The sequence below is a fragment of the Canis lupus genome, chromosome 14 (genome assembly GCF_003254725.2).
Source record: "Canis lupus dingo isolate Sandy chromosome 14, ASM325472v2, whole genome shotgun sequence".
Taxonomy (NCBI): Eukaryota; Metazoa; Chordata; class Mammalia; order Carnivora; family Canidae; genus Canis; species Canis lupus.
In genome coordinates, this window is record NC_064256.1 from 49,918,734 (window position 1) to 50,062,912 (window position 144,179).

The window sequence follows — 144,179 nt, forward strand, 5'->3', positions numbered from 1 at the left end:
CTACTATAGTATTTGATCTAATGATATCCAAGATCAAGTTCATATTGGAAATCCATTGTGTAACTATATCCTTCCTAGCATAGGGAGATATTAAACTTGTCATCTACTTCATTTTTAATTTAAAAATAATTTGAAAGGAAAGTCTTAAGGAAACATGTAAGAATAAGAATATTTCACTTAATAGTAACTTTCAGCATAGAATGTATAATTCCTCTTTACTAAATGCTTGTAGCCTAGTTGAGAAATAATATACATACATTATATCACATGTACACATAACACAAATAAAGGCAAAAGCAGTATTATATATCAGCATGCCAATACTGCATTTTAAAAAAGATTTTATTTATTGATTTGAGAAAGAGTGTGAGCAAGAGAGAGAGAGTATGAGTGGGGAACAGAGGGAGAGGGAGAAGCAGACTGCCCAGTGAGCAGGGAGCCCAATGTGGGGCTTGATCCTAGGACCCTGAGATCATGACCCTAGCCAAAGGCAGATGCTTAATCGACTGAGAAACCCAGCCACCTGGGCAATACTGCATTTTAGGTGTATAACATGTATATATATATATATATATATATATATATATATATATATATATTTTTTTTTTTTTTTTTTTTTTTTTTAAGCATGCTTATTTAGAAAAAGCATAGATTTGGTATGCCTGGGTGGCTCAGCAGTTGAGCATCTGCCTTAGGCTCAGGGTGTGATCCCGGAGTCCCCAGATGGAGTCCCACATCGGGCTTCCTGCATGGAGCCTGCTTCTCCCTCTGCCTGTGTCTCTGCCTCTCTCTCTCTGTGTCACTCATGAATAAATAAATAAAATCTTTTTTTTTTAAAACATAGATTTTATAATATAGATTCAAATTCCAGTTCACTTCTTGCTAATGGTGTGACTTAGGGCAATTCATTCAGTTTCTTTGAGTGTTAATTTTCTTATCTATAAAATAATGGTAATTCTTACTTACAAGAGTTCAAAGATCAGAGGCAAAATATGTTTGATGTGTAGGAAACTCTGAAAGAATTTTAGCTGCTATTTTTATTATATAACCCAAAAATATGATGTTTCCCACTCTTAGCAGTGTAGAAAGTATCCATTTATAGTTGTTATTACAATTTGCTTGCTTTTTAATTAGCTATCTCTAGTTCATCTCCAAAAGGAGCTGTGAAGAAATTGTAAAAGTTCCTATTAATATGGCCACATATATCATTTAGTGCATTCTTTCCATTTTCATTACTGGGGAGCCCCCTCTGTAAGGCCCCTTATACTCCTACTTCAATCTAGACTTGTTCTAAAAAGTCTCTTTTTTTTTTTTTTTTTTGTCACCTTGGAATCTCCTTCACATCTCTTTTCTGGGATTGAGACTCTTGTGTTTTCTTGATCCCATGTTGTTGTGATTTCTCAGTTTATCTTCTTATTTTGGTGGAATATAATTACTAATAGCTTTCTGAAAAAAATAAGTACAAGAGAAATATACTTTTAAAGAAATTGCATATCTGAAAATGCTTTAAAAATTCACAATTGATTAATGCACACAGAGAATATGGAGTTTTGAGTTCAAGATTGGAAAATATTTTCTTTCAGAATTTTTAGGGCATTATCCAATGCCTTTTAAAGGCTCCCACTGTTTGTCTAATGATGGATGTCTGATGCTCTTAAGCTCTTATTTCTCTATATATGATTTTTTTCTCTCTTAAAGCTGTTAGAATTCTTTTTATATCAGATACCTAAATTCACATGATAATGTGTTGCTGTATAGCTTTTTATTATTGATATTTTTTCTTTGATAATTTTTCTCTCTTTCAAATTCTGTTTTCTTGGAAATTCCATTAAGGTAGTGAGCTCCTGGATTTATCCTCTGATATTCCTAACTTTTCTCTCCTTTTTTCCATTTCTTTATCTGTTTAAGCTTATTTTCTGGATCATATCAACAAGTGTCTCTTCTGAACATTTATCTTTTTTTAATCAAGCAATTTTATATTTTACTAAGACCTTATTTTTCTGATTCTATTTTTTTAAACTTATGTGCATAGTATCTTCTCTCATCTCTTTGGTAATATCAATTATAATTTGTTCTTGGTTTTGCTTTTTTTCTTTTTAAGGATCAGGGTGTGACCCTGGAGTCCCCAGATGGAGTCCCACATCGGGCTTCCTGCATGGAGCCTGCTTCTCCCTCTGCCTGTGTCTCTGCCTCTCTCTCTCTGTGTCTCTCATGAATAAATAAATAAAATCTTTTTTTTTTTTTTTAAAGCATAGATTTTATAATATAGATTCAAATTCCAGTTCACTTCTTGCTAATGGTGTGACTTAGGGCAATTCATTCAGTTTCTTTGAGTGTTAATTTTCTTATCTATAAAATAATGGTAATTCTTACTTACAAGAGTTCAAAGATCAGAGGCAAAATATGTTTGATGTGTAGGAAACTCTGAAAGAATTTTAGCTGCTATTTTTATTATATAACCCAAAAATATGATGTTTCCCACTCTTAGCAGTGTAGAAAGTATCCATTTATAGTTGTTATTACAATTTGCTTGCTTTTTAATTAGCTATCTCTAGTTCATCTCCAAAAGGAGCTGTGAAGAAATTGTAAAAGTTCCTATTAATATGGCCACATATATCATTTAGTGCATTCTTTCCATTTTCATTACTGGGGAGCCCCCTCTGTAAGGCCCCTTATACTCCTACTTCAATCTAGACTTGTTCTAAAAAGTCTCTTTTTTTTTTTTTTTTTTGTCACCTTGGAATCTCCTTCACATCTCTTTCCTGGGACTGAGACTCTTGTGTTTTCTTGATCCCATGTTGTTGTGATTTCTCAGTTTATCTTCTTATTTTGGTGGAATATAATTACTAATAGCTTTCTGAAAAAAATAAGTACAAGAGAAATATACTTTTAAAGAAATTGCATATCTGAAAATGCTTTAAAAATTCACAATTGATTAATGCACACAGAGAATATGGAGTTTTGAGTTCAAGATTGGAAAATATTTTCTTTCAGAATTTTTAGGGCATTATCCAATGCCTTTTAAAGGCTCCCACTGTTTGTCTAATGATGGATGTCTGATGCTCTTAAGCTCTTATTTCTCTGTATATGATTTTTTTCTCTCTTAAAGCTGTTAGAATTCTCTTTATATCAGATACCTAAATTCACATGATAATGTGTTGCTGTATAGCTTTTTATTATTGATATTTTTTCTTTGATAATTTTTCTCTCTTTCAAATTCTGTTTTCTTGGAAATTCCATTAAGGTAGTGAGCTCCTGGATTTATCCTCTGATATTCCTAACTTTTCTCTCCTTTTTTCCATTTCTTTATCTGTTTAAGCTTATTTTCTGGATCATATCAACAAGTGTCTCTTCTGAACATTTATCTTTTTTTTTAATCAAGCAATTTTATATTTTACTAGACCTTATTTTTCTGATTCTATTTTTTTAAACTTATGTGCATAGTATCTTCTCTTATCTCTTTGGTAATATCAATTATAATTTGTTCTTGGTTTTGCTTTTTTTCTTTTTAAGGATCAGGGTGTGATCCTGGAGTCCCCAGATGGAGTCCCACATCGGGCTTCCTGCATGGAGCCTGCTTCTCCCTCTGCCTGTGTCTCTGCCTCTCTCTCTATGTGTCTCTCATGAATAAATAAATAAAATCTTTTTTTTAAAGTATAGATTTTAAATATAGTAATATCTCTTTGGTAATATCAATTATAATTTGTTCTTGGTTTTGCTATTTTTTCTTTTTAAGGTTGATTTTCTCTCTGACTGCTTCCCTTGAGTTCATTTTCTTTTCCAATATCATTTCTATTGGAGCTTCCATCAAAGGTTTAGTGACCCTCAGCTGTCTTTATATTTAAGAATGAAGTATTAAAGGCAATCAACGTGAGATGACTTTGCCAACTTGGTTGGCTTCACTGTTCATTGTTTCAGTCTTTTCACAATCCAGGTACCATCATTTTCTTGGACATATCATATGTCAGCATCTGAATATCTTTTTTCTTGGGTCAGTGTCTTCTGAAAGGATCCTCTCATTTCCCATTGGGAATTATAAACTTGGCTACTAGCATCCTGATAACTAGTAGGGTAAAATCATCTCCCCATTCAGACTGTCACTTAATTACTGTTTTTAAAATGGAGCTCACCAGCTATGACAATGAGAGTCTGTAGTTTAGTTTCTTCAAAAAATAAGCCTATTGGTGGAGGGTGGAGGTAATATGGTGGGGAGATTAAAGACTAAGGATGTTCAATAGATGACTTGGTGGATTTTGTTGCTTTCCTAAGCCACTGTATTTAAAAAATAAAACCTGAAGACATACTTTCTAGAGAAACATTAAATACAGAGGAGAAAAGAACTATTTAGATAATACTTCTAAGGTAATGGGGCATGAAAGATTCTGGCTGGAGGCCTAAGACTGAAGGCTGAACTGAAGACTTCCCTAATCATTAATGCTACATGACTATGGCATCAGGACGCAATGATCTATGGACCATTGATTAAATTTTCCCCTTGGTTGGATTGAACTGAAAATAGAGATAATACAATAGCAACTCAGTGATGTTATGAAATAAATAAATGATCCTGTGCCAATGGGGAAAACAAGCATAACCTCTGAGTAGTGAGCAAACCAGGGAAAAAAGCTCCCAAAATAAATAATTTCAATGTATATTTTAAGAAAGCATTTCTGTCACCTAACCAATTATATAATCAATCACTGAGCTAAAGCTTTTTTAGAAGACTGAGATCTTGACTGTATTAAAAGACTTGATTTCTTTCTCTTGTGAGGGAAAGGAACACTGAAGGGCCTCAGGAAATCTGCATGGCCTCTTCCCACTGGAGCTCAGAAAATAGCCAAAATCAAGTCTCACATTACAAAAAAGAAAAAGATATTTTCATTATGATTGTCATGCATTTGCAAATTTGTCTTCTTTTGCACTTAAAATTGTCAACATAGCTGTTTTGGGGATCTTTGTTTTGTTTTCTTTTGGTTTGTTTTCAATGAGAATATGAATTTAACACTCCAACTGTCTCATTCAAGTTAATTAATATTTGTCCCTTAGTAAGTCTTTAAAATGGATTTAGTACAATTGTGATATTTTTATTACAGAGGAGGCGACTAAGATTGTGTAAGTAGCTTACTCAAGGTAGAGCTAGAAAGAAGCCTGGACGTGTGTAGCATAGTTGAAAAGTAGTTTATATAGCTTGATTTTGTAATAATTTTGGGCATCAAAGTAATGGAATTTGCAATGAAAATTCAAAGTAAGTTTCTCTCCTTCTTTTTCCCGTCCAGGTTCTTCTGTATGCCCAAGAGGTACAAAAACCTTATTGATAGGATATTAGAAGAATTGTATTTAAGAGATTAAATTGGTGGGTTGAGCACTGGGTTTTATTCTATATGTTGGCAAATTGAACTCCAATAAAAAATTTAAAAAAATAAAAATAAAAGAAAGATTAGAGGTGAAAACAGTGGATCATAAAAGACCCTGAGATAAAATACTTAGATGTTCCAGCATAAGTAATTATTCAGAAGATTAGAATTATGATTAGTCTGTATTTATACCTGACATAATTTATGCCTGATCCAATAAAATAATGAGACCTATGCCTGAGAAGAAGCTATGAATAGGAGAATATTCATATGTAACAAAACTAAAGTGGAGAGAAACTCTAGTGGTATAGAGGCCATATAAACAATGTGGATAACTCGGGAAGACATATCTGTGGTCTTTAGATATTTTAACATTATCACTGGTATTGTCCCATTTTCCTGAAGTATTTTCTCTGTATTTGATTTAAAATGCAATTAATGTTCTTCTATTCCTATTTCTATTTTGATTAGTTTGTTAAATAAAGCCTAGTTCTGATAATCCCTATAGTGTTTATGTGACCAACAATCGAAAAATAATGTGGGATTTTTTGCTCTTCATCCTTTTTCAGTTCATTTCTTGCTCCTCTCATCTTCTTAATTTGACATCTCATAAAGAAATGAATGAAATTCTTTATTCAGTTTCATTTATATTGCATATAAATAGAACTATCCTCATCTCCCATATTATTTATCCTATTAAATCAATGATGAGGAAAGGAATTTATTTGTCTAGTAATTTAGTTTAGCTACACTATTGTTTGGGATTTTTATATGTGATAAGCAATAATTGTTATCAAAACTATAGTTCTCTATGGTTGGAGGATGCTACAGTTCTACAGCATTCTACAGATCTGCAGAATTGTTCTTCCATTATTTACTTCATTTTTTAAGATTTTCAACAAGGCTATTGACTATCGGGGGTGGGGTTGTGTCCCAGGTTAGATCTCTCAGTAAATAGACTCTGAGGCAGAGATTTGCAGGAAGTTTGTTGTACAGAATAGGGGATTAAAAGAAGCACAATTGAGCAGGGGTTGAGTGTGCCTCACTACTCAGTTAATAGCATAAGGGGCTCCTTTTCTGGGATGTCCCTTCTGGGTTATCTGAAATCAAGGAAAGGAGACAAGTTTTTATGCCCTACAATAGTGAGTCATTAGGTGTAGGATTCCCCCAGTGAAAGAATTTGGCCCTGGGTAAAGTGTTCTCTGCCACTGAGGCTGAACTCAGGAGATTGCTGTCAGCTTACAATACTCCCAGTTGGGAGAATTTTGTTTTAGTCCTGCGGGTGGGGTGAGTAATCTACATAGTTTACAGAAGCATCCAACACCATCCATTCCTTGTATTTTCCAGGTTCCTGAGTGTCATGTAAGTTCTTGGAGAGTTCCTTCATTTTGACATTTTGGCTACTATTTTTCCTGGAGAAGCACACAAAAGGAAAGGTTGGCGGGATAAACTACAGACCCTCTATCCCATTGCAGCTTGGTCTGAGGTTGCAAATGATACTCATTTTCTCTTCCCTGTCACCCATTATAGATTCTCTTCACCTTTTCTGTTAATCCTGTCATTTGCCTTACATAGTGGAACAACCTCAAATTTTATGTCTATGGGGACTGAGCCACTAGTCTCCACTGACCTGCTTAGGCCGTAGCTTTTGTATTGATCTATTTACTGTCAAAATTGGACAAGCATCACCACAGGGGATCACTTAGACGCCAAACATATGTTTCTTTGCCCCCACTTCTTCGACCTGCTTCCCCCTGATGACCCGGGTCAATTATCCCTTCCAAAATGGCAACCCTTTTTCCTTGCATGGTGATCTATTGGCATGGAAATCTTAAGAACAACAGACTGAATCTATGGCTTGTAATATAATGGGAAACTCATGGTGTCTTCTCATGAAATTCTTCAACCTCTGGGAACCTGGACTCCTAAACAATCCACAGAACTCAGTTTCAGGAATGATCAACAAAAATAACTCAGGTGGATCACTGGAAGTATTGATGCATGGATCCATATATATATTTTACCCCTTTGTTTCTGAACCTGTGTATTCTCTCTTATGGGGGCACAACATCATTTTGTAGGTCAAATGGAATAGCAAGAATGGGAGGACACAGAGATAAATACACTAATGTATTTACTACATTGTAGAACAATATACTCTGTCCTTTGAAGAAATTCTCTCAAAATGGTGCTTTTGCTGTACCTTCCACAGAATGTTTCATTGATCTCTCTGGCCAGCATCTTCCAGTTGGTACAGTATGTAATGGAACCAGTGGACTCTGTCATCATTGGACGCCACCACATATCCTTTGCTATACTGTGCTTTTTATGCAATATTACATAGGATCTTGTGTCATTGGATCAAATGCTTGGTAAATCCTTTCATAGTGATTGTGGTAAGACCCTCTGAGCATAAGATGCAAACTCTTACCTTGAATATGTGTGTATAAATTCTAGTTAAGATGAATCACTTCCCTTTACAGGTTGAAGGTGTCCAGTGGAATCAAACTCCCACCAAAGTGCTGATTAGCTTCCTTAAAAGGTGTTGCCATATACAGAGTTGACTTTAAGTCTCTTTCATTTGAAAGTTGAACATTCCGTAGCATCAGTAGCTTGAATAAACTTGTGTGGGTCCCAGGCTGTTGGTCCTCTGCATAGTCTTTATCCCTGTCCCCTTGCTGTTCTCTTTATCTTTTGGTCCATTCTTGGCCAAGGACAGAAACTGGGTGGCATCAACTAGGGCATGACTGCTCCAAAGATGTTCACACCCATTCCTATAGACTTGTTCATATGCTTCTTTCTCAGATCTTATTATCCCTGATCTACCAATATTTCTCCTTCTAAGCATTTGACTAAATAATCAGGTCCTTATCTACTCCTTTTGGATACTTAAAAATCCTACCACAGGCTCCAGATTTTTCCACAAAAAGTGGATCATTAAGAGCACCACTCAAAGTTCTTCCCATTGTGAAAATTTATCTGGCTACTTTATCTATCTAATTTATCCCTTAACTAAATTTTTACTTTTTTCCCTTTTGTATCAGCTGATTATAAAGGATCCCCCATAAGGCCATAAGTGTGAAGGATAGAAAGGTACTGGTTCAAGAAGGGCAGCTATCTGAGGGATCTGGACCACTTGGTTATCTAACTTACTGTGCCTGCCCCTCTTGGTGACCCTGTTCATGATTGATCTATCATTTTCATTGAACTTATAACTTGGTGTGACAGAAAACAGCTCTTGATGGGTAATTTTGGCTACACAATCACTTGATGTCTCATGATTAGGTGCTTTATTTTTTTTCCAGGCCCAATAGCTCACAAGGAACTGTTTTTCAAATGGTTTATCATTCTCCCTATGAGGGACCCTATATCCTGAACCATATGATTCTTCTGTGGGAGCTTGTCATAAACTGAAAACTAGTTCCACACACTAGACCTGCTGCAGAGCCTCTCCTACGCTAGGCCCTTTTCAAAGCTGGAAGCCTTTCATAGTGTTTGTAGTATGGGTTGGAAAGGCATTCTCAAATCAGAGACATGCTGCTTCTATATCTCAAGATATTTAGCAAGTTTTGTCCTTCTTTCATCATGGTAAGAACTATCATTGTCATGCCACTTCTAATTATTTAATACTCCAAACTAAAAAAAATAATTAGCATAAATTTTGTTATTTATCTTTTATTGTACAATGTCAGTTTTAAAAACAAGTAGAACATCTTGATTATTTGCAGAATCGTCAGATCGACATAGTATTTTGTATCTCATACATATATGCATTTTAGTCTTACTAGAACAATGGAAATACTCCATAAAACTAATTCAACTTCAACTGTTTTTATTTTATTTCTTTATATGCATACATTCTACCAACATTATCTATTATTGATGAGCAAGGAAGAACTGAAGGAGAAGGAACTTAAGTTGCCTGTCATTCTCTCTCCCTGTTATTTTCAGCATAAGTTGTTAGCTAATATAGGCAAGTAACAAGAGTAAGAAAGGCTGTGATAGGGTTCCTTGATCATTTATGTTTCTTAGAATGTGAATGCCTTTTTTTTTTTCAGTTCAAACAAGTTCTAATTCAATTGGAATATGTAGTTCTTTAGGGATTCTGTTTACCTAGTCTTAAGTGTAATACACTTGTACTCTGGGTCTTGCCGAATTCCCATGCTTCAGGAATCTACCAGAATTCTGTGTTCATGAAACAACCTTTCTTATATGTCCATTTTTCCTGCTCTTAGGAGCTCCATAGCTTTCTGCAGGTCAGGATCCCCTGGCTGCCATGCTGACTCTCCTATTTATCATAATAATTGTGCATCCTTCCTTCTAATAGTTAACTACTGACACCTAACCTCTATTATTTTGAGAGCCTATAATCCCCATTTCTATCAGTGAACCCAGTTCTATAAGAGCATTTCAACCAGATATCCAGGCTTATAGAAGATAGCTACCACTGAGCTTCTTACTGATGTTGATGCCCCTCTCATCAGTGTATACCTTATCACCAGTAAATTGAGTAACATAGTAGCTCACATGTAACATAGTTACCTGGTGCCTTACATGTGTAACCCTCTACTATCCTCTGCTTTTTAAACCTTTTATTTCCCTATTTAACTAACTTTAGCAAGGGTTCTGGTACTTTTGTTTCATGTAGCGTGAGCCATTACTTTCTTAAGCTTCTAAGAGCCATCTTAGTAATATGGCATCGTTGTTTTCTGGATCCTTGCTAGGATATGAAATTTCATATAATGGAAGCATGTTCCAATCTTGGTAAACTCAAAATTTAATGTTTCACCTCTCCTTGATTCAGCACTCTCTGGATCTAGTCCCATGCATTTTCTAACTAATGTATATGTTAGTTAACTTATGTAGTTTCTCTGCAACTAGTCTCTTTCTGTTTTAACAAACCCAGTACTTTCCTGGAAAGGTTATATTGGTGGCCAGAAGAGCAGATGGCAATGTATTCTGATGGAGTATGTACTTTCTTGCAAAGAAAATTTGTCTGCATCATCTTTGGGAATTGAGGTATTTCTGAAGGTCAAAACATGCATTTGAATTTAAGTTTTCAAATGTATCAACACAGATATCCTGATTCCAAGGTTCCAGGGTCTCACTTTGTCATAGAAGATCTTTCAGAATTGAGAATCCAGTCTGCTCTTCAGCTTTGCTAACTAGAAAGGTTAAGATATGGACTTCATCCTTAGCTTTGTCAACCCTTCATTCTTAGCTTTGTGGGAGATGAAAATTTCTTTCTATACTGCCAAGGTTTTCACATTTAATATTTAATTGGTGATTAATCAACCTCAGTCTGCACTGCACATTGAATAACCCATTCAATTCTATAATCCCTCAAATTACTACCTCACCCTAAAATACCGCATCTTCTAGTGAATTTTCTTCTACTTGTGAAAGTTACACCACAGAAAAGCATACCAGGGACTGTTAGTGCTCCATGTATCATTGCTGATGGATTCCTCACTGCCAGCCAGTTAGTTCCAATATCTCCTTTTAGAGTCTGTTTTCCTTCTAATAGTTTACTACTGACACCTCTCTGGCACCAAGTTTATAGGTCAAGTTCCCAGGGAAACAGACTCTGATGTAGAGATTTCCATGCAATAAATGTATTAGTGACTACTCTCAAGATCAACATCTGGGGACACTGAAAGAAACAGAAAGAGGTAAAAGAAAAAAGTTCAACTCTGATGCATTTGCAACAGAAGCCTCAGCTGATACTATGCCAAGGTCTAAATCTCAGAGAGCCTTTCCCATTTGTTCCATTATGATCAAGGGAGCTAAACATTTATACTTCTTTATTGACCATTCACTGGATGTGGTCTGCCCTTGAGGGGTGGTTATGATCTTAGTCAAGGCAACTCTCTGGAATGAAGGGAAATTCCCAACCAAGAAGGTTCTTAGATTTCTCACAGCTGGGGAATTAGTGCTATAATTCAGGGAGATTGGAGGTAGTGTCAACATGAGTTGCATAACATGGCATTCACTATCTAAAGTTCCAGAACTTTTCTAGGAAATGTTGTCAAGAAATGATCCTAACTGATTCTAGTGTTCTTTATTTATTTGGTCATTTGTAAGAGTGAAAGGTATAAAGTGAAATTAAGATCTGATATTATTTTTCAGAAAACCTAATTGAGAGAGACCAAATTACTTACATTTTCACATATCAGTACTTTTCACATAGTAAAACTATGTCCAAAAGCACTGATGCAAAGTCAACAATGGTTCAAAGACAGTGTCTTCTCACTCGCTGAAATAACAAGATTTGCCTTGTTGTTTAATTTGTCTTAATGACCTCACTGTATCAACCAGTAAATTAGGGTTTCTAGCTTGCCAGGCAAATCAACTTAACCCCAGTCAATATACTTTGGCATTTAGAGATAGTGTTTGAACATTTTAGCTTATCTTTTTTGTTTTATTTTTTTATTAACACAACGTACTAGTTTTAACCTATATGCAGCCATCGTAAAATTTATTTTTATTTACATTTATATTTCTTTTTATTTGCATTTATTTTATTTACATGAAATTCACTCTTCTGGTATATATTTCAACTAATTTTCACAAATTAATGGTTATGTAATCTAAACCACAAACAAGAAAGAACAATTAGTTCACCTCCAAAAACTTATCTCATGCTCAAGGAGATAATATTACCTCCTCTTTTTTTGTGATCAAATCTTGTTTCCTCTAGACGCCTAGAGAGAAGGACTAGAAAGGGGTGATGAGCCTTTGAAAAGGCCAGATTTAGCACAGGCTTTGTCTGTGTGTGTGATCAAGGCTGAACCAGCAACCTCAACCAGTCTTTCCCATGAGGAGAGAGTGTGACGACAACCTGGGCAGAGGTGAATCTTCCAGTGTAAGCTGGCTCTGGGTGCTCTGGACCAAGTAAAAAAGGCCAGAGGGCCCACAACACCCTTGTCCAAGAGTACCGTAACAAGCTGGTCCCAAGCCTGGGACCCTCTGGAGGGAAAACCGTGGTGCCCTCTGGTCACCAGGAAGGCTACAAGGCTTTAGAAACAATCTTCAGTGGGGCCCTGTAGCCAGCAAGCACCCACTCCCCCAGTCCCAGCCATCTCTGCAGAGCCTTTAAGGAGAGAGCATCCAAGGAAGCCAGACTTCTTGGGACCCCTCTGTTCCCCTTACCTTTAAAGCTTGGTAAATATTATTCTCCATTTCTGCAGGTTTTATTTCAAAAATATGTAGAAACATACATGTAATGTGTAGAATTTTGAGTCTAACTTCTTTTACATTACATGAAACATTTGAGACTCATTTGTTTATGTATAGTTCACTCCTTTTCATTGCTAAGTAATATTCCATTGTATGGATATATCAGAATTTGTTTCTCCATTCCCTACTTGAGGAACGTTTGGCTTGTTTTAAGTTTTTGGTGATTTTGAATAAAGCTCCTGAAACATTAACATGCATGATTCATGCATGAAGATTTGTAGCTCAGTTCTCAAAACCTTTGTTATACCTCTTGGTTGCATTATAGATGTATGCAGGCAAGGGGTGGGCCTGAGATTTATAAAGGTTCATACACAGAATTACAGGACCCCCTTCTCTATATCTTTCTTCTCTAGCATTTCCTTCATACTTGCAGGCTCCCAGGGGTCCTTTTTCCTAGTTTTGCTGACAAGTAGATATTTTTCTTCCAGCATTTTAGTCTCCCACACTGTTGCATAGTTACACCTAATGAACTCATCCTTGGTTAAGTGTTGAAAGAAAAGAGACCCAAAACAACAACAACTCCAATGGTTTTTGCACCACAGATCTAATTTTCATATTTCCTCTTTGCAAAGAAATTATTTTCTCTTGAGTTTTAGGTGCCAAAGCCACCACCACCAAAACTGTGCAGATTCATAGCCTGGGGCAGAACCAGAAGAGAAAGAGAAGAGAGACTGAGGAGACACAGAAAAACAAAGAAACAACAGGGACTTTTAGCACACTTTCTGGCTCACAGCAGCTTCTTTTCCCAATTATTCAGTCAGGAGGATGTGTTTCTCCTGGATTCAATGTATTTTCAGAGTTGCTTTGTGTATTTTATCCCAAGTGGGCTATATAGTAGGCTTCCTCCATCGTGCCACTACTGTAAATTCTAGATCCTCTGTCCAATCAGGTTCACAGTAGGACCACTTTGCAGCTAAAGTCTGTGCAACTACTTACTATGGAACACCATGGCATCTATAAGTATGGAGATATACAGATAGTGCCCCAGGAAATGTGTGAGTATCTCAGCTGTTGATAGGTAAAACAGTTATTTTTCTATCTTATCTAATCCACTTAGGCTCTCAGATTCAGTTCCTGTGCCCTCATTCAGGTTTTTTTTTTTTTTTTTTTTTTAGATTTATTTATTTATTCGAAAGAGAGAAATAGAAGGAAAGGAAGAGTGCATACATATGCAGGCAGGGGGTAGAAGGAGAGGGAGAGAAAGAATCTCAAGCAGACTCCACACTGAGCATGAAGCCTGATGGGTGGGGCTTGATCCCACAACCCTGAGATTATGACCTGAGCCAAAATCAAGGGTCAGACACTTAACTGACTAGCCACCCAGGTGCCCCTCATTCAGCCATTTTTAAGACATGTTTAACTATTAGTTTTTTTTCTTTAATTTCAAAAGTAACTTTTAAATGCTGACCTGATATCTACCATAATTATATATATATATTTTTAAAGCTAAATTAAAGGTGACTGAAATTAATGACCAATATGATTTTATAGTTATTTAGAAAGTATAAACTGAGTATCATTCCTAAATAAAGAATATGCAATTAAGTTAGTGTGCAAATGTCACCATTACTGGGAATGTGTCATGAGCTAAAGGTGAATGCATGATAAATGAGCTTAGATGAAACATTTAATTTCCTGCCAGACTTTCCTAAGAAGTTCTCATAAGTGTCTTCTATCACATCGTTTCTTTTTATCATATGAGGTCTCATGCTTTATTCTAAATGAAACTATTCCTTTTTCCTTATAACCTGAAGTCTTTAATCTAAAAATAAACAGACCTCACTCTTTAAGAAGATAGTCTTTAAATATTGGATCAAGAGTGTTTAGAAAAAAAAGCTTCATTTATATCAAAGAGAGAATAGCTTAGCTGCGCTTATTTCTTGTTGCAAATAAAAGCACATAATTCATTTATATACATACAATTAGAGGTATACCCTGGAATTTTCACCATAATACCTGATATAACCAATAACATGCAGAAGAAACATGTTAACAGTAGGATAATCTCAAAGAAACTAAGACATAAAACAAAGTCCTGCCTAAGTTTAGCTACCAACCAATACATCAGGTAAGGTTGCCCCTGCTCAAAGTGTTGGGATGGCTGACTTTGCATTAGGATCTCTTTGATTGTCAATACTTCAAGGTATCCATTGCCCTCATATTTCTAGGAAGATTTACTGTGATGTGCTCCATCTGCCATAGCATCCTAAGCTATCAAATTGCTTTAAATCTCTGTTTACTATTTATTTGGTGAAGAAGCTAAAAGACACATGGAGGAGAGACAGAAAAGGAAAACCTCTATTGGTGGAATTTATTGATTTCCTATTATGGAGAATGAAAATTTGATGCAGGTTACCAGAGTCGCGTGTGGTTAAGTAGGGGATTTCAAGTTTGGTCATGAAAGAGATAGAACCATGAGAGGTGATAACACACAAGCTTTATTGGGCAATATTTGGACAAGATTGCAAGATTGGAAGTACTTCCTACCAAGAGAGGTTTTAGAAGCAATAAGGCAGGGCTACCACCCAGAAAGGGAATAGGTCATGGAATGTCCAGTGGAGAAGGGGAATTTGGAAGGGATCTTATATGTCTACCAACAGAAATGTCTAGGTGATAAGATGTCTGGGTTACGTCACTCAGCAGTAAGGTGGGGAGCCTCTGGTCAGAGATCTCCCAGGGCAATAGTAGTTCAGGATCTTTTATAAGTATAGTATTTATTTTATTAGCAGATATTGGGTGCAGTTTCACAGGATATTTAAAGTAGGTAGGCTTTAAATGGCTCAATTTATTTACCTGAACTATATTTGAAACAATTGATTGGTAATTAATTGGCACCAGTGGACTTTGGGTTAATATCCTAGCCTGCTGTAAAGAACTAGGCAACATAGTGACCATTTTGGATCATTACATGGGGACCATGTTTAGCCTATTTACATAATATTATTCTTCTAAGAATTCAGTCAAGAGCATGCTCCTTGAAGGAGGGCCTCTACCCCACCGCCCCACCCAAAGACCCAGACAATTTTTTAAATGGTACAGGGAAAACTTGACAGCTACATGTAAAAGAATGAAACTAGACTACTTTCGAACACCGTACACAAAAACATCAATATCGCTCATCATCAGGGAAATGCAAATCAAAACCACAATGATATGTCACCCGATACCTGTTAGAATGGCCCAAATCAAGAAAACAAGAAACAAGTACTGGTGAGGATATGGAGAATAAGGAACCCTCATGCACTGTTGGTGAGAACATTAATTGGTGCAGCCACTCTAGAAAACAGTATGGAGGTTTGTCAAAAAATCAAAATTAGAAATACCATATTATCCAATAATTCCACCATTGGGTATTTACCCAAGGAAAACAAACACATAACTCATAAAGATTTATGCACCCCTATATTTATTGCAGCATTATTTATAACAGCCAAGACATGGGGCAACCTAAGTGTCTATCAGTACACACATGGATAAGGAGAATGCAGTTTCTATACACAGTGGAACATTACACCACCATAAAAAGATGATCGTTCCATTTGAGACAACATGGATGGACCTAGAGAATGTTACACTAAGTGAAATGAGTCAGAGTGAAAAAGACAAATACCCTAAGATACCACTCATGAATGAAATCTAAAAATAAATAAATAAATAAATAAATAAATAAATAAATAAATAAAAAATAAAAAAAGAAAAGAAAAGAAAAAAAACGAACAAAAAACAGAATCAGAATTATAAACCAATAGAACAAACTGACGGTAGCCAGAGGAAAGTGGGGAGTTGGGCAAAATGGCTGAAGGGGAGAGGGAGATACAGGCCTCCAGTTATGGAGTAAGTCACGGAAATAAAATAAAAAGCAGAGCCTAAGGCCACCGTCAGTGATATCGGAATAGTGATGTAATGGAACAGATGGTAGCTATACATGTGGTGAACATAGCATAGTGTATAAACTTATCAAATCACTAAGTTGTACACCTGAAACTAATGTAACATTGTGTGTCACCTATGTTCAAAAAAAAAGAAAAAGTGTCCCTTCCAACAAACACATTCAGTATTGTTTTGTAAAGAGTTCTGATAAATGTGTTTTTGTAATAGTGATGTTTTGAAATTGCTTAGAGGGTTACATCTGGGGCAGTCTTTTCTCTCTCTTACTACTTGCCCCAGCCTCAGTCCTTTTCCTTCACCAGCATTATCATCTCCCCAAGGTCTTCCTGGTTGACTGCTATTACAGTATATTAGGAATCCTTGCTTAGATAAGGGAGATGAGGTTTTTTAGGAGTCTAGCATTCGTAAGCAGAACAACTTTAGAAAGGAGTTAATAAAAACAAAAAAACAAGAAGAGTTCATGGATGGACCTATTTAATAAATGAAGATCAGAACTTCCACATAGAGCCAAGATTGGGTTGGAACATCACTAAAGAAGATATATTCATATTTTGCTTGGAAAAGAGTGGCAACAGTGGGCAGGAAAACCTTATATTCTGTATTTTCTGTAAAAAAAATATAGAAATATTCTGAAGGGCAATTTTGTAGCCTATGCAATTCAAAGGCTTAGAAAATAGATTTTTGAACATGAAGATTATGGTATATCTTGTCAGAGATTAGTATGTTAAACTATTATTGGGGATCTTTTTCTACTCTAATGAAAAATTATTAATATTGATATTAAAGAAGGAAGTACAATTTATTTTCATAGCTCCCTACTGCTCCTAAGAGATCAACAACCAAAAAAAAAAAAAAAGAGTTAGTAACCTTTGGTGCCAGTATCCTGATGTCTGAACTCCAGCTAAATGGCCTCTTGGAAATCATCCTTAAGTGATTTTTGGACAAGTCAGTGTCTCTAAGGCTCAGCTTATTCAGCTAAAAAGAAGATGATATTGATTATCATAGTAGCTATCCTCAAAGTGTTACTAGGATTAAGTGAGTTAATGCATGAAAAAGATTTAGCATATTTCCTGGCACAGAGTAAACATTGTAAACATTATTATATTTGAGTAAACAAGAAGACTCAGTTATGCTGCTGTCTCAAAGCCACCCAGAGTTCTAGCACAGTGATGTATATAAAAGCAGCAAGTAGGCAATCCTGTGAAGACACAATTTCCGGATGGCCCATGACCACCACGCTCATATCATTAGTAAGGAACTATGTATTTCTCTGTCTCTTTGATGATGGAGATTTGTAATCAAAGAAACCCAGAACACAGCACCAAAGTTACTCTTCTAAAAATCAGAGACCCACACCACATCTGACTAGTTGGTAAAAAAGCCACAGTAGCCTAATAAACTTAGGCTGTTTCATCTGGTTATTATCTAATCATTTGCTATGAACACAGCTTCCAGAAAAAATATATATATTTTTAGTGTTCTGAATACCAACCTTTGTTTCGGTTTTTTAATTTATAGTCAAATTTTCTAAGTAAAACAGGCAGTAATTTCATTTTTGCATTTCATTCAGTAAAGAACTTGCTTATTATTTTCTAGAGTAGACAACTAAGTTGGACTGAATTTTTCAGTATAAGTGCTAAAAAAGAAAGACTCAGTTTTATTGTTTGCCACTAAAAAACATTTAAACATAATTATTCTTTTGTTTTAAATAAACAGATTTATGTATGTGTATACAACTTTGTAATTATTTTAATGTAGTTTAGTATGATTTGTAACTTGTGTCAGAACTAAGAGAATTAAACAGTCAGTGGTCTATCTTAATTCTTTATGAAATGCAACACCGTGGTCCACTGAACAACTATTAATTAAGACAATTACTCAATTGGCATGTTTCAGCTACTAGTAAGATATGCAAATTTAGCAGAATGTGCTATCTCATTAATTAATATTGTAAGCAAGAAACTTTTTCTCTCAATTAATTCACTTCATAATGGGTAGTTTAATATAGCAATATTTTCAAAGAGATTACGGAAGATTCTGCTTATACTTGCAGGCATCTGTGTATTTTTATAGTATATAATACTGTACATAATATTATGAAGTGTTGAATGCACAATTACATGGAAGAGGAACATTTGGTAGGAACAAGAGCAAAAGAGCTGACAGAAAAAAAAAAAAAAAAGCTGACAGGGCTTGTGACAATCAGGCAAACAAAAGGTATCACCCCAGAAAAATAAAGACATTCAGCGGTGCAGAACTAAGAAACACACAAAAGAATAAATATGGTACAATTCCACTTATATAAAATATCTAAAATGAGCAAATTCACAGAGACAGAAAGGTTTAAGGTAACCCGAGGCTGGGGAAAGGTTCTGAGCAGTTCTTTGCTTAATGGTTACAGACTTTTTTTGGGAGTTGTGAAAAACCTGTGGAAATAGGTAATGGTAGTGCTTGCACAACATCGCAGATATCATTATTGCCACTGAAGTATATGCTGAAAAATGGTTGAAATGGCAAACTCTATTACAGAGATACACACACAGTTAAAAAACACCTACTATGGCACCTAGAGTTCCTAAGATTTGCAAGTCCTATTAGGTGTATTTTTTTTAAGATTTTATTTATTTATTCATGAGAGAGAGAGAGAGAGTGAGTGAGAGAGAGAAAGAGAAAGAGAGGCAGAGACACAGGCAGAGGCAGAAGCAGGCTCCATGCAGGGAGCCCAATGTGGGACTCAATCCTGGGACTTCAGGATCACGCACACCCTGGGCCGAAGGCAGGGGCAAAACCTCTGAGCCACCCAGGCATTCCAGGTGTTTTTGTGTTATATTAATTATTACAACAATCTTGAGAGTGAGAGTAGCTAAAGGAGACACATGGGAAACAGTAGAAATCATGAAAAGTATGCATTCCCTACTTGCTTTCTACCCTTGAGAAAGGGAAGTAGCAGGGGGTCTACTCTGAATCTAAGTACTTCCACTTTTTCAAAGTTTTGAAAAACTGATGAGACCAAGCCCCCTCTTCCATAAACAGAATGTTTATTGTAGCAATAAATATTCACTAGTTTTTCAGCCAAAAAAAAAAACAAAAATTTTGCCTTGAAAGCCAAATACTATGGTGAGAGGGGATTTGCTAAATTATTCTATCTCTTTAAAATGTCAAACCTGAAGGATTCTGCTTATAGAGTTACTCCATAGTGTAGATTCTGATAAAATCCTAGCCCACCAATATGGCCTAGGTGAAATTGGGAAGAAAAAGGTTAGATAAAAGAAAAGTAGAATATATGCACACTAAAGATTTCACAAGATTTGATTTGAGTATATACTAAATCCTGTATTTAAATTTAATATTTATCTAAGAATATTTCAGATAATATGCTTTACTAATATTTGACTTAACAGATTTTCCAAGGTGCCCTAACTCTGTCCCTATGTCAGAGGGCCACATTTCACCTATGTTTTATGAGCTACTCAAAGAAACTTATAGGGGCTCTATAGTAATAAGCAATGAAGTCCTTACCAGTTGGCTTATTTTCAGCATACTGTGACATATTGCAATAATATGTGCTTGATAAGTGGATTTACAGGCACACCCTCTTACTTCAACCACGTATAATCCTTACAAAATAGATAAACAGCTTTAACAATTAATGCAGTAAAGCCATGCATTAAAGGTAATAGCCACAATGCAAGTATGTGTTGACCACAAAACAAATAGACAAGAAATTGGCAGCATAAATACTCCTATTTTTTGTATGAAAACACACTTGACCATATTCTGAAATAAAGAAATGGCAGTCTATTGACCTCTGACAAGAAGTTAAAAAAAATGAAGACTATCTTAAAAATGGATATTATTTTTAGTCTCTAACAACTAACCTTTAGGTTTCCTGTGTCTGGAAATAATAGACATTAATATCATGATGCTGTCATGATCATTATTGGCAAGATATTTTTAAAAAGTCAGTCATTTTATATTTATCCGATTTATGATTTATGTTTGAATCATTTTATATAAAAACATGTATAAAACATATCTATACATATAAATAAATAAAATGTATTCTTTATTACTGTACTAATATAATTTCTAATAAGTAGATAGACACTTTCGTGGAGTGGGAGGGGCCATTTCACACTGGTAAGTAGTTGGTAAGCATACAGCTACATTATGATGGTACTCATGTAGACGCTCCATTTTACAATGAATATTAAGAAGGCTCTAAACTGGGGACCCCCGCTGACCCAGCGCTTTAGCGCCGCCTTCAACCCAGGGCGTGATCCTGGGGACCCGAGATGGAGTCCCATGTCAGGCTCCCTGCATGGAGCCTGCTTCTCCCTCTGCCTGTGTCTCTGCCTCTCTCTCTCTGTGTCTCTCATGAATAAATAAATAAAATCTTAAAAAAAAAAAAAAGAACAAGGCTCTAAATTAAGCCTATGAGACATAACTATGTCACAGAGAGTAGCCAAGTATTAGGTTTTTATGAACTCATATTCTATGATTTGCTGGAATATTATATCTATCACTTGTATATCAATCTGGCTTTCAAAAAAAAATCTTTTCTGACTGCTCATTTGTCATATCAAGTTTTTTGCTTTTTGTTGTTGTTAGCTCATTGTCTTGAAGTTTCTGAAAAAGAAAAAAAGAAATTCTTTTGGACTGATTTCTATGCATTCCAGATGACTGAGAACTTCCTTCTTCTTTTTTTTTTTTTACCTCTCCTTTCACCCACAAAGCAGTTTTTTGATGTTCCATGAATTTCCTGTCAGTAATAAACCTCAAAACTTTTGTGTGTGAAGTGTAGTCCAAATCCATGTCTTTTTATGTGTTTCCATGTGTTCCCACCATAACATACACACATTGTGGGATATAGTGGGTATGTTGGTACCAATGAAATCCCCTTGGCTCCCTTTTATTATTTTAGATTCCCCAATTTCTGTCTGTTTTCTTTCAAAATTACACACCTGTAGCTCTCTTCAGATGGCAGCTGTTCCTGGAGTTTCTTTGCCTGCTGGCATACAAAGCTAGAAGTTTGGGGAATTTATCTTCCCTTGCCCCACTCCCCAAGAAGCCCTTAGACATTGATGAAACAGGGTGAGATTATAAAAACACAGATCTGCTGCCTCAAGCCAGGACAAACTCTTGAGTCATAATTTGCACTCCAGGGTTTCTCTGCAGGATGAGAGACTAGAGTTATGCCACCAAGACTACCTGAAATTGCACTTTTGCTTGGCCTCTTTTTTTCTTCTCTGTGTCCTCCCCCAATCCATAATCATTTTTATCTTGGGTGCATTTCCTTAGTAAATACATTGCACATACACTTTCAACATGATTTTGTTTTGTTTTGTTTTGTTTTGTTTTGTTTGAGGAATGTTAGATCAAAAATGTTTAGAGACTATTGGTGGAGAGAAACCAGTTTACTATTAAAGCTTAGATAGGATAGGAACAACAGAACAAGATAAAGCAAAAACCAATGACAATAGAAATTGCCCAGCATCAATCAACAGCACCACCATGACCATAACTACACGTATTTATAGCTTATGAGAAGAGCAGACATGTGTCCCAATTTTCCGTTTCAGCTCTTTTTGTTTTCTTAAAGATTTTATTTATTTATTCATGAGAGACACGGAGAGAGAGGCAGAGACATAGGCAGAGGGAGAAGCAGGCTCCTCACAGGGAGCCCGATGTGGAACTCAATCCCAGGACCCCGGGATCATGACCTGAGCCAAAGGCAGACCCTCAACCACTGAGCCAGCCAGGTACCCCTCCTCTTTGGCTTTTAAGAAAGAGAAACTTTCCTATTTTTCTGTTGCTGCAGAACATATTCTCTGAAAGCCTACTGGCTTACAGCAGTGAGTTACTGTTATCTCATTTGGTTTGTAGGATGATGAGCTCAGCTTGATGGTTCTCCCTTGAGGTTGCAATCAAATGAAGGTTGGGAGTCGAGTATTTGAAAGACCCCTTTCACGACATGCCTGATGCCTCCTCTAGAATGGCTGGCACAGCTGAAGCTGGTGTGGCCATTAGACATGGCTAGTTTGAGCTTTCTCACAGGGCAGGTTTAGGGTATTCACATTTCTCATACAATGCCTTGCTTTCTCCTGAGAAAGCATTCCAAAAGACTAGGACGGAAGCTGCTGTGCTTCATCTGGCCTAGAGTCAGAAGTTTTGAATGATCACTTCTGCCACTAATAAGTGAGTCCTATAGTCAGCCCAAATTGAATATGCTGAGAGTTAGTTCACTTGGGGCCATTTTTAGATATGTGTTTAGTAAAATGAAGGGAGTGCAGAAAGCATAAAGCATTCACCTTGTTCCAGAGTGGTTTAGGACACCAGGAGGAGACCCTGAGCAGAAGCACCATTACAAAATGGGATAATGCATACTAGATGAGAGAATAGAGCACAATGGTCAGGCTCTAGTTGGCACACCCAAATCCTCTTCAGTTCCTTTGAGATGTGGTTTCTGAATTGAGAGCCTATGGGTCTATCAGAAGCCCTGTTCGGGTGGAGCTAAGTGACTCTGCAGCAGAGGTGCAAGGTGGATAATTTTAGCAGAGCTAAATGGAAGATATAACAACCCTCAGATGTCTGCAAATGAGTAGGAGTCAAGGAGAAACAAAGCGGGGTGACCAGAGCTCCTCAAGAGCATAGCACAAGGCAAATGAACAGACCAGCACAAAAGGCAAGTAATGAGTACAAGGACCCAGCAACTAAGAGACATCACCTTGGATAAAAGGGAATAGCAAGTGAGTACACACACAAAGACAACTTAGTGGCCCAGGGACCTCATTTTTCTTTGTAATCAGATCTGCAAGCCAAACATCCCCCTCCTCTGTACCCACTTTATCCCCCCAAGCATTTGGGAATTTAACATCCTAATTTCCATCCTCAAACAACTATTTTTCCTCTTATTGAGCTGAAAATGGGGTTTCTTATTGCTCTAGATAGCCTGGGTTTGGTGAGAAAGGGATTATATTTCACAAATAGAAAATCTGAGGCTTGGAAAGGTTAACAATTTTATCAAGTTCACATAACTAGTAATGGGAAGGATCTGCTATTCAAATTCAAATCTGCTGCCTCACCCAGTGTTCTTTCCACTTTACTATACTATCTCCAATATTTACTTCACTGAAAGGTGCAATTGAAACACAATTTTCAGAAATTCATCATTTTTTAATCTTCACTTTTCACCAACAAATACATTTTCTGGTTGTGATAACTGTAATCTGAAAACTGCTACATATTAATAAAAACTGACACTGATTTGTTTTTAGGTGTTCATTTATGCAGTGTGAATGAAGTCAGCTGTGTAAAAATGACAGGAGAGAGAATTTCTTATGGCTCATTAGTAGAACATACAGCAGCAATCAATTGTTGTATTTAATAGTCACCACACATGCAAGATAAAGATTTATTTCAGCAATGGAATTAAACTTGAAAAAGGCAAGAAACAAAGGATTGGAGGTGCTCATAGAAGGGATTGCAGAAAGAATCAAGTTTCAACCAAGTCACATGGATTCTTTCACTTTTAAAATTATATACATGTCTAAGTTAAACCAGAGTATTTCCAGTCATCTTCCTGATTGTGTCCTTCACTTACAAAATCCTCCTGTTTTACTATTATTTTAGTAATATGAGATGTCAAAGATATTAGTGACAAGATTGATTTTAGGGATATCCTTGCAATGCAACAACAAAAAACTGATAATAGCTAGCACTTTTTAAGTATTTTCTATGTCCTATACATCATATAGATCTCTTTACCCTAATTAACTCATTTAATTTTAACAATACTTTTATGAAGTTAGTTACTAATATTTCTATGATGAGAAAATGAAGCACAGAAAAATTAAATAATTGTATTAGATGACACATATCTCCTACGTGGTAGAGTTGGGATACGAACTCTAGTAGTCTGGCCTCACAGTTCATTCTATTAATCCACTGAGATATACTAGACTACTTTCTATCTAGACTACTATTATTTTTCTGAGCAATATTTTAGTGTGTCTTTTTTCCTAAATCTGATCAACACATTCACACACGCAAATAGTAAATATTTCTTTTTTTTTTTTTGCTATTTAAAACAATTATTTTAAATTTAAAAATAAAGTCTTAGATGATAGGTAGAAGAACAAGGTAGCTTGGTTCAGAAAGTAGACAGGGTGAGCATACAGATTTGCCAATGAAGACTATACATCTTCTGTAAGATTTGCAAACCCAGAAAAGTAAGTAGTGTTATTGTCTTTGGATAGAAATACAAAGGGAATGGCCTTAGAATGTACAGTATCAATTTTAACAGGTTTCAAGCCAGGTATTCTTCTCTTACCAGATATGCTCTTCATAGAAACCATCCCACCTACCTTGAAAGAGGTAAAGAAAATGTATATACATACAACGGAATACTATGTAGCCTTAAAAAAGAAATTCTTGCCAACATGGATAAACTTGAAGGTATTATGCTAAGTGTAATATGCCAGGTACAGAAGGAAAATGCATGATACTACTTATGTGGGATCCAAAAGACACTAATAGAAGCAGAGAATAGAATGGAGGTTGCCAGGGGTGGGGAAGAGGGGGAAATAGGAAAGTATGAGTGAAAGGGTACGAAGTTTCAGTTATATAAGATAAATAGGTCCTAGAGATCTACGTACAGCATTGTGCCTGTAGTTAATAATACTATATTGTATACTTAAGATTTGCTAAGGTTAGATCTTATGCTAAGTATTCTTATCATAAAAATAATAATAAAGAGAGCAGGAATAAACATATGGAAGTGATGGATATAGGCATGTTTATGGCATAGATCGTGGTGATGGCCCCATGGATGTATACTTACTTATCTCCAAACTCATCAAGTTGTATACATCAAATATATGCAGCATTTTGCATGTCGCTCCTGCATCAATAGAATAGTTTTAAAAAAGAGAACACTGTCTTGCATACATTTTAAAAATATGGTTCTGTCCTCTGTTTTAAGAATAAACCAAAAGTCCCAAGAGTGAAAACAAAACATTACAAAGGTTATTTTAATAATCAAGGATGAAGGTGATGTTACTGGTTTAGGTGATAGGAGTAAAAGAGTTCCGTACGTATTCTGAAAGTGGAATCTTAGAATTTTCAAAAGTATTCAGTTGGAGTTTATGACAAAGTGAAGAGTCAAAACTGACTCTAGTTCATTCTTGCCTCATATAGTAATAATACTTTGGTTGTTAAAACCGTTCTTCAGAACATAACTCTAGCTTCTTATCTGGCATTTGACTAGGATGTGTAAAGGTCACCTCAGATTTAACACAGCTAAAATAGACATCAAATTCACATATAGATGTGCCAGGTATATATTTCTGTTGCCCCCCTAGATATAATTCTCACTGCTGTTCTTCCTGAGACAGTCCCCTAACTCACAGACTACATCATACTTTGCTATTCCCTCCACCTGGAATGCTTTTGTTCAATATATCTCTACATGGCTGATTGCCTCTCACATCCAGGCCCTTGCTCAAACGTAATCTCTTCAGAGCATCCCTCCATCTCTGGGCACTCTCTCATTGCTCTTTTTAACGTCTCTTCTTTTCTTTTTTCCAAGCGCTTTATTCTATCTGTGTTTATATTGGTTATTGTGGGGGATAGTTGTTATTCTTCTACTTGAACGTACATTTTATTTTTCTAGTGTACCTCTGTTTCCCCTGTACCCAGTACAGTGTCTGGGACATCGCAGATCATGACTAAAAAATGAATGAGTGAATGAAAACATGTTATTAAACAAGACTGTTAACTCACTCTGTATCTAATATGTACTATGCCTTTTATTATCCTCTAAAATTATAATATAGTATCTTCAGAATGGTGCAGAGATATAATCATTTTTTAAATAAAACTCATCAAGTTTCATTATGCTTATGTCATACAGACATGGTCAGAATTAAGTCACCCTCACATTATGTTCAACTAATATTTTGGTTTTGATATATACATGCTGTCAGAAAATGTGGACTCATTTAAAATATAATTATGTGTATATACTAACTTTATTTAACATTGAGTTGGAACTACCATAAAGTGGTTGTAGGACTTTACCATTTCAAACATTAAAATACTTAATGTTTTAATCTAGATGTGATTTAAGTCAAATTTGCTGCAACAAACAACTTCTGGATGAACATTTGTATGTCCGTACAAATAATGAATATTTATTATATGCCAGGTAGTATATAAAACAAGTTAGAATTATCTCAGCTAATCCTCACAAAGATCCACTAGGGTAGCTATTGTCATCCTCCAGTTGCATGTGAGGAAACAGAGACTAAGTTAAGTGATCTGCTCAAAGTTACAGAACTATTAGGTGGTAGATTTAGAATTTGACGTCAGATTTCTCTGTCTTTAGACTTATACAATATCCCTTCTTTAATAAGATCATTAGTCAAAAATGGCCCTGTCCTTCATCCTCTTTTACATTATATAAAAAAATGCTTTGTTTTTTTTTCCCCAAAGATTTTATTTATTCATGAGAGACATACACACACACATACACACACACACACACACACACACACACACAAACACAGAGGCAGAGACCCAGGCAGAGGGAGGAGCAGGCTCCATGCAGGGAGCCCGACGACGTGGGCCTTGATTCTGGGACTCTAGGATCAGGCACTGGCCTGAAGGCAGGCGCTAAACTGCTGAGCCACCAGGGCTGCCCTGTTGTTTTTAATACAACTTTAAGCACTTTACTAGTCAGTTCCTCTTCCCATCTATCTGATATTTTCCTCTCATACTCTGACATAAATAATTTTTTTAACTACTTAGGATTTAAAATCCATTTATCATACTGACTTTTCCTGTTCTTTAGTAATCTCATATTCATTTTCCCACCATTACCCAGCATATATTTCATGATCTATTACTAATATCACTCCCTTGAATATATCCTCAACTCCTTTGCTTACCTCCCTCCTTCCCTTAGTCTCTTAGTCTCTCTCTCTCTTTCTCTTTCTTTCAGTGCTCACCTAATAAAGCACAGTGCTAATTAAATACAACTCCTGGGCTGGACTGTACCTGAAACCATACAGCTACACTGGTACTAGAGAAAAGCACACACCATTTTGACTACTATTGTCTATTCACTATCACTAACATCAAGCTGCCTCTTAGTAGAGTCAAGCAATCATAATACATTTTTCTATTCCTTTCATTCTCCCACTCTTCTATAGAAGTCCATGGTATACTTTCTTCTCTCTCCCCAAATTTCTAATTCTTCTACCATCCTCACTCTAAGAAGTAAACTTTAATTCTTATTTCACTCAGGAAGTAAGATCATCCAAGAGATTTTCCATGAATACATCTATCAAAATTATCAAAGGTCATGTACTCTACCTTCTATAATGTTACTCTTGGTAAACTATGCTTTCTCTTTGTTTTTTGTTTTTTTTTTTTTTTATTGGTACACTGGATCTCATTTCCTCCTGCCCTGTTTCTCTATAAAAATATCATTTTTTTCTTAAAATAAGTAATAGATACTTTCTGCCTCCACATAGTCTCCAGTGGCTACTTGTCCCTATCACTCCATGAAAAATACTCACCAATGATTCCCATACTGTTAAATTTAATTTGTCCTCATGTTGCTCAACAATGATTAAAATGTGAGACACAGTTAAGCACTCTTTTATTGGCTTCTGAGACAACTATTCTATTTTGCTTCTCTTCGCACTTTACTCACCACTTACACTTTCTTGGTTTCCTCCCAAGCTCTAAATGTTGGAATGTTACAAGACTTAGTCTTTGGATCTCCCCTTCCTTTGTCTGTACACATTCTTTTGATGACCTAATCTAGACCCAAGATTTTCAATATCATCTATATCCTGATGCAACCATACTTATTCTCTCAGCCTGGACTCTCTCTTGAACTACAAGCACACGCAATGTTCTACTTAACATAGCTACATGGATATCATATATACATCTCAAATTTAACAAATACATAAATAAGCTCATGCTTATCCCTACTCCAAAGCTGCTTTCTTGAAAATTTATTTATTTATTTATTTATTTATTTATTTATTTATTTATCTATTTAAATTTTATTTATTTATTCCTGGGAGACAGAGAGACAGAGAGAGGCAGAGACATGGGCAGAGGGAGAAGCAGGCTCCATGCAGGGAGCCCAATGCAGGACTCAATCCCAGGACTCCAGTTTCACACCCTGGGCCGAAGGCAGGCGCTAAACCGCTGAGTCACCCGGGGATCCCCAAAGATGCTTTTAAATATTTCCTATCTCAGTAAGAGAACTCCATCCTTTGAGTTCATCAATCTAAACATTTTAGAGTCATTTGTCTTCTTTCTTTTATAATACATCAGCAAATTCTGATGGCTCTTTTTGTTGTTATTGTTGTTGCTTTTTCAGAATGTATCTACTTCTTACATCTCATGTTATGATTTCCAATCACCATCATCTTTTACTGAATTACCCTATGATATCCCACATGATTTCCTGCCTCTACTCTCTTCTATTTTGTTAGTCAAGGTCTTGAAAGGAAATTAATGCCCATTCAAATATGGAATTTTAGGAGAGTTTAGCAAAAGAACTCTTTACCAAGTCACTGACATAGTTTGAGAAAAGCAATAGAAAAAGTTGCAGTAGTTGGGCTAGTAATAGAGGGGGAGCTGTTACCATATCTAGGCTAAGAGGGTCTAGGAGAAGGAGCAATTACCAGAACCATGAGAGCACTATAACAAGGTTTATAGTTTTGGGGAATATTAGGGAAATATAATAAAATAAAATCTCCTGGGACACCTGGGTGGCTTGGTGGCTTAAGCATCTGACTTGGTTTCAGCTCAGGTCATGATCTCAGGATTGTGAGATCAAGGCCCACTGGACCTGGAGCCTGGTTGGTATTCTCTCTCCCTCTCCCCACTGCAGGAAAAAATAAATCTCCAGACAACTTAGAAAATCTCTTAACAAAAGTAGAAAAGAAATAAAACTGTTTTACCATTAAATAAGCATTAAACTACAATTTGATGTGGATCACAGGCAATCTGCTAAATGATTGTGAAGACAAATATAAATCTCACCCTTTTATAGCCAAACAGACACAATCCACTAAATACATGTTCTCAAGAAAGACAATAACTACTCCTCAAGTAAGAGGACTTGATAGCATCATTTGTCCCAGATAGTTCATCATTTCACCTGATATTTGTAATGACCATCTGTGTTAATTAATTGGCTTTACACAAAGGAAAGATAAACTTCTCATACCTGTATAAAAGGAGATAGTTTTGCAACTTGAAGCAAAGTGTCCACTGAAGTTAGGCTTCTATTCTCCCACATTTCAAATAAATGGCTCAAAAGTCCTTGAGAAAGACATGCCTGGGTTATAAAGCTGGCAAGAGCCTTATTTAGCTCTTAAAACGATTTACATACATTTCAGAGATAGAAAAATAACTTACACGTTTCTAAAGTAAATACTTTAAGAAAGGGAGGGAAAAGAAATGTCTTCTCTTATTTTCAACAGGGAAAATTAAGCCTCTTATTTTTATCTTGTATTTGCCCTTACAGTAGCAGGTTGGAGTAAACACACAGTGACTTGGTGAAGAAGCCAGAAAAATCAGTATCTTGACCTCATTCTTCTTATAATTTTTAGATCTTCTATCAGTGCCTCCCTACCGGTGCCTTAGCCTGGGTTTTCTAAAAGCAAAGACTGAAACAATTACTCATCTGCAGGTATTTTTAGTAGGTGACAATGAGTGTGAAGGAGGAATAGGAAAGAATGAAATAAGACAGGATGTAAAGTCAGAACAAGTGCTGTATTACCGAGTTTGATTCCCCCAGAGACAGCTGAAGGCTGATCCTTCTTAAAACTTCTCAGGAACATAAAGAATGACTTTAGATATGTCAACCAAAGATTATCAGGGAAAAACATTCATCCATCTTGTCCAATTCCCTATTGTTTAAGGTTAGTCCAGCGGCATTAAAAATAAGTGAATCAAAGCCTATAGGTTAAGTGTTCTGGTGAAGCTGAATAGAAGAATGTGAAGCTGAACTCAAAGAGTAATTGATGGTCTTATATTGGACATATCCAACTAGAAACTGGAGAAAGGAAGTCAGTTGATGCCGTTCATATTGGGTGACCTCTTGGGTCATGAAGTAGGGTGGACAAGGATAGAGAATCAATCTGGAGGTGCAAGTGGAAAATATTCAGTACACCTCCTTTTTTTAAAGATATTTTATTTATTTATTCATGAGAGATACAAAGAAAGGCAGAGACATAGGCAGATGGAGAAGTAAGCTCCCTGTGGGGATCCTGATGTGGGACTTAATCCCAGAACCCTGGGATCATGATCTGAACTGAAGGCAGATGCTCAACCACTGAACCACCCAGGCACCCCAATACACTTTGAAGTCTTCTCTTTAAAGGCTACTCTCAAAATGGTAGCCAGAATTATCTTTTTAAAAACCTAATGGAGTCTGCTAGTCATTTCTCTGGTCACAACCCTTTCTATTTGCCATACCCCACTTCATGTTTTTTTCCACAGCACAAATTGAAAATCAAGTTTGTTAAGGAAGCAGATAGGTTGTCAGTTGGTAATATACAGAGAATAATTGCACTGTGCTAAACTAAAATACTGTATAAATATTTGAAGCATGAATATTGCACTGAAAAGCATATTTGAACATAGAATTAAGTTGCTGTTACTATGTAGTTTTGTATCTTGGAAAGTATGAAAAGTATTATTAATCAGCTCTGGAATGCTAGATTAAGCAGATATTAAATAGTAAAAAAAAAGGAGTACAATCTTAGCTTAAAACTAAGAGAATCTGTGATGTCTTCTTATTAATATTTACCTTGACTGTGAGTGACATTAAAAAAAATTATTCACTTACTGAAAGACTCTATATAATTCTTTAACTTTGAATCTTTGTTTAATACTATGTTCTCACCATGAATGGTTAAATTATTTTCAAATTCTTCTAGGAATATCTACTGTGTAAAAACAATTTCCTTATTCATTCTATAGATATTTGTTCATCACTGTGGTAGATAAAGGGATTTCAAAAATACAAAGATGGAATGTAATTCCATCTCTCAGTGAACTCTCAGAACAGGATAAGCTATATAGTCTGTAAAATGTTAAAATGCAGGTATAAACTAGTGTGATATAAATACACGGGGCAGAAAATCTAATTCATTCTTCTGGAATGAATTCTAGAACTCATATATTGCTTCCAAGAAGAGATAATTTATTCACATGGATCTTGAAAGTCTAGCAGGATATAGCAGAAGGAAAGGTGAATACACAAGCACAGAGATTTGAGAGATAATGGTTTATTCTGGAAGCTACTGTTAGTGCAGCAGAATATTGAAAATGAAGAAAGGCTTATGATGGATATGAGACCAAACAGTAGGAGTCATAGTACACAAGCTTTAGCTGTTTCTTTAGAGTTACTCTTCATCCTGAAGATGACGATTAGCTACTGAAACCTCTTTAACAAGCAGCTATTATTGCCAGATTTATCCTTTAAAGAAAAAAAAAAGTATTCCTAACATGAAGTACTAGTCTGACTGCAAAGCAACTGGTGCTAGGAAGATCAATTGGAAAGCTATTGCCATCTTTCTTATTTTTTTAATTGCCATCTTTAGAAGGAGAAATTTAAGTGCCTGAATTAAATGTCTGGTGATGAAAAGGGAAAAGAGTGAAGGACTTCTTGAGTTACCTAATAGGTAAGATCTATTAAACTCGGTAAATCCAGGAAACTGGCATGAGGGAGTAGGAACAATCTAGGAAGCTCCTTGTCTCCCAACTTATGTGAGTGGATGCATTGGCCTCCTTACATGTAAGGATGCATTCCTCAATGTAAGAACTTGGATTGGGTAGGAAAGCTGAGAGACAAGCTAGGGCTTCAATTATCTAACATCACTGTAGAATAAGCCTCTTGGTGGCACAAAACAATCAACATTCTTTTATGGCCATGGACTCTGTGGATAAGGAATTCAGAAAGGGCATAGCAGGAATGGCTTGTATCTGTTCTATGATGTCTGTGGCCTCAGGTGGGAAGACTTGAAAGGCTGGGATGACTGGAACACCTAGTGTCTGGAATCATCTGGAGCAATTTTTTTTTTTTTTTTTTTGGTCTCAGTACTCTTTGACATGTTTATAAAATTTATTGAGGATCAAAAAGCAGTGTTCATGTAGATTATAACATTGATATTCACCATATTAAAAATGAAAACAAATTTTAAAACTATCTTTAATTTATATAAAATAGCTATAATAAGCTCTTTGATATCATATATAACTTTATAAATAAAATAGTTATAAAAAATAAAAATTATAAAAAAATAAAAAATAATAACTATTTTATCCAAAATAGATAAAATGTGAAAAGAGTTGGGCAGCCCAGGTGGCCCAGTGGTTTAGCACCACCTTCAGCCCAGGGCCTGATCCTGGAGATCCAGAATCAAGTCCCACATCGGCTCCCTACATGGAGCCTGCTTCTCCCTCTACCCGCGTTTCTGCCTCTCTCTCTCTTTCTGTGTCTCTCATGAATAAATAAATAAAATATTTTTTTAATGTGAAAAGAGTGGCTTACTTTTATATTTTTTCAAAACCTTTTAATTTCGGACTTAATCAAAAACATCATTTCTCATATCTTGCGATGTCCAGTACTACAATATGTTGTTTTAATTGAAGTATACAAAGAAAATCTGACCTTACACAGATGTAAAGTTTGAAAAAGGAGGAATATTTTAAGAGCTTTTTCAGATAATTGAGGATATTTTCCTTCAATACTACACCAAATCTACTTTTTAAGAAAAGTATTTTCTTAAAGTTCAATTGCAGCATGGAATCTGAAACTGTATCTGTGAACTTTTTGCATGTGTTATGTTAAAATCCATTGATATATCTTGTACTTTGAATAGGTCATTTACCTTTGAATGATTTTTATAGTGTGCACAGGTCTTTAGGAAAATATAGTTTCTCTGAGCTATGCAGATCTTGCAAATATGGATACATTTCATTATAAAAATAAAAAATATTTATTAACATCATCACCTTTGTCATTAGAAAAGTCTCAGGAAGCCATTAAGTGGATAGGGGCAGATAAAAACTCAAAATTTATCATTGACAACCAATATTGTCAATGTATTTCTTGGAAATGATTCTTCTTTTTTTGAGAAAATATTTTTCAGAAACCTAATGATGAGTACCCATAGTTTTTTCAGTCATTTAGTCATTCTTTCAAAGAAGAACCTAGTTCAGCCCACAGTTCAGTCGTACCAGTGCTTTTCCTTGAGACAAGCGTCATAGTTTTTAGTATGAAGCAATGTAGTTTAGGCATATTTCCCATCCTGTCATATAGAATATTAAAAAGATGAGTACTAAATGATTTTGATGATAAAATTAATATTTTTTTCTGCATAGCCACAGATATTCTTAAGTGAAAAAGACTTTTTTTTTTCCTGTAAGTGTATGATGGTGAAGAATTTAGAGTTGGTATGGTGCTTCTGCCTTGATTCATGCTAAGACATCAGAGAGTTTTTGTGCCACTTCAAATATCAACACCATATAAAAGGCAGCCAGGTGTTAGTATTATTAAGAAAATTGTTTTGAACTCACAGAGCCCTTGAAAGAATCTTAGGGGCTCTTAAGAGGTCCATGGGCTAAACTTTGTGAACCACTGATTTTCATTTATATAATTGAGCTGCAATGATTGAGCTGAATGATTTGAAAACTTGCTCAGCTGAGAAATGATTCAAGTTGGCTTCTCTGTCTGTGTACCTGGGTTTCTTTGTAGCATGATAGCTTCAGAGTAGTTGGACACCTTAAATAGAATCAGTGAATGTTACAACAAGCAAGGCAGAAGCTAAATGGCCCTCTATGATTTAACTTCTGAAGTGAAGTAGCATAATTTTTATCATTCTCTATTGTTTAAGTAGTCACACACTTGAGGGCAAGAGGCATATACCTCCACTTCTCAATGGGAAGAGAACTAAAGAATTATCAGCCATGTTTTAAAATTTCCATAGACTGAGTTTGGCCATAAATTATTTACGTTCCTTCAAAGACTTCTATCAAAATCTTATCCCATCAGAAAATCAAGTCCAAGATGCAGAATCTTATCTTATCTAAATCAGGTGTAGGTGTGAATGAGCATCCATGAGTATGGTTCCTTAGTATGATTCCTCTTGATTTGAAGACTTATGCCCTAAAGAGACCTGTTCCATGATGACCCAGCATGCAATAATTATCAGACATATGACATCATTAAAAAACAAACAAAATTTAAGTAAATTTGAAGGTCAATTTTCCTTTATTAAATGATTTATGAATCAGGCAGCATTACATTTAGTAAGTAGAGAGGAGCTCCAGAGGAGTTGTACAAAATGAAAGATTTTTATAGAAATAAAGGTGGGACAACTAAGTTATTAGCTAAAGAAAAGGATTGTTTCAGGCAAGGTTTCTTTTCCTTAGGGGGGAGAAAAGAGAATCTCATCATGCAGATTATCTCCTCTGCCTTTGGGGGAATGGAGAGGGCCCAGTGGTAGACTCACTCATCAGAAAATCGCTGACCAACTGGTGAAAACTACATTTTATGGGGGTTAGAGATTGAAACTGCAATTCCCTTATGTATTAAGCCCAAGTTTGGGGACTAGGGCCTCAGTGATGCCACTCTGGGCTTGTACTTTTCTATTTAACACCAGCGTAGTTGATATTTCCATTTAAAAAGAGGGGAAATGGGAGGCATACAACAGTCACTCATCATGAGTAATGCTGAAACTTAAAGAGGTGACACTTAAAATCATCTCTGAAAGATGAGTAAAAATTAACTTTAAAATGTGCGCTAATACACAAAAAAATGAACAACATCATTACTTGTCAAGAAGATGCAAATTAAATCAGTGAGTGAGGTGCTTGGATGTCTCAGTGAGTTAAGTGGCTGACTCTAGGTTTCAGCTCAGGTCATGATCTCAGGGCCGTAAGATGGAGCCTGCTTAAAATTCTCTCCATCTTCCTCTGGCTGTCCCCTTGGCTCTCCACTCCCTCTCTCAAGACCAAACAAAAAACCCTATACACAATGCCAAGCATTGGTGAGGATAGAGAGCCACTGTACTTCCATTCACTGTTGTGAGTGTAAACTGTTAAAACCACTTTCAAAAACTGGTAGTATCTTCTTAAGATGGACTTACATACCCCTGATGACCCAAAAATTCCTCTTTTAGGTAAGAACCCAATAGAAATGCCTACATATATTCACCATGCAAAAGAATGTTCAGAGCAGCATTACTTGGTAATTTTCTAGACTTGAAACTACCCAAATGTGTATCAGTAATAGAAAGGATAAGGAAAATGGGTTACATTTTTTATAGTGTTATGCTATAAAGAAATAAAAATGAACTACAACCACATTTGAAAATATGCTTGAAATTTACAAACATAATGAAAGAAGCCCAACATTAAATAGTACATTCTGTATGATTCCATTTGAATAAAGTTCAAAAACAAGCAAAAAAAAAATATGTGAACTGTTCCCATATTGGTGCTATACACTCAAGCATTAAACTGATGCCTTCTGATGGCTCAACATGGCATTTTTATTTTTTAATATAAATCTAAAACAACCCAGAAGTATATGCCTTTATCGTAATCTTACACATCAAGCAAATGTAGAGGGGAAAGATTTTCTTCCTTTTCCATTGCAAAAGTAGCCATTACTGTAATTTCATCCTTATACAACTAAATCTGTATGCAGCAGTATTGCCATGATGGTATTGGTAAGCACACATATGCTCACATGAGTGATTATTCCTCATCATTTGATCTCTTCCATAAAAAGAATAAAAGTTACTGTTGAAATAAATAAGAATAAGGAACACGGCTTATGGTTATGGGCCTAGTGCCTATGATTAAATATTTAACAAGGTTCCATTGGAAGCCTGCATTTTCAGGGATTTATTGTTCTGATATAAAATTCACTGGGATTAAACTAGGCAGACAGCAACTTTTTATTTTCTAAATCTAGTTTAAATTGGTTTGCCTGTTTTATGTTATGAGAGTTTAAAGGGAAAAAAAAAAAACATGGTATTCCTTTCTTCCATTATATCTGAGCTTCTTTTACTCAGTGCTTGTCTGAATTTAAAAAGTAATAATAATAAAAAAAAATAAAAAGATAGTTTTATAGACATGCATTTCATGATGGAAAAGAAGAGTGTGAGATAAGTTTCTGGTAATTGGATGGGTTTTCAACTAACCATATTTGCGTCTTTTTTTGCCAAGAATTGTGTGCCATGTGTAAACTGGGGCTTATTGTGTGGGATAAAGTATTTAGTACTGTTTCTGCTCTCCATCAATTGATTTTATCTCCACGAGTAAGTTGATTGATCTTTCCTTTTTTGGGTATTTGTAACTCCTGGCTTTTAATTTAACTTAGCAATAGAAAAGATATTTGTAATAGTATGGATTTTTTTTTGTTTTACTCAGAAATTTAACACTTTTATGCAGTGTCCTTCTTAAATGACTAATTCCAATTGCTCTAAAAAAAAAAAACGATTTTCCCCTTTCATTTTAAATAAAAACTGTAAACTAAACAGGACAATGAAAGAGCATCTTGACAGTTATTATTTATAAAACATGGGAGCAAATAGAGGAAAATGAAGAATATGATTAGAGTGTATATAGACGTCACTAATGCTCACTGACTAGAGGTGAGTGCTCACTCTGTTTGGAAGTATAAATTTAATATATAATAATAATTTCATGCACAATTATGAAGCTCAATACACTAGAAATTTTATCAGAAAAGGAAATTAGAAAGCTGAAATAGATTAAATATAAAGGTAGATCACTTGAGAAGATAAGGAAAAAGAGTGAAGGAATCAAGTTCATTCTAAAAATTTGGGCTCGGATACCCATTAAGATAGTAGTGAAAAAGGATACAGGAAAAGAAAATAAAGAGACAGCTAAATGAGGAAGGAGGTGGTGGATGGAATTTGTTTGCCAGAAAGACTATCGTGTGCAGCCAATCTGTAACAGGAAAACTGGAAATGAAACTTGGGAGAGGTCAAGACTGAAGACGTTGAGTTGGAAGTCACCTGTGCAGAGGTGACATAATATTAATTATAGAGCAGAGCATGAAATGAATTTGTTCACTCTAGAATGCCTGTATTAAGGTTGGGAGGAGAAAGAGGAACTGGAAAAACTACAAAATAAGTTCATTGAAGAACAAGGAGAGTTGAGAAAATAAAAAATGTGTTCAAGGATATGCTACCATAAATCTGTAAGGTAGGTTGGCGTAGATGTGTGGAACATATTCTGTAGACAACAGACTCTGCTGGGTGATGCCAAATATAGAATGATGAAAACAATTTAGTCCCTTATTTAAAGAACCTTATAATGACAATTAGAATCACAAAATAAAGATCTTCTAGACACAGTTACTTTATAGAAATCATTTGATGAAGACAACATTAGAAGACATAGCAGGAGAAATATTAGATTTGAAAATGAGTTAGGGTTTACTCTTTTTAAATGCATAGTTTGTAAACCTATTCTCCTTATAGCAGATGTGAATTTCATATACAATTTCCTGAGTCAAAGCATTTTTCCACTTGGCTTTAGGGGAGATAATTGAATGCAAAGATCAGCTGAACTCTGGAGGCAATTAACATCTGATTTAAATTTAGTCTTCCATGGAGTTTGGGTGATTAGACTACCACTTAAGCAGGAATATGTCCATCGGATATCCAGGGGACAAGCACACCTGTTATCACTACAGCCGGTTTGCAAATGCCACTGCTGCTTCATATAAATAAAGAATGAAATGGATAAAAAGCATTTCAAAAGTTTATGATGATGTCACTGTAGGATGTTTTAATGATTTGCACATTTCTTCAGAAATTAATACAGTGTATTTGTTAAAATGACACAGTAACATTTAAAGAAAACATGCTCAGTGAGTAATTGAGTCATTATGGAATGTAACATTCATGTACAAATTAGAGTGTTTTTCCTTATTATGGCTATAAAACCTTTGTCTTACAGAAAATGAGTGAGCAGGCTGGAAAATGAACACTACAAATGAACAGTTGGATATTACTTATAAAAATGATGCCAAAAATATAGAAAATGGATTTCTTTTAAAAAGAGTTAATAATAGGAGCACCTGGGTGGCTCAATCAGTTCAGATAAGTGTCTGCTTTAGCTCAGATCATGATCCTGGGGTTCTAGGATGGAGTCCTGCATCCAGATCTCTACTCAGCAGGGAGTCTGCTTCTCCCTTTCCCTCTCCCTCTGCTCCTCCCCCTCCACTCATGCTCTCTCTCTCAAATAATTAAATAAAAATCTATTTTAAAAAAACATGGGGATCTATGGGTGGCTCAGTGGTCTGGCGCCTGCCTTCGGCCCAGGGTGTGATCCTGGAATCCTGGGATCAATTTCCCACATAGGGCTCCCTGCCCGATGAGCCTGAGGGAGCCTGCTTCTCCCTCTGCCTATGTCTCTGCCTCTCCCTCTGTGTCTCTCATGAATAAATAAAATCTTAAAAAAAAAATAGACCTCAATCTGAATTCAATTCCGCTAAAACCAAAGTCTGTAGGGTTTTTAAGAACCTCAATGAGAGGAAGATCGTAGGTCATTTGTTCGCCAATTGAGTTTATTCAGGGGAAAGTAAACTTTCTCATATCTTTATGACAGGAGATAATTTAATAACTTGAAGCAAGAAGCTCTGTAGAAGTTAGTTCCTACCCTCCCACAAACTGAGAAATAGAGGTGCTATCTTCCTTAATGATTACATTGCAAATAGATAGTTCCCAGATCCTTAAGAAAGACATCCCTGGGCTATAAAACTGGTAAGAGGTGTTAAGATTTACATCTTAAATAGGTAGAGGAGATTTATAACTACAAGTTTTCTTTTTTTAAAAAAATATTGATTTATTCATGAGAGACACAGAGAGAAGCAGAGACATAGGCAGAGGGAGAAGCAGGCTCCCTGCAGGGAGCCCGATGCAGGACTCCATCCCAGGACCCCAGGATCATGCCCTGAGCCGAAGGCAGACATTCAACGGCTGAGCCACCCACGCATCCCAACTACAAGTTTTCTAAAGTAAAAGCTCTAGGGAAAGGGAAGTCAGTAAATGCTTCTAGAGTCTGGAAGAAGCCAGTCTAAATGTTAATGAAGCTAAGGGAAACATTTTAAGGCCTTCTTTGTCATCAGGAACCACACATTCATAAGGATGCAGCACCTCAAATGTTCCTAAAGGGTATATTTCTTTAATGAAGGAATGAATCAAAAATCAGGATATTGATCGAATATTGCTGCTATTACATAAAGCAATGTTTCTCACTCTTTTCCCAAATTATGACACATAGATATTTGAATGACTCTATGGATTAAATCAGCTCACAGTTAAATTAGACCTACTGAGCGTCCATAGGCCCTACCCAACTACCCTGAGGTGGAACATCTTAGCACCCCTACGGTTTCTATCAAAAGTATAGGGTAGTGATAACTTTTTTTTTTTTTCATTTAAAAAGGTCATGGTTGGAATGCTTAAACTTGATATCCATGGGTATTAGTCCAACTTCTAAGAGGCAGTGAACTCCTTAAGCAGCCAGAGCACCAGGGTTAGTAAGGTTGCCTCACCATACAGAATTTATAACTAGATCCTATACTTAACAGAAGGGGATACAATTTATGTAGTACAAAAAGAGAAAACTGTTCCCAAGTAACACTCCTGGATATATTCTTAAGTTTTTTACTTGACCTGATATTTAGATTTTCTTTCCTACTGGACTTCCAGATGCAGGACTATTGTTCCTTTTCCCTTTACCATAGTCATTGGAAAATGTCTTTGACTATAGAATGATACTGGGATGAGACAATTGATACCTGAATTCACTAGTTCACATGTGATTGAACCTTCCATGAGATTTCCCAATAGCTATTCCTCAGTATTCCTTACTTAGAAGAATATTTTTTTTTTTTTTTTTTTTTTTTTTTTTTATTTATTTATGATAGTCACAGAGAGAGAAAGAGAGGCAGAGACACAGGCAGAGAGAAGCAGGCTCCATGCACCGGGAGCCCGACGTGGGAATCGATCCTGGGTCTCCAGGATCGCGCCCTAGGCCAAAGGCAGGCGCCAAACCGCTGCGCCACCCAGGGATCCCCTTAGAAGAATAAGTAGCAGAAATGAACTTGCAAGTTAATGGAAATAACAATTATTTTCCTCATCACTATTACTCCTTTGTAAGTAGAATGATGCCTCAACTATTCATCTTATTATTAGACCTCACTTTTCCTCCTCCAGTCTGGCTTCTTCATATCCACCCAAACACCTCTTCTGGTCCACACACTATCTGCTCGAGCTACGCATAGATCCTCATGTGTACTTACACAGTCTTAAACCGAAGGCTTTGTTTTTCCTGAAACATTTTGCCCTTTCCGGCAGCCTATCCAAATGCCAACCATAACTCAACACCTAGATTCACCTCCTTCATTAAGCTTTCTTTTATCGCTCCATCTTTCACTTATCTCTTCTTCAAATGTTCATTGGCTGTGACTGCCTATAGAATTTGTTTTAACATTTCATTCAGCATTGACAGAAGGCAGATTATGATGTTCCATAGGTTTATGTTATGTCTTCAGAACGAGTTTTTTTTTTCTAGAAGACTTTAGCATTTCTTTGTCTTCTCATCACAGTAGGATTTTGATGCATACCTCTTAGAAGAAAACAGATAAGTCAATGACATCACAATAGACTTACTTTAGAATTTAGCAATAACAGTACTGTGATGAATAGTCTTAAATTTTAAAAAAATAAAATGGTCTTTCTATTCAGCATAGGGCAACATTAATACTGAGCTATGTTCAAACAAAATTGATCTGTTTAAGTACCCTGATTATTAAAAAAAAATCTATATGGCTAAATCAAATGTGATTACAAAACAGAATTCAATACGCCTAATAATGTTCTGTGAAGATGTAAACACAATTTCTTCTTCTTCACTATTTATCCATTTGTTATGTGAAATTATTATTCTCTTCCTATTAATATGAAGTATGTCCTTTTCTTTGTTGGCGAGGATGTCAGATGTCTGGCTATAAATTTTGGGATGGGAACTCTGACTACTGTCTATCCAAGATGTTCAAACAAGTAAGATAAGGAATAGACCAGTCTGCCTATTTCCTCACCTCTTTCAATGACTGAGTAAAGCTAAGTTTTGCTCCCTGATATCAATGACCTATAAATATGCTTTAAAGATTGCAAATTAATCCATATCTCGTATCTTACTATCATTTTTTATCCATATCAAATCCACCATGAATTGGTATATCTGTTATGCTCCTTTTAAAATTAATTTCAAATTACATGCTATCTATCCACACTGTAGCTTTTAAAGAAAATCATTTTTTAATTATGCTAGATTAATGATTGCAATATTTCCTAGTTAAGAATTTCATTTGCTCAGAATGGAAATTAAATTATAAGTTAAAACGAACATCTTGTGTTTTATAGAGAAAAGGAGTCTTAGTTTGGTAACATTAGTCTTTGGGATATATTGAAAGGCCTTATAACAGACACTGAATATTAAAATGTGCTCTTATTAATATCACTATTATTACTGTTTTTACCATCAATATGGCATTTAAGAACCTTCTTTTTTTTTTTTTTTTAATTTTATTTATTTATGATAGTCACAGAGAGAGAGAGAGAGAGAGGCAGAGACACAGGCAGAGGGAGAAGCAGGCTCCATGCACCGGGAGCCTGACGTGGGATTCGATCCCGGGTCTCCAGGATCGCGCCCTGGGCCAAAGGCAGGCGCCAAACCGCTGCGCCACCCAGGGATCCCGGCATTTAAGAACCTTCTTAATAAATTTGTAAATGTTTTGATCTATCAAAATTGTTACTTTCCATAATAGTATTGATTGTGCTCTTAAACATTCCCGAATTTTGATAGTTTTCAATTAGAATAGAAATACTATAAAAGAAATATTCCCTTGATTACTCTTGCTCCAACTGAGACTTTTTCTGAATATACTGGGATCATACTCGAGGATAAGTTGACAATTTCTTTTGGTAGAAAACAAAGATATCATAGCCAAGTTTTCTTAAACTTGTACGAAAACTTTTCTAAAATTAAATCTTTCTGTGCATACAACAATAATATCTAACCAGTTTATTTCCAACTTCTCTTTATCAAGCTTATTTATGATTGATCTATATGAAAATATGATCCAAATATCCACATTAATAGATAGTAAATGTAGGTGGTGTATGTTATTGAGATTTTTAAAATGTTAATTTGGAAATTGGTAATATTTACTTTGACTTTTTAGGCAAAGAGAATTGAGATTGGTCTATAGGCAGGTAATTTGGACATTTTATCTGTGTGTTAGACTTGACTATTTTCTGAAGAAAACCTCAATTTATGCCTGAGACTTAGTACAGAAATGATGTAGACTATCTCGTCAGATATCAGGTCATAATATATTTATATGAGCATGTCACTGTTTTCTTCACTCACAGTATGGTCTTGCCTTCAGTTGGCAGCAAAGGTAAGCTGCACTCCAGGCTTTAGCACAAAATAGAACCTCTGACTCTGAATGTCTGAAGTGATTATCAGTGAGGATGCCCACTCAGTTCACTGGATCATCTTATGATTATTTACTTATTTAATTCATTGTTCCAGTTTTCCTAAACCATCAGAAAGGCTTGTGGAAAATTTGTCTGAAGTGTTGACTATGTATCACCTTGCCTTGAAAAGAATGCTGTGTGTTTAATGCAGGATTGTCTTTATTTTGGACACATGGAAGATATTTTTGGGTCTCAGTTCAAAAAAAAATCAGGATATTTTTTAAAATGTGGGAAATAGTAAAAGCTTATTATAACTGACCTTGTTCACCTTTTAACTTTGCTTTTAGGAAGCTAAGAGAAAATTGCCTATTTCTAGCAACTTGTGGGATAGATTACTATATATCCTCCTAACATTTCCTGAGAGAGTTTTGTTTCTACATCCTCAGTTTTACTTTGACTTGATTTCCACATCTATTTGCTTTCTCTAAATTCTTTGGAAACAAGACATCATTCAACAAAATAATTATTTAAAATACTTCGGAAACTCCAAAGTGAATCAAAACTTAGCTTAGAAAAGAAGGAAGCATCAATGCTAATTAAGAGGAAGAAAGAAGGATCAATGACATCTGTGGAGTTCAAATCATGACAGGCATTCTTCTAAACATGTATAGTTTCAGTTATCACCACAACCATGTAAACTATTATAATATCACCTGTTACTACTGAAAACTTATTCTTCTGAGTATTCATTTAATTTCTTTATATATATTTTAAAATTTAACCTAATAGTCTTCTGAGGTAGGCAGTAGGATTATCCTACTAAGGTTCAAATAGGGTAAATAACCTTGACTGAGATGGTACAGCTAGTATCTAGAGAAACAAGGATCCATACCCAGATGTTCCAGCTCCAGAACCTTTAATCTTAGCATGCCATGCTTTTCCTTATTATCTCCCATTTAATCAGTAAGGAAACTGGTCCTCTAAATATGTAACTAATTTTATATAGCCCACGTGTGTTGGAGCTTAGCTTCAGAGCCAATCTATTGGCAATGGAATCTGTGCTGTTATCCTCTATATCACTCTGCCTTCCAAACACATGTTATATTCCTGGAATTACTCTATGCCAATGTTTCAAAAATACCTTTCCATGAAACTTTAGCTAATGTAGTTATTTGAGTAAAGGCTTCCCAAGGTAAAAGAAATTTGGGAAATATTGAGTTAAACAGTTATCTGCACCTAGGAATAACTCAGAACCCTTAGTGTACTAATGCATTTTCCAAATACACTTGACAATGAGTCGTTTTTATTTAACTGTCTTCCAAGATGAGTAACCTATTTTGAAACCACTATTTTTTTTTTTGCTACATTTCAGATTATTTTATGTTTCTTACGACCTAGTGAGTTCTCAGGGGTTTCATGAGGATCATACATAGAGTATCAAACCTATCTTTGGTTTGGAGTAATCAAACCTAGCACAAAAGGCAATAATTTGAAATATGTGAAGATTAGTCAGATGTCGTGATTAAGCTAATTGAATGATCTGTTAATAGATCATTTTCTGATATTTATTTAGTCATTAAAATAACAAGAGTGTAATAAATTTTAAAGATTAAATTATTTTGCTTGTATGTTGAAAGGACAAAAAAACATTTACTAATGAAGCAATTCTCAAAGGGTGTAATAAAGGCTTTCTACAGAAATAAACTGTCGTAGTACATGAAAAACAGAGAAATAATCTTCATTATGTAAGCCAAATTGTATTTCACCTATACAAATGGGTATTTCCCTTGAATCATCTAAATTTTCTTTTATTTCTTCTTTAAATTTAAGCCAGTGTCCTTTGGTCAGGCTTCTTATGAAGCTAAACTGATTATCTCAACAGTTTAAAAATATTCTTTGATAAGAACTCATTTATTTAGAAATACCAAATACACAAAAAAGAGCTTACTTAAATTTCACATAATAATACTTGATTGTAAAGAGAGAGCAAAAGAAAGAGGAAAAGGCAGAATGCTGATTGAATTTAAACTGGGAGATATTTTCTTAAAAAGTTTATGATTTCCTGGCTTACTACTTTTAACAACTACAGACTAAAATATAAGTTGGTATTAGTAAAATCAACTGAGTTATTAAAAAAATAAGATGTATAAGTAACTAATATTGTAGAATTGTATTTCATAATATTAAATTTCCAGGTTAAAAAAATTCCAGGTTATTTCATTAATTTTAAACTTCCTGTACAATGAGAAACATGCAAACAACACTTAATTCATCACATACCCTGAATCAATAGGGTTCAAATTAATTTTCTCTAGAAATGTTTTAGCTCTCATATTCTCTGGACAAAATCTTTTGGTAGTAAATTAAATGGATGTTTCATCTGACCCACTGATGTCTTAGATTAATGGAACCATACTAATTCTATTTAATTTGTATATGAATTTAATTGTATCTTCCCTGGGCCTCAGTTTTCTCTATTATGAAATGGCAATAGTTTTATGAGAATTGTCTTAGAATTATATTGCCACGTAACAAATTACCACAAACTTAGTCACCATTTGTTCTATAGGTGAGACATCTGGGCACAGCGTGGCTCAGCTGGTTAGGGCCTTACAAAGCCAAAATCAGGATGTTAGCTAGCCTGGGCTACTGCTAGAGATCTGGCTAAGAACCTCCTTCTAGGCTCATTCAGGCTGTTGACAAAACTCAGTTCTTCTCAGCTATAGGGTTTCACAACTTTCAGTGCCTGGACCCCTTAATCTTCAAAACCAGCAGCAGTGCTTTAGGCCTTCCCCTATGCTTTAAATCTCTCTGACTTTCTCTCTCTTTCCTCTTCTGTTTTTTTTTTTCTTTTTCAATTAATAGAATAATACTTGTTAGAGCAATTTTAGACTTATAGAAAAATTAGGAGGTAGTGCAGAGAATCTCCATATGTTTTCCTTCCTCCCAGTTTCCCCATTTATTAACATCTTGTATTAGTGTGATACATTTGTTACAATTAATGGACCAATATTATTGCTATTTATTATATAGTTATTTTTATTAACTGGCCTATGGATTACATTAAGGTTTAGTATTTGTATTGTAGTATTCTTTTGTTTTGTAGTATTCTATGGGGTTTTACAAATTCATGTCACGTATCTATCATTACCATATCATGTAGAATAGTTTCACCTCTAAAAAGAAAAAAAAAAATCCAGGGCTTCACCTATTCATCCCTCTCCTCTTTTATCCAAACCCCTGGTAACCAATGATCTTTTTACTGCCCCCATAGTTTTGCCTTTTCCAGAATGTCAGAATGTTGAAATCATAGTTTGTAGCTTTTTTGGATTGGCTACTTTCACTTAGTAATATGCATTTAAGGTTCTTCTCTGACTTTTCATGGCTTGACAGCATGTTTCTTTATAAATAATATTCTGTTGTCCAGATGTACCAAAGGTTGTTTAACCATTCACTTACTGAAGGACATTTTGGTTGCTTCCTGATTTGGGCAATTATAAAAATAATCTCCAATTATTTAGATGGTCTAAATGTCTGTGTACGAGTTTTTGTATAGATAGAAATTTCCAATTCATGTGGGTAAACATTGGGTAGAATGACTGGTGGATTATATGGTAAAAATATGTTGCATTCAGTAAAAAAAAAACCCACCAAACTGTCTTCCAAAGTTGCTGCATCATTTTGCATTCTCACCAACAGTGAATGAGAGTTTCTATCCCTCCACATACCACCAGCATTTGATATTGTCAGTGTTCTGGATTTTGGCCATTCTAAAAGCTTGTAGTGATATTTCATTTTTGTTTAATTTATATCTCTGTAACAACATATAAAGGGGGAACATTTTCCATAAGCCTATTTTCCATCTGTATATCTTCTTTGACAAGGTGTCTGTTAAGACCTTTAACTCGTTTTTAATAAGTTTTTTTATTACTGTTTTAAGAGTTACTTGTATATTGTGAATAATAGTCCTTTGTCAGATATGTCTTTTGCAAAGATTTCTTTCCAGTCTTTGGTTTCTCTATTTTCTTGAGCCTTTCACAAAGCAGATATTTTTAATTTTAATGAAGTCTAGTTTATCAATTATTTCTCCAATGGAGCATGCCTTTGGTGTTGTACTTAAAAGTTATAAATAAATAAATAAATAAATAAATAAATAAATAAATAAACAGATAAATGTTATCACCATACAGAGGCACCTGGGTGGCTCAGTTGGTTAAATGTCTGACTTGACTTCGGCTCAGGTCATGATCTCAGACTTGTGAGAATGAGCCCCATGTTGGGGTCCGCACTGGATATGGAGCCTGCTCAAGATTCTTTCTCTCCCTCTGCTCCTCTGCCTCTTAAAAAAAAAAAAAAAATTAACATCATACTCAACGTCATCTAGGTTTCCTCCTATGTTGTCTTCTAGGAGTTTTACAGTTTTGTGTTTTCCATTTAGGTCTGTGATTCACATTGAGTTAATTTTTGTGAAGAGTGTAAAATTGTGTCTAGACCCATTTTATTGCATGTTGATATCCAATTGTTCTGGCACCATTTGTTGAAAATATTCTCTTTGATCCATTGCATTGCATTTGCTCTTTTGTCAAAGACCAGTTGACTCTATTTATGTGAATCTCTTCTGGGCTCTCTATTCTGTTCCTTTGATCTATTTGCCCATTCCATTGACACTACCACACTGTCTTGAGTACTGTAGCTTTAGAGTGAGTCTTGAAGTTGGGTAGTATCAGCCTTCCAACTTGTTCTTCTCCTTCAATACAATGTTGGTTTTCTGACTCTTTTGCCTCCCTCTATAAACTTTAGAACCTGTTTCTCAATATTCACAAAATAACTAGCTGAGATATATATATTTTTTTATGATAGTCACAGAGAGAGAGAGAGGCAGAGACACAGGCAGAGGGAGAAGCAGGCTCCATGCACCGGGAGCCCGACGTGGGATTCGATCCCGGGTCTCCAGGATCGCGCCCTGGGCCAAAGGCAGGCGCCAAACCGCTGCACCACCCAGGGATCCCTAGCTGGGATTTTTATTGGGTTTGTATTGAATCTATAAATCAAGTTGAGAAAAACTGACCTCAAGACAATATTGAGTCTTCCTACCCTTGAACATGGAATATTTCTCCATTTACTTAATTTTTCTTTTATTTTGTTCATCAAAGTTTTGTAGTTTTCCTCATAGAAAGTTTTGTATATTTTTTTAGATTTATACTTCAGTATTTCAGGTTGGGGGATGCTAATGTAAGTAATATTGTGGTTTTAAATTCAAATTCTATCCATTGCTGTATATGGGAAAATAATTGAATTTCGTACATTAATCTTGTATCCTGGAATCTTGCTTTAATCACCTATTAGTCCCAGGATGTATTTTGTCATTTCTTTCAGACTTTCTGTATAACCAATTATGTCATCTGTGAACAAAGATAGTTTTCTTTCTTTTCAATCTATATGCCTTTTATTTCCTTTTCGTGTCCTACTGTATTAGCTAGAACTCCCAGTACAACATTGAAAAGGAATGGTGAGATTAGACATCCTTGCCTTGTACCTGATCTTCATGGGAAAGCTTCAAGTTTCTTGCTGTTATATAAGACATTTCTATAGGTATGTTTTAGATTTCCTTTATCAAGGTGAGAAAGTATCCCTATATTCCTAATTTACTCTAAGTTTTTATCATGAATAGATACTAGATTTTGTCAAATGCTTTTTTCTGCATATATTGATAAGATGATCTGATTGTCTTTCTTTTTTAGCCCCTATTATCGTGATGGATTTAATTAATTGCTTTTTGAATGTTGAACCAGCCTTTCATATTGAGAAAAATCCCAATTGGCCATGGTGTACAATTATTTTTATACATTATTAGATTCTGTTTGCTAATATTTTTGCATCTGTATTCATGAGAGATATTGGTCTGTAGTTTTCTTTTATTGTAATAATCTTTGTCTGGTTTTGATATTCGGGCAATGCTGACCTCATAGAATGTGTTAGGAAGTATTTGCTCTGTTTGTATTCTATGAAAGAGATGGTATAGCATCATTATGATTTCTTTCTTAAATGTTCATTAAAATTCACTAGTGAACTCATTTGGGCCATGTGCTTTCTGTTTTAGAATGTTATTAATTATTAATTCACCTTTTTAATAGCTGTAGGTTTATTCAGATTATCTATATCCCTTGCATGAGTTTTTGCAAATTGTGCTTTCAAGATACTGCTCCATTAGTATTTTGTTGTTCTTATCCTTTTAATGTCCATTAGATCTATAGTGGTGTCCCTTCTTTCAATTCTGATATTAATGATTTGTGTCCTCTCTTTTTTTCTTAGGTAGCTTGGCCAAAGGCTTATTGATTTTATTGATCTTTTCCTAGAACTAATGTTTTTTTTCAATGATTTTTCTTTGTTGATTTCTTATTTTCAATTTCTTTGATTTCTGCTCTAATTCTTTTTTTTTTTTTTCTGCTTGCCTTGGATTTTATATGCTCTAGTTTTTCTAGTTTCCTAAAATGGAAACTTAGATTATTGATTTTGTATCTTTCTTCTTTTTTAATATATGTGTTCAAGTCTATAAATATGCCTCTGAACACTGCTTTCATTGTCTCCCACAAGTTTTTATAATTTTTGTTTTCATTTTCATTTGGTCCTCAGTATCTTTTATTTATTTTGATATTTCTTCTTTGACTAATGCATTACTTAAAAGTGTGTTGTTTAATCTCCACATATTTGGGGATTTTCCAGTTATTTTTCTATTAACTTTTAGTTTTATTCCATTATAATTTGTGAGCAGACATTGTATGATTCCTCTTTAAATTTGTTACTGTGTGTCTAGTAGCCCAGAATGTGTCCATTTTGGTGAATGTTTCACATAAGCTTGAAAAAAAATGCATATTATGCTGCTCTTGGATAGAATGTTCTATAAATGTCAGTATATCCAGTTAATTGGTAAGATCATTAAGTTCAGCTCTCTGATGGTTCTCTTTTTATTATTTTATCTACAAATAATTAGTTTGCTCAATTTCTCACTCTCTCTTTCTTCTGAAACCCTATTTACTCATTATCTATTTGATATTGTCCCACAGACATCCGCTACTTTTTCTAATTCTTCAGTCTTCTATCCTTTAATATTTAGATTGGCCAATTTCTGTTTCTCTTTAAATTCACAGAACTGTTGCTCCACCCAGTATTCTGGAAGACCATACCAATAATTTATGATATATTTTTCATTTTAATCATTATACTATTTCTTTCTATCTCTATGCATCCTTTTCTGTTAGATCCTTAACTTATCAATCACAGTTACTTTGAATGCCTTGCTTAATAATATTAACTTCTGGGCTATACATCTCCTGACTGATATTCACATTTTCCTGCATTTTTACATATGCTGTAATTTTTGGTTGCAAATCAGATGTGGTTGTAAATGAATAATAGAGAGGAAATAAAATAATATTTACCAGTAAATATTTACCCACTTTTCTGTTAGACTTTTAATGTATGAAGTTGAGTAAATCTAACCTGACATTGATTGGGTCTAGATATCTCTGCAGCTTTACTTGCATTCACTTTACCATGGCAGGCAAGAATTTTATGGGTGTAGCCATACAGTCATACTTTCCCTGCAACAGGGTTTGGATCTGAATATCAGCCAGAATTTGCATGTCTCTGTATAGCTCAGCTGCCAGCTTTCCAAACCATGGAAGAGTTCTACCTGCTTTATCGTTTGGTTGCCAATTTTGGGGACAATCTGTTTGCCACCCAATTCTGCTCTCCAGTTTTCTGGCCTTCAGGTGATTTCTATTCTCCTGCTACCTAGACATCACTCTTTGGAAAACATTTGTTGTGCATTTAGAGATGGTGTAAGGACTCTTAAAAGGATTACTCTCAGTTCTCAGCTCTTCCCCAGACTTTGAAAGAATGCCTGGAGACCAAAAAGGGATTTCTCAGCTCTCCTAAGCAGTTCTTGCCTTGCTCTTGATGGTGGCATAGAGTTACACGGAGTAATTTTTCTCTGTTCTCCTATTAGCCCTGACCTTTAGCAGATTGTTGCCTTGCACTTGGTGAAGGCCCTATCTATCTTAGGGAGCTCCTTCATCCCTTCTGACCTATTCTCAGCCTTCAGTTAGAACTGTGATGCAAACCTTGAGGTTTCCTAGAAAGGTATTGTTGGATGGGTGCAGACTCATTCTGAGTTTGAGGGTTCACTGGGATTCAAATCCATCATATTGGCAACACCATGTATTCTCCAAAATCACAATGATCACACACTTGAGATTTTAAGAATGGTTTGTAACCACCTCATGTGGCTACTTAAATTTTTTTTTTTTAATTTATGATAGGCACACAGTGAGAGAGAGAGAGGCAGAGACACAGGCAGAGGGAGAAGCAGGCTCCATGCACCGGGAGCCCGACGTGGGATTCGATCCCGGGTCTCCAGGATCGCGCCCTGGGCCAAAGGCAGGCGCCAAACCGCTGCGCGACCCAGGGATCCCTCATGTGGCTACTTAACTGAGAAAGTTTGCATATCTCTAGGGACTCAAAGCAAGAAAATGGAATTCTGTGGAAAACAAACTCCAACAAAAAAAAAATAAGAGTTAAAAGAAAATAGTTGCTTGAATAAGTCAAAGAAAGAGCATTTGCTTTGATTCCTGTATGTCCATAATTGCATGATCTGTGAAGAATGTTTGTTCAGAGCTTATCTATAGGGAGTAGGTTTTGATTGTTTCTTGGCCATTTTAAAGTAAAATTACTATTAAATATACCATTTTTAAATATCTATATTAATAAAAATATTTTCAAGTTAAAGGATTCCTCTTAAAGAAAAATTAGCTGAAAATAAGTCATTTTTAAAACATTGATATGTTTTCTTAATATTCTTATAAGCCCGTGGTAAAGTTTGGCAATTCTGAGAGACTGGGAAAATTCACCTTTCATGGTAGTTACCAAGCTTAACTGTTTATTGGCATGACCTGGTAAGGCTTTCAAAAAGCGCAAATTTGTTTAACTACTCCACTCCCCAGGCTCAGCATTTTTTATTATAAGGTTTTATTTACATATTTGAGAGAGACAGAGATACACAAGCAGGGAGGAGAGAGAAAAGTAGGCTCCCTGAGTTCCAAACTCCAGACATTTGGTTATCTAACTAATGTATATCACATCTGACAAAATGTTCTGCATGAGAAATGGTAGATATGTACCTACATCACAATCATATAATAAAATGTGTAACTTACTAGCTTATCATGGACTGTTTATGTAAAATATAGTGTAAAACAAGTAAATGTTAGCTTTTTATTATTATTTTACTATTATTTGCATTGTTTATATATTATTTATATATATAAATGACAAGTATTCTTGTAAGATAGAGGTAGACGGAGCATTCACAGGAACAGAGGAGGAGGCAAAGTACTCATGGAGACAGAGGTTGGAGTCAAGTGGTCATAAGTCAAATAATGTCAATAGTCACCAAAACCCAAAAGAGGCAAGGAATAGATTTTCCTTTGCAGCCTCTGAAGGGAACGTGGCCCTGCTGACAACCTGATTTCAGACTTCTGGCGTGGATCATTATGAGACATTAATTTCTGCATTTTAAGCCACTCAGTTTTTGATATTTTTCTACAATAGCTAAAAGAAATAGATACAACCCCTTTGTATATCCTGGTAATAGTCTGAAATAAAAGAATTTGTTCTGTTTGCTACACATACAAAAATGCAAGAGACCCATGAGAATTGTCTTCCAACAACAACCATAACGCATTTTACACTATCTTGGTTTCTGGAGAATTCTTTTGTAAGTATGACAGTCTGTCTGCCACCGGATTATATGACCAATAGAGGCTAGACCAAACCCATTCATTTGCCTCATATGGCATTTCATTAAGGTTATTATCAGCAGGACTCCAAGCAGCAAAATGAAGCCAGTCTCTAGTACTGACATTAAACATGGCCACCTAGGTACCAGACAAAACAGCTGAACAAAATCCATACATTATTAGTATCTACTTTGGAAAGACAGGTGGCTTTCTACTTATGTTTCTGCATTGACATTTCAATATAAATAAATGTTGAATAAATAAGGAGTCGATGATCTTTCCACAAATCTACCTTGAGTAAACAAGGATAGCTTTATTTTGGAGAGATCTCATCAGTCTTCTGAGGCCTCATAGTCTACTCTTGGCATTTCTTTAATAACTTCAAGGTCTCTTATGACTGCCTTTAAGATGTAAATTGCAGTGTGTGATATGTGTGTGTGTGATCACACATTATATATATATATATATTATATTTATATATATTTTATATTTTATATATAAAATATATAACATAACAATTACATTACAATATATCACATATTATATATTTATATTATATATATTTTATATATTTATTTTATGAATGTAAAAATATATAAAATATACAACATAATTACATTAAAATGTATATTATAAAATGTATAATAGTTTTTGTATATGGTGTGAGGTAGGAGTCCAACTTCACTCTTTCGCAGGTGGAAATCCAGTTGCCCTAAAATTCTGTACAGTATTAGTACATGCACAATTTCATGTAAGCACTGTCATGAGAAGTTTAACTTGTTAACTAATCTTAATGTAAATGGCCACACATGACTGTTGGCTCCTGTATTGGACAGCACTGAACTAGATAAATATCACCTGATTAAATTACATTTTTAAAAAGTGCAAGAAAGAAAAAAGAAAAGAAAACAATAATGTGTTCTGTAAAAAAATATTCTTGAAGGACAAGAGGAATATATCACTGTACTAAAGATTGGAAGAAATTATTTTTAAAAATATTTTATTTATTTATTCATGACAGAGACAGAGAGAGAGAGAGAGAGGGAGGCAGAGACACAGGCAGAGGGAGAAGCAGGCTCCATGCGGGGTGCCGGTAGTATGACTCGATCCCAGGTCCCCAGGATCATACCCCAGGCAGAAGGCGGTGCCAAGCCTCTGGGCCATTGGGGCTGCCCAGAAGAAATTAATTGTAGCTTTCTGAAAATTGTTTACTATCTGGACCAGAAGAAAATTTAAACAAACAACAAAACCTTGTTACCCACAAAGGGATAAGAATGACAGAGAACAGAAGTCAAACTATGGATTAAAGATGTTACTGCTATGAAAGAGCAAACACTGGAATAGAATTAATAATGAAAGATAAAATAATGTAAAAGAATCTCTCCTGAGGCTTAAAAAATCATGAATATGCAGATCAAAAGAGCTTATTAAAGTTAGATCAAATTAATGAAAAGAGACACCAAGGAAAATCCTCTTACTCTTTCTATAAAAGGTTAATGAAAATAATTCTACAGTCACTCAAATTGCCTACAAAAGAACAAAATCAAACTGTTGGTTTTCTATTTGCCATAAAATATGAATGGGCTAACAATGTTTATAGAATTTTGAGAGATGAGAGTTTGGTGACCCCAAAATTCTCTAATAACATAATAGGTTTCGATACTTCTAGAAAAAGGTAAAATATTCTCAAAAATATCAAGGGCTAAAACAATACTGGCCATGAATATTCCTCAAAAACAATTACTAGAAAATCAGACTTTAGTCAAAATAGGAACACAAAAATACAAAATTATTAGTGAATCTGAATAGGAACTAAACCTTTAAAATAGTTCAATAAGGGCAGCCTGGGTGGCTCAGCGGTTTAAGTGCGGCCGTCAGCCCAGGGTATGATCCTGGAGGCCCAGGATCGAGTCCTATGTCAGGCTCCCTGCATGGAGCCTGCTTCTCCCTCTGCCTGTGTCTCTGCCTCTCTCTCTCTCTCCTCTCTGTATCTCTCTTGAATAAATAAATACAATCGTTAAAAAAAATAGTTCAATAAAATTACATCTAAAAATACATTTATTTGGAGACATCAATTTTATGGAAATATATTTAAATATAAATCATTTAGGGTAAGCTGGATGTTCAGATATATCTTAATGTGTGTAAAAACAAGAGTAGTTGGAAAACAAAATGCAGCAAATATTTCATTTTCTATTCTATGGTTAAATAGAATAATAAATGTTAAAAATATTTTTGAAAAATGTAATGTATTCTACAGTTAAATAGAATAATAAATGTTAAACATATTTTTGAAAAATTTAATGAGAATTATTTGTAAACAGTAACTCTAGTAACACTGATAACATAAAAATCACTGAAGAAGCATAAGACAAAAAAGTCAACACAGTAAAAGTTTAAAAATATTGAAAAAGTACAAGTAAATGTGGAAATTAGAAAGGACTAGATCCAAGGGAAGTACAGGCAAGCATATCTATTATGGTAATAATATAACTTTTTTCTCCCTTGTTATAAAATAGTCTTAACTATAAATCTAATCTACACTGCTTATCTGAGCCGAAACTAAAATAAAATTTCTAAGAAATGTCAAAAACAAAAAGAATTGTATAGTTTTACCAGATCAAATCAAATGGAAATAAGTGTGATTATTTAGGGTTAGGGTTTTATGCAAAATAAAATACATATCCAAAACACTGAATGAGGGACGCCTGGGTGGCTGAGCAGTTAAGCGTTTGCCTTTGGCTCAGGGTGTGATCCTGGGGTCCCAGGATCGAGTCCCACATCTGGGTCCCTGCATGGAAGCTGCTTCTCCCTCTGCCTATGTCTCTGCCTGTGTCTCTCATGAATAAATAAATAAAATCTTAAAAAAAAAAAAACAGAAACAAAACAACAACAACAAAAGACACTGAGAGAGAAGGTAATTATATATTCACAAAAGATGCAATGTACAAAGAAAATTCAATATTGATGAAGCATTGAGGTTTAAATAGCAAGAGCATTAAATGAAATAAGTCAGTCAGAGAATGACAAATACCATATAATTTCACACATATGTGGAATTTAAGGAACAAACGAGCAAAGCAGGGAAAAAGAGAAAGAGAAAGAGACAGCAAATCAAGAAACAGACTCTTAACTGTAGACAACAAACTGAAGATGGAGAAAAAGGCTCCAACGAAAAATGTGGGTGGCCTCTAAAAGCTAAGAGCCAACAGCCACCAAGTTTTCCAGGACTTCAGTACTGCAACTACACGGAACTGAATTTTTCCAGTAACCTGAGTGAGCTTAGAAATGGAATTCATCTCCAGAGCCACCAGAAAGAAACAGACCCTTTTTAACGCCTTGATTACAGCCTTGTGAAACCAGGAACAGAGAACCAGTTGGGTCACTGCCTAGACTTCTGCCCCACAGGGACTCTAAGATAATAAATAGGCATTTTTGGTAATTTGTATAGCAGCCGTAATGAACTAAACGATAAGAAAAAAATTTTTTCCTAATGATATGTCAGAGATTAAACAAACAAACCAAAAATCATTGCTGGAAGACAGGCAGCTATATTTAATACTGACAAAATATAAATTATTTCAGATTTTCCAAAAAAACAACATGTTCATATGTATACCGAGCTGTAAAGATGTCCATACTCTGTAATGTGCTATTTCTGTCTTTAACAATCTTTAACTGTAAGGAACTAATTAGAGCTGAGGACCAATATTCAAATAGAAGGGTATTATTCAGGGACCCTTGGGTGGCTCAGCGGTTTAGCGCCTGCCTTCGGCCCAGAGTGTGATCCTGGAGTCCCAGGATCGAGTCCCACATCAGGGTCCCTGCGTGGAGCCTGCTTCTCCCTCTGCCTGTGTCTCTGCCTCTCTCTTTCTCTCTCTCCCTGTGTCTCTCATGAATAAATAAATAAAATATTTTAAAAAGAAGGGTATTATTCATAATAGCAAAACATTTGGAAGTCACCTTTACTCCCAAATTAATAAATTATCATAATTTATATGTTGGAATGTTATTAAGTCAATAATTTCATACTACCAAAAATGATTTAAATGTATTGATGCACCCAAATATACCCAAAAACAGTGCTAAATGAAAACATGTGCTTCAAAAATAAACAAAAATCTCTCTCTCCCTTTCTCTCTCTTTCTCTCTCTCTCGGCCTTTCCAGCTAGACACACACATGCACCACAGTCATGAAATCATACCATATATCAAATACTTATGTAAATTAAAAAATTTTTTTTTTACTTTAACTCCATTATAGTTAACATACAGTGTGATACGAGTTTCAGTTATACAATATAGTGGTTCAACAGTTTCATCTATTACTCAGTGCTCATGAAGATTAAAATCGTGTACTTTTAATCCCCTTTACGTGTTTTGCCCACCCCCCACCCATCTTCCCTCTGGTAACCATGTGTTTATTCTCTATAGTTAGGAGTCTGTTTTTCGGTTTCTCTTTTCTTTCCTCCTTTGTTCATTTGCTTCATTTCTTAAATTCCACAAATGAGTGAAATCATACGTTATTTATCTTTTTCAGACTGCCTTATTTTGCTTAGTATTATACTCTTTTAGCTCCATCCATGTTGTTTCAAACAGCAAGATTTCATCCATGCTTATAGCTGAATATAATAATAATTCTATTATATATGTTCCTATCGATAAATAGATATCTATCGATCTCTCTGATCTGACACATCTAGACATACCTAGATGTTGTTCTAACCAATATCATAAAAATGACTGCCTGTGCTGTTTTCTAGAATTTTTTATGGTTTCAGGTCTCACAGTTAGGTCCTTAATCCATTTTGAGTTTATTTTTTATGTGTGGGATAAGAAAGCGACCCAGTTTCATTCTTTTGCATGGTTATCCAGTTTTCCAACACCATTTGTTGAAGAGACTGTCTTTTTCACACTGCATATTCTTTCATGCTTTATTAAAGATTAATTGATCATATAATTGTGAGTTTATTTCTGGGCTATTTTGTTCTGTTGATCAATGTGTCTATTTTTTGTAGTAGTACTATATTGCTTTGACTACTACAGATTTGTAATATAACTTGAAGTTTGGAATTGTGATTCCTCCAGCTTTGTTTTTCAAGATTGCTTTGGTTCTTTGGAATCTTTTGTGGTTCCATACAAATTTTAGGATTTTTCTAGTTCTGTGGAAAATGCTGTTGGTATTTTGATAGGGATTGCATTAAATGTAAATCGTTTTGGATAGTATAGACATTTTAACAATATTTGTTCTTCCAATCCACGAACATGGAATGTATTTCTATTTATTTGTGTTGTCTTCGAGTTCCTTCATCAGTGTTTTATAGTTTTCAGAGTATAGGTCTTTTACCTCCTTGGTTAAGTTAATTTCTAGGTATTTTATTTTTGGTGCAATTGTAAGTAGGATTGTTTCCTTAATTTCTCTTTCTGCTACTTCCCTATTAAAGTATAGAAATGCAATGGTTGGGTGCCTAGGTGGCTCAATTGGTTAAGCGTCTGGCTCTTGGTTTCAGCGCAGATCATGATCTCATGGATCATGAGATAGAGCTCTACACTTAGTGGGGAATCTGCTTGAGCTTCTCTCCCTCTGGCCCTACCCCCCTATTCAAATAAATAAATATATCTTTAAAAAAAAAAGAAGAAGAATGGATTTCTGTACATTGATTTTGTATCTGTGACTTTACTGAATTCGTTTATCAGTTCTAGTAGTTTTTTGGTGGAGTCTTTTGTTTTTTGTTTGTTTTTAAAGATTTTATTTATTTATTCATGAGAGAAACAGAAAGAATGGCAGACACAGGCAAAGGGAGAAGTTGGCTTCCTGTGGGGAGCTCGATGCAGGACTCAATCCCAGGACCCTAGGATTACGATTTTAGCCAAAGGCAGATGCTCAACTACTGAGCCACCCAGCTGTCCTTTGGTGGAGTCTTTTGAGTTTTCTGTATATAGTATATCATCTGCAAATAGTGAAAGTTTTACCTCTTCCTTACAAATTTGGATGCTTTTTTTTGCTTTTTGTTGTCTGGTTGCTGTGGTTAGGACTTCCATACTATGTTGAATTAAAGTGTTGAGAGTAGACATCCTTATCTTGTTCCTGACCATAGAGGAAGAACTCTCAGTTTTTCCCCATTGAGGATGATGTTATCTGTGGGTTTTTCAAAGATGGCCTTTATTATGTTGAGCTTTGGTCCCTCTAAACCTGCTTTGCAGAAGGTTTTTATCATGATTGGATGTTGTACTTTGTCAAATGTTTTTTTCTGCATTTATTGAGATAATGCAATATGGCTTTCATCCTTTCTCTTATTGATGTGATGTATCATGTTGATTGATTTGTGAGTTTGAACCACCGTTGGATCCCAGAAATAATACCCACTTGATCGAGGTGAGTGATTTTTTAATGTATTATTGGATTTGGTTTGTTAATATTTTGTTGAGGATTTTTGCATCTATATTCATCAGAGATACTGGCCTGGAGTTCTCTTTTTTGTGAGGTCTTTATCTGGTTTTGGTATCAGAGTAATGCTGGCCTTATAGAAAGAATTTGCAAGTTTTCTTCTATTTTTTTGGAAAAGTTTAAGAAAAATAGATAACTCTTCTTTAAATATTTTGTAAAATTCATCTCTGATGCATCTACTCCTGGACTTTTGTTTATTGGAATTTTTTTACTACTGATTCAGTTTCTTTGCTGGTAATTGATCTGTTCAAATTTTCTACTTCTTGCTTCAGTGTTTATAGGTTATACATTTCTAGGAATTTTTCCATTTCTTCTAGGTTGTCCAATTTGTTGGCATATAATTTTTCATAATATTCTCTTACTATCATTTGTATTTTGGTGTAAGTTTTTATTTCTCCTTTATTATTTGTGATTTGTCTGTGTGTGTGTGTGTGTATGAATGTGAGTCTAGCTAGACATTTATCAGTTTTGTTGATCTTTTTAATGATCTAGCTCCTGGTTTCATTCATTTGTTCATTGGAAATTTTAGTTTTTGTGTAATTTATTTCTGCTCTAATATTTAGTATTTCCTTTCTTCTGCTGCTTTTTGGTTTTCTTTTTCTCGCTCTTTTAGGTATAAGGTTAGGTTGTTTATCTGAGATTTTTCTTGCTTCTTAAGATGGGCCAATATTCCTATAAACTTCCCTTTATAGACTGATTTGCTGCATCCCAAAGATTTTGGGCTGTTGTGTTTTCATTTCCACTTCTTTCCATGTAATTTTTGATGTCTTTGAATGATTGGTTGAGCCATTCATTGTTTACTGGCATGTTATTTAACTTCCATATATAAGTACTCTTTCCCAATTTTCTCTTGTGGTTGATTTCTACTTTGATACCATTGTGATCAGAAAAGACACATGGTATGACCTTGAACTTTTTGAATCTGTTGAGACTTGTTTTGTGGCCTAATATGTGATCTATTCTGGAGAATGTTCCACATGCACTTGAAAAAAACGTGTATACTGTTTTAGGATGGGATGTTCTGAATATATCTGTTAAATCTGTCTGGTCTAGTGGGTCACTTAAACCCACTCTTTCCTTGTTGATTTTCTCTTTGGATGACCTGTTCATTGATATAACTGAGATGTTAAAGTCCTCTATTATTGCATTATTATTGTTTGGTTCCTTTATGTTTGTTATTAACTGTTTTATGTGTCCTGATGCTACCATGTTGGTGCATAAATATTTAAATTGTTATATTTTCCTGTTGGATTGTCCCCTTTATCATTTTTTAAAATTGTTTTCCTTTATCATTTTATAGTGTCGTTCTTTGTCTCTTGTAACAGTCTTTAAGTCTATATTGTCTGATATAAACATTGCTACCTTGGTGTTCTTTTGACATCCATTTGCATGATAAATGTTTCTCTGTGCCTCACTTTCCATCTGCATGTGTCTTTAGATCTGAAATGGGTCTCATGTAGGCAGCATATAGATGGATCTTCTTTTTAATCCATCTGTCACCCTATATCTTTTGATTAGAGCATTTAGTCCACTTACATTCAAATTATCAATAGATATGTATTTGTTGCCTTTATGTTACTGGTTTTGTGGTTGTTTGTATAATTCCACCCTGATTCTTTCTTCTCTTGCTCTCTTTCATGACTTGCTGATTTTCTTGGTTGCAGGTGTTTTGTTTTGTTTTTTCTTTCAGCATTTTGAATATTTCATTCCATTCTCTTCTAGCCTGAAGTTTCTGCTGAAAAATTCACTGATAGTCTTATGGGGCTTCCCTTGTACATAACTGCCTTTTCTCTTGTGCTTTTAATTTTTTTCTTTATCACTACGTTTTGGCAACTTAGTTAATACATGTCTTGCTGCGGACCACTTTGGTTGATTTTTTTGGAGGGATCTCTGTGCCTCCTGGCTCAGGATATCTGATTCCTTCCCCAGATTAAGGAAGTTTAGCTGTTATTTCTTAAAAGAAATTTCTGCCTACTTTTCTCTCTTCTTCTTCTAGGATCCCTATAAAGTAAATGTTATTACACGTGATGGAGTCGTGGAGTTCCCCAAGTCTATTCTCATTTTGCATCATTTTTTTCCTCTCACCTGCTCAGCCTGATTACTTACCATTACTCTGTCTTCCAAATTGCTCATCTATGTCTCTGCTTCCTCAGTCTGCTATTTATTCCATCTTGTGAATTTTTAATTTCATTTATTGTGTTCTTCATCTCTGATTGGTTCTTTTTTTTTTTTCTGACTGATGTCCTCCACTCATTTCTTAAGTCTAGTGAGTATCTTTGTGACCATTACTTTAGATTCTTTGTCAGGCACATTACTTATATTTGTTTCACATAGGTCTCTTACTATAGTTTTGTCTTGTTCTTTCATTTGGGACATATTCCTCTGTCTCCTCGTTTTGTGTTAGTCTCTGTTTCTCCGTGTTAGGAAAGTCAGCTACATCTCATGCTCTTGAAAGTAATGGCCTTGTGAAGAATAGGTCATGTAAGGGCATGTGATGTAAAGAGCACTGGGTGTTATATACAACTGATGAATCATTGAACTCTACCTCTGAAACTAATAATGTGCTATATGTTAATTAATGGAATTTAAATTTTAAAAAGGAAAAGAAAAAAATAAAATGAAACTTCATTTAAAAAAAAAAAAAAAGAAGACGAAGTGGTACTGTAGTCCCCTGCAGCACAGTATTCCCTGTTCACCAGAATCTGGTGCTTCAGGGGGTCTCCTGTGTGTGTGGTGTGTTCCTTGCTATTGTATCCTGGCTGCCTTTTCCTTCAGGTCTGTTGTCTCTCTTTGCCTGTTGTGGGCAGTGTTTGGTCCCCAGCTGGGATAGGCATGCAGCTTAAACAGGTGTGCAGATTTGCTTATGAAATGAGACCTGCAGGTACTGCCTCTGGGACTTGTCCAGCCCGTGTGGATCCGTAAAGCACACATGGGTGATGAGTACAATTTTAACAAGGTGCACTTCATGCTTTCACAGGGCCCAATTTCACTGCCACCGCTAGAATCAAGGCCCTGAAAAATGCAATGGTTGGGTGACATGGTGTTGGCATGGTTTGTGCTAGTCTTTTGGGGGAGGGGCTCTGCAGCACCAGGACTGAGGCAAATGTGACTGGGAAAGGTGGATCCACTAAAGTGTGGGTTGGTCAGACTTGGCCTAAGTAAGTTAGGTAGAGAATATTGGCCCACACTGGTTTCAGAAGGTGGCCATGTGTTTGTACTTGGGGATGGGAGAGGGAGATGGCACATGCCAGCTTCTTTGTTCTAGAGAAATCCCTCCAGTGAAACCTGCCCCTTTGGAATATGCTCTGAGATTAGTAAATAACTCTCCCTCCCACATGCCCCAGAATTCTTCAAACTGCTACTTGTGTACTGTAATCCTCAGGGGCTGCCTGTGGCACTTATTCTTTAAGGACAGGAACTTAGATTCTTGTTGCCCTCTAGGATCTCCTAGAGCTGTGCCCACTGATTTTTTTTTTTTTAATTCCTGGCTTTAAGTCCTGCTGGTTATAAGGGCTCCTGAAATTCTGCCCCTCTTGCTTTGAAAGCCAACAGTTATGGGGATTTGTCTTCCCTGGTCTGGTTCCCTCCAGTGTGATAATCTGTTTCTCTCCCTTTTCTGTGACACTGGCTCCCTCCCTGCCACAGACAGCCATGGTCTATTAAACTGCCCACTGTGTCTCTGCCCTTCCTACCCTCTTCAGTGTGGACTCTTCTCTACCATTAGTCATGAAGTTCGCTCTGCCAGTTTTGGGGGCATTTTCAGGGTTGTTTATGCTGATGTGACTGTTATCTAGTTGTATCTGTGGAAGGAGGTCATCTTAGGGTCCTCTTACATGGCTATCTCTCCAGCTACTACTTCTGTAAATTTTTTTGAAAATGGAAAACTAATAGTATAGCAGAATTAACATGAAACATATCTATCACATTAGTGATGGCAAATGGGTTATGGAAAGAAAATATTTTTTAGTTGTATCAGCAAATAAGACACCATTCTATTTAGAAGAGATAAACCTAAATTAACCTTATTCATAAAACTTAAAAATAAAAGAGTATACACCAAACCCATAAATGTACAATGCTAAAAGTGAACCCTAAAATAAACTGTGGGCATTAGGTGATTATGATGTATTAGTGTGAGTTCATACTTGGTAAAAAATGTACCATTCTAGTGAGTGATGTTGATAATTAGGGAGGCTTTCCATGTGTGGGGGCAGGGAGTATATCTCTGTACTTTCCTTTTAATTTTGTTGTAAATCTAAAAGTGCTCTAAAAATAGTTTTAAAAATAATTTCTAATATAATATTTTAATATATTATTAATATTATTACATGTTATATATTTTAATACAATATTTTAATATAAACCAAAACAGAGCAGTTTCCAATATAAATATTGATATTCAAGGCAAAAAGTATTGAATAAGAAGAGCATCCTGAACTATTTCTTTTCAGTATACATTTCTAATGGTCTTGAATGTCTATACATGGAGTGCCATAGTTGCAACATTCAGAAAACAGAAATTATAAAAGAAAAAAGGAGAAATCAATAAGAAAACATAGTAAAAGATTCAACGCATCTTTATCAATGCACTAAAATATCATGTGGACAGAAATAAATCATGCTATAGAAGGCAAAGAACAGATACAGACAACTAAGCACATTGTTCCCCAAAATAGAGAATGTAATTTCTTCTTAAAAGTTCCTGGGGAACAATTACAAAGAAAATAAAAAGATATATGAGAGGCCCAAAGCCAATAAAGGTTTTACAAAAGATTGCAATGCAATAAAACTCGAGATTAACAACAAAATAAAAAACACAGAAAATTCTTCTATTGAGAAACTTGTCAAGTACTCATTCATATAATTTGTTAGTAAAAGAAGAGTAGAAGTAAGAACTTTAGGGTGATTGAACATAATAATGGTGAAAATGCTGTATAACTAAACACATGGGATATAGTTAAAATTGTGCTCAGAGAAAATTTCATAAGTAATTCAGTAAATAAGAAGAGAATGAAAACAAATGAACATTAAATGCAAGCCCTGAAAAAGAATAAAATAAACAGAAGAAAAATATGAGGTGAAAATAATAACAATAAAACCACAAATTAATCAGTTATCAAAGTAATCATATCTGAGAGAATATGAGAGTTAGAAGTCCATATAGTTTCTTGGTGAGTTATTTGACTACTCTTATTGTCTATTTTTGTCTAAAACTTCCTTCAAAGTAAAATTGTATTCACTGGAAACAGTTCCCTCACTTTCCCTTGTCATAATGTACACATGCAGCTCTCCGTTCGGGTCAGCCTTTTCCATGGCAATAGTGATTGCTTAAGTAGCGTGATTTGAAAGGTGCCAATTTGGTTCCTGACCCCAAACTTCTCTTTTATTGGCTGAGTTCTACTTTTAGCAATTTATTCTACTGGGTGACAGCAGTGCATGCTTGAGAGATCATGTGGAAAGAGGGTAAGGCATTAAATGATGAAGAATCGGGAAATGAAAGAGAGTTTCAGTTGCTTGACAAAATCCACTTTCCAATGCTGCTAATTGATCAGACCCACATACATCTGTTAAGAAATAATTGGCTCACATATCCATTTTGAAGAGACTAGATAGAAAGCTAGTCCTGAATTCCCAATGCTTATCACCTTCAATCTAGTTACTCAAATCGCTAAATCTCATCTGCTTAGAGTTTTAGGAAAATAGAAGCTGCATTTACCTATAATTAAATGACTTGGTATTATCTCTTGCCAGAACAGACCTGGCAACACTCTGGAAGGAGCCATTTGAATATTAAATCTTCTAACTTCCTCAGAAGGTAGCCTTGATTTGTTTTTTTAATCACATTTTTTTCTCACATTTTTACTGAAGAGTACAAGAGCTAAAGCATGTCTCAGAAAATATTCATGTATGGGAAGCTGTTTATAGAGGAAGAGATAGATCTCTTAGCTTATTATATCATTTTTCTTGAAGGATTAATTAGAGGTTTCATATATTGAAGAAGCTCTTATTGCTTTTAAAATAATCTTATTTGTATAAAGAAAATGCAACTTTGTGTCCACTCTTCTAAGTATTACTAACAGATTTGAGGATAAAATCTTCCATTTTGAAAATATTTATGTGTTTATAAAATCCGCCATCTAGGCTGATAATTTAATAATTTAGATGATCTGAAATACATTTTGTGTTAATACTGAATGAAAAGAAACTGGGATTTGTTTCTGTATTCAATACAACCAAAGTGAATATTACATTGAGTAAAATAATATATAGCAATTATTTTCAGGTTGTGTAACAATTCTAATCATTAAAATGACTGAGCTATAAGGAATACTGAATTGTTCAAATGATTATTTTTTAAAATACTACAGTATTGGATATTTCAATTTGATCTTATTTTGATTATTGTTTAAAAAAGCAACCTTCATAGAAGCAAATCAGTTAGGGATATAAAACTAAAAATAATTCTCTACGTTAATTAAGCCATAGAAATTAAGAAGTAAGACTTTTTGGAAACTTGACTACTCTATGGTCAAGAATAATGATCTAGAGGAATAGATTAGGAGAATAATAATTTGTTGTAAAATTTTATGTTCAATATCCATTACTGAAATGAGACATAATATATAATGTAAATAAAAACAATCAGAATATCTCATAAAAGTTCTAATGGTTCATCCTCTCCCTTTTAATATTATTCTCATTTTTTTCCTTAAAAAATTTGGAGCTTCCTTAAAAGAAATAGTGCATCCTTTTTATATTGTGTCTCTACTTTATTTGTTGCATTGTTTGGTGATAATTCAACCAAGAATAATTTTTACAACATAAAATTAATCAAGATAAGTAATATGTAATGAATCTTTTAACTTGCTTACATTTATGATAATTTATTCCTTCACTAATATCAAAATAACTGAAAAATACAGAGACCTACTGTTTAATTCTCTCCTGCTTTTACTTCTAGGTGTTTCCAGTCATAATTGTCCAATTTGTACCACCTTTAGTCAATCTACACATGCATTTAGTTGTTTTAGCTTATTGGCCATCAAATATCTATCGATTTTTGTTCATAAATATATCATAATATCATGGTATACTATGATATCAAAGCTACTTGGAGTGGGGATCTACTTATATGGTACAACGTGAGGCACGGCAAAGGTGTTCTAAATAATAATAACGATAAAAATAAACATCTCTGGAGCATAAAGTTCCCCTCAAGAGCTTTCACTCATGTGTATTGTACATTATTCTCCACAGACACCTTCTTCAATGCACATACTTTGGAGAGTCTAGCTTTTAGGGTCTAGATTTAAAGAATCTTTAAGGACTCTGAATTATGTGACTTTGAAAAAGTTACTTATAGCAAAAGAAATGGCAAACGGAGAATACATGCAAAATATTTATAAGGATCAAATGAAACATAGTTACATAGGTATAATTTGTTTTCATAAAAAAGTAAATGTTTATTTTTAGGGTGAACTATTTTGCCACTTAATTTCTTACATGCCTCAGACACTAAATAAAGGAAGAGGGAAATTGGAAAAACATAAGGAAGGAAATGAGGCAAAGTCGGGAGGAAGAGTGTAAAAGAATATATCTTTTTTTATTATTATTTAAAAATATAACTTTTTAGAAACAGTAAGCAAGACAAAAATTTCACCTAACTCACAATTTCGCCTAGTGTAGTTATATCAAATAATAATGTAAACACGTTAGAACCTGAATTGTGTTGATTAAACCAATGAAATTAGTCATCTCAGTCCTTTTTGCTCATGATTGTGATTTTGGTCAAATGAGAATATGTCTACAAAGCATGATCGATTCTAAGAAAATAATCACATTTTACCCAATAATAATGAGGATAGTAAGGATGAGGTTGATGGAGCCTGATGCATAAAGCTCCGGGAACATAGCCATCATTTGTTAATTTAGGCACATTTCATCTGCAGAGAATGATAAATTGTTGAGATTAAATGACATCTCAAAATTTTGATTCATATAATTAGAATGATGGGATCTAAAGCTAAGGTGTGAAGCTATTTAGCATAGGACCAGCTAACATTAGAAAATAGAACAATTCAATAGTAATGATGTGACAATCCTGAAGAATTTGTTCCTGACTCTTAGATAATACCATAAGCTGATGGAACTATTTATTGTTCATTCATTCACCCGCAATGGCCTTTGGATGGTTATTTGATTTCCTTATTCCAGATATCCCTCTTCTTTTTAAGCTTCTAGAAACTACTGGAATTAGGCAGCATTATGTCTCAGCCTTCTCTGAATTCTGAGGAGAATGTTAGCAATAATCCAGTAAAGCAAGGATCTTTTAAAATTAAAATTAACTCCATGTCAGAAAGCAGAGGACAGATGAAAAAGATCAAGGCAGAAAGTGGCTGTCCCTTAAGAGCAACAGTCTTAAAATGGCAATGACACATACATGATGAACATAAATTGATTGTAATGTAACTAAATTATTAAAATGAATTTACCTCTCTATGAAGGAAAAATCTTGGATTACATTAAAATAAATGAAGAAATAACACTGGGCATTTTTTTCCACTGAAACCAGGGCACTTCATTTAAGAACTGACACTATTTCAGGATGCTTACTATTACAATATATTTTCATTAATAATTGTGCAGACATTCTTTCTTTAATGAGAAATTATATGTATTTTGACAAAGGACATTGTTTTAAGTGGAGAGGTAAAGTACTTTCTGAAATTTCAATTTTTTTTGTAATAAAAGTATTTGTTTTCAAAAATCTGCCATAAAGTTTCATAATTCACAGTCCCTAAAAGAAGCACTGTTTATAAATGAGTATTATATACCCCAAAATTGAAAATAGTTGTTATGGGTGATTACAAATATGTGTTTTCTGTGCATGTAGAATAATATATTAAAAGAGAATTTTCTCTCCCTTTTTATTTTATTTATTTATTTATTTATTTATTTATTTATTTTTAAAGATTTTATTTATTTATGCATGAGAGACACAGAGAGAGAGAGAGAGAGGCAGAGACACAGGCAGAGGGAGAAACAGGCTCCATGCAGGGAGCCCGAAGTGGGACTCGATCCCGGGTCTCCAGGATCACGCCCTAGGCAGAAGGCAGGTGCTAAACCACTGGGCCACCCAGGGATCCCCTCTCTCCCTTTTTAGATGAAATGATTCCCCCCACCATGTCTTCATATGTGCCAGACTTAAGCCCCATATGTATCTTCAGTGAAGATTTTGGTGTCAGATGGCTAACTTCTCATCTTTTAAGGTATTTGGGACTGCAGTGTTCAACTTTAAAATAAAGTTTTACCTGTAACATCTCAGAGAGGCTCTGCTTTTTTTTTTTTTTTTTTTTTTTTTTTAGTTTACCTTAATATTATATCCATACACAGAGACTAATCTCTGTCAGTTCTTTTGTGGATCCTCTCGCCCAGCAGCACACACTCCCAGGCAGGCAGTGGTGGTCTAAGGTAAGCCCTTGTCAAGTAGCATGACTAGAGCAGCTATGGAATTGTGATTCAGTTCATCTCATGAAGACAAGGGTAGTTGAGTTGCATGCATGATACAGAAGCAACATTCCTAGAGTGCTGTGGTATACTGTCTCTGTATATCAGAAAGGAGAAATTACAATTATATAAAGTGGAAAGTCATAAACACTGCTGGTAGTCTGGAGTGCATAGTCTCCTAAATTTTGCCCTTTATGTTCATGTCCATAGTGCATTTTTACCCTTTTATGGCAAATAATGTTTCCTTAACTCATGGAGGTTCTGTTATTAGTTGGTTGTTTTCATTAATTTAATTCAGCTTCTTACTGAAAAGGAAAAAGAAAGGTGTACCATCTGACTAAAATCATTTCTTAGTAAGACTTTTTCACTTAGGAGCCTTTCTCTTCCTCAAGTTAAAGAAACTCAAAATTAAATAAAAAATTGTTTGAGTCCTTTGGGTAAACACTAATTAATAAATTATTCATTTTGAATTAGCGAAGTAATATTTATAAGTGGGTATTTTTAAGATATCTGAAAATAGTTATCTTATATTCCTGCAAGTATTATTTAATATATTTATAAAAATGTATCTTGGTAAGCTTCAACGATGGTCTTTTCCAATGATTACAAATAAGAGGAAAATAGAGGTCAAATCAATTCCTTTATATGCCATTATTATGGTATTTGGTTTAAACAACTAAATGCTCATAGGAAAATAAGACAAAACAAAATATACAGGAGTGTCTTACATGTTTGATCTGGCCATATGTATTTTAAGAAAATAATATCAGGGTTCACAAATTGCTGGTTGAGTCCACAATTTTGCATAATAATTATAAGACTAGAAATCAAATGAATCATGGAAGAGGGAGAGAAGAATGAGGGTAGGGAATATCTGTTTTCATATGTCTAAATGGGTTAAATGTGAGGGAGATATTACTTATTTCATAGGATGAAGAACTTTATTATATTTAGGTATCACTTATAAAATGATAAATAGAGACGGATACAAAATGATAAGATGGAGATTTTAGAACTCTATCCCAGAAATATTGAATAAGAAAAGTAGAGGGTGAGAATCTCTATTTAAAAAAAAAAAAAATCTCCAGGTAATTGTAATTAGACAACCAAGACTGGGAACCCCAGTTTATGTGATTCATGATAAAATCAGAATGAATCAGTAAGTCCATGGGAACAGAAACAGGAATTGCATTAATTTCTAACCTCTTTGTCCTATATACCACCCATCATGCATTAGTTACTCAGATATTTGTTAGATGAGTGAATGAAGATCGTGGGATGCATGTTTCATTCAAATCCAATTAAATCAGTTAGAATTAACTTGCCATGACTGCAGCTTGTCAAAGCAAAGGCCAGATGATCACAGATTGGGTGTGCCGATATCAGAAAAGTATAGGGACTGGCATACGGTAAACACTCAATAAAGGCATCACAGATTAGGCATAAACTAAAGGCATAAACTAAATACGAGTTTCCCATGTCAGGAATTTCTTAATCAAATTACATTTACTGTGAAGCAGATCAATAGTAGAAATATAATCAGATTAATAGGGACAAATGAGCTCAGTAAAAATTCATTTTATAGAATATAGGAGATATAACTAAATGACGAGCCTTTCTCAAAAAGGACAAATCTTCAACTTTAGTGATGCGTAAACTCAGCTCTAAGATCCGAAAGTTCAAAGGCCAAGTCCACTCCGATGATTCTTCAGCAATATTCCTGGGGAAAATAATCATTCACAACACTGTACCATTGTTAGGTGATATTATAATGGAAATTATATTTGTATTTACTCTTCTTATATCGCTTTTCATTTATTTGGGAACGTATCCATTTGCATGTTGTAAAACCAACCTTCCTGGAGCACAAGGTCACTGCTATCATTTTCTCTTCCTCCAAGCCCCTCCCAGGGCTGAGTATAGGTCTGTTTGGATCATTGATGACTATTGTTTACTGTTCGATACAGATATGTGCTTCAGTTCACAGCACCAGAGCTGCAATGTTGGTCATTGTAACAGTGTATGGAGCATTTTCAGTAATAGTGATTTTCTTGACAGTCAGTGCTAAGCTTCTGTTCTCATATATCCAGGCATGAACGTCGTATGCTAATTTAAAGACAAAGATCCAAGTATGAATATTTTATGGCCGATTATTTACCTCATTATAGCACATGCATCTTACTACTATTTCTTCCCCTTTGGGCAGAGAGGAGTATCAAATCTCTTCTCCTTATGTGGAAGAAAAACCTACATTTGGCTCAATCTAGGATAAAGCTGGAGATAACTCAGATAACCAGAAACTGCACCATTGGTCTAAGAACCGACCCTTGAGTCTTTAAAGAAGCTAACTATATATTTGGTTTTCTTTGTCTCTGTTACTTAGGATTTACTTGAAGAAAAAGGATGTTTGGGCAGAAACTGCTGCCATCTTGCACAAGCTGGTTACATGATCTTCAAATTTTTGATGAATTTTATCTATTCTTTTGGGTAATAGGCTTGGGTCAAATTACACAGTATATATTTTGACAGTGGCTGATTTATGCAGTTCCAGGAATGATTGATTTGTATTTTTTTTTTCAAGTGTAAGGCCCACTTCATTTTACACAACCCATTTTCAGCATTGTCAGGTGTTATTATAATGGAAAATTGAACCATTTTTTTTTTCAGCTTCATTCATCTCTTTTCTTATTCCATTTCTTTATAGGATTGGTGAAAATACTTGGCAAATCCTTTCAAAGACAGGTTATCATTATTTAAGTTTTAAGGTACCAGGGCTCTAGAATGGATCTATGGTTGGAGAAAACCTTCAGGCTGGGGGTACTGATGGCACACAAAGAGGCTGCATGACTTTTAACATAAAAGGAATAGTACAGGTGGTGGCTGGAGCTGGCTAAAGCAGCAAGCCCTCTTAAATCATCTTTTTATAACTTAGCTAACTGTTCACAGTATACCTCTTGCATGTATGTTTGGTCGATTGAGGTTGTTCTTGTAGAGAACAGACATAATTTTGGGGTATCTCTCTCTGTTATTTTGTTTCCTGGATTTCTTCACACTCCTGTGGCTATGATATGCCATAAAATCTGTCAGGGTTAAAACTGAAAAAAAAAATTGGAAACTCACCCCTCTGCGAACACTTTCCTCAAGTTTTAGAGTCTAGGTCCTCTGGAATCTGCCAACTGTTCTGCTGCTGTAGACTATAGAGCTTTCAAGTAGTCACTTATTATATTTTGTCCAGAGTTTGTAGATCTTATCTACAGGGAGATTGGTCTATAAGGAGCTTATTGGGTCATTCTGGAAGAATGCAATTTTGAAATACTGTTCATTAAATTTTAGGTTAAAATGGCAGTTTTTCAATCCCACACTTTGTTACTGCTTTCAAAAGAACTTTTCAGCCTACTTTGTATAATTAACTCAGCACCATTTTACCATTATAAGTTATAAACTTAGTAATTTAAATAAACACTGAGTAAATCAGTTGGCAAGGTCAAAGCTTAGGGAGATGGTTGGGGGGAGGTCCTCAAATCTGAAGTAATTGGGAGTAATCTGCTAGGGCATAAGACAATTGACAACCGAGGATGATGGAAATTATTAGAGTTCATGGAGTCATGGAATACTGGTATTTAATAGGACCTTAGAATCATCTTATACCTAAAACTAGAATCCTTCTCATGGCTTCTCCCTATGAGATAGTCACTATTGACTATGAAACTCTGCCAAGAAGAATGTTGGATATTGCAATAAACTAAATGGAAACAATTGGCTAACAATGGTGAAATATCTCAAGTTTTCTCACATAAACAAGTACTGCATGTGTATTATATTTTATTTTTGAATTTCAGATTTCTAGGCTACCCTTACCATTGTATATATATTTGTTTCTTTTTAATATCTCCTCATCTCACTCTGAGCAAAAGCCAAAGTCCCTATAAGCATCAGCAAGACTCCATATAACCCACTCTCTACCCCTAAGCTATTCATCTCTCTCACCTCGTCACCTAACACTATTTGTCTTGTTCAGTCAGCTCCAACCTCATTTTACTGTATGACAGTCATACTTACAGAATCAAAAAATCAGGGCATTTCTTGGTGAATAATGTCATATGCCAGAAGCTACCATTATCCTTCCTTTTTTGGAAGGGTAAAGTACAGGGGGTCAGTTACATCAGTTCTCCAATGATCAAATGAGAAAAGGAACTTTGGATCAATATGGTTTATTTCATAATGCATACAAAGTCAAACCTAAAGAACTTTCCAAACATAAAAATACCTTTTAAAAGTGTATTGAAATGTATGTACTGTGAAAAGCAAATTTAATGAACATTTTCTGACCATATATCAAAGTTATAATGTTATAGAAAGCATGAGAATTCTTATTTTGGGGTTGTAAATACCAACAGAAAAGAATATTTGAAATGAACTTTGAGACTTTCAGGCCTTTGTCCAAAACTCATTAATTCTTATCCAAAAGAATTATAAATACTTATCAACACAATAATCATTAAAACACTAAATGCAAGTTAGCATGTATAAAATACCTTTTGTTCCCCAAATACCCTTACTATTTATGCAGTATATTACTCTCAAGAACAAATAGACATAGTAAATAATTCCTATAGGGAATAGCACAATATATGAAGACAAGAACTGAATCTAATCAGAGATTCATAATATGATAATTTTCTAAAGAGAAATTTAACGTTGCATCCATATATTCCCTTAGGATCAATGAGGCACTGGTGTTTTATATCAGTAAGAATTCAAACAACGATCTGCCTTCTTAGTGCACAGTTTTAAACAAAATACCACTGCACCTCACCACAACTACCACCAAACCCTATGAAGAAAAAGAAGTAACAAAAATGCCGTTAATCTCAAAACAAACCTTTCTTTCTGTACTATTATTCAAAATAAACCTTTCTTCCTATACTATTATAGAATGAATATGGAATACCATTTTTTAAATACTAATGTAGGGAACTATTGCAAGGCATCCTTTCTTTTTTATGTGAATGGCATTCTTCTATATTTAGTCTTATTATGAGTCTAAGCCACAGAGTAAGCTCCAAACTCCATGGAGGAGAGTTCAATGAATGGGTTTATAATAGCTAAGTCCTCTTAAGCACTGCCTTTCATGAAAGTAGACATAAAAACGGCCTGCCTTTACCATTTTCCAGAGCTACTTTCTTCACTTCAACTGAGCCAGCGTTTTGGTCCCTTCTCATGTGTAAGGGGTCACTTATTACCTGTCCTCACCATTCTCTTCAACCTCTCCCTCTCAACTTTTTCCTTTTAGCTTATAAATATGCCCTAGTACTACCCATCTATAAACAGCAAAACCAAAATACTTTTTAAGTCTTTTCTCCCCAGTACTACTGACACAATACTTCTCTCTCCTTTCAGAGAGAGCCAAGCTACTCAAAAGTATAAGGTACAATTTAGATCTCGTCTTCACTTTCCTCTATTCCTCAGCACATTACAGTTGGCATTCTGCCCACATTACACTCTTATCGAAATGACTCTTGCCAAGGTTACCAGTTAGTGTCCATGACGCCCACTCTTCCTTCCTTCTGAGAACTTTCATCCTCCCCAGGCTTCAGGTATGTTTTTTTTTTTTTTTTCAGTTTCTTCTTCCTCCTACCTCTTCTGAGTGTTTATCCCCACTCTTCTCTGTAAGCTCTTCTTTCAATACTTTTTGCATTTAAGCTTGTTTTCTTAGATTCTGTCCCTGAATCTTCCTTATCACTTTTGTGCTCTATCAAGACAGGATAAGCTAAGTTACAACCAGCAATCCCTAGATTCTCAGTGGCTTAAAACAATTGGCATTGATTTCTTCTTCCTACTGCATGTTCATCTCAGTTCAGCTGCGGATCTCCATCACCTCATCTTCATTCAGATGCACAGCTTAACAGATTCTCCATCACTTGGAGTATTCCTGGTCACAGTCGTAAGGGGAAGAGAACATGGAAAAGGGTGTACCACTTTAAAAGTTTTTGTCCCCAAAAGGCATCAATTCTTGCCTTTCAATTTTGTTGGCCAAAGTAAGTATTAGGGTCAAACTGAACCTCAAAGAGGACAGGCCAGTATTATTCTGTAATGTGCACAAAACAAACCAGAATATCAGAAAATAACAATAATGACCATTACAGTTTCTAGATGACTTCACCCAACAAATGTGGCTTAAATTACAATATAAATGCTAATGACTTGCAAATCTGTATCTTGGGCTTATATTTAATCTATGCACCCATATATACGACTTCCTACTTCACTTGGATATCTAAACCTTGAAGTCAGCTTTCCCCAAATGATGTCAACACTAAACTTTCTCATCTTGGGTCACCTTCATAGAAGGCAAAGTCCCTTGGGGGATATTTCTGATGTATTCCTCTTCCTTAATCCATATATCAGTGGTAACCTACTCAAGTTCAACCAGTGCTCTTAATACAGTTACCTCTCTTTCTGTTTATATTATTGTTTCCTTAATATAATCCTTCTGTATTTATTGCTTGGATTGCTGCAACTGACCCTTGTGGTCTTTCTGCTACTCAGTTTTATCTCTCTCAAATTTCCCTCATCACTGCTGTTAAAATTATCTATCGGCATCACAAATTTGATCCACCTATTTTTTTTTTAAATCATGTATTGTCTGCTACTTGTTGACTCTGAGTAATATCCAAACTTCATATATCACACCAGACCTTTTATGCTGTGATCTCTAATTATTTGGCTAGGTTTATCTCTCTCCACTTTCCTTAACTCGTCACATTCCATGATCTAACACTGATTCAGCTCACCCAAAGGTAAAAGAGAAGTGAAAGTAAAAGATACCTCAAAAAGGAAAAAAAAAAAAGGAAGAAGAAAAAAATTTAAGTTGGATATAGAACCTGGAATAGCCTATAGTCTGCAGGAGGAAGTTTCTCCCTATTCACTGTCTAGAAGTGAGCAGAAAGTCAGTGGTGTAGTGGAACAGCCCTCAGCCAGGTGCGTATGTGTACCTGCACAGTTGACTGCCAGTGACTTCATGCTTCCAAGGCCACTGTGCCAGGCTCGCTGGGTATTTAGGGGATGCCCAGAGCTCAACCAGAGTGGGGCACCACATTATTCTTGCTCTCTAGCTGCCAGACTCCCAAGCTGCCAAATCAAAGAAGTCTTCACAACATGTTGCCAAGGAAGTTTTATCACTTGAATCTTGTCTAACTTGCCTGGCGTGGTGAATATGATGTTGCCTCTTTAGCCAACATAATACAAGTCAAAGTTAAGGATGAAAACTAAATTAATGCAAATACTGGAAAAATCAGTAATATTCAGAGCTAAATTACAAGGTGGTGTTAGATAGTTTCCAGTTTGCCACACTTCCATTCAAGTTGTAGAACTTACATTTTTTAAATTAAGTTTTGAAATCCCTGAAATGAAAACACAAGATATGCAAAGATGCAAATCAATAATAAATGAACCACTTATTTATCAATAAAGTGAAACAGTTTATTATTAAACTTAAAAGCTTAAACATTCCCTAACTTCTATTCAGCTGCAGAATTAGATTTAATTTGCTTCTATAGACAGTTTTAATTTTGATTTTTGTTACAGAAATAAGACATGCTATGATTGCAGTATGGGGATAATATTACATAGTTATTCTAGGTGAAATATTCTGTGATGTGCTTTGTTATAGTCATTTCAGAAGTGCTGAAAGTCACTTATATCTACTACATGTAATTTTGTCATGTAAATTATATATTTGCGTATGTATTACAGAACATAAATAATATATATTATATATATTATTACAAAACATATATATTATATATTACATATATAAACATATATTACAGAACATAAATAATATAATGTATGTGTGTTGTATTATATATTACAGAACATAAATAATATATATTATGTATGTGTGTTGTATTATATCCACCACATACTTACTTTTGCCTAAAAAACTGGAAGTATTATCTGAATATTTTGAAATTTTATGTCATCTCAATACGTCATAGCCTTTATTTCTTATTTACTAATTCTGTGAAAGCAAAGTAAATATTACCACTGAACTTTTTTAATTATAGAAAAAAGAAAGAGAAAATATTACATGATTCAAAAGTGAATATCTTTCATGGAATGTGAGGAATAGAATCCAGGTCAGATGATTTTGTTTGTTTGAGATTAAACCTTTGCAGAAAATAACCCTTTAAAAGTAATATTGAAGATTGATAATATTCTTTTTACTCTAACACTATAATTAGTATCGTGTTTTCCCCAGTTATCTATAAGTGAGTCTTCTTCTGGCTTTTCCAAATAGTGTGCCAGCCCATTTTCATTATCTCAAGATCAATTGGTGTTTCTGCACCTTCACGGCCCATCTTTCATATCCTGAACCTGCTGCCATCAAAGACACACACCCCAGGCCAAGCTGTGTAATAGTGGTTTCCAGCAGTGACAGCAGGCTTTTTGGCTAGTTCTGTCTAGACAGCTGGGGCGGTGGCTCACACTTCCCCTGCCAGTCTGTCAGACAGACCTGAAGTTTGAGTAGCTCTGGAAGCCTGCATCTTAGGTTGATTATAATTTGTTGTGAATTCAAAGAAGCTTCACATAAAAGCCAAATATATTTTTTCACACTGATAAAAAAATATGTGTGTGGAAATATATATACATATAGTGCACACATACGTATGTTTGGTTAAATTCCACAAGTAGAGACCTTCTGTGTGCAGGTACTACATTTATATGCATTTATAAACTTACATTTAGGACTTATGGTCTAACTAGCAGGTGAGCTATCTTAGGTTAAAAAGTCCCCCCCCCCGTACCCCACCCTCCCACCACACACACACAGACAGAAGTTGCTCCACATCATTTTACTTTGTTTCTAAAATAGGATATAACAAACTAACTGGAAAAAAGCATGATGCAACTAGTCAAAATAATTAATAGATTTTCCTGTATAAAGCTTCCTATTATTTGTTGAAAACATCTAAATGATGAAACCCTGATTTCCCCCAAATTCATTCACAGGCATGAATAGCTTTTCTTTTTTTATGCACAAACCAAATCTTTGAAGTGTTGTGTTGCTCATTAATTTTACATTTATCTGAATACCTCACTCCTTGAGCCATCTATCATATTAGTAACGGAGAAGTTCTTTAACACTTACTCATTATTAGCCATTCTTAGTCTCACTAAGCCAACAATGTCTCCTTAACTGAAATGAATACTTTTTCTATTTTGTAGTTTCCAAATTACTTACAAAAAGAAAAGCTAAGGAAAAAAACTGAAATAAAATTGAAAATAATAAATATGCCATAAAATAAATAAATCAATAAAAATACATCATGAAAACTAAAGTAAAATTCAAGATTTAAAATTTGTAATGCTGTACATTTTGGTTGCTGATAAAAAAATAATTAATAAGCAATATTGCATACTACTTTCCCTACTCAATCTGCTTTCTCTCTCTACAAATCAACTTTCCTTGGCTAGCTCCTACTCAAAAAAATAATGCATTATGTCTTGCTCACTTTCCCCATACTGAAGACCTGGTACAAAAGAGCCTGCCAGTTGGTCTTCTAGTGTGACACATTTTCTCTCCACTTGTAAGCCTCAACATCATACAAACTAACTCTTGATTCCCTCCCCAAACCCCACTTTCCATTTATCTTCCATTCTTCAGTAGCAAAATGAAGCACTTACCTGAATCATGTTCATTTCTCAGAATACCATAGTCAATAATGATTTCCATTCTTCTTTGTCATCACATTAAGTCTTGATAACATGCTCTGTAGTCCCACTCAGTCATTTGGTTCTACCTACACATCAGAAAAAGGCTTTCCAACCTGCCATCTCATGTATCTCCTGATTCTGTCTGTAGCCACTTTCACAACTCAAACATGCCATAAAGATGTGTCTGTTTAATGCCATGAAGCACAGACACAAAGCCTTCCTATTTACTTACTTTGTTAAGCCCATGTTTCTAACCAGGTAAGCATAAATACGGTGTCCTTGCAACTTTGTGGATCAAAACCCCAAAAACAAAAGCACTTCAGAGCTAAGAAAGAACCTTAGAGTTTGCTGGGCAGGTCCAGCCTTTCTTTTTTTCATGTTAAACTCATTAACCAGTTATCTCAACTAACTTGTCTAAGGCCATTCAGAATGTTACAGAGCTGGTTCCAAAATCATAGCTTTCTAACTCTGATTCCACTATCTTCCTTCCCAAAGAGACGCACATCAAAATAGATTCTTGTGGTTACTCTCTCCTGAACATCCACTCCACTCTTTTTATCCTTCCTCACCCCCATTACTTCTGACTTCTGTGCATTTTTCCTTTTACTCATGCCCTCTGTTAACTAGTTGAATGCTGGTGGCATTTATTTCCTTTCAATACCTGCAATGTTGAAATTTATCATAATTTGAATTGAAGTTGAATTTATCATAATCTGCCATACATAATAGGTTTTATATTCTTGATGTATCTTACTAAAACAAAGTTGGTTACTTAAGAGAGAACTCACTGTTTCTTACAGATCTTTGCAGCTCTTGTGGTTCTTCATAAATCATTGTTGGACTGAATACAATTTCACCTATCACAGGATATAGTTGGTTGAGAGGGAAATTGCTTATCACTCAACATTTAATCTATCTGATTTGCCATGGGTTACAATGGTTTCTTAAGTTCAGTATTTTTTTTTTTTTTTAGGATTGATTGGTTTATTGATTGATTTGTGAGAGAGGGGGGTTGGTGAGAGCCAGGGGAGGAGCAGAGAGGGAGAGAAAAGGGAGAGAATCTCAAGCAGACTCTGCAAACGGAGCACAGAGCTCAGCACCAGGCTCGATCTCACAACCCTGAGATCATGACCTGAGCAGAAACCAAGAGTCGGCTGCTTAACTGACTGAGCCACCCAGGTGCCCTGAGTTCAGTATTTCTTATTTTGTCACTTTTGGTATTTATAGGACCACAGTAATAAACTATAGCAAGAAGAAATTGAACTTCTTCAGTTACATCCAACTCAGTTAAGTTGTAGAACATACACTTCCAAAAAAAAAGGCATGTATTTATATCATCTATAACAGAACTACCTTCAGAAAAGGCCCTGTGAATTATATGTTTATGTAAATACTAATGCTAATACTGGAACGGTAAGTGGACTGGGAAATGTTTTGGGCTCAAAAGTACCAGAATAGCAGTATCTGTTCAGAATTCTGAATTGTGATACAAAAATTTTACGTTGTGCTTATACTGACTGCTAGAAAAAGTTTAAATGACCCCAATTTTGTGATTTTCATTGTGTTGTCTTAATATTACATGATCACCTTTGATAGGCTAAAAGTGACCACAATTCCAGAATATGCATGGGAGAGTGCAGTGTAGAGTTGATTTTGAGTGAAAGCATGGGTCATTGATTAATTGACACTGACCTGTCCCTGAACTTTTTTTTGATATCATCTTTGATATTTATTTTCTGTATGAGAAAGAGAATTTAGAAACTCATATTCTATTTATTTTGTAGCAGGTGAAAGTAACGTCAACAATCTTCCTCAAGCACAATAGCTTTTCTTTAGGCCATCATACAGCTGAAACACTTCTATCTTTCTTAACAACATTCCTGGACAATCATCTTAACAGTTGGGTTTCCTGTTATGCTTAGCAGCCTGTGAGCACAGCAGCTGCTTCAGGATATATGCTACCACTCTCTCACTCATATATGTCAACGCCACATCATCTCAACTAAGTGTGAGGAATTCTCATGAGGAAGAAAATGTTCAGGGCGCCTGGGTGGCTCAGTGGTTGAGTGTCTGCCTTCAGCTCAGGGTGTGATCCCAGGGTCCTGAGATCGCGTCCCACATTGAGTTCCCCCCAGGAAGCCTGCTTCTCCCTCTGTCTATGTCTCTGCCTCTCTCTCTGTGTCTCTCATGAATAAATAAATAAAATCTTAAAAAAAAAGAAAAAAAAAGAAAATGTTCTATAATCCTCGTAAACCAAAGTGCTACCAACCTTCATAGCCAGACTTTCGGGGTGGGGTGCGGGGAGAGAAATTATCTAAAAGATATTGTGTTGTCACTCGCTCCATATCTCAGTTAAAAAAAAATGAAATATGTTCAATGTGGTCTTTTATGACCTGTTGCTGTGTGATATGTTTATTAGCAGAGACAATGTATTTTACCATCCAGTTGCTTTCTGTGCTCTCATTCCTATCCGTAGGTCCATCTGTTTACAGTTGTTTTCGTGGCTGACTCTGCACTTGCTTCACATTACCTTACTTTTGCAAAGTAAAATTAAGAGGGTGTGGCTTGATATAGTAGAGCCTCATAAGTACTTATTAATGAAACTCAGCTTAAATACTTACAATTGGGACTCCGACCAGCAACCTTGTTTGCAAATGACATTCCACAAAACAGTAAATGAAATTTGGAGTGCACCAGCCTATGGCCAATCTGAAAGCAAGCCATTCTGTCTTGCTATCTCCATGGCAAATTTACTCTACCTCTACAAATATTTAGATGTTAATTAAAAAAATATGTACTGAGATACATACTAAATGCAAAGCACTGTGCCTTACATTAAAGTATTTAATATAAAAATACCTTGACATTATATATCTAGATCACTCAGTGAAATAAAGCCCTTCTTAAAAATATATATTTATTTGAGAGAGAGCAAGAGAGTGAAAAGGAACAGGGGGACAGGCAAAAGCAGATTCTCTTTTGGGCAGGGAACCCAATTTGGGGTTGGATTCCAGGACCCCAGGATTATGGCAAGAGGGAAAGAGTGAAAGGCAGCTGCTTAACCCCCTGAACCACCCAGGCACCCTGACAAAGCCCTTCTTTAAGGTAAACTTCTATTATAATGGAAATCCTTTCAGATGTTACTCAGAAGTTATTGTATCAGAAATATCATACTTTTACATTCATGAATCTGGCATATATAAAGAGAATTATTAAAATAAGAAATACTCAATATCAAAAGGTATGTGAAAAATATTTAATCTTCTTTGAGACTTGTAAATTCTTTTTCCAAGAGTTGTTTTCACCCCCTCCCACTCCTCACACCCAGCCATAGATCTGACAAGTTACTCTACCAACTAGTGAATTGATCTCATTAAGCCAAACTCTAGAAAAGACTAAATGATAATTCACTGTAAACATCTTCCCTAGGGGTTAATTGTGGGGCAATAATACCTGCATCCAAAGAATCTGTGGAGATGCAAGGATGAGTTTGATTATGTCTAGAATAAGTCTTTGAATTGCTTAGTGAATGACCTCTAATAATTTAGAGCAATATTGTTATTATCTATTGCCATGAGATTGTTAATTTGTGTTTATATAATGTCTTTCTTAGATGAATTGGAAATGCTCCATTTGAAATCAGAGCAGTCTCTAGAGAATGCTGCCAAAATGTTTTATCCATTAAAAATAATTCAAACCCAGTTAACTGGCCAATGAGAAACATTAATGCTTTAGGAAGTCTCTTCTACACACTTACCTTGGGTCACCATGCATGTCTGTATTTGACTTTTAATTAAACCTCTGTGTAGTGCATTCCATGTTAGATAACACCGGCAGAAATGAATACACTCTGTAATGCAAGGGATTGTACAGTGATTGCAGTGATCCATCGGGTCTTTTCAGTGTATGTGCATAGAAACAACTTGCTGGAGATCGGCCTCAGAAGGAAACAACCACCTTATATTTTAATTGCATATTTTATGGCATTTAATAATTGTTAGACAATGTGCATGTAATCCCATGGGCTCCTCAGAAAAATTCTCTGAATCTTCATAATAAGTAATAATACTAGCTACCACTTATTCAATAACTGCAGTGTACAAAATATACATTAGAAATACACACAGGTCTTTTTTTTTTTTTTTAAGGCAACTGTAGTGCATACTGTAGTGTTCCACTCAGACACTGCCCCCCTCCCCACCCAAGAACAAGCCATTTGTTTTTCAGGGGCTAGAGGTTAGCTTCTGAGGCACTCCTGGGAAATTCCATCTCTCCAAAGAGAGCTGTCTCCTTCAAAATTGCATACCCTTTTCTCAAGGCAGCCAACACCCAATGACTTGATGAGAAGCTACAGGGGCCTGAATAACATATCACAATTCAAGACACTTTAATTCAATTAATCTTATTTCAGAGTCCTCTGTGGGATTGGTTGACACCTTCATTGCAAATGTATAGAGGTTCAACTTCTCTTGTTTCCCTTACTTCTTCACAGACATTATTCCAGGAGCACCTTCTCTTCCCAGTAAAACTCCTCCTTCCGAATGGAGGGAGGAGTCTCCTGTCTAACCTGACCTCAGATTCCACATGAATTTCAATATAATGGATGAGAAAATGAAGGATCAGAATGAATATAGGAAATAAGCTTCAAATCCACAGCTTTTTATATAACTCAGTGTTGTCTGACTAGGAGGACACAGAACCAAACTCGAGAAAGAACTCCTGTTTTCTAATGAAGGATTATTTTAACTATGAGAGTAGGCATATCTCTGTGAGACCTGATAAAACAAATTCTTTAAGAATTTTAGAAAAAAGAAATGTTATTTAAAAGTTATCTGCATCACACTTTTAAAGTAATGTGATCTGGGGGCACCTGGATGGCTCAGTCAATTGTGTCTGACTTTTGATTTCAGCTCAGGTCATGATCTCAGCCTCAGGGTTATGAGATCTCAGGGTTGTGATCTCAGAGTTGTGAGATTGAGCCCCACCTTGAGCTCTACCCTGGGCATAGAGCCTGCTTAAGATTCTCTCCCTCTTCCTCTGCCCTTCTCCCCCTAAAAAAAATTAATATGATCTAGAATTTTAACTGCCCAGTTTGTTTCTGAAGGTCACAAATTTTAATTCTCTCATGTACTATTCCATTAATTTTAAATTGTACAAAGTTTAACATAAATAAATAATGAAAATGTACACTATTTAGAGCTACATGAAGGGAAAGTAAGGAAAAAATGGAGATTTGCACTATTTGGGAATACATGAAGGGAAAAAATTCTGTAAGCAAATTCCACCTCAAAGATACACAGCTACTGGTTGGACTGTTAGTCTTACAACATTAAGTGCAAATGACAGAAATTCGGTTAATATGTTTTTAACTTTTGCTTTCTGTCTTCGTGTTTATTTAGAAAGAGCACTTGTTAATCTGTCAATATAAGTATATTAGTGATAGAATAAACTAAAAATATCCTTTCCCTACAAAGTTTATATTCAAAATGCAAGGAACTAAAATACTCCTGGCATTTTATTTTTCACAGAAGTCATGGCCCTACAGAAAGTAGTGCTAGAAATCCTACATAGTACCATTCCTAACAAGGATTTTTTTTTACTCTAAAATTAGAACAGCAAAGGTCTTCTATAGCAATAAGATATTGCAATATGTAGGTCATTTGCATAATACATTTAGAAACTAATACCCCCACATATTTTTGAGAAAAGATAATCACTTTCCTACATGTCCTTATAGCAATACTCTCATGGTGTATAGCACTTCAGATTTGTATTACTTATGAAGGGTTCTGTTACTTACAAGGCTCATATCCCTGTGTGAGATAAAGCCATCCTATTCTAGATCATATTATTTTGCTCATTATTCTAATGCCTGAGACATTAGCCTCCTGAGCCCAACTCTCATGAAATTAAAAATGGAAAAATCATAACAGCAGTGTGATGAAATAATTTGGCTTAAAGTTCTTTAGTATGTTTTCTGTGTTTTTCTGCATAAAATACAAATTGTGGTGTATGACAGAAAACAAAATATAATTAGACAAAGAAAAGTCTAAATATACAATAAATTCTGAAAAACAGAAACAAAATTTGAAACATGCGTTTTGTCAAATCACCAAATCACTTACCAGTCTCAACCACATATGAAAAATCAGGGATTGAAAACATTCCAAATGAATCAATTTGTCATTTCAACTAAATTGTTGCTCAAACCCATTATTGTAACCCAAATCAAGAACCATGATGATAGGGATCCCTGGGTGGTGCAGCGGTTTGGTGCCTGCCTTTGGCCCGTGATCCTGGAGGCCCGGGATCGAATCCCACGTCGGGTTTCCGGTGCATGGAGCCTGCTTCTCCCTCTGCCTATGTCTCTGCCTCTCTCTCTGTATGACTATCATAAATAAATTAAAAAAAAAAGAATTAAAAAAAAAGAACCATGATGATAATGCAGAAGTAGTACATTAGTTCTAGGCACAAGAACTATTTGTTACTTGAATCTGAGATAATGAGACATTTGATATACACATTATTTTTTTCACTAGTACTTGGTCACACCAAAGGCTATTTAAGAAGAAATAAGTTCATTCCTACTTTATGGCAGAAGCACCTAAAAAAGACTCAAATTCGGAAGTAAAACTATTCCAGCTGATGAATACAGCTGCTAATGAGTAGTCATTGGGCATCATAAATCATAAGTTGTGGACAGAACCCACATTTTCCACATAATAACCCTTGCTGGACACTTTACTGAGAAGCTTCTACTCTAGGAAGCTTGAAGCCCAGAAGCAGAAGAATATCAGCACTTATAATGGAAATAGATGTAAAACCCATGCAACCACAGTGATTAGACTGCTTGTCCTTTTTATAGAATCATTAAAATCACTGTAATCTTAACAGCCACAAAATGAGCCTCTTAGCATTTGAAACTTTCTCACATGCCTGAACTCTGTGCTGCCAGCTACGCTCAGAAGGTAATATCTGGTTATATGAAAATAACGAGCACAGTGATTTAAACAAGAAAAAAGCATTTATTGCTACATATTAAAACACTACTATCTTTGGTTGCCTATTAGCTCCACCAAGAAGACAAATTTTCTAATTAGGGTCTGGGCTGTAAGAGCTGTTGCTGGTAAGAGGTAACTTGTAGGTTGCGTCAACGGAATACAAAGTTAAGGAATCTGAATTCTTAGAGCAAAGCTAGGCAATTGCTAAAAGCAAGCATACAAGAAATACCACCCCACCTTTTCAGATACTGAAGACCATTCTCTCAGTTTGTGTGCACAGAACTGGCATCTGTAAGAACACCCTCAATCTAGCTTCACTCAAGCTCATGTAACAAAGAGCCTCTACAGGGTTCCCTGCTGTGTGTTTTAGGTCTTTAGTATTTAGGTTTGACATAAGTAGTTATAAAAATTACAGAGAGGTGAACATAGTATAATGTTGCCCCCGCCTGAGACACAGCACCTCCTCCCTTAAGCCACTCCTGGCACCCAGAAATCTTAGAGCCTTTTCTTGTGGAACACAGTAACTAGAGGATGAGGGTGGTAGTGACCTTGCCCCGTGGTTTTTGCTTGTTTTTATCAGGCTGCGTAAGGGAATATTCTTCCCAGTAGGCACATTTTCTGGGAAAGAAAATTACCTACATTCATTTCAGAGAGAAAAAGAGAGAAAGAAACAAAATTATAGAGCCAGGTAACCACTGCCCTGAGGGAATTGTTGTTGTTTGTCAACCTCCCAGTTGTTCATCTGTTCAGGCAAAAACCGTGAGAGACTTGCTCCACTTTCAATTGTGGGAAGAGTACATCTTTGGCAGCTTATGAATTATCAATGCTCTATACATACTTGATGCCATTTTTTGGTCTTTCCCTTCAAAAATCTATCAGGTCTGTCATGCTTGAAGGCCATAAATTTAAGAGGAAGGCAGGAGGAGGAAAGAGAAATAAAAGGATAATAGACCTGCAGCAACTTTATAGTACATTCTCTTCCTGCATTCCCCCCTGTAGCCAGGCATATAAGACCTATGTCATAAGAGTTCTAGAAAAATCAATAATACATGGTTCTACCTCTGTGCAAGGTGCATAGTACTTGAAAGAAGATGAAGGTACCCTCAGAGAGTTTTCAAATAGGCAGTGGATAAAACAAAGATGATATATATATTTTTTAAATCCTACCTGTTTTAAATATATGCATGGTGTATATATACACACACGCATATGTATATGATATTATGGTCTGTCGGATCAATATTGAAAGCATCAGAAAAGTTTGGGAAGAATTGAGGTTTAAGGGAAGTTTTGTAGGATTGCCTGGGTGGCCCAGCCTGTTAAGCATCTTCCTTCGTCTCATGTTATGATCCCAGCCAGGGCCCTGGGATCCAGCCCCAAGTTGGGCTCCCTGCTCAGTGGGGAGCCTGCTTCTCCCTCTCCATCTGCCCCAACCCCATTTATGCTTTATCTTTCCATCTCTCAAATAAATGTTTATTTTTTATTTTTTATTTTTTATTTTTATTTATTTATTTTTTTTTTAAGAGAAGCTCTGTATAGGGACATCTGGGTGGCTTAGCCAGTTAATCAGCTGATTCTTGATTTGGGCTCAGGTCATGATCTTTAGCATTAGACTGGATAAACAACAGGATAACAATCAGTTGATATGAATTTAAATTTTCTCCTTAAAAATCACAAAGCTACAGCTCCAAGGAGGAGATGTGATGGATAAGATTTCAGCATCTGTCCTCTACAAACACAGAGATATTGTAAGAGCCAACTGAGCGCTCGGTGAGCGCTGACCATCAGAGGCTCATATTCAAAAGCAAAAGACCAAAAAAATACATACATATTTTTTAAGATTCAAATGTGATTTTTAACACTCCATGGACCAATTACCGACATCTCCTTACAGTATTACCCAAAATCCGAGATAAGTTTTCTGACAAAGTTGCAAATATCAGCCAACTTTTTTGACTTTAATAAAAGGGAAAGACTTGTAATTAGCATCAAGAACCTTTTGAATCGCTTTGCTGTAATATTTTACCCAACCCCAGAGGATACCATTATGGTGGCATTGTTTCTAAAGTATGATTTAAATCCACCTAAGAAGATTTACATAGGGCTTGAAGAACCTCTAATTATTTACAACACACAAAAAGCAAGCACATGCCACTACTTGTGAAAATATATTAAGACAAAACTGGGCAATGTGTTAGCATGGAAATCTGTAATTTTAGAGTCAAAAAAGGGGGATAAATAGTCTGTTTTGCAGAAAGAGAAACACTTATAAAAGTGCACAACAATGATTCTATCCTTGAGAAACCAGCAGGAATAATAAAAATATGATTTAATTAGAATTTGAATTTTGTAATTCTCAAACCCTGGAGACTAATGAATTTGGGACACTTGATCACCAGTCTTAGCAAATATTTAATAATACTATTTTGCTTCTTATAGCCATGGAAATAACTATTCATAGAAGTTAAAAACAAGACAACAAGCCAAAAAAAATGAAATCTCTTATGCTAAGCCCCACATCACCAAACCAAGGCTTCACTATAATTTTGGCTCTCCCAGAAGTGGAATCTTAAACCAGTCATTCAGGAATTATCTGATCAGCGGTACTGAGGTAACCTGCCTGATAGAACTCAGCCATCCCCTAAAGGAAAGTAGCTTTGCAATAACCAACCCGCTTTCTTGCCAGTATACCTTCCTTGTTGCTCCTTGCTGACTATGAAAGTCTTTGATTTTGTACAGCTCCTTGGAGTTTATCTGCTGGGTTGCATGCTCTTCTATTCAAATCAATTTTTGCTCAAATAAATTCTTGTAATTTTTAATAATCCTTAGCTTATCTCTTAATAACTCTGGTACCTGAGGAAGGATCTGAAGGAGACCCCCAAGAGCTCCAGGGCAATGAGCAACAAGATGGTGGAACTTGCTGAGCCTCCTTTTTGCTGCATCTGAAGTGGTGGGAAGTCACTCCCAGATCCTAGTTTTTGATTTATGGGCTTTCAGACTTTATCTGAGCATTACTTTTCCCCAACTGGGTACAGGAACTAGCTACAGTTGGACTGGGTCTGACTTATAAACTGGACTGGGTCTTGGGGTCAGACTGGGCCCCCTGTGCAGCCTCAGGTGAAAAAAAAAATTGTTTTAAGGTGAAACAAGTAGGCTAATGTTACCAAAGATAATTTTGAATTACAGTGGCCAGAGTGAAGAACTTTCAACCATCTTTAGGTTGGCTTGTCCATTTATGAGGGACCCTAGGGAAAAAGGGGTCTCAGCCAGGCATTCACCTTTTAAAGGGAAAATATGTTTCCTCCTCTACAGTGTCTGGTGACCAAGATGAGACCTGCTGGGATGTCCTACTTTCTCTGGAGCCTTCTGATGTGATCCTGGGAAAAGTGGCAGAAGTTGGCAAAGGGTGAAAATTCTTACTAAAGTCACCTTTTCCAGATCTCTGTCTGTGGTGCTTGGCCAAGAGAGGAAAGTAAAATTTCCTGCTGTCCCCTCCTTTCCAAATTCAGATTGGCAAGAGAAAACATTTTTAAGAATTAGATCTCTGAATCGTGACTGATGAATTTGCTTTTGGGCACCCATTGGTGATCAGTCCTTTCTATTTTAGGGATACCTATTGCCTTTGTGTTGATCTCTTCTAGTGTCCTAAGAACTTGGCTTGGCACCCATAAGGCTGGGGGCCCCCACGATATGACCACACAGAACTATATGTTGCTCTCCATTTATGGGTGGGGCTGTGTCATACCCTAGAGTCAGATGTTAATGGCAATGCTCAGAGTTGTCCAGTGCCACTGCTGCATCTTTCTTCCAACTAAAAAAAAAAAAAAAAAAAAAAAAAAAAAAAAAAGAAAAGAAAAAGACAAAAACAAAAAAACCCAAACAACAAAACAAAAATGGCTAATTCAAACCATTGCTGCTGCAGCTGTGCCAAGATATCCATTTAAGCCATAAGGATGAATGGGTGACCCCCACTTGCATGCAGGTGAGGAGAGCTCTGCTGTGAGAGTGTTGTGCTGGGAAATATTTAATAGCAAGCTCCCCAGGGAAAAAAAGTCCTGATTTGTAGCATTTTTTTTTTTTTTTTGTCTTGCAGCATACTCTCCCACCTTGGCAGATATAATGTACTAACTTGATATAACTGAATACAAAACTGGGAAGATATGCATACAATCAGCTTCCGTGAGCACTGCACCATGGCCCCCACTCACTAGTGACTTCTGCTGCCCAGTCATTTCATTTGTCTCCAGAAGTTGGGCTCTGAACAGTATGACATTGAAGGAAAAACTGAACTAGGACTATTGCACAGGTCCTCCTAGACTAACTTAAGGCCTTCAAAGAATTGCAGCAGAATTAGAAACTATTAAGAATATAATTACAAACTCTACAGACAGTTTGCTGATTTTATTTTTTTATTTTTTTTAATTTTTTTTTTATTTATTTATGATAGTCAGAGAGAGAGAGAGGCAGAGACACAGGCAGAGGGAGAAGCAGGCTCCATGCACCGGGAGCCCGACGTGGGATTCGATCCCGGATCTCCAGGATCGCGCCCTGGGCCAAAGGCAGGTGCCAAACCGCTGCACCACCCAGGGATCCCAGTTTGCTGAGTTTAGAGCATCAAACCAGAAAAACAAAAAAGCAAACACCTCTACCTTTTCAAAAGCAAAATAGAATTTCAAAGGCCTCTTCATCTTTGTCAATGCATGAAGCTGGGGTGCACATCTGGGAATAAGCTAAATAGAACACCCATACCATGTTTCTACCATCTCCTCATTGCCATCAACCTTCCTGAAAAAGAGTAAAATCACTAAAAGTTCTTTCTTAACCCTAATTCCATCACCAGTGCCTATACTGAGAACTTCAGTCTATCAACTGCTCATGATTTGTCATTCTTGGTCCTAAATAAATGCATTTTAATTTTCTTTTTCTTTTTTTTTTAAGATTTATTTATTTGAAAGAGTGTTAGCAGGAATGGGAGGGGCAGAGGGAGAGAGAAATTCCAAGGATACTCCTTGCTGAGTGCAGAACCAGAAGTGGGGCTTGATTTCACAACCCAGAGATCGTGACCTGAGCCAAAACCAAGAGTCAGACACTTAACCAACTGTGCCACTCAGGCACCCCTTAATTTTCTGCCAACTTAAGAGCATACATATTTTTTTCTGGCATCTTTGATTTAATCTTTCCTTGCTTGAGAAGGAAAACTTTAATATTCATCAAACAGGTAAAGGAAAATGAAGGAAGGAGAGGGAGGACATAATCTCTTTCTAGCTTGTGTATATCTACACAATACCCTTGGGTCTTTCAAGAGACTCGGACTTTTTTTCTCTACTTCCCCCCCCCCCAAAAAAAAAAACAAAAACAAAAAAAACAAAACAGGTAGAAGGTGACAACTGTGTATGGTTTCCACCATATTGGGATTTTAGATAATGAAAGATGTGGCCCTGCAAATATGCAAAATTTACAATTAGCACAGATATAATTCATCCAATGAATAGGAAAAGTTATTTCATGAACATGTGTTAGCTATGTGATGAGCTTAATGAACAAAGAATTTGGTAGATCAAAATAAATACTTTGAGAAACATAAAAGGAAGAAAAATCTACCAATTATGAGATATATTACCTGTCAATCTCACATTTGTGAGATTAGAATGCATAAGCCTTCAGCATAACAAAGTATGTGAGAACAGGTCCAGGGCAGCGGTGATTTATAACTGTATCCTTGCTCCTTATGAACCAATCACTCTCTTCTGACTGTTGATTTCTGCTCTGTTGTCAAGATTTAACCAGGTCTGTCACACTTCGGTAACTCTTCTGGCTCAGGCTTTCCCTCTTTTCTTGGGAGTGCTCCACTTGGCTTGGCTATGGTGAGCCAGTTTGAAAAGGCAGCATTTCCTAAGCTCGTAATATAAAAATCATTGGGGCACTTGTTAAATGCAGATTCCCAGGGTCAGTCCCTAAGAATATTAAATCAATAGGGCAGAAACTGTATTTTTTTTTTAAATCTCCCTTACTTGACTCCCATGCTCAGACCAAGGTGGGAAACATTATGATGACTGGAATGAGTAGATTTATCTCATTCCAGATAAAATAGGTTTATTTCAAGGAATGAGTATTTTAAATAATACTTGAGCTCCCAAAAGTGTCAATCAGTAGCGATTGTATGGAACACTCTGTATTCTCTAAGTTATATAATGTGCTCAGGGGAGATATGTCTGTGAAAAAGCCACAGCACAGTCCTTGGCCTCACAACTGTGATTCTCATCATTTCTGCCCTAATTCATGTAACTGTGATTATATCATGTAATTATATCATCTGTGGTGTTTAGTATGTTGCTTTTTATAGTCTAGGTGCTCAGAAATGGTCTACTGTTGACTATTTGACCAATGATCCAAATCTGCTGAGGGGTCTATCAACCTCAGAATACACACACACACACCTCAGTCATGCCGTGGCATGACTCTAGAAGAATAACCATCATCCTTTACATTCTGGGAGCTTTATCTATTTCTACTTACTAATGATCAGATCTGGTCTAAATGTTAGACTTTTTGTCTAGCATCCCAATGATAGTCATATCCCTCTGGACAGAATTATACCTGCCCTCTTCTCTTCCATATTTATTTCACTTAAAATGTACTGCTTCCCTAATTATAATTTAAAAGCAGATACCCTTGTAAAAATGTTGCTATGTACACAATTTTCCAGAAAATGAAAAAGCAGTCCAGATTTGCTTATGATAGTTCTGTGAAGAGTTGCTCTGTGAAGAGTTGCTCATTTGTATCCTTCTACCTCAGGTTTAGGCGCAAATGCTTCTATAAGAATTCTGAATAGCAAGAGAACACAAGCTATTGCTCTAAGGACTAAAGACAGCTGTTTGGCAGACCTCTGTTAATATTCGTCAATGCTCCAGATTCCTGTAATCTATCATAGGGTCATTCAGCATCTGATGGCGAAGTGATCTGCACAAGTCAAAACAACACAGCAATAAGTTCATCAGCCTGATGCAGAATTTAGGCATTCCAGGACAGATGGTTTCAGAGTGAAAGGTGTATTAAAAGAGGGAAGCAATTGGACCATGATCTAATTTTGCCTCACTGATTTTCCTGTGAGTGGTTTTCTACCTTATTGTTCTTAATGTTGATAGGGTCACTTTCCTCTCATTTGTCAGAATCACATCAAATGGAATGAGAAGATTTTTACCTGTTTATTTGTTGATTGGCTATAGCAACCTCTCTCACTAATAGGCTATCTCAAACTACAGCTGGCTGCATTTGATAATATAATCGGCAGTATGTTCCTGCCTGAAAATTGGAGAATAAACTAGATGACTTGCTGTAGTCCCCTGTCTGGTATGGGAGCTTTGACAAATGTTAGGCTGCTTTATGTTTGCATTTAAAAACAAAGAAGGAAAATGGCATTTATTGAAAAGAATCACTTCAGAGGAGTGGAAAGTTATGTTACTCTGGGATAAATGAAAGGGATTATTAACAGTTTGTGATTACATAAAGAAAATTTAAAAATATGGGAAAAATTACAAAATTTGTCTATTTTACTTGTGATGAACAGATAACTTAAATGAGCTAATATTTAGTCAAAAGCCAACACCAATATTAAAACCAACTTGAAAGCCATGGTCTCGATAGATCCTTGAATCAAATCAAACCATTCACAGCTTCTTAAGAAATATTTACTTAAAGCCACAAGGAGGAAAATAATTTTAAATGTCACAGAGAAATCACAAAAAAAATTAAGGATCTAGCTGATTTGATGCAAAATTTTTGAAAACCCCTTTAAAAATCATCAAATGTAGTTTATAGGGTAAGATTTAAAAGCTTTCATAGAGAGAAATGATTTTAGCACATTACTATCAAGCTTCATTATTCCCAAGCTAAGAGAGAGGACAAAGAGCTAAGCAGACATCTCAGATGATTCATTCATGGTCTTTCCAGGTGATGGAAAAATTCCTCTTGAGCCAGTTAAATTCTGACCAAATTGTTTGGGGAAGCAATGAGAATATTTCAATCTCAAACTACTACCACTATTCCCATATTGTGGGTACATTAAATGGAAAATCTGATCTTCTGAATTTTATATATATATGCATAAATTATATATATACATATATATAAAATAAAATTTTATTTTATATAAAAATTTTATGTGTATACACACACATATATATATAGATATATGTATATATCTATACATATATCTAGAGAGAGAGAGAGAGAGAGAGAGAATTATTGAAGAGGCTAGAAATAAACTCCGTGATCTTTTTAGCAGGATCTATTTTTTTGATAATTTGGCATCCCATCACACATTTAGATGCAAGGAAGAAGATGGAAAAGTTAACTTACTTTCTATATACAGATCGGATTTAGAGGAGTGTCTCCTTCAAATCTCTGTCTTTTTTTTTCCCTGTGACTTGAAAGGAGGGATTAGCAGAGTAATTAGAGGCATGTACAAATCACTTGTCAAGGGACTGCTGAAAGGTATTGCAAGTTATTAGTGAGAAATCTGGACAAAAGAGTAATATTGTATTGATCTTCTATCTGAAACTGTGTTGGAATGTACCCCAAGCATGAAAGGAATTAAGAATCTGGTCTTTAGGGGCACCTGGGTGGCTCAGTCGGTTAAACATCTCCCTTGGCTCAGGTCATGATCTCAGGGTCCTGGGATCAAGCCCCTCATTGGGTTCCCTGCCCAGCTGCAAGTCCACTTCTCCCTCTGTGACCTCTCTTGCTCTCACTCTCAAAAAAATAAATAAAATTATTTTTAAAAATATATTATCTTTATGCTTAATTTTGAAATATCAGGATTTATTTATTTTTAAAATAAAAGTAAGTTTATTAGCATTTTTAAATGATCAAAATAATATATGTACATAGTTTTAAAAGGAAAATAATGATAAAAGGCTTCATGGAATCCATATTGTCTAAAATATTTTCTTTGGTTTTGTTTTTGTCTAAAATTGTAATCCTAGAGACTTATAGAATTTGGGGCATATTCTATAAAATAAGAAGTAGCTAAGTAGCTTTTAATTTAGGATTTTGCTTGGAATCAGAAGAAGTAACCCAGAGCATCTGAAGGTAACATATGAGGAATACATTCATATCTAAAGGCATCACGTTATTTTATGAAACTCTAATATTGAAGAGAAATATCAGGCCCAGGGGATGCTCTAATAGTCCTAAATGCTGGACACAGAAAAGGTGGTCCTACTGCGTAAGAGCCATGTTTCTAGAAAGTCTGATGTGACCCTCACTTTCTCAGACATAATTGTTGTGAGATATTCTCCCTGAGTGGATCTTGAAGCCCTAGAATCTGCAACTGTGTCAACATTCCTAATCTTCTGAATTATTCAGAGATGTAAATAAATGTATAACTTACAAGTATGTTTATATCTGATCACATCCTCAATTCTTACTAACCTTTGTCAAAATAGTAATTGTGGAAACCAGAAGTCCTTCACCTCCCCCTTGTCTCCTTTCCTTTCTCCTGCTCTTGTTAATAATTTTTCCTGTTGTGGTTAAACCTATACATAGTGTTTTTGTTAACAGGACTATGCTCATGTGGTTCATGTTGGTCCAAATTTGTACATTATGGGTATATTTCCTTTCTATGTAATTTTTATATCTCTCAAAGAAAATAACTACAACTTTATTTTCCATCTGCTTATTTTTCTTCAAATCTTCTTGCATAGTCTTCACATCAAACTGCAGACAATCTGTCATTTCCATTTTTTTCCCTCCTGTCCTCATGTTCCTATCTGGCCTAGTTACCTACCAAGTCTACCACCATAGAACCATGCCCTCGGAATGCTTACTTTTCTTTCCTGTGTTAGACCCCTTGTTTCTTGAATTCTGTATTTCATTCTATCTTTGTTTTATTGTTCATTTTGGTAGAGCATATCCTCTACTGGATTCCTAAGAAGGAGTTCAGGGAAGCTCTTTCACTTTCTTTTTATGTCTGTATTTATTTAATTATTTTGGACTTCTAGTGTACCAGTCATCTCTGGGTTAGTAACACATCATTAATCTAAGCATTTCCATCTGTTTATTTAGTTAGTTATTTGTAATATTGTAGAAATCACTCTTGAAACTAGTATACAAATAGAGTCTAGAACTTAGAAATAACCTTGATTTAACAGAGAATTCATAGAGTGAACTCATCTGATTGATCCACTTGCCTCCCCTGGAACCTGAATCCTATATCCAACATTCCCTTGCTTTCCTTTATTTAACTTATTGTAGATAGATTTTTTTCATAAAAAGTAAGTCATAGGTAAGGATGTGTGTGTGTGTGTGTGTATTAGTTGTGTTAACTCTATGAAGTTATTATGTTACACTCTATTTGGAGTACTTATTATTTCTCCTTAATATTATATTGCCAAGATTCATTCATGTAACTACATGGTTCATTCATTTTGAACCACTATATAATATTCCACTTTCCAAATATACTTCTTTACCCCTTCTATTCATTCAGCCAATATTTATTGAAGATATATTCCCAATGAGTATTATATATACAATGGTAAACAAAACAACTCTTTTCCATCATTTCAAATCCCAGCTATATGGCCAGTGTTATCATACCTCCTAATTTATTTCCCTTTATATTGATAGAAAATTGCCTGGTAGATTCTTTTCAACTAAACTGTTAGTGTCCTCATGAACAATAGTCCAAAGCTGTACAACATCAATGGTAGAATTTTGGGTTACAGAACAGAGTAAAGAAGGTACTTGACATCAGAGATGTTTCCATTGCCCTTCAGATTTCACATCTTAGGTGACAATCCATATGCCAAGTTCTTTTAACCAGCCCTACCCATAATAAAATCTTTCAGATCACACAACTATAGGTAAGTTGAGCATATGTTTATGAGATCTTGGAAAGTATGCAATCCTTAAATAAATCCTCAAAACTGAAAAAGGATTTTGAATCTAGCCTCTGACATATAGGGTAGAATGTGGTATCAGGTAACAATTTCTGATGATAGGAGCACATTTCAGAATTCATATAAAATGAGAAATAAGGAATAAATAATATGTTCCTTTGAAGCTGCATATATCTTTCCTCAAATTACATGAGTACTTTCTTTACCTTCCCTCATTCTAGATCAGTCTGCTGAAGAATTGTGCATATCCTAAAACTTAGCTTCAGAATATTTTCATCAAAATGGCACTTGGTTTTCTCTTCCTTGACTAGGGTTGTCTTTACTTCTAACTGTATTTCTGAGTTGTTTGTGTCCAGCAATTCTGTGGTTCTCCTGCACAATGTGTCACTTAGTATTTTCCCTCCCACCCATGCCTCCACACACTGGCTTCAACATAACAACACCTGCTCCACTCTGGGAGTGTTTGCAGCAATACCCCAGCCCTGCTGTGGAGATTACAGTAATCTTTGGCTATTACAACACATATATTTAAAACATATCTGGAAAAATAGTGTTTTAGCTTTCCAGGATGGCAACGATGTCAGGCAAACTACATAACACATCCTTACATTCTTCACTATCATTTCTGCATTTCTTTCCTTTACTGTTACTACTTTCCTGGTTGCTTTCTTAAATCTGCTTCTCATCCTTTCATACAGGTCCTTTTGATTTTTTCCATTATCTAACTTTTATGTTATCTTATTTTTCCTAGTTCTGCTTTTTCTGTCCCTAAAAACCATTTCTTTAGCCTGTTCTCATTCTACTACATCAGAAATGGTTCTTCCATCTTACATAATCTTGTTATACGAATGCTAAATTATTTTTAAAAGATTTATTTTGAAAGTGGACATATTGACAAGTATATTCTGAAGGAGCATATATATAGACATGAGGATTTCAAAACTGCTTGAGAAATCTCTCAGAGCCATAGGTTGAATTTTTATCATCTGTGTTGGAGTTAATGTTGAAATGATTTAAATCTAAATGAGTTCTTTTTACAAATGTATTGCATATGTCTTATTAAGGGAGGGAATTCCATTGAGAGAAATTGTAAATACAGTAGCAATATTTTGAAATTAAAATGCAATAATACATCTTTATACCTTAATCTTCACTCTAGGTAACTGTGAATAAGATACATACTAATTAAAATTTTAGAGGTATTTTCCACTATGTTATGTATTGATTTAAGTACTCATCTCTCAACCCAACTACCCTCAGAGCTCTAGGGAGTTAAAACTGAAAAAGAATATGGCAAAGTATATATTTAAATTTATATGTTCTTCCAATATTATTGACCTTTCAGATGATTGAAGGTTCCAAGCCTAAAACAGAACAGTTTTATATTGGGCAGCCCGGGTGGCTCAGCGGTTTAGCCACCTTTGGCCCAGGGCCTGATCCTGGAGACCTGGGATCGAGTCCCATGGCATGGAGTACCATGTCAGACTCCCTGCATGGAGCCTGCTTCTGTCTCTCTCTCTCTCTCTCTCTCTGTGTGTGTCTCTCATGAATAAATAAAATCTTTTTTAAAAAAGGTTTATATCTATATTTTGTTTCTGATAAAATATTCCTATGTGGTCATATATATTCATTATTTTCTGTTTGCAACTTTCTAATTCCCTCTCTTTGAACCTAAAGTATATTATTATTTCTGGATATATTAATATTCTAAAATTTTCATCATTTATTATTATTTTAAATTTTTTTTAATTTATTTTTTTTTTATTATTTTAAAATTTATTTTATTTCAATGAGGCTCAACTTGTTAGATTTTAATTTTATGAATGATGATTTGGTGACAAGTATAAGAACTCTTCACCTAGCCCCAAATTCCAAAGATTCTCTAGTATTTTTTTTTCCTAAATTTTTATAGGTCTAAATTTTTACATTTAAGTCTATAAACCATTTTCAGTTAATTTTGTATAAGGGTAAAGTTTACACTGAGATTTATTTTTTTCTTCCTATGAATATTTAATTACACCAGCTTTAGTTTTTGAAAAAAGCTATCATTCCCATATCAAATTGTTTTGTCCCTCTTTGTCAAGAATCTGTTCAGCATTATTTGTGTGGGTCTATTACTGAGTTCTCACTTCTGACTCTTTTACATAATTCTTCTTTATCAAAATTGTAATAGAAGTATTTTGTTTTAAATGAGGGACAAGATAAGGATGTCAGCTGTTTTAATTTGTTTATTATTGTACTAGAGGTCTTAGCTAATATGAAAAGATTAGAAAACAAAATTAAAGGTATATGAATTTTAAAGGACTAGAAACTTTTCCTTATTTTGAGATGATAATAGTATTATGTTGAAAATACAAGTCAGTTTGGGGAAAATATATAAGAATTGACTAGATGCTTCAGGAAGACCAATTGGTACAAGATCAACTATAGAAAGGTAGAGCATTCCTCTACCCAAGTAACTAATAACTAGAAAATATAGTAGAAAATGATACCATTCTCAGTATCAATAAAAACTTGATAAAATACCTAGAAATGACCCTAACAAAAAAAATACACAAGCCCCTTCATAGAAACATTATAAAGATTTCTGAAGAATAGAGACAAAGCTTGAAGAAATGGAGAAACATGTAAAAGATGATAATTTTCTCCCAAAGTAACCTATTAAATGCAAATAATGTTTTAATCAAAATCCCAACAGTTATGGATGGAATTTAGAAGTGAGTCCTTAAACTACTACAGATGAGTAAGGTACAGAGAGTAGTTAAAATAATAGTGCAGTTGAGGAGCAATGTGGGGCAACTGTCCAATCAGATATCAAGCCTTACTTACTATAAACTATGTTAATTAAGAGACTACAGTACTGCTGTAGGCAGGAACAAAGACACTTCTGGAACACAGAACACAAGAAAAGACATGAACACTGATAAAAATGCAATGTTCTAAGAAGTGGCAAAATTGATACACAGCACAAGTAGCATTACAAATTATGTGGAAAAAATAAATCAGTTGCAATGTATTGCAGTGCAAAAACCTATTATCTGTATGAAAATAGACTTCTGTCCCAATTCAGATTATGGACAAAAAAATTCTAGTGAATTAATAACTTAAATGTAAAAACCCAATATTACTATTTTTAGAAGAAGAGTAAGAGCATATTTTTATGACCTTTGGATACAAAGAACCTCTTAAACAAGACTGTAAATTCTACCCAGGGAAAAAAAAGGTTAGTCTATTTAACTGCCTTAAACTTATATTCTAAAATATTCAGCACAAAAAAATTGTTTTAAAAGACAAACTTTGATCTATGAGAAGATATTTGTTAGTATGTAACTGTCAAAGGATTAGTATTCAGAATTTATAAAGGACTTCTAAAATCAATAAGAGAAAAAAGAAACACAATCCATTAGAAAAATTTGAAAAGTATAAGAACAGGCTATTCATACAAAGGAGAATCCAAAAGAAAAAAAAAACTACATTTCACAAGGAATTATAGATACACAATTAGATACATACACACACACACACAAGTTTTCAGGTCACAGCTTAGCAAAAATCTTTAAGTCTGACAAAACAAAGTTTTGGAGACACTATGGAGAAATGGAAATCCTCTGTAGTGCTTATGTGTTTATAAATTGGGACAAATATACTATAGAGCATTTTGATAGCAATAAGCAAAGTAAATGTGCATTAAAATGTGTAGCCATCAATAAAGCAGCTCTATTTCTAGGTATATGATGCAGATGATTCTTGCACATCTGTACAAGGAAACCTATTACAAGAATTTTTATTGCCACATTATTTCATAGCAAAAATGTTTTAAAATATATACTAACAGAAGAATAGACAAATAAATTGCTGCATAATAATAACAAGTACAGCAATTAAAATAAAGTTACATAAGTTAATATGGATAAATCTCAAATATGATGTTAAATTGAAAAAAAAAAAAAAAGAAAACTCATTGCCTGACAATGAATTCAGTAAACCTGCAAAACCAAGTCATATAACTATGCATGGATATATCTGAATTTAGTTTTGTTATGAAACATGAAGAGCATGATAAATATCAAATCCAAGAAAGCAGCTACTGCTTGTGAGGAAAGAATTGGCATCAGAGAGGTGTGCATGAGGGGCCTTTAGGACTATCTATAATGCTTTTCAGTCTGTACAAAAATTCTGAAGCAAATAAACCAAAATATTAAGATTTGATCAAGCATCTAAAGGCAAAACGAAATAGGCATGACAAACCATCAAAGCAAGAAGTCAGGTAGGGAGATAGAATCAAGATATAAGTTTTAGCATGAAACCCAGAATATGTGAAGCAATTTCTGACAGAAAATGGGAAGTGAAGCCAGGAAAAATCCCCCGAGGCATGAAAAAAAGTGCCACTGACTCTTTGTGTAAGTTCCATGTGGTGTCTGTTAAGCAAGGGCTCCCTGTGCCTTCACACTTAGATAAGGTAACAAAAGATCTTACAAGAAGCCGCACAACTTTGTCATTTTCCCAACTTTGGGGGATTTTCAAGACTAGGGCAAATTATGGCATCTGGGAGCGCCTGGGAAATGCTAGGATCAGACATTTATGAATGCTGCCTGCATGCAGTCCATGGCTTCGGTGAAAAATGTGAAAGCCTCTCACCCATAGCAACTAGGAAATTAAGAGGAACACACTATTATTTACTCCATCACAACAACCATAAGTAGAGAGACCAATTGACCATATGTCACTAAAATTGTCTAGTACTCTCTCAGATTGTTTGAATTCCGACAGAAAGACAAGCCACTTAAGGAAATTTGTACCTAATTTGTCATGAGCTCATTACCATACTCCTCTTTCTGGCTGTGAGATATCACATGAGCAATGTGCCTTCATGAACTGGTCTTCCTCGTCGGGTATTGGCTTGAAGTCCTGAGTTATTTGTACAGTGTGGAAAGGCCCAGCAAATATTAGATTCCAACTATCTCTTCATTTTCTCTTCTCCAAGTGATCCCTGCCTGCAGTGCACTCGGTGAAAGCCTCTTCTGAAGAGATTAATGAGGTTGGGAGATGAGTTAAGTCATTTATTTTTCCATTCCATCATGAAAGAGTTCAAAATTACCTCTTTTGATAAGCAGCCTAATTGATCATGTGACCACTAAGCAGTCCTGGTTTTCCCTCAAGTGTATCTGGTTTTATTCATGAAGGCAGAAAGCATCTTAAAAAAGCTTAGGATGAGACTACATGAAATTCAATAGGCCTGGCAATGCCTTCCTTAAAGGGCTTCCTATATGTCTAAGCTGCATGCACATTCTGCAGGATAACCTGTAATGGGTCGGAAATATTTGCATTCCATTCTGGAGTTCTCCTTCATGAACAGAGGCCAGAAAGTTCTCCATCATGAATAGAGGCCAGAAAGACCAAGACAATATTAAGAGAAGGTTACTGATGCTTTCATGTGGTATCTATCAAAATGACTCTGATTCTGTCTCAGTAGGGATCGTTTAAATAAGTGTTTCAGAAAATATTTCAGGGAAACCTACAAGAATTAGGAAAAGAATGGGCCAAATGTCATAACATCTCTCTGGATTTCTCTTGTGTTCAGAATCTTAACTTTGCAAGGCCTTGGTAATGCTAAGTAAAATAAATTGCTTAGATTTCTCGTCCTAGTCGGTAGGAAGGTTGGTGCAAAGAAAGGTGCTCTGCTCTTGCAAGATCTAGACTCTTACATGATATTTATGGATGTAATGTGGATTTTGGAGAAAGGTGGGAGGGGTAAGTGTGCTGGCATAAAACTTTAGAGCCTCTTTCTAGAATTTTGCCATCCAGAACAACATTTTGGAATCTTGTCATTAGTGTATATTATTTGTTTATGTTTTATTTAATACATATCACTTGATTATAAGAACAATACACATTTAGATGTAATACGATGTTCAAATTAATTACTACATGTGTACATATAGTTTATATCTCCCCAGATAATCAGAGCAATCATACTTAGTGCATATTCGACTTAAATTTGTATTTGGTTCTATTCCATACTCTTGGTTTTATGTGAAATCAGATGAAATAGTCATTCATTTGACTGACATGTGAATGCTTATTATGTACCAGAAACTCTACTAGATAATGGTTTCAATGACTGGGGGAAATGTCAGCAGGGATAAAGAGATGTAGAAGTTGAAATTTAATATTTTTATTTTGGGTAGCTAATTAATTCTTATTTGCAATTTTTCCTTATCACAGTTCCTATTAAATGTAGAATGGACACATAGTGGAGAGACTGTATTCAGAGGATGGACTAATTGAATATTTATTTATAGACCATTGTCATTTTTTTGCTGCTTATCCCAATCCATCAGCCTTTTCCTCTAACAGTATGAGAGAACCAAATATAGCACTTACTAAAAGAAAACACTAGAATGTAGAGTTTTCTGGATTTGTGGCAGAGGAGGAAGGGTGAAGTTAGTGCTTATATACTGTTTTCAGTGGAAAATGTTAGTATTATGTTAAATAACAGCTTATGCATTTTGAATTGCCATTAACAAACATCAAATGTTATTTTTAAATTTTATTCTATTTGGAAATGATAAAAATTCATTTGAACATCAAACTCCTATAAATTAAATTTAATTAAATGACCCTAACATAAATGGAGAGAAATCACAGGAAATCTGTAATAGAGAGGGAATGCATTCTAGAGTCTCTTGATTTTTAGAAAAATAGTGTGAGCAGTAGTTGGACAGCATTCTTGGCACTTTCGCTTTAACATCCCAGAAATCCTTGCAAATGTAATTTATCTCAATGCGTGTAGGCTCCCAAGAACTTTTAGAGATGGGCTGCTTTTCTCTCCCTGTTTGTATTACACAATGAACCATTGTATTTGCATCATTTTACCTTCTCCACTTCTCATTATTGTTCACCTAGTCAGACCCCATTTCTTTTCAGAGACTGCCAAGTCATCAGCTCCATTCTAACCATGTTAAACAGATTTTATTCCAGTTTTGTAGTCACCTCTTTATTAGCACTCTAAATTTATCATAGTTTGAAACCCAAAGAAGGTAGGAGCTTTTGTTTTTTGGATAGTTTTAATAGCAAAAGAATATTTCCATAAAGTTTGCGTCAGAGCCTACTCTAATACTTGTATTATACTCTTGTGTACATATCACCCGTATGTGTTCTTTATTTTTCTAGGAATATAATTTCAGCTAAATTCACTGAATAGTTTTTAATATAGTTCTTCCATCATAAAAATTAGAGAAACTTTTCAGAGACTTACTAAGGGCTCTTGTCTAATAAGTTAGTCTTCAGTGAAGACATATCACAAAAATATCTTAAACCACCTGGCAAAAATATGAACCAATAAAGCATGTAAAATTACTCCAGTTGGTATCATGACAGAATAAATTCGAAAGTCATTTATTCTTTATATTTTGGAATCTTCAAACTTAAACTGAAAGGCTGTGTTTGCTCATTCATTTTCATACTCCCAAGTTGCAAAACATGAATGCTTCAGAGATTTCCATTTTGATTTTCAAGCTTAAACCACTGATAAATTATATCAAGAGCATATCCTATCGGTCTGCAATTTCTCTTCTAAAACTCTATTTAGTTTCTACTTGAATAACAATTAAACATTTCTAATCTGATTGAAATTTGCGTTTTAGAAGGATTACTCTGTATTATCATCTGGATATTCAGTGTCTTTATACTAATAATAAATGAAACATATGACAGATGAATTTTATTTTTTCCTCCAAAAAGTTCTTCCTAGCTATTGTTTGATCACTAATAGAAATCATTTTCACAAAATTGTTAACAGAATAATCCCATGGTTTTATGAATCAATCCTGTATTTTGGCACTTAAAGATCTAAATCCTTCTTGTGCTGCTATTATTTGATTAACGTACTTTTGATGAGATTATAATTAAAGAAATGGATTTCCCTTAGCTCTCATTTAGTCTCTAAATTTAAGTGCCTACTTCTTCCCAAGACCAAAGGATTTTTTACAGCTTCTCCATTTTCCTGTGGCAGCCACATATACCTTAAATCAAATTTGGAGACCTTTATAGCTAAACCTAATTTTTCTCATTAAGTTAGGTATATATGAGTATACATTAATTTTTATTGAATTTAATTTTTACGTGATTTTTAAAGTAAGGTCATTAAATCTCCTAAATGGGATCAAATTACTAAAATTATATGATGGTCTGACATATGTCTAGTGGATGAAAGAATTTAAGTATTTGAGGCTTTTTATATCTGAAATTTTGGTTTCTCATTACTTCTAATTTTCCCTTTGAGAGAAAAGTACTGAAGTTTACTGAAATGTTGCCTTCCCTCTTATGTAGTTCTCTCATACTCCTGCAGTCAGTCTGATTTTTCCCCATAATTACCTCCATGGTGGAGCATAATGAAGAAGCATCTGACCCCTATTACCCACTTGTTTTCCATGACACTATGGTGCTATATAGTGGCAACTTCCAGGGAATAACTCCAGCCAATAAAATGGTGGTGATCATGACAAAGACGACAATGACTACAACCATTATTTATAAAATACCTCCCGCATATCAGAGAGTATTAAGTGATTTACATATATTACATCATTTAATCTTCCTAACGATACCTGCTTACTATCCTCATTAAACAGTTGAAAAAGCTGAGGCTCAGAGAAGTTAAATATTTGGCCCAGGGTCACATAGCTAATGATAAATCCAAAATGGGAACCCAGTGACCATCTGGCCCTAGGGCAAATTGTCTCTCCTTTATTTCTGTGGTTTTTCAACTTAAATCATTGTCACAATCCGCTGGGGGTCATTTCTTTAAAAATACAAATGATCATGGCTTCTAACTTAGCAGGGCTTTGGCTGAAGAGATGCTTGAGGCAGGAGCAAGGAATTCTCTCCTTTTTCGGGAGTTGCTTTCTTTGTTCTTTGTTTTTGGGTTACCCCTAAGAATATGAAGACTTTCCAGGAGGTGTAGGGCTTATGTACTTTTAAGGGAATTATTTCCTATTCTAGATCTTCCAAAATTTTTTTTTAAGATTTTATTTATTTATTTATTTATTTATTTATTTATTTATTTATTTATTCATGAAAGAGAGAGATGCAGAGAGAGAAGCAGGCTCCATGCAGGGAGCCCAACGAGGAACTTGATCCTGGGTCTCCAGGACCATGCCCTGGACCAAAGGTGGCACTAAACTGCTGAGCCACCAGGGCTGCCTTAGATCTTCCAAAATTGATCTGCTTGCTTTATTGCCTCTCAAAGAAGAAAGTTACACTTTATCAACCTCCAATTTTAGCATGGTACATTTCCACACAATATAAAGTCTATAGGCTAAAGAATTTTCTGAAATGGGTAATATTAGGTGTTGAGAATGTGAATAGCTAATAATTAGGTATAAATCTTTTTTATAAGTATAGTCATTTCCAATTCTTTGACTTCAACAAAATTGAAGAAAGAACTAATTGAGTTGCCAATTACCATTAAAAATAGGTCACAATGTCATTTTTAACCTATACTTGAATGTTTAGATAGTTGAATTCCTTCCTATAAAAACATCTTTCATTTACATCTATTTATTTATGTCAGAAAAGTTTCCTAATCTTTAGGTATATGAAAATGAAAAATAGGAATTGAATTGGTGGTAAAACTCATTTCATTCTTTCAATATTATTTGCACTGAGATACTTGAAAATAAAATCTTACATAGCTCATTAAAAAATCCATTTCCAAAAAATTTTACTTTTGAAATCCAATGATTATGAAAATCTGTAAAATATTTTGTTGCAATTGTATATTACTAAATTGCTAAGTATTGAGATCAGAAAAATTGATAATATCCACAGCCTATGGTTAAAAAGAAGTTAAAAAATTATATACTTATCTATATGTCATTTTATCGTATTTACTAAAATTTAGTGATAGCTCTATATAAGGAAAAATTTTGTGAAACTTCAAGGTTTTATAGTACAGCTGCTTGCACTTGTTTAGAAGAAAGGCATTTAATTTTAAAATTAATTCAAGGCATTCCAGAAACTCAGTGAAGAAGACGTTATGTATAATTCAATTACAATTTTTGGCACTGATGTGTTTTTACTATTTTAGCCCCATAGCTTCTATGATCACAATGACACTGGGTCAACTGCCATCACATATATATATATATATATATATATATATAGTACCAAAAAGTACTAAGCCATTTAACAATATGAACAGCATGTATTTTTGTCTGTCTGCAATGTCACCAAAAAACATCTCTTAGCCTGAAATTTCCTAAGTTACTCTGATTGTTGGCAGTGATATTAACATGGAAAAGCATATATTGACATTTTCAAATTATACCAAATAATTTTCCAAAAAAGGCTTTGTTTCTGTTCTAATCATGTTAAAGAACACACCACAGATATTGTGCTAGTAAGAAAACAAAAACCTCTACCAAAGGACAGCCTTTAATAATACTTTGTTAAAACTAAAATAAAGGACTTGAGGATAGAGTTAGCATTGCTGAAATTAGCTACTCTGTACCAGAAATAGTCATTACTTAAAAGTATTTTCCTTTTATTAGTGAAGATTGTATCTTAATCACTGAAAATAAGCCCTTAGCAAGAAGACTGAGAACCAAGTAGTTTCTTGAAGAATCAAATATAGAAAGACTGGGTATTTCATTCAGGGTCCCAAAACTTGTTTTTAAAAATAATGTTCATATTTATTAAATGGCTACGTATAGGGTTAAACTCATTTTGTTTATATAATAACATTGTCATGTTAGGTAAAAACTGTGACAGATGAAGTTAGATAAGACTTTATGCAAGGCTATTGCAATAGGAGTCAATACTATTGCAGCTGGGGAAAGATATTGAACTCAACTCCCTTGAAGCAAAAGGCAGGAGAATTCAAACACTGGAGTGAGCTATGAAGAAGTACTGGAGGATTTGGGGGAGGTTGATTTTGTGGTTATACCATCTGTGTTTGAATATTGGTGCTAATGGAAGTTAGGCTTTCCCCTCCTACAGAGACTGGTAGATAGGGGCACAATCTTTCTTGATGATTGCATTTCAAAGAGATGGCTCCCAGGTGAGAAAGACATTCTGAGATTGCTAAACTAAAAAGAGTCCGGAAGCAGATGTATATTTTGGAAAGATAGGGAAAAAAATACAATTGCAAGTTTTCTAAAGTAAAACTCTAAGGAAAGAGAAGTCAGGGGTATGTAGTCAGGAAGAAACTTGTCTAAAGTTTAGTCAAACTGAGGGAACAATAAAACGACCTTTGTCAGTCATAACAAAGATTATTTTGGCTGTTGAAAAAAATCCAGTAAAAAGGTGACTGTTCTTTCTTAGATAGTTTATAGAAAGTTGAAATTACATTGAGAATATATCATGGATTAATTGTAGCTAGATGGAATGTATACTTATAGGTTGGTACTGCTGTGGAGCATGGTAGTGACCCTTGGCCAGTGCTAATACTTTAATTAAAGATGAATTATGTGTGTAACCATGAGTCTGTCAATTATCTTGGGAAAGGGTGAAGGAGGTCATTTGCCTGGTGAAGACTGAGAGTTTTTTCCAATTAAGATTGATCATATAGCTATAACATGTCTATGTGACCAGCTCTCTGTGAGATCCCACAATGAAAAAAATGGGGGATTCCTGTGACAGAGGTGTTTCATATGCTTTCAAAATGATGGTTCCAGACCTGGAGGTAAAACACACACTGGCAACCCAGAGATGGGAAGACAAGTCAGAGCCTGAGACCTCCAGACTCCTTTCTCAATGCACATCCTCATACTATTACTATACTGCAACTTTCATCCATAATATTCTTCTATGTCTATAAACAATCTAACAAGTCCTTTTAGAAATGGGATAATTAGGGTAATGGTCATGTAATTAATATATGTAATATATGCTAATACATTGATTCATATATAGAAACTATCTCATGTAAATCAAGTAGAGATTATTCATTTTACTTACTAGAACTTATCTTTGAAGAAACTTTGGTCATGTTGATATTTCATAAATTTTTTTTTTTCAAATTTGGCCCATCTATATACTGACTAACCTCTGCATATAGATTCCAAAATATGTATGGAGGGGTGGCTGGGTAGCTCAGTCAGTTGGGTATTCAATTCTTGATTTCCACTCCGGTGGTGATCTTAGGGTTGTGAAATTGAGCCCCACATTGAGCTCCGTGCTCAGCATGGAATCTACTTGAGATTCTCTCTCTCTCTCTCTGCCTCTTGCTTGTGCTCTTTTTTTTTCTCTCTCTCTCAAATAGATACATCTTTTAAAAAAATTTTTAATAAATAAATAAAATCTATATGAATCAAAGCCTAAAAATTTGAGACAGAATTTTATAAACTAGAGGCTTTCAGGGCAATGTTAAAAGATGAATCAATTTAACAGCATTTAAAAATTGGAAAATTTTATGTATAAATCCTGATTGCCTCTTTCATTTGAAATATTGGAATACCCAGCCAAGTGAATATTGCCATCTGTAACGATCAGCTGAATATTGGCTTCTCTTTTTATACTAAGCATGGCATTTTCTGTCTACCATAGTCCACACTCAGCCTACTACACATATTTATACCACCAACCTGGTGTACAACCATAAGGCAACTGAAATAATGCCATTCAAAGAATAATTGAAAGAAATGGGATTTTTTAAAGATTTTTATTTATTTATTCATAAGAGACACACACAGAGAGGCAGAGACATAGGCAGAGGGAGAAACAGGCTTCCTGCAGGGAGCACCATGTGGGACTTGATCCCAGGACCCTGTGATCATGCCCTGAGCCAAAGACAGATGCTCAACCACTGAGCCACCCAGGCATCCTGAGATGGGAAAGCTTAGACTAGAAAAGAGAAGCCACAGGAATGACATAATCCTTTTCTTCAAACATTTCAAAGATTTTCACATGGAAGATGTAATAAAATATTTTGTGTAATTCCAGTAATAATTCTGACATCTTTGTCTCTATAACATCTTATCTCATGTATTTCTCATACTAGTTTCTGTCTGTATGAGAGGCCAAAGTTCTTAACACCATTTTATAAGTGAGAAAACTCAAAAAGATTAAGGAGCTTGCCAAGGGTCAAACAACAAAGAAAAGTGGAGAGCTGGAGACTAACTGCAAATCTTTTTATATTAAGACCAAGGAAGGCACACAAATGCTTCAGGTACCAGAAAAATGACACAAATGTATGTAGGAGCAGGGGGTGACAATAAGGAGTGGTGAGGTCTGTGGAAGATCAGAGAATGCCTACATCAGTTAAAATTTAACTTAAAACAAAAGTGATGATGAGCCAAAAACACATGTTCCTTTGGATATGGATAGAGACTATGAGTCTTGAACTTCTCTGCTATATGCTGCCTAGAATAAATAATGGATAAGTGATGTTACTATTGCTAAAAGTACTTAATCCACGTAGGGATACTATACTAGGATACAGACTCAGGATGAGTCGAATTCAGTGACTTTTAAAATTTCTCTGACTCCAAAGTCCTATGGGTAATTTTTTAAAAATATATTTCTGGGACAGCCCGGGTGGCTCAGCAGTTTAGCACCACCATTACCCCAGGGCTGGATCCTGGAGACCTGGAATCGAGTCCCACTTCGGGCTCCCTGCATGGAGCCTGTTTCTCCTTCTGTCTGTGTCTCTGCTTCTCTCTCCCTCTCTGTGTGTCTGTCATGAATAAATAAATAAAATCTTAAAAAAGAAAAAAGATACATTTCTGGTATTTATAAAATACAGACTAGCCAAGGTGAAATGTGTATCCCATTTATATTATTGAATATAGAGGTAAAAGAAGTTACACTGACATCTCATGTTTCCCAAGCAATTGTTGCATCCAACTTATTCAGCCCTAGAGCTTATGGCTGGGTAATTGTACCAATGAAGGTAACTAGCTGCTTTTGCAGTTAAACCCAAAATATTGGGGTGCCTGGGTGGCTCAGTCAGTTGAGCATCCAACTCTTGGTTTAGACTAAAGTCTTGATCCCAGGGTCATTAGATCAAGCCCCACATTGGGCTCCACACTCAGTGGGAAGTCTGCTTGAGACTTCACCAACCTCTGGTCACTTTTTCTCTCTCTTTCTCAAAAATAAATAAATAAATAAATCTTTTTTTTTTTTAATCTCAAAATATTAGTCTTCAAATACAGTAAAACTTTACATCTCTTTCAGATGACTTCCAAATGGCAGCTCCTGAATAGCAGCAGCCTTTCCCATAGCAGTAATTCAAGGACTCAGGTTCCTTCCTTTTTGTAGAGTCAAATTATCTATGTAGATCAAAGATTGTCCTGGAGATCATCTGCCCAACCTGCAGAAGGCGAAGAGAGTATCACAAATATCGTACATGGTAAAGTTTTGTATGCCATACCTGGCAATGATGCTCTGCATTCCTGCCTGTATTCCATTAGCCAGAATTCAGTTACATGGCACACCTAATGCGAGAGAGTGTGCCAGTTGTAATCTAGCCATGAGCCTTGGAAGAAAAGGATATGGGTTTGATAAACAATTTCTGGGGAAGCAATGCTTAGGCTTATTTTAGAGCAAGCATATAGTCCCAGACTTTTTATATCTACTCAACCCAAATAGCTCACCTTTGCATAGTTCTATATATTTGTCAGCACAGTTTCACATTCAGTATTGCAGGTGACCCTCCCAGTCATCCTGTATGAATGAACTAATCTTCTGCTCTCTTCCTCATTCTAAGCTATGAAGCAAATGTAAGCACATTATCTCTGCAGTTAGATACTTGGGTTTAAATCCCACTTCAACTACTTGCTAACAACGGTGCAATCTTGGGTGAATTACATTACCTCTCTCAATCTATCATCTTATCTGTAATATTATGATAAAAGTAATATATATTATTGACAATGTATTGTATACTGATATTAGTGATCTCGTTTAATTCTAACAATAACTTAATGAGGAGGTTTTGTCATTGTTTCCATTCCACAGATGAGAATACTGAGGTACAGAAAAGTTAAGCGACTTTGGGGGTCACACAGCTAGGAAGTAGTAGAGCCAAGATTTTTAACTTAGGTCTGTCAAACTCTCAAACTCTGAAAACCTCCCCTTTTAAATGCTTGGACACTCTATTTTTAGTATAATATGTACTTTGCAGTGTTGTAGTGAGGATCAAATTTGAAAATAAAGAAAAATATGAACAAATGAATTAATGTGAATGAATGGATGAATGAATGAATGAATCATCATGTGTCTTATAATGTGACCAGGTAGGACTAAACAAATAAAGATATCTGAGCTCTATTGCCCCATCAGATTCTTCATAATTTAAAAGTAAATATCCTGGTAGAAAAGCACAATAATGTTTATATGTCTACAACATTCACAAGATTGTTCTACTGTTAGGATAACTGATCACTAATATAATTCATGAGAGAAGTTTGTTTAGCATTCTTTTTTCTCGGTTTTTTAAAGATTTATTTATTTATTTATGTATTTATTTATTTATTTGCGAGAGAGAGATTGAGAGAGAGAGTAAGAAGAGTGAGCTAGAACACCAGTAGGGGGAGAGGGGTAGCAGGAGAGGGAGAACCAGGCTCCCTCAGATCCAAGGACCCTGGGATCATGACCTGGGCCAAAGGCAGACTCTTAACCAACTGAGCCGCCCAGGTACCCTCTTTTTTCTCTTATACAACTCCCTTTCCAAGGTACATGGTGACATTTGTGATAGTCCTTAAGAAATATCTCAAACACACTAGCATTAACTTGTATTTTTTTAAAATCACTTAGCAACTTTAAAACTTGTTATAGAAACACCCATGCAGAGCAAAGTGTGACAGACAATGCTGCAGTAGCAGTGGTGATTATAAATGATTCGTCTACAAAATGTGACTCTGCAACCTTGAAATGGTGCCACTGGGGTGTATTATGCATATGGCACTGATGCCCACGCAAAGATTCATAATTACCAAGCACATGTTACAGGATATAATTTCTTGCTAGGGGAGAAATCAAAAATCTTGTGTCTCTTAGCTCGAGCATGGCTCATATCACTTTAATGTGTGACAAAGGTACCATATACTCAATTTTACATGTTACTTGTGAATGTCAAACAATGCCCTGGAAATGTCCAGCAAAATCTGTGTGCAAACCCCAAATAAGAGGTATATTACTCAGGACAAATGTTTCTAGGTTTCATTTCCAGGGAAAAGGCTATTACATTTCCTCGGGGAATGAACTAAACTTTTTAGTTGCAAAAAGAAAAGCTAAAAATAAAAATGCTCCTGAAGAACAAATCAGGAATAGGCTGCACTTAATGACTTTGGATACGTTTAAAGACAAGGCATAGTTTCAAAAGATAATCAGATTCCTTTATCCTTGATATTCTGAGGGCAGTGGAAAAGATAACCAGAAATCTTCCAATCTGGGGCCCTAGAACCCATATCTGTGGGAAATTGTGTTACTGTGTTTTGATACCAATTGAATCTGTGACTCTGATTCCTTACTGCCTACCTCATAAAAGTGCCTGGCAGGAATGAAAAAGTTAAGCCTGTCAAGTAATTCCTTTACTCTTTCTGAAGAGCCCAGGTAGTTGCTAAATCTCCCAATTAAAGTGAGGCTAACTTTCATCTTCAAATAGATCACTATGCACAAATAATCTTCCCTCTTATTCCAAAAATTGCCCCCTTAATCCAGCTCTATATAGTCCTAGGCATATAAAGTCAACTGGAGGCCTCACCATCAATCTGAATTAAATAGATCAAAGACAGAGCTATGTAGCCTCCCTCCCTTAGGTTTGCATTTCTGAGTTGTCATTGTATAATACAAGAAAGGAAAGGTAAGATATTTAACTTAAAGCATAACATTGAGAAAATGAATATAATAAAATTATTTATTCCACTGATTCGTGTCATAATTCTTTGTTATGTGCTTACTATGGGCCCTGAGCACAGCTCTTCTTGCTTGGCACGTAGCTAGGAACCAGAGCATGTCCCCAGCTTCATGGAGCTCACAGTGTAGTGGGAGAAAGAGAATAAAAGTACAATCTGGTATACTAAGTGCTTCGAAGGAAAATAGTGCAGGCAAAAGGGGCAGAAAGGGGTGCAGTGGTGAGGGGGAGGTCTCTCTGAAGAAGGACATTTTAATTTGAAAGGCCAAAGGGGGGATCCCTGGGTGGCGCAGCGGTTTGGCGCCTGCCTTTGGCCCAGGGCGCGATCCTGGAGACCCGGGATCGAATCCCACGTCGGGCTCCCGGTGCATGGAGCCTGCTTCTCCCTCTGCCTGTGTCTCTGCCTCTCTCTCTCTCTCACTGTGTGCCTATCATAAAAAAAAAAAAAAAAGTTTGAAAGGCCAAAGGGAAAAGCCCTTCAGGATGAAGGGTGGAGAAGTGTGAAGATTCTGGAGTGGAATCAGCTTGTCATGTGCTAGAAGCAGTAAGAAGGTCAGCGTGACTAGAGTGGAGGGAAGTAGAGAAGCAGGGAATGTGGTAAGAAGGGAGGGGTTTAGGTGGTGTAGTGCATATTAATTATCTCCTCTTCTGTTGAGCAGGTCTTTAGTTTTCTCCTCTTTGTAGAGATCTATAGTCTCTCTCTCTCTTTTTTTAAGGTTTTAATTATTTGACACAGAGAGAAAGCAAGCACAAGCGGGAGGAGCAGCAGGCAGAGGAAGAGGGAGAAGCAGACTTCCCACTGAGCAGGAAGCCCAATGTGGGGCTCCATCTCAGGACCCCAGGATTATGACCTGAGCCAAAGGCAGGTGATTAACCAACTGAGCCACCCAGGTGCTCTGAGATCTATAGTCTCTTTGTGATCAAGGCCACTGTTGTCTGTTTGCTTTATACACCGAGGTGACATACCGCAGCCTGAAGGGAAAAGATAAAGCACTAAAAATAAAAACAAAAACAAGGAAACACACTGTGGAGCTATAAACCAGAACCTTGGAACTGTTACTACATAGTGTTCACCAGAAAGCCAACTGAGGAGTCTTTCATGGTGAAGCAGGTGGTTTTGGGTTTGTACCACATTGCTAGATATTTGGACAATGGACTATCATTCTGTTTCTGTACTTGGCACTCAACATTCATGCTTTAAAATTACTTTAACCTTTAAGACAGAAATAGCCTAATGCCCTTCAAAAGAAATTCTATTACCACAAATATGCGTTTACAAAGTGTTTTCCTCTCATATTCTCTATCAGATTAAGTGAAGTCTTTAAAAGGCGACTCCATCAAGAGCCTTACAAAATGTACATAGTGATGCTGAACCTTCCCTGCCCTTTATGATTGGAAGGGCAATGCAGCCATATGCTGCGGAGGATAGTCTCCAAGTGACGGTGCCTCTAAATACATCCCCTTTGCTAGGGGAGGGCTGAAATCAGTGCAGTATAAGCCTTTCAGTTTCTTATTTTGGAACATACATGGCGGTAGTCCATATACATACCTCATTTTCATAACTGCATTACCTATAGAAGCATCATAAACATTTCTGGAAATGATATTTTTCCTCAAACCTTTAAGCTTAATGGAAATTTTAGAAGAGAACTGAAACTTCAAGCTGTGTCCTTACTGAAACTGTCTCTCTCTAATGAAAAAGTACTCCATAAAGCTAATGTTTTTCTGTTACCATTTACAGTTCTTTTCCCCAATTCTCTCCTTCTAAAACTTCAAAGGCTTTAAGACTGCTGCATAGTAGAAAAGCCACCCAACCAGGAGTTTTGCTCTAATACCGGCACCATCACTTGGTTATCTTTACATAGTCTTGGGCAAGACACTGACTGCATCCTGTAAAACATGAGATTTGCTCTGCCCTTCTCCAGGGTTGTCATGAATAAATGAATGAATACATGAATATTTTCCTCTTTGAGACATCAAGCAGCCTGGATGATTGGATATGGCTCATTCTCCCTGGTGTCCTGGACGTGCTTGAGTCATCCTCCTTATGCTGAGCTGTTCATACTCGTGCCACTGCCCCGAACACACTGGTTCATGGCCCTTCTTCAGGGCGGCCAACCTGAACTGCAGCACTTTTCTTTCTTTAGCAAACACTTTGGCTTTCAAGTAATAACTGCTTTAAAAGTAAAGTGAACCCAAATATATCAATGATTCAGTAATTCTACTTTGCAGTGTAACATTTGCTAATTAGAAGAAAGATGATGTATTGTTACAGCTCTATCAGCTGAATCATGTTTTCTCTCCATTCATCTAGCATCACTGACAAATCGAATACTATGCAGTGGTAAAAAAGTCCTACATCTGTGCTAATATTGTAGCTGCTAGCCTCCTGTGGTCACTGAGCAACTAAAATGTGGCTGGTGCAACTGAGGAACTAAATCTTTACTTTTATTTAATTTTAATTAATTAAAAATTAGACAGCCACATGGCTAGTGGATTTTGTACTAGGAGATCTAGACTAAAGTCACAAAAATATTATCTAGGGGCAAGGGAAAGTTTTCATGGTCACTTGAATGCTTAAAATAGTTTAGACAGGAAAATGCCCTCTTATATAAGTTGACTTTAGGTTATACTCCGTATTGGTAGCCATCAATTTCCTTTTTAAATAGTTTACACGTAGCTGACTAGCACATCTGATTATTGGTTTCAACTACTTTCCCATTGGCGGTTAGCAAAGACAGTGTAACAGACATGAGATATCTTCCTCTAGTGAAGGCTTCTGTTTTCAGAGGAGACCTTTTGAGTGTCTTAATGATCACTGAATCTCAGATCAGACTTCAAAAAATATTTTGAGATGATTCTTAGTCACAGCCACAAGCAAAGAGAAGTTAAATGATTCTCCAGTGATGCCACAAGGTCAATGTTCTTGTAGGAACTGAGGAAGAAACATTTGAGCCTGGTAGTCAAACAGTATTTCCAAGAGAATTCCAGTGTTATCTTTTTCAGGAGAAAGTCACACATGGAGAGCATTCAAATGTAGGTCTTTGTGACTATGTTTTTTCTCTCTCTCTCTCTCTCAAAAAAAAAAAAAAAATATATATATATATATATATATATATGCACTATGGTCTTTTTAGCTAGTGCTTCTTCAGATTGTTTTTTAAAAAGCCATGATTAAAGTCAACCAATAAACAAAAAATGGATAAAACACTCTGAGGTCCAGCAAGAAGAGACTCAAAAGATGATGAACTATGGTTTGACAAGAACAAACATATCAGGATCAACTATATGAATTGTGACCATATAATAGATTCTCCAAACCTGGACATTTTGATTGTGGGAAGGGGCACTTTTAGTAATTACACTGGGTATAGAGGCAGAAATTTAAACTAGATCTGTTCTAAGTAAATACAGATATATGACCACCCTAACTTTTTGGGAAAAAAAAATGTGTTCTAGGTCATTATTAATAGTATGACAGTGATGATTATGACAGTCCTGTTCTGTATGACATGCCCTAAGTCCTTTCAAAGATTCTTATTTTTAGCATTACTAGGAACTAGATTTTAAAAGACAATGACAGTTTCAGAAGTCCCATTATGCAGCTGCCTTCTGAGGAATGTCCTTCATAACCCTAATCCTCTGTGGTGGAATCTTCTGATATTATAATACCTGAAACATGTCCTCTGGGGCGTGCCAGGGCTATGTGTAATATTGAGATCAGTGGTCGGAAAACTTTTTCTGTAGAGGGCCATATGGTAAATATTTCACATTTGACAACTATTTTACATTTGGTGGCTTATCTTTTGCAGCTACTCAAGTCTGGTTGTAGAATGAAAGTTTTAAGCAATACAAAGTGAATGGGTGTGGCTGTATTACAGTAAAGCTTCATTTATAAAAACAGGTGGTGGCCAATTGATCCAGATAGACCCCAGCATGAGAGACATAGAAGTCATTCTGCAGTAAGTTTCCCTATAGTATATTGTTGTAGGGATCTCCTCACACAGATTCCCTTCCTTCCTTCCTTCCTTCCTTCCTTCCTTCCTTCCTTCCTTCCTTCCTTCCTTCCCTCCTTCCTTCCCTCCTTCTTTCCCTCTCTCCCAAAGATTTTTGTTTTTAATAATCCTAACACAGAATTGATAATAAATGCATTTTTCTATATGGTATTATATCTGTATCAGAAACTGAAAACATGTAAAAACAATATAATGGCAAAGTAATTAGCACTTCCAACATTTTTATGAGATTCAATTAAGTATTCTGCTATGTGATAAGTATACACTAATTAGCAGAAATATTTATGTAAAAGAGCTTTATGTTTCTGCCATTCTATAATTTTAACCCTAAATATTTATCTTAGAATTGCATATTTTCCTTAAATCCAATTTCTAAAAATAAAACAAAGTCTATCTAGATGTAAAGCTGCCATTGATCTTAATAGAAATGATTTAATTTCTACTTTGCAGTTGTATTAACCACAATCAGGTCACCAGAGGCCCCCTGTGATTTACCTCATGTAGCAAATGAAATGCACTTCATGGCAGCTTCAACATGTTAAGGCAGAGATATACTCTACTTCATTTAATTAAGCCTAAACATAATTTTTTTAAAGAAATCTAGTACAACACCTAGAAGAAGGTCAGCATACTTTCTTCTAACTTTTCAAGGTAACCTCAAGAAATGTTACATCATTGTCTTGGCATTCATGGGAATACCTGTTATACAGGATAGAAAATGTTTGTTCAACACCTTCTTACTACAAAATTAATTAGGATATTATAAAGAATAAAATGCCAGACTTTGCGTTAATGTCTTCCATAATTCTCATTTAATCCTCATTAAAACCGTGTGAGTGAGTGTGGGGAAATAAAATGTCCCTGAATTTCTCAGTGCTCTTGTAAAAAGCCCTAGCTTCTAGAGATTTCTTTCCCCTTATAAACGAGGGAAAAACATTTTTTCTCATCCCTCATCTATGGAGTTCCCATCACTCATGTGGGACAATGGCCCTGACTGTCATCACATTGCTCTGGGAGAAAGAAAGGCTGATTCACTTAATATTTACTGTGAAGTAAAAAAACAAAACCAAAAACAAACAAAAATCCCAGAGTACGTTTTGTATACATTTAGGATAAATTAATAGAGATGAACATGAAAAAACTCAATAGCAAGATAAATTCTCTATACAGATGAAAAGACAGATGTTTACTAGCCTATGAGGAAGTCTACGTTAACAGATCAAGTATGGAAACTGAAATCCTTCCTGCTTTAATCTATTTCAGGTGCTATAAAAAAAACACCAGAAGCAGAGTGGTTTATAAAGAACAGAAATTCCTTTTTCACTGTTCTAGAGGCTGGAAGTCCAAGATCAAGTCCCTTACAGATTTGGTGTATGATGAGAACCTACTTCCTCTCTGATGGCCGTCTTCTCACTGCAACCTCATAGGGCAGAAGGGGCAAGGGAGGTTTCTCTGATGGCTTTTATAAGGGCACTAATCCCATTCATGAAGACTCCACCCTCATGATCTCATTACCTCCCAGTAGCCCCACATCCTAATACTGTCACCTTGGGGATGAGGTTTCAACCTAGGAATGGGAGGGGTTGGTATAAACATGCAGACCATAGCACCTGCTGTCACTGAGATTGCAGTTTTCTTGTTCCTGGTGGTTGAAGTGGTGAGAGAATTCCTGCAATGGCTCCATCTTGAGCCCTGCCCCCAACCCTCATCTCTCCTCCTTCTCCAGCCCTTTGGGGCCCTTTCAGCTGTTCTGAGGCCTCAGGCTCCCTGCATCTGTGTCCCTCCTGCATGACTCATGTCCTCATGCCTTTGGTGTGGTGCAGCAGCCCTGCTGTAGGTCCCTCCTCTCTGTCTTGTTACACTTTCCTCCCTGATACAGATGATGGTCAGTTGGTTATTCATTATTCTTCATTCAACATATGCCTTTGCTAGTTTGTCTGTTTTTTTCTGCTTGCTTGCTTCCTTTTTTTTTTTTTTTTTTTTTTTTTTAAGAACCTCTCCTGACTCCATATATTTTCATTTTATGATGCAGGTTCTTAACACCTTATCTAAAATTCCGAAATCCAAATTGTCCTGGAACCCGAGATTTTTTTGCTGTTGTTGATTGGTTGGTTGGTTGGCAGGTTAGGTTTTACTCATTTTCCAGCAAAACCCATCTGACCTGAACTTATTTAGGGGCAGAATCAGGCCTGAACTGATGAGAGGCTATTTAGAGACTTTATTTCTCCAACCCAGTTTGCACATTTGTGCAGTTCATGGCACCCCATATCGTGTTTACTTCAGACTGTTGCCCCCCCGACTCCCAGGAGTTGGGAAGGGAATTCTGCGAAGTACACTGTGAACTCCATATTACCATTCTAAAATCTAAAAAAATACTCTTGATTTCCAAAATACACACAAGGACCAAGAGGTTCAGAGAAGGAATGGGCCACAGTACTTCCTGAGCCAACACCCCTTCCAAGGTGATCAGCTGTGTCTCAGAACTGTTTTCTCTCTGTGTCATGCCTACTCAACTGAGCATGAACTGCTCTTAGGCCTTCTTACCCTTATGTTCCAAGTAACAAAATCCAACTTTCTGCTTATCTGAGGAGAATTCTGGAGAGTGAACACAAAGATCTGAATACTTTACAGAGGAGTCTGTCCAGTCAGAGGCAGAGAAACACGGCACTTTGTAAAGTGAGGGAATAGACCTCAGAATTAAATTCTCGCTGGAGATGTGGACTGTGGCAGTAGATTAGGGACCTGATGATTTAGGCCTTGGTTATTGTGCGTTAGTGGGGCTCTGAGGAGGCTGGACTCAAGGATTCTGAGGGGAGCAGGGCTTTGGTAGATCACTCAGAATTGGAGAGGAGATTAGGACTTCGTTCTCAGTTTATTCAACAGTGGGGGTCCCAAGAGGCAGAGACTCTGGGGACAGGAGTTGAAAAGAAAAACTGAGACTACTTCAGCAGAGCAAGATCCTTGGAAACCCACATTTCCTAAAATAGAAATTTGAGGGAGGTTATTTTGCCAAACCCTGTACAAAGAGTGGGAATTTGGGGGTTCACACAGAAGAAGCCTGAGAAAATGGGGTGATTGGAGCTGTGGTTTGGTTTTTGCCCTTTAACACTGAGATCATGAGAAAATGGGGTGATTAGAGCTGGGGTTTCTGCCCTTTAACACTGAGATGAGATCTGTTGGAAGCTTGGCTCTCCATTTTAGGAGAAATCCAGTGCTGTCCCTGAATATCTTCTTTTTTAGATGTCAGGTCATCTTTAGTCCAGTTGTAAACTGGGGAGGAAATGCTGCACCTAAATGCATGAGAATACAATTTTTTTCTTAACTCCAAAACCCTACAATGCCAAATTGGAGAATGAACTGCCACCTAGTGAGCCTGCTTAAGGGATTGTTGGGGGCAGGTAGTAATTGGGTTTTTCTTTCTCATCACTATGGCTGGTAAATGTTGATCTTCTTGTTCTTCCATGTTCTCCTTTCTTTCATTGACTTCATGTCTTGTTTCCTTACTTATATATCTCTTCCTCTTTCTCCTTGCCTCATTTTTACTCCTTCATTTCCTCTCTAGACCCCCTGCTCCTCCCCCCACCCCCACCCACCATCTCCAGCATTCAGCTATCCTGTCTTATAGGACTCTCTCTGCTCTAAGGGTCTCTGTCCCCCCGGATGTTTGAACATCCTCACTCTGGCAATAAAGTCGACATTAAGGTAATTTAAAAGTTTATTTATTGGGTACCTGGGTAGCTCAGTGGATGAGTGTCTGCCTTTGGCTCAGGTCATGATCCTAGGGTCCTGGGATCGAGTCCTACATCAGGCTCTCTGCAGGGAGCCTGCTTCTCCCTCTGCCTGTGTCTCCGCCTCTCTCTCTGTTTCTCATGAATAAATAAATAAATAAAATATTTTTTAAAATAAATAAAATATTTTTTTTTAAAAAAGAAAGAAAGCTTAGTTTTCCACAAAAGATCTTGTCCTTTGCTTACCTTTATAGCTCCATTAAATGTAACCTTTGAATTTGAGTATGGCTCTTGAGTATACATGTATTTTTTTTTATTGGTCACTTATTCTTAATCGATTTTCAGAAATAAGTGTTTTCTCTTATTTAATATGTAATTCATACTAAAGTTTGTTTTTTTTAAGAGAAGCCACTGTCCTGTTCCAAAGAGTTAATTATAATTCACAGTTAATGATCTTTTTTTAATGTAATAAAAAACATAATTGAAATGTGTCTCCTTGGGAAAGCATAGACATTAATTCTTTCCGACCATGAATTTCCCTGAAGCAAGATTCTAGCATAGTCAAATTTACTTTCCCATACTTGTTCAGTAATCTAGAGAATATCATTCAGAGAATGAGCAAATATTGACTGCCCACCTTGGGAGATAATTAGAAAAAGAGGGGAACTGGGATTTGGGAGAAGAAAATGGGGATGGAGCACGTGGCTAAGAAGGAGTGGAAGGTTTTGCAGTAGTTTTCAGAAGAGACAGTGAGGAGTCTGAGAGAAAGTACCTGGGGTGTCAAGACCTCCTTCCTATGAGGCCGGGAGGAGCCGGAGCCTGGAGTCCTGCAAGAGGAGCCAGAGGAGTCTGAGAACCCTGCTGCAGTTTGGGATCCTCTGGTGAATAACCTGTCAGGGATTTGAAACATATACCATTTACTGCCAGAACAGATGTGTTAAGTGAGATAACCCTCGTGTGCTACCAGAAGCATGCAAGTTATCCTGCAGCCATACAGTAGAGTTGGATGTGGGAGACAGAAGTTAATAACTCTGCCTCATAAAATGAGAGAGATTAATCTCTTGGAGGAAAGAAGAGATGGGGAGAGAGGAATGGAAGAAAATGCCTCTCATGAGACATGGCTTCTGCAACAAAGCAAAATTGATTTCAGACACTTCTTTGATGATGAATAAAAGCAAAACCCTAAGCAAAGGATGGTGTGAAAATTGCATGTCAGGACCAATTATTCCTATTTAAGTGATGTAAAAAAATCCTACTTTGTGCAGAGGTCTTATTGTCTTAGTTTAAGCAAATGTTTGTAATATTTTAAGATTTCCTTTCCTGACCTTAGCTATTCTGACGTTTTACTTATCCAGCGAAGGTTTTTAGTTCTTCACCTTAACATTATCTTGTTCTGGGGAAATTTCAGGGGGTAGCCTTCACCGTGGGTGTTGGCTGAGGGAAGGAGTGTGGACATCTGACTGAAGGAATTCAGGAGGCCTTTATCACTAGGATTCCTGAGCAGCAGTTACCTAAGTGTTGTTTAAATGCCTCAAGTTACAGAAAATTTGCTGTCATACGGACAGCTCATTAATTTTCAGATAAGGGCATTTGTTTGGAATTTTTTCTCACAATGTTTTAAAATATTCTTGGCTCTCTCTTCTGCCCCCTGCAGTAACAAAATAAAATTTATGTCCTTTCCTAAGAGGTGACAAGTTTTATGTGTGGGTCCAAGTTCCTTCTCTTAGTAGCAAGTTCCCTATACATTCTTTCACAACATGTCATTTGTAATTCCCACATGTGATACTTTCGTTACCAGAATTCCATTATATCTGATGTAGTTGGGTGGGTTCATTTACTGTCATTTGTTTATTTTCTGATGCTCCTTCCTTTCCCTTCCTTGGCTCCAGTTCTTACCATTCATCTTCCCAGCCTTTCTTTCCACTCCTGGGACTCCCACTTTTGCCCCGACACTCCTCTGGCCCTGCAAATGAGCACACAAAAGCCTGGGCCTGGGCCTGAAGGGTGGCTTCTCTAAGGCAGATGGATGGCTCGTAGGGACAAGCAGGAGTCAGGGCTAAGACGGGGCCACTTTCTGGGTCAGAGAGAAATATTAAAACCATTGTGACTCAGAGCTGCCAGACCTAGCAGTGGATCATCACAAAGGCTGTCCCTCTGGAGGTTCCTTGAGGAAGCTGAGCAGGGCAAGAAGGTGATGGAATCCCAGGGCCCACCACATCTGAGTCTGTGGTTCCATGGCCCCTGGGAAACTGGCATTGAAACCAGAGGAGCCCAAGGCAGCCAGAGGGATGTTGGATAGTGTTTATACATTTCATGTTTGAAATGGTTTAAGGACATGGATTCTCTGATTTTTACAAAGACAAATTCTGACCCTTTAATAAGATATTGGTAATATTAATAGATCAGTCTCGTGGGAAATAACACCAAAATGCAGTAATGAGGGCTACTTCCTTTCCTGGTGTTAGTCACGCTATCCCCCAGCTTGTCCTGTCTGCAGATTTCCCTCATTCATCGTTTCTTCCTCTTTTCCTAGAGGACAGGTTTCAGCTCCATTTCCAGGATACTTTACTTCAATGCATAGCAAGTTTATGTGACTGTTTTGGCAGTCACCTAATAAAAACAGCTGTTAGGGATTCATTCAGTAAAGTCTGTGGCTAATTGCTGGGGATTTAGCAGCGAATGAGACAGAGGGCCAAGGCCGGATGGTAAGTGTGGGCTCCGAAGCCAGGCTGACTATGTTTAACCCAGTTTAATTCATATAAACCACTTACAACTGTACTTGGCAGCCACTAAATATTTAATAGCTGGCATATGTTAGTATATTAGACGTGTCTTGCTCTCAAACGCCTTATAGTTAAGTAGACAGAACCAGAACTCCAATTGACAGTGATAAACTGATTGGAAGCTTTAAGGTCATTTGATCAACTAAGGATCTACCAATTGCAAATGTTTTTCAGTCATTCTTAAAAATTTTATCCGTTTAGTTGATAAGGATATCTCAGGATTGGCCAATGACCTTCAAATGCCATTGCTTAATATGCTATGATCATCAACACTATATGTAGAACATAAAGCAGCGTGGCACTCTGAAAAGGTGTGCATTTGCCATCAAAGAGCCTGGCGGTTAATTAGATTTCTGTGAAAAGTTGGGCACTGCCTTACTCAGCTATAGCCTCTATAAGAGGCTACACAGGCTGGGCGGCTTAAACCACAGCTATCAATTTCTCACGATTGTGGAGGCTGGGAAGTCCAAGACCAAGGTGCTGGCAGCTTTGGTTCCTGATCAGGGCCCACTTCCCACCTTGTAAACAGCTGCCTTCTTGCTGTGTATATGTGCGGAGAGAGAGAGATTGAGATCTGTCTTCCCCTTCTTATAGGGCGTGATTTCCATTACGAGGGCCTCACATTCATGATCTAATCTAAATCTAATTACCTCCCAAATGTCCTGTCTCTGCAGACCATCACCCTGGGAGGTTGGGCTGCAACATATGAATTGTCGGGGGTCAGGGACACAAGTATCCAGCCCATGACAGTCAAGTCACAGAACTTACCAACAGTTCAAACGCTGGATCTGTAGTGAAGATCGACAATACCAATACTATTTCAGAGGATTATTGTGAGTTTGAAATGAGATGCTCTATATAAAACCCAATGCTCAGTATCTCAGAGGTCCTTCTGTCCAGGGACTAATAATCTGTGTGCATAATGAATTTTCAAGAATATATACTGGAGGTAGAAACATCTATCTTATATTGTATTAATTTTGCGGTTGAATAGATGAATAAAATTTAACCTCTTTACTGGTATTATTTCTCCACATAATTTTTACAAGTGTACCAAAAAATTATTATAATATCCTAAGAGGAGGAGTGTGTACTTATGTTTCAAGAGTAGAGTCCTAATTAGTAGATGGCAGCTGAGAGTCATTTCAGTCTTTGTTATCATTCAAACCTTGTCAGAGAAAATTTTAATTGCTCTTAAACATTGCCTTTCATTGGTGTTTTATTTTTCTAGTTCCAATAAATGGATCCTTTGCCTTGTGAGTCTTAGACATTTTTTAAAACACTGAAACAGGCATCCTGTGACTGTTGAGAGCCAAGAAAATATTCTCAAAAATACTTGGCCTGGCTCAGTGGCTTCAATGTGCGATCCAAACGTTCCCACCAACAGTCACCATCGTCCCTTAGAAGCTACAGGCCAGTGGGAGCTTGCAGTTTGGGAAGAGAGTGTTTGTGAGTGGCAGGCAGCCTGTGGGCATGTAGGTGGGATGTTATGGGGCTGACATATGTGAAGTTCTTCTTCCACTTTTACTGCAAACTTCTTGGAGAACAGGAACGTACCGGATACAGACTGTTAGGAGAGACTGAATAACATTCAGATGCACAGCGTGCCTCTAGCAAACACTTGTTTGATCTTTGTTGAAATATTAGCCTGTGGAAATGCATGTCTGCATTACCATTTTGGTTTTTTTATATCCACCCAGAAAATCTTTAGTTTATCTGGAAGCAAAATGTGTTGAGAGAAGGCCAGCTCAGTCACACAGTTTTGGGTTCCCAGGTTTTTCACTTCCAAGTTGAGTTTATTTGTTACTCAGTCTCTGCCACCCAGTTTTCTTGTATGTTGAATACCCACCTCAGAGGGATCTTGTGAAGATAGAAAGGGAGCAGGTAACTAGGTATCTGGGACCTTGGAAGTGCTCTAGAAAACATTGCCTCATGATTAATACTATTCTGTTCAGTTTGAGTTTAGTTTGTCTATTTTTTTTTTTAAGCAAAGCTTTCTTATAAATAAGGGGATTTGGGGCAGCCCCAGTGGCTCAGTGGTTTAGCGCTGCCTTCAGCCCAGGGTGTGATCCTGGGGTCCCGGGATTGAGTCCCACGTCAGGCTCCCTGCATGGAGCCTGCTTCTCCCTCTGCCTGTGTCTCTGCCTCTCTCTCTCTCTCTCTGTGTCTCTCATGAATAAATAAATAAAATATTTTAAAAAATAAATAAATGAGGGAATTTTTTATGCTGCAAGTAATGAAAATGCTTTAAATAACACAGTTTATTATCATAATGCAATAAGAAATCTGGAGGCATGTAATCTGGAGGTCAGTTAATTCAATAATGCAACAGTGTCATCAAGGACTTGCTGTTTCTTTCCATTTTTCCACTCTGATTACTAACATGTTAAATTTGGCGCATATCCGTTGGGGTGAAACCGGCATTTAATTCTACCTAGATGTAGAAGAGCAGGTTCAGTTTGTGAATCTCTCTCTCTCTCTTTCTCTCAATATACCAGAGGGGAAAACCTATCCCAGGAATCTCCACAGAAGACTTCCCCTTATGTTCCATTGGTTAGGATGTGTCATGTGCTCATGCCCAGACTGGTCATCAGAAAGGAGACTAGAGTAACTATGATGTGGCCATAATCAGCATTCTTCTTCTATGGCTGGGGGCAACCCTACTGTCCACTTAGGCCTCTAGGTATCTAAACAGTTGTGCAAGTTTTGTTAGCAAGGAAGGAAGTCAATTGTTTTGGGAGAGACAGTAAGTGGCAGTAGAATAGGAACCAGTAGTCCATTCTACTGGTTGGTTTACATCTCAGTACTCAAAGTAGCAAGTGGGAAAAGAGACAAGCTTTCTCAGAAAGCAACTGAAAGATTTACAGAGGAAAGTTTAAACAATGGAGATGGCTAAAGCCATCCTCAGCTGTGAGGGAAATGTGATGTGTTTACACACTGGTAACAGCTACAGTGGTCAGAAGTTGGAGATTGGAATAACTTTTTGAAGCTGGTATTTATTCTCTCCTATACGGAAAAAAAAATGGACACATCCTCTTCTAATTGGGAAAGATATAATTATGTAGATTCCATGTTTGCTGACCTAAAAATGTTCTATGTGCTTCTGTTCCAGGTCTTTCAGCCCCTGTTCCATGAAAGGAGAGCTGGGGAAGTCAAGATACAGATACTCTCTTGTCTCCACCCCATTCCCAAATGCCCCTATGAGCAAGAGACGCAGGATAACCAGACTTGCCTATCAGGTGAAATTGAAGCTACTGGGACTCAAACTTCAAGGAGTGCCCAAGAATTCGGGATAGATCCTATGCCGAATATTCGACAGATAAGTGCCTTATAAGTAACCCTTTCAGCATTTGTCATACTGCCCAGAAAATAATGAGACAATGCCCCCCTTTCAAAATTAAAGGGGAACATTTACTATGTAAAGGGGGGAAATCATCAGGCAGTAAAAGCCATGAAATCTGCATTCTGGGTGCAGAAGACAGGTCTGGATTGAATTTAAGTGTCATGTTCAATACACACAGTGCTGTTTCATGGATGATAATGGCTGGTCGTTTTTATTCTACACTTAGGTCCTGGATGGAACTTGAGTTTACATTAAGGTATGAGGCTGTGATAGGAGTTACAGAGAAGAACTTCTTGAGCATTTGTGCTATTGCAAATCAGAATAAGTCATGAGTGGAGAATGTGTCCTATTCCTTTGCCAGTTTCTATTACGGAATAATTTCTTATGTGCTATAGTTTAAGTATGATTCAAGAAGGTTGGGTCAGATTATACTTCAAATTTCCCACAGTTCTTTAAGATAATTCTTAGCCATGGTAAAGTCTCTTGGGGAAGTATGGATGTTTAGGTTCCCTTCTATGAAAAGCACTGACAAAACAGTAGTCAGAAATGGTTAGGTTTCTTGCATAAAAACACACTTGTAAAGGCATATGTTTTCCATACACTTGTATTTATCTTTCTCATCCATTAGGCTGCTATGTCAACAGAAGTACTGGTGTACGTGTGTGTGTGTGTGTGTTATATTTTATGTGTATATATACACATATAATTTTTTTTGGATAAGATAAATAGGTGCTGAATGAAGAGGGTTGTCAGTGGAAAAATCCGTGATAGTTCATGTTCAGTAATACATGAGATACAGTAATACACTGATGCCTACCTTGGAAATTTCTCTTTGCTCGTAGGTTATACATATTAGTTTTTAGTAATGATATTCTTTAAAAAAAAAAAGAAAATAGAAGCTGATGAATAAGAATGAAGTTTAATTCAGCTAATCTGGTTGTTGCCAGAATTAGATTCAAAATATGCTTAAAGGGATGGAAACAATAAACTTTCAGAGGGATATACTTCTAACCCTTCATCTAATATTCCATTAACAGAACCCAGAAAATAATGTATTTACAGAAAGCTATCATCCTGCCCTTACATGGGTTCAAACATAGTTCTTTTCTTTTTTAGTTTCATCGACAAAAGGTGGCTATATGAATAAAACTAATTAGCTATCCGGGGAAAACTACAGACTTTCATTACAATCAAAGTTGATGGGGGCTCATCCAAAGGGTTAGTATATTGCAGGCCTGTCAATGCTTAAAAAGGACTTGGGTAATTCTGATAATTAATATAGAAACTAGAGTTGATTTTCTGCTTTGAAATGAGATATTAGATTTAAGAAGTGAGACTCGCACAGTAATGAAAAATTAGACACATAAAAGAAGTAAACAAATTATTATGTACAGTCAAGAAAATGCAGTTTAAATATTGCAATCCAGCAAGTTATGATCTGCGATTGTCATAGTTTCAAAAATTCATTGTTTAAATCTAAAAATCAAATGATCCAATATTTTTAGTTTCTCTAGCCTCTGAAGTTTTTTATTAAAATGAAGCTCTAATTGTAAATCCTACTATGCGCTTGAGAATTAATGTAGTAATGACACTAGTTATTCATAGTATATATAATACTTTATTGTATATTATATTCTGAAGAATTAATTTTGCCCATGGAAGAGCATGTTTCAAAATAGTAGGCCAACTCTAGGTCTTTCGAACTGTTTCACTTATATTTTATGATTTTCTATCAATGTTATCTCATATGTAGGAAAAATGAAATCTTCAAAACTGAGTCCTGTTGAGTCTGAATATATGACCCATATGAAGCTAAATATTTAAAAGGTCATCCAACAACCAAGTATTTCTATTTTATTACCTTCTCTCCTTATTTTAGTTTGGGAGATGAATTAGCTGGTAGTGTACAGGAACTGCTTAGATTTATCTGTTCTGGATGTTCTATAGAGAGTCTTCATTTTTGTCTTTAAAATAAAAAGCACCTATTTTGTGCCCCTCACTGTGCTAGCTGCTAGCGAAATAGAGACAAAACATGTTATTTCTATCTCAAGCAAGTTACAGATGAGTGATGAAGACAGACACTAAACCATCACTCAGCCAGGATCCTGGGATCACACCCTGAGCCAAAGGCAGAACTCAACCGCTGAGCCACTCAGCCGTCCCAACAAGAAAAAAATTTTTAATAAGATACTGTAACAACTTCATACAAAAAACAACATTAAATATATCACTAATATTATTGACTAAAGATTGAAATGATATTATTTTGGATATATTGTGTTAAATAAAATACATTATTAAGTTATTATTTTTCCTCCCCGAGTTTGTTGGTTTTTATTTAAAACTAGAAAATTTAAATATGATCTTTTCTTGTTCTCTGCACATCTGCCATGGGAATCCTTTCTCATTCTTTGGTTTTCATCTTGAATCACTTCCTCAGGGAAGACTTCCCCGTAGGAGCAGCCTGACCACAGGTGCTTCTGTGCAGTGCCCCTCCAGGATCCCATTTTGTTTTGTTTTGTTTTCCTTCAGAACATTTCCATCCATGTGACTGTCTAATGTATCTATGTTGCTTCTGCTAAATTCTCAGCATCACCTATATCTGTTTTCCTCACCACCCGCATTCTCTGACACATTGTAGATACTCAGTATATACTTGGGGAAAGAAGTGAGCAGTTGAATAAATGAGTCTGGAGCTTGGGAGGCAGGCTGCAGCTGTAAATTCACATTCACACTTGGATAGCATCTTCCAGGGCCAATCCTGAGTACCATACTCTGTATCCCCTTGCATCACAAGTCTGTGTGATTACCAGCACTTCCGGAACAACATTCCAGTGGGTCAGGAGTGTTAGGACTCACTTCCCTTCCCTGGAGCCCCACCCAGATACCTTCTTTCTTTCTAGCTTTATTTTCTATTTTTTTTTATTTTATTTATTTATTCATGAGAGACACAGAGAGAGAGAGAGAGGCAGAGACACAGGCAGAGGGAGAAGCAAGCTCCATGCAGGGAGCCCAACATGGGACTCGATCCTGGGTCTCTAGGATCACGCCCTGGGCTGCAGGCAGGTGCTAAACTGCTGAGCCACCCAGGGATCCCCAATGAACCAAGCTAACTTGTGCACATATTACACATTTTGAGCAAGAAAAACAGGTGATTTGGCAGTTATCATGAAGGATGAAATAGCATCTTTTGGCATCTTAAGAATCTCAAGTTTGACTTTGTTTTGCATTTTTCATTTTCCCAAACAAATCAGTGGACCCAAGGATTATTACAGAATCCAGACACAGAAAGTTCACCTTAGAAGAATCAGCATTCAGAAAGCTAGAATGTAGAAATATAGTGAAAGTAGACCCTACATTTTAGCAAGAATCACTTGTATGGTTTTTCAACTATTCAATGAAATTTCAATCCTTAAGCTGACTCTTAGAGTGAGTTACATATACTTCAAGCTCTGGGATGTTTAATTTGATTAGACTTGTCTTTAAATAGGAAACAAAGGGCTTTGAAATCTGACTTTGTTTAATACTCCTCAACAACCAAACTGAAGAAGCAACTGCTCTTTGCTATGCATGGGATATCTATACTCAAGGATAAATCTTGGTTTAAACTTTAATGTGACACTTCATTAAATAGGGAAAACTGCATAATTATCCCAAACACGTGTACTTGCCTGAGCAATAGTTTAACACATGCAACCTGGCTGTAATCTGTACAAAGATTATCCCTAAAATTTTAATGTGGTATCCCATGGATGGAAAAGCAACCATTATAATGTTGTTAGGATTGTAGTTCTTCCCTGTTGGTCAGAAAACCATTCTAATTAGGCCAGTGGTAATCTTGGGTATAATTTATCTACAAAAAAGAAAAACTGAAGGTCCTCTATTTAGCTTATTTAAAGTAGCGCCTTTTGAAAGGTGGGTGAGACTGAGCAATGTGGGTGATCAACATGTTCCTTTCTTTAAAAAAAAAAGTATTACTACACTGATGATTGTTCACTATTATCATAAACAATATGGCAAAATGGTAAGATTATTTTTTTACACTGTCCAAATTATGTGTTCCATGGAATCTCTTACTGTCATCTCTCCGTACCTATATCTGTTCTGACAATAGAAATGAATACCCCAGCTCTTGTGGTGGTTATTGACCTGGCTGGGTGGAGTCTGTTCAGATGTTTTCAGCATTAGCCCATGCACAAGATCCAAGTGACGGGCAGGTGGTCCAAACTAGGGCAATCTGATTCTAATGTGGGGACCTTTCAAGGTCATGTTGTGGAAAGAGAAGCCTTTTTCTCTAGTTACAAACTCTAAGGGTAAGAGCCAGATATGCCTAGGGCTATGTATTTTGCCATGTGGAAAAGATTAGAGTGGAAGGAAGCTGACAGGAAGATTCAAAAGGTAGAACATCAAACCAAAGAGGTCTCAGTCCTTGGTTTCAGGGCCAGAAGTCATGATCACCTGCCTTTTCAGCAGATGAGTTACATGAGCCCATAAATTTCCCACTGTCCACTTTAACTGGTTCACTTGGGGTTTCAGTCACTTGAAACAGGAAAAGTCATGACTGATACATCCCATTAATAAGGCAGCAACTCAATAAAATAATAAAGTGGACACTACTTTCAGTATCCTTAAGTCCCAATACATACAAACATGGTTTTCGCCATCACTCTGCTTCCTTCAAATAAGTTGACATTCCTAAGAAACAAAAGCAAAAACAATCCACAAGACTTCAATGAAGTGCTCAAATAATTGTTGCCATTCCTAATTATGAGTATTTTAATTTAAAAAACAGCATTTTAAAACAGCACTTTATTCAATCTAATTTCTAAAAAGGATCTCTCTGGTAGGCAATTAGGACTGTCAAAGATAAATATTAAACTGTTGATGTGAAGTGGAATTTACATCTGAATATTCTGCTGTGAGTTGCCAGAAGCATTTGTCATGATGTTTTTCAAATCCTATCACCCTGAAGCAGCAGTGTCATCTGTCTTTGCTTGTAGCGATTTCCATGCAGCAACATTAAGAACAAACTTAATTGACAGTCAGTAGGAACCCAAGGGCAGCACACATGATCAATTATCTAAATATGCTGGCGGTTACCAAAGAGAATGGAGTTCATGAATCTCATATAACAAGGTTTTTATGTAAAGAGATTTTTGTTCTTTGGTGGCATAGATCTATCACCTGAACCTGAGTTATTTTTATTTCAAGTATGTATTAAATGAAAGTTCAATAAGCTTTCCCCCGTTTGAAATCTTGAGAACTTTACCAGTGTGCAAACTAATCCTAAATAGAATTATCAATATTAAGAGTGATAGATAGTTCCTGTCAGCTCTTTTCTGAGGATTACTCTTTTGATGGAAGATTCCTGAAGGCTCCATCCTTCAACCACTCGCGCAGGTTCTGTCGCTGTACTGTTGACAGTTATATCTCAGGAAGGGGCTCTGTGGAGATTGGATTCTGGCATCATTTGCTCAGGATTCAAAATCATTGGCTATCAAGTCTTTGCTTTAGGAAGTCATCTGTAAAAGAGATCATTTGTTTTATCAAAGTGGGTCATTTTGAAAAAAAATGGTTGAGAAGAGCTGACATTGTCTGAGAAGAGCTTGTATTTTACATGAAGAATTCTGAATATTGAGCTGTGTACTGTGGACAAGAAGGCAGCCTTTGGGGTTAGGAATCAGACAGATTTGAGTTTGAATCTCAACTCTGCCTTCTGCCGGCTGTGTAACCTTAGGCAAGTTTCTTAACTCATCAATTTTTTCACTTGTAAACTGAGCAATGGGAGTATTTCCCTCATAGGATTGTTCTGAGATAATGTTTGAAAACCAGATAATGTTTGGAAAGGGCTTAGTACAGAACTGAGCACAGAGTAAACAAACATTCAATACTTTGTGTTTTCTTAAGAATCTTTTCATGGTTTTTTCCCAACATTAAGTCTAGATTGGTATGTGTATACTGATGAAAACTAGTTCTTATGAAGTGTTAAAAGTCTTTTTGAACATGCGGATTCTATAAAACCTGACAACATTTTAGCAAGGCTTAATTTGTATATATCAGAGTAAAGCTTAGTCTTTCCATTTAATTATCCTTTTTTGGCGAGGTCCCAGAGATGGCGATCAACAATCTAGAATTTCTGACAGTCTGACAAAATTCTTGTTTGATGCACAGTGTACATCTTTATTATATTTTTTTTTCATTTTTTCATAAGAGACACAGAGAGAGGCAGAGACACAGGCAGAGGGAGAAGCAGGCTCCCCATGGGGAACCCGATGTGGGACTCGATCCCAGGACCCCAGGATCACAACCTGAGCCAAAGGCAGACACTCAACTACTGAGCCACCCAGGTGCCCTTGTATTTTTTAAATGTATTATTGTATTCTCAATACTTTATGTATTTATGTTTTTATGAATTATTATACCTATTACATGCTAGGTACCATGAGAGGTGATATGGCACAGACCTTTTCCCAGAGAGTTTACAATCTGAGAGTTGTTGAGTTAGGCACACGTAACTACAGAAGGTAGTAGGAAAGAAATGAAAAGTGTTATGGAATTTAAGAGCAGGAGAAATTTACCCCCAGCTGTGAGCATGAATGATTCATTTTTCTGGAGCAGTAGTCCTCAATTCTGTCTGAACATTAGAATCATCTGGAGGGGTTTGAAAACCACCACCACCACCAAAATAGTCTCTGTGCCCTCCCCCATACCAATTAAATCAGAAGCTCTGGGAATAGATCCCAGGCATAGGTAATTTTAAAAATTTCCCCGGGTGATTATAATATCTAACAACTTTTGAGAACAACTGTCCTAGAAGTAGAAGCAATAGCTTACCTGATTCAAATAGGGATAGATGGGAATTCCAGGTGGAAACATCAGTGCCCACAAATCAACAACAAGAGATGGAGCAGAGCACGGAGGAGAATGGTGAGTGACATGGTCTGGTTGGAGTGTAAGGAATGTTCATGCTTTAAGGCTCTGTTGGAATCAGATTATAGGGAAATATGAAGTCAGTATAAAAGCATTTCACAAAAAAATAAAAAATAAAAAAATAAAAGCATTTCACTGTTATCTATAAGACAACAAAGACCTATAGTGACATTATCGGATTTGTACTTTAGAGAGAGCATGTGAGTAATTTATGGTATCTGTCATCTTGTTGATCATCTGTTTGATTTGGCATTCGTTCTCATCCTCTTCCTGGTAGAAATATGACTGTATTTAGGTATCCGGGCATCCCTCACATGACTTGAGGGACTACCTGCCTTCTCCTCCTGGAATGGATTTTTGCTAATGAGTAATGCTTAGATTTCATCTGGCTACTCTTTAGCCTCCCTAGACAGGCTTGAGAGTGAAATTGGCCCAGTCAGGTGGCAGGGAAGGATTTTTATTCCAATGGGAGCATGGTTTTTCTTCCTCCGGCTAGAACAAGGAGTATTATCTTAACTGTCACATGACGGGCCTGATGACCATAAAGAAATGAGACAGTAGAGCACAGAAGATGAAAGAATGTGATTCCTTATTGATCTCACTGGGCTGTTGATTAGATTTCCTTCCACCTTTTTCCCTCTCCACACTGTTCTTGGAACTGCAGTTATGCAAGATCTCAATTTTCGTATGGTTTAAATCAGTTTGAGACACAGTTTCTGTTAAATGGCCAGAATCACCCTTCCTGATTCAAGGGAGAGAGAGAGTATAATGGGCTCAAGGTTTAAAATTGACTAGGAGAATAGCACCATTAATCGAAATAAAAATGTTGGGAAGAGGAGGAAATATCAGCTCTTGTCATGTGTTTGAGAGACACAAACGTTCAGGAGCTCTGATGTTCAGAAGACAGGATGAAACGAAAGGTACATATGTAAGAGTCACCTGTACATACGTATGTGGAATTTTAAAAGGCAAGTGAGAATCCCCAAATAGAGATTGGAATAGCCTGACCTTTCCTAGCTGAGTCTACAAATCCAATTCACCTTTGCATTTATGTCCTTGTGCAAGTGGTTTATCTCTTCCTCTCCTGCCTAAGCAGGAATTTAACTGGGGATCACCATGTTAATGATCACACAGAAGCCATGTGTTCGCACCACAGGAATTTAGGGGCTAGCATGGTCCTAATTCTGCAACACGAGAGCCATTCTTTATCAAACTTCTGCCGTGCTTTGTCATTTGAACCTTGGTGCACTTTTTGTAGAGCCCAGAGGTTGAAAGAAGAGGAGTCCTTTTTTGAGACTTAAAGTACAGCTTTAGGAAGTGACCTTTAAGTTCTGTTTCTGTGGTGGTCTTGAGCTTCATTTCACCTTTAAGAGAAATTCTACTACGAAACCTGAAACCTTTGTTTCTTTAATTGAAAAATGAAGTCTGTATAACTTCAATATAACTCATGCCCATTGAGTAATCACAGGTACATTTTTTTTTAATTTATTTTTTTATTTTTTTTTTTTGTTTTCTTTTTTTTTTTTTTTTTTTATTGGTGTTCAATTTACTAACATACAGAATAACACCCAGTGCCCGTCACCCATTCACTCCCACCCCCCGCCCTCCTCCCCTTCTACCACCCCTAGTTCGTTTCCCAGAGTTAGCAGTCTTTACGTTCTGTCTCCCTTTCTGATATTTCCCACACATTTCTTCTCCCTTCCCTTATATTCCCTTTCACTATTATTTATATTCCCCAAATGAATGAGAACATATAATGTTTGTCCTTCTCCGACTGACTTACATTTTAAATAACGTGAGACCAAACTCCCTGCTAATACCAGACCTCAGACTATCCACTACAATTCCAGCTCTGAAATGATCATATGGTCTTAAATATGAAACAGTATTTATTCTTATATATACAAATACCAACTTCATTTACCTTGAATTCAGCTGAGCTACCTTTGGCTGCTAGCACCTAGGGAAAAATGTGGCCTTTTGGTTTAGAATGTTTGTTTTTTTTCATCACAGATATATTATCTCAGTCAGCTAAATTCAGAAAGTATGCACATCAATAATCCTTTTTCTGAGGATTTTTATGTGGTCACTGAGTGAATCTGGCTTATACGCAATTCTAATGAATCTAATGCGATTCATTGTGTTTTTTATATCTAAATGGAAGAAAATTGCTTGTATCTTCATATACTTAGATCCTATGGGTACCTTGCCCCTAAAATACCAAACACTGCAGCCATTTCTACCAGAACTTGATTCTTCAGATAGAGAACAATTTTCCTTTAAAAAAAAAATGCACACGCACATACACACATGATACACATGGGACCTATCACATCTGAGATAATTGTTAGCCTTCCTTACCTGAGACTTATAAATCTCAGGTAAACACTCTCTAAGGAAAGTAATGAGACTAAGAAATGCACAAGTAGGGGGAAGGGGAAATAGACTTGCAGAAAGGAAAGTGTCTATACTTGGTAAACAAATGGGCAAAGAATTTCAAATCCTTTTATTTGGCTTAAGATTGGTCTTGAATAGGTTCTATTTGACCTATGATTTTCTGACTGTGAATTAACTGTCCATCTTACAGTAGCAGTTGGAATTTAAAAATAATAATTATCTTAATAGCTGATATCAGAATTCTCTTAAGAGGAAATTATGCTTATTAGAAAAATTCCTCGATCATTGCCTATGCTAGAAGACAGACCCACAGGCCTGGACATGGGTGAGTCTCAAGGCTTCTGAGGGGAGAGCTGAATTGCTCTGCCTAACAAAAGGAGACGTTTTTGGAGCTCCCAGAACTTTCTAACATGGAGGGATCCTGAGGTAAAAGGTAGATGAGGATGGCTTTATGGTCTGTAATGTAATCAATCTATGGACCTCCAGTTCTCCAGTAAGATCTATTAAACTCGTGATCATGTAGGTATGGATTTAGTGGAAACGACTGAAGGGACCTTCATGTCTGGGGTGATGTGGTATAAATAGAAATACTTCCTCCACATTTAGGGGCCCAGAAGCCAAAACAGCCCATAAAATATGTATGCTCCAAGAGAATTTGCTGAAGTTCTGAATCTGTATCAGCCAGGGAAATGGTGAAGTGTACTGGGGCTTGAATTCAAATGACCCAGGTCAGAGTGGCAGGGAGGACTCTGGCTCCATCTGGGATTCACTGCTTCCAAGTTATGACTTATCCTGGCCACTCCTTCCCCGCCACACAGTATAACTGGGAGAAAGACAAAAGGAAGAAGGTAAAAGAAAGTGCAAGATAGATTTGAATCTGAATGAGCTGAGGTGTCAAGCTCTAATGTGGGCAGTTGAGGACAGAAAATCAATACGTGAGTCAAGGTTGTGGTCACAGGCTCTCCTCTGAATTCAAGTGTACTAGCCTTAATTCTCAGCTTCTCATGCCTTTCACATCTCTCTGCATGCCTTTTCCCTATCACAAATCACTGGCTTGTTAGCTGATCATGTAGGATTTTTGAAGCTAATAATAACCATGTCAACAGTAATACTTCATTTTGTACAGATAACTATATATAATCTGCAAAACTTTTTACAATCATCTCATTTGATCTCTACAGTAACCTTGAGGAATACATGGGACTTTATCATTATTGTCATTTACAAATAAAGTAAATTCCAGAAAGGTCAAGTACTCACTCTCAGTCACACTATTAGTAAGAGTTGAAATTTGTTGTTTTTTAAATAGCTTTATTGAAGTGTTATCAGCATACAATAAATTGTGTCTATTAAAACATACAATCTGATAAATTTTAACACATGTATACACCAGTGAAAAAAATCACCTCATTCAAAATAGTGAAAGTATCCATTACCCCCCAAAGTTTCCTTGTTTTATACTATAATCTCTCTCTCAACCCTCCTGCACCACCTGAATGCCCATCTCCAGGAAAACACTGATCTGATTTCTGTCACTCTATGTTAGTTTGAATTCCCCACAATTTTATATGAATTAAATCATACTATATATATATATATATATATATATATACACACACACACACACATATATACATATACATATATATACATATATACATAATATATATATTTCTGTCTTTATGACTCAATGTAATTATTTTGAAATTCAGGTTTAGTGACTAACAGTAGTTGATTTTTTTTTTAATTAGCACAATTTATCCACTCACCTGTGAAAGGACCTTTGGGTTGCTTCTAATTTTTGGCTATTCCAAATCTGCTAGGGATATTTGTGTACAAGTTTGCATATGGACATGCACTTTGCTTTCTCTTAGGTTCATGCCTAGTAGTGGAATGGCTGGATTATATGATGGGTTTATACTTAAATTTTAAGAAACTCTAAAACTTTTCTAAAGTGGTTATACTATTGTACATTTTTGCCAAAACTTCTGACAGTCAATGTTTTTAATTTTAACCACTTTAGTCTATGTTTAGTTGTATCTCGTTGTGGTTTTAATTTGCCTTTCCCTAGTGACTAATGATGTTGAACATTTTTTCATGTGCTTATCTGTCATCCACATTTCTCTTTCGTTGAGATGTCTGTTGATATCTGTTGTTTAGGGGCGCCTGGGTGTCTCAGTGGTTGAGCGTCTGCCTTTGGCTAGGTCTTGATCCTGGCGTCCAGGGATCGAGTTCCGCATCAGGCTCCCCACAGAAAGCCTGCTTCTCCCTCTGCCTATGTCTCTGCCTCTCTCTTTCTGTCTCTCATGAATAAATAAAATATTTTTTAAAAACACAAAAAAAATCTGTTGCTTATGTATAAATTATGTTTTCAGTGTTACTGAGTTGTAAAAGTTCTTTATATATTCTAAATGCAAGTCCTTAGATGAATATTTATTTTGTAATTATTTTATCCCAGTCTGTTTCTTTCATTTTCATTTTCTTGACAGTGATTTTTAAAACACAGAAGGTTTTAATTTTGATTAGGTCCAATTTATCAGTTTCATTCTTGTGGATCATGCTTTTCATATCATATCTAAGAAAGTTTTCCAAAAGTTGCAATGTGTTCTTCTGAAAATTTTATCAGTCTAGGTATTCCATTTTGGTCTATTGTTTATTTCTGGGTTAATAATTTTTTACATGGTATGAGGAATAGATTGAAGTAGGGTTTTCTTCCCCTCGCTGAATTTTCAATGGTTCCAGCATTATTTCCTGAAAAGGCCATCCTTTTATCCTTTCTACACTAAATTGCCTTTGCTGTACTACCAGTTTTACAGCTCTTAGGTCCAGAGTAGGAAATGAAAGCTTGAAAATCTATGATTCAAGAGTCTTGGGTTGAAGGCTCATAAATGATTTCCCCATTTCATAAGTCTCTGTAGTCAAAGACCAGGGTTCTCCTGTCAACGTTTATTATAGTCATCACTTTGGGGCACAGTGTCCAAGGCACTTGTGAGTAACTGTGCTAATTAAAGTGTCTATTTCCTCCTAAGCACATGCCAAATGTTCATCTGTCAGTCAGACCGATCCAGGAGACATTGCGACCTCAACTGAGGAAGCCCTATTATTATATACAGAAAGGACTTATTGAGATAATCACTGTCAAAGAAGTCAAAGGAGAATATATAAATGGGAGAATGTAATGCTTGATCTGATCCAAAGCAATTAATACAATTTTCTGTTTAAGTTAAATTTGCTGATATGACAGTGGTGCAGAGTTTGATTCATGAGGATTAGATTTAAATCCTAATTTTTTAAAAGAGGAAATTAATCCAGAAAAGAATAAAATTTAAAAATATCTCATGATAGATATCCTCAACACTGTTCATTATTATTAATATAACAAGGTTAATTATATCATTAGTAATATAGTGGTCATTAATATGCTGATACTAAGATCCATCATATGTCAAATTTTTATTTGAAAAGGGTTCATTGACTGAGACCTTGGTTATTGGTCACTTATTATTTCTCATTTATAGTTGGGGAATGGCTCATTTCAGTTTAACCTACATAATCAAAAAAACTTTGTTTTAATACTTAGATCATGAATAAGAAGTAATATGTTCTCAGTGTTTTATGACACTGTTGTTTCTATGTCTCTAAGAAGAGAAAGACATTTTCTTTTGAAAACCAGAAACATAGCGTCCTGTAGGAACTTGAAAACTTCCTTGTGGTGAAATCTGCAAGGACACCAAAAAATTACAGAACCACTACATTTGAAACTAAGCATGTATTATATGTTGGCTAACTGAATTTAAATAAAATTTTTAAAAATTACAGAGATCTGTTACCCAGGCATATCTTCTCCTTCATCCCTTGGGGCATTTGTGACTGCCCTTCCTATAGAGAGGGACAATTTTGTAATCATGACGAAGGATTGGTTCAAGATTTGTTTGAAGTTATCTAAATATTCTTCATTTGGAGATTGACTACCCATCCCTTATAGACAGAGGGTCTCCAATGACTACAATGTTGGCTGGCACAGCAGGTGCTTTGTCAACAATTATTGAAAAAAATGGGACAGCTATCAAAGATGTCTTTAACCAACTATGACTAGAGTAGTTTTAATATAAAAGGACACAGAATGTCATTAGATTTAAATAATTTATGATTATTTATACATCTGAATTTTAGAAGTGGCAATTCAATATTAGTATTATTTGGTAAAATCCTACTTTCAAAGGTATTAGCCAATAATTCTTTATCATCTGAAACATATACTTTGAGTTGTTGGTTTACATAAAAGCATGAATAATAATGTTATTAATAAATGAATCTGGTCACCTCTGAGGTAATTGTTCTCTCTTTAGACTTGCAGTGCTCTTTAGTCAAATAAACAGAATGCTTGACTAAAACTAGGCTAAAACAATACCTTCATTATGTAATAAGAAATCCAATTGTTAGCAATAATTGAGCTCAAAATGTTAGGGCTCTTGCTTGGCTTCCCTGTGAGTCTCTGGCCTTCTCATGGCTGCTCTCTATGACATATCCTCACAATGCTATGTTCAATGCAAGAACAATGGAGTGGCAAGATGTGAAGCTTCTTCCTCATTTACCTTGTATCCAAGAATGTAATATCTTCCTAAAAGCTCTTTTCATGCACTCTGCCTACACTTGTTTTATATCACATTGACTAGAACCAGGTTGCAGGCTCCCTCCACTCCCACATTGATTCAGGGGCATTACTCAGCAACTTTGAGTGTTCTCGCTTACTTAACAAAATGGGGACTTATTAGTAAGGAATAGGTGGTGCTACATGGCTTTTAAATAATCAGCAGCATCTCCTTAATTATATACCACTTAATGCTGTTTGGTAACACTGGAGACGCACATTTGGGACCTAAGATATAACTCATCTGTAAATTCTATAACTCTTTCAGGTACTTTGCTATAAGGTAGTCAGCAAGTTAAAAAAGATTTTCAGAGTCATTTCATCCCCCATCTCCATCTGTAGATTTAGTCTTTACTAAATATATATACTTTCCATCCTTTCAATTAGGTGTATTTTAATATTTCATACCTGGCTCCCTAGAAACTTGTAGGAACTTTTTCATTGGTCTCTAGAATTCAGAAATTTCACATTGATATGCCTGGAACAAGGTTTATTTATTTATATTTATTGTTACTAATAATTATATTGAGGTAATTATAGATTCTGACATAGTTGTAAGAAATAATAGAGATGAACACTCTTTACATATAACTTTTTTCAGTTTCAAATGTTAATCTTTTGCAAAATAATAATATAATATCACAACCAGAGTATTGACATTGATATAAACCATTGATATAATTCAAATTTTCCTAGTCTTACCTATATTTCATTTGGGTATGTGTGTATTTCGCTCTATAAAATTTTATCACATGGGTATATTTGTGTATCCAACACAGTATCAGTAAAGATACTGAATATATCATCTATCTTGGAGAAAGGTGTATTCAGGCTCTTTACTCATTTTTTAATTGGATTATTTATCTTTTTTAAAGAGATATTTATTTATTTGAGAGAGAGAAAGAGAGCTTGCATGCAGAGAGAGGGGTAGAGGGAGATGGAGAGAGAAGAATCCCTAGCAGACTCCCTACTGAGTAAGGAGCCTGACAAAGGGCTCAATCCCACAACCCTGAGATCATGTTCTGGGCCAAAATCAAGAGTCCAATGCTTAAATAACTGAGTCACCTAGGTGCCCCGGTTATTTATTTATTTTATTGAGTTCTAAGTGTTTTCATATATTCTAGTGGTAAGTCCTTTACCAGAAACATGATTCTCAAATATTTTCAGTAGGTTAAAATTTCATCTTCTTTTTACTTTCTTGATGTTTCCCTCTAAGCACAAAAGTTTTTAATTTTGATGAAACCAATTTATCTATTAATTTTCTCTGGTTGCTGTGCTTTTGGTGTCATACTGAAGAAACCATTGCTTAATCCAAGGTCAAGAAAATTTATACTTATGTTTACTTCTAAGACTTATATACTTTTAGTTTTTAAATCTAGGACTCTAATTCATTTTGAATTAATTTTTATATGTGGTATAAGGTGAGAGTCCAGATTCATTCTTTATACATGTAGATATCCAGTTTTACCAGCACCATTAGTTAAAAAGACGGCCTTTCTCCATTGGATGGTCTTGGCACTCATTGATATCAGTTGTCTAAATGTGTATGGGTTTGTTTCTAGACTCTCAATCCTATTTTGTATCTACAAATGCAATAGAATCGAGAGTCCAGAAACATATGTTTGTATGTCTACCTTATGCCAGTAGTACACTGTTTTTAATTAATGTTGCTTTGTGGGTAGGTTTCAAAATTGGAAAGTGTGGGTCCTCTAACTTTGTTCTTTTTCAAAATTGTTTTGTCTATTTATGGAGTCCCTTACAATTGTTTATGAATTTTAAGATCAGGTTTTTTGTTTGCCATAGAAACTTGAACTTAATCTCTGTTTTCAATATAGTCCTCTACCCTATCTGTGCCAAAGATTCTCTGTCCACTCTCCAGGAAATAAGTCTCCAATCCTCTTCTGGATAGGGGAATAGTAGTTGCTAGCTACTTGGAATCTGGAAAAATCTGTAGATATATGCTTCTACTTCTTTTTTAAATACACACTTTTAAGCTTTAATGGGAAGAAATATGAAAGAAAGAAAATTAATTCTGTGAGAAATTCTTGAATATATAGAGCTTGGCATTTGGCCTCTGATCACTTTCCTTTTTTGCTTTGTCATTAAAAAAAATTTGCAATAATTGCCTCTAATTTTCAACTTTCAATCAGTCTTATATGTTTGGTACCTCCTTTACACCAATTTCATAAGTACTTAATGCCATAAATTTCTGAGCCTTTCATAGTTATAGAACCAAATGGAAATCAAGTTGCTTATTGGTTCTCCACATTGTTTACTTAGGGCTCAGCTTTCTTTGCTTTGCTAAGTCAGTGACCACATGTCTATCTGGAAAGACATCTGACATGTAATTATTCTTTCCTCTATTCTTGTCTTTGTTTCTGTGGGTTTATTGATTTAAAATACCTCCTTATTGTCATTTTTAGAGTTTCAGGCAAGTCTGGGCTTAAATGTATGTGTTCAATCTGCCATTGCCATATCTTGCTGGAAGTCTTCTTAGCAATAATTTTTTGTATAGTATTATCAAGAACTTCTTTCAATATTAAATTGTTTTACTGCATGATTTTAAATAGCTGCACCATGTTCTATTGTGGGAATATATGATCATTTATTTAATAACTTTCTTTTGGGGTATTTCCAGTGTTTAGTTTTAGAAGCAATGCTGTGACAAACATCCATATAGAAAATTTTGTACATTTCCATAGGTATTTCCCTAGAATAAATTCCCAGAATTGATATTATTCCATCAAAAGGCACATAAATATATTAATTTTTTATATTTATTGATAAATAACCCTGCATGAGGGTTGTACTGATTTCATGTCTACCAGCTGTTTGTGAGAGAGTTCTTTGCCTTCGCACACTCATCAATACTGATCATTACCATTTAAAAAAATTATCTTACACTTTTTTTTCAGACTAGAAGTGGACTCAATACAGTTGGATTTTATATAATGTAATAATTAGGAAGAATGGCTTAAAACCCATTGTCCTAAAACTGAGGCTATATTTGGCACAAGTCTAAATTTTAACCAATTTATATTAAAA